Here is a 141,041-nt window from a genome sequence, read left to right as displayed (position 1 = left end):
TTAGTTGGCCATACGTTTGTGGGTCCATTTCTGGGTTCTCTTTTCTGTTCCATTGATCTATGTGTCTGTTCTTGTGCTAGTACCATACTGTCTTGATGATGATAACTTTATAATACAGCTTGCAGTCTGGAATTGTGATGCCTCCAGCTTTGGTTTTCTTTTTCAGGATTGCTTTGGCTATTCGGGGTCTTTTCTGGTTTCACAAATTTTAGGATTGTTTGTTCTAGCTTTGTGAAAAATGCTGGTGTTGTTTTGATAGGAATTGTATTGAATATGTAGATTACTTTGGGTGGTATCGGCATTTTAACAATAGTTGTTCCTCTAATCCATGAGGATGGAATGTTTATTTCCATTTTTTTAGTGTGTCTTCTTCAATTTCTTTCATAAACCTTCAATAGTTTTCAGTGTATAGACTTCTCACCTTTCTGGTTTGGTTTATTCCTAGGTATTTTATGGTTTTCAATGAAATTGTAAACGGGATCGATTCCTTGATTTCTCTTCCTGCTGCTTTATTATTGGTATATAGAAATGCAACCAATTTCTGTACATTGATTTTATATCCTGAAACTTTGCTGAATGTATCAGTTCTAGCAGCTTTTTAGGGGAGTCTTTCTGGTTTTCCACAGAGTATCGCGTTGTCTGCAAAGAGTGAAAATTTGACCTCCTCCTGGCTGATTTGGATGGCTTTTATTTCTTTGCGTTGTCTGATTGCTGAGGCTAGGACTTCCAATTCTATGTTGAATAACAGTGGTGAGAGTGGACATCCTTGTCGTGTTACTGACCTTGGGGGGAAAGCTCTCAGTTTTTCCCCATTGAGGATGATATTAGCAGTGGGTCTTTAATATATGGCCTGTATGATCTTGAGGTATGATCCTTCTATCCCTACTTTCTTGAGGGTTTTTATCAAGAAAGGATGCTGTATTTTGTCAAATGCTTTCTCTGCATCTATTGAGAGGATCATGTGATTCTTGTCCTTTCTTTTATTAATGTGATGTATCACATTGATTGGTTTGCAGATATTGAATCAGCCCTGTATCCCAGGAATAAATTCCACTTGATCGTGGTGAATAATTCTTTTAATGTATTGTTGGATCTGGTTTGCTAGTGCCTTATTGAGATTTTTGCATCCATGTTCATCAGGGAAATTGGTCTGTAATTCTCCTTTTTAGTGGAGTCTTTGTCTGATTTGGACTCAAGGTAATGCTAGCCTTGTAGAATGATTTTGGAAGTTTTCCTTCCATTTCTATTTTTTGGAATAGCTTCAAAAGAATAGGAGTTAATCCTTCTTTAAGTGTTTGGTACAATTCCCCTGGAAAGCCATCTGGCCCTGGACTCTTGTTTGTTAGGAGATTTTTGATTGGTGATTCAATTTCTTTACTAGTTATGGGTTTGTTCCAAATTCTGTTTCTTCCTGTTTTAGTTTTGGTAGTTTATATGTTTCTAGGAATTTGTCCATTTCTACCAGATTGCCCAATTTGTTAGCATATAATTGTTCATAATATTCTCTCATTATTTGTATTTCTGTGGTGTTGGTTGTGATCTCTCCTCTTTCATTCATCATTTTATTTATTTGGGTCCTTCCTTTCCATTTTCTTTTTGATCAATCTGGCTAGGGGTTTATCAATTTTGTTAATTCTTTCAAAGAATCAGCTCCTGGTTTCATTGATCTGCTCTACTGTTTGTTTGTTTGTTTTTGCTTATTTGTTTTTTGTTTTTATTTCAATAGCATTGGTTTCTGTTCTAATCTTTATTATTTCCCTTATTTGCTAGTTTTGGGCCTTATTTGCTGTTCTTTTTCCAGCTCTTCTAGGTGTAAGGTTAGGTTGTATATTTGTGACCTTTCTTCTTTCTTTAGGAAGGTCTGGATTGCTACATACTCCTCTCTTATGACTGCTTTGCTGCATCCCAAAGGTTTTTGGTTGTTGTGTTTTTCTTTTTTTTTTTCCCTAAGTTTTTTTAATTTATTTTTTAATTTACATCCAAGTTAGTTAGCATATATTGCAACAATGATTTCAGGAGTAGATTCCTTAATGCCCCTTACCCATTTCGCCTATCCCCCCTCCCACAACCTCTCCAGTAACTCTCTGTTCTGCATATTTAAAAGTCTCTTATGTTTTGTCCCCCTCCCAGTTTCTATATTATTTTTGCTTCCCTTTCCTTATGTTCATCTGTTTTATATTTTAAAGTCCTCATATGAGTGAAGTCATGATATTTGTCTTTCTCTGAATAATTTTGCTTAGCATAACACCCTCTGGTTCCATCCACGTAGTTGCAAGATTTCATTCTTTTTGATTGCCGAGTAATACTCCATTGTATATGTATACCACATCTTCTTTACCCATTCATCCATTGATGGATATTTGGGCTCTTTCCATACTTTGGCTATTGTTGATAGTGCTGCTATAAACACTGGGGTGCATGTGCGCCTCTGAAACAGCATACCTGTATCCTTAGATATATATTTAGTAGTGCAATTGCTCGGTTGTAGGGTAGTTGTATTTTTAATTTTTTGAAGAACCTCCATACTGTTTTCTAGAGTGGCTGCACCAGTCTGCATTCAGTGCAAAAGGGTTCCTCTTTCTCCACATCCTTGCCAACATCTGTTGTTGCCTGAGTTCTTAATGTTAGCCATTCTGACAGGTGTGAAATGGTATCTCATTGTGGTTTTGATTTGTATTTCCCTGATGATGAGCGATGTTGAGCATTTTTTCACGTGTCAGTTGGCCATCTGGATGTCTTCCTTGGAGAAGTGTATATTCATGTCTTTTGCCCACTTCTTCACTGGATTATTTTTTGGGTGTTGAGTTTGATAAGTTCTTTATAGATTTTGGATACTAACCCTTCACCTGGTATGTTGTTTGCAAATATCTTCTCCCATTCTGTCAGTTGCCTCTTAGTTTTGATCGTGTTTTTATTTTCATTGGTTTCCATGTACTTTTTAATTTCCTCTTTAATTTCTTGGTTCACCCATTCATTCTTTAGTAGGATGTTCTTTAATCTCCAAGTATTCATGGTCTTTCCAAACTTTTCTTGTGGTTGGTTTCTCGAGTCATAGCGTTGTGGTCTGAAAATATGCAAGGTATGATCTTGATCTTTTTGTACCTGTCGAAGACTGATTTGTGACCCAGTATCTGATCTGTTCTGAAGAATGTTCCATGTACACTCAAGAAGAATGTGTATTCTGCTGCTTTAGGATGAAATGTTCTGAATATATCTGTTAAGTCCATCTGGTCCAGTGTGTCATTCAGAACTATTGTTTCCTTGTAGATACCTGCTTGGATGATCTGTCCATCTGTCCCCTACTGTTACAGTATTATTATCAATGAATTTCTTTATGTTTGTGGTTAATTGATTTATATATTTGGGTTCTTCCACGTTGGGAGCATATATATTTATAATTGTTAGATCTTCTTGGGGGATAGACCCCTTAATTACAATATAATGCCCTTATTCATCTCTTGTCATAGTCTTTATTTTAAAATCTAGTTTGTCTAAGTATGGCTACTTCAGCTTTCTTTTGACCACCAATAGCATGATAGATGGTTCTCCATCCCCTTACTTTCAATCTGCTGGTGTCTTTGTGTCTAAAATGAATCTCTTGTAAGCAACATATAGATGGGTCTTGTTTTCTTATCCATTCTGATATCCTATATCTTTTGATTGAAGTGTTTAGTCTTTTGACATTTAGAGTGAGTACTCATCCTTAGTCTTTGTTGGTTGTGGTCTTTTTTGTTTTGTTTTGTCTTCTCCACTCAAAGGGTTCCCCTTAAAATTTCTTGCAGGGATGGTTAATTTTCATTTGTCTGGAAAATGCTTTATCTCTCCTTCTATTTTGAATGGCAGCCTTGCTGGATAAAGAATTCTTGGCTGCATATTTTTCTGATTCAGCACATTGAAAATATCCTGCCACTCCTTTCTGGCCTGCCAAGTTTCTGTGGATAGGTCTGCTGCAAACCTGATCTGTCTTCCCTTATAGGTTAAGGACTTTTTACCCTTGTTGCTTTCATAATTCTTTCATCATCTGTGTATTTTGTGAATTTGACTACAGTATGCCTTGGTGATGGTTGGTTTTCATTGAATCTACTGAAGAGTTCTCTGTGCTTCTTGGATTTTGATGTCTGTGTCCTTCCCCAGATGAGGAAAGTTTTCTGCTGTAATTTGCTCACATAAACCTCCTGCCCCTTTTTCTCTCTCTTCATCTTCTGGGACTCCTATGAGTCCAATTTTATTCCTTTTTATAAGTCACTGAGTTCTCTAACTCTTACATTATGATGTTTTGCCTTTGTTTCCCTCCTTTTTTCTGCTTTATTATTAGCACTTACCACCTTCTAATCTAATAGTTTTATTTACGTTTGTTGTTTGACTCCTCCTGTTAGAATACAAATTCCCTGAGCGGAATGGATTTTTATCTTGTTTGATTCATTGCCATGTCATCTCCCAGTACTTAGAATAGGGTGGACACTCAGCATTTGCTGAATGAATGAATAAATTGATGCAGAGGTAAACCAAAGAGATAATCAAAGACTATAAATGTAAGACTTGGGCCAAAAGATAAAAAGAATTGGGATTATATGCGCTTAGGAAAAGAATACATTTTCAGTTACTTACTAAGTAGAAAGTGCTGATAAAGACATTTTCATGGACAAAGACCCATAGAGGGTTGAAATATGGACATTTAAAATCAGAAATTCGAGAGTGGAAAATAGAGTGGGACACAAGTAGAAAGATAAATTCCTCTCCTTGAATATATTTGAGTACAGGAATAATCTGTGCCCTCTAGGCTTGGGGAGTTAATTTTATAAATAGGCATCAAGTATGTTATACAGTAGCCTTGGGTATTTATTTATAAGTTTTTATTACTATTATAGGATGGAGTGGATCCTAGAGGGAAGACATTTAGCACTGTAGACCCAGCTGGTACTGCTTATTAGGAGACTTCTTTCCTTAGGGAGCTTTGGGATCTTGGCTGAGGCTTCCCAAGATAGCCTCACAGTTTATAGAACCAAGAGACTAAAATCATGGCTGCTTGGGTCCTAACTTTTGAAGTCCTCTTCCTAGCTCAGTCTCTCCTGAGTCTCTTATTGACAGTATACAAGATCATTGTGTCCTGCTGATTTCCACAGATGAAGGCAGTGGGGGGTTGTCAGGCCACTGGAAAGCATCCAATCAAGTCATGTATAGGGCCCCAAGGCAGGGTGACTGAGGGATCAAAGGTAGGCTCCTGTTAACAAAAAGCAGTGTGAGGAAGGGAACCTGTTCCTCAGTTTACCTAATCATCAGATCAGCCCTACCCTTGGGGCCTTTGCTCTGTGGTTTGGAATTTCCCCAGACTCACATGTCTATGAGGGCAGCATCCTGGGAATATTGCCACAGGACTTCACGAAGATATGTGCCACTCTGACTACATGATTAGGAAGAATGAGCAGAGGACAGGAGAGCACCATGGTCAGTTCCTACTCTGAGACTATTTCCCCATTTGCTGGCCCTGTTCCTATATACCTGCTTTTTATTTGCCTGTAAGTCCTGCTCAGAGGTGTAGCCTGAAGGAACAGGAGTGTTGAGAAAAGTACATTTCAGGTTCCCCCTTTGGTGGTAGCTGTTGTAGCTGGTATAAGGCTACTAAGTCTTCAAAAGCCTTTTAGCTGTAGAAAAAAGAATTCCAGTTTCAGCAAGGAATAGAGATCAGCTCTTCCCCACCTGCTGGGGGATTTTAGAGAGAAACCAAGAGTATTAGACTTTTCCATCTCAGAGCACAAGGGAAGCTGGTAACTGTGATTCCTGTGGCATCTGCTCTGCATTGGAGCATCCTTCCTCAGGGAGGCTTACTCCATCTACCCTGCTAGAATTCTGTTTCCTTCCTTTTCCTCACGGCCCCTCCTAGATTTTGGGAAGCTGGTTTCCTTTTATGGCTAGAGCAGGGATTGAAATCTCAGAAGCCTTTAAGAACCAGTCATTATATAGTATCAAAGAATAAAGTGGACCAGGTGGGAACTGTGGCAAACTGAAGAATCAGTGCCCTATCCCATGGGAGAGCAGCTACTCAGCTCCAGCAGAATGTGTCATGTGGGATGGAGGCCCCAAATTCCCAGATGCATGTTAAATATTGGCAATTAATTTTAAAAATTATAAACGCTGTACCATCTGAACTCACGCAGGTAAGATCCATTCCGGAGGACACCAGTGTTCAATCTCACCAGAAGTTCTTGACATGGTCCTACACGTTGGTCAAGTTCACTGAATAGGATAGTGCCATGTGATAGATGCTCACCTGGACTGAAAAGCTCCAGTTCACATCTGCTGCGGAAGGGGTGGTGCAGAATGATTAGAGGTGGGGCCTCATTTCTCAGGTAGGAAAGGAAATGAGTTACTGTTGGTAGTTCTGGGCTTCTTATGGGCGTCAACCTCGTGCCATATCACACTCCCTCACTCCCTTACCCACCTGCCCACTTATTCACCAGGTTTCTTGTAGAATATAAAGAGCAGTAGCCAAAGGATAAGCAACATAGCAGTGACTGCTGCCCACCAGGTGAGAAGGAATGTGATAGGCAGAGCAGAAAGCCCAGGAGGGTGAGCCAGGGGCTGTACTTGTGAAAAGAAGAGCACTAGACTGCAGGGGAGAGTGAATGCAGCCAATCCTTTGTCCTAGCCTCAGTACCACCCACTCTTGCACCCCAAGGATGCTCCTCTCTCTCAGGTCCTCCCAACCCTGTTAGTATAACCGCATACTAATACGTGCCCATACTAACCAGGCACCCAGTTAAGGGAGGCATGAAAACTACCAAAGTTGACAAGGGGATAGGAGCAAAGGAAAAAGTTGGAGATGATAGGGTGGTGTTCACATCAGCTTTGGAAGAGATGCAAGGTCAGGAGGTTGGTCTCCAAATGAGTCATGGGATTGAGGTCTAGAGAGACAAGGACATCATCATATTCTGGCTTCCTTCCCCCATGCTCCCTATTCCCTACTCCCCCCTCCAACCTCCATGCATACCATCACCAAGTTAACAGACTTCCACTTTCAGGACTAGAGATCTAGAAAAGAGGCTTTAGGGTCAAGCCCTAAAAGTCAGAGGTAGGGCAGTGAGGGCCATGAGGGGAAAGGTGATTAATGAAGCCCTGTGTGAGGGTGGAGAAGAAGTACTCACCAGTAAGGATGAAAGCTATCGCAATACAGAACGTGAGCAGATAGCCTCACATAGGTTCATGGCTCCTGCCATAGCTTTTCCTAAAAAAGCCAACTACTGGGTACAGTTTATTCTGGCACAACCACTATAAGAAGGCATGGTGGTCACTGGGGGATGGTTCCAGGAAGAGAGGGAATGATAGCCCCTACTCCTATAGGGAGGCAGGAGCAAGTGAGGAGCACAGAGGAAAGAGTTGAGGGAGCTTACAGGTCTTAACATGAAGAAAGGATGAGAGTAGAGTGTGGTGAGATTCCTGGTAATGTGGGGAGGGAAAACAGGAGGCAGATGGAAGATTGATACCCTCCCTAAACTTTGTCTTGATATACAGGCAGACTTTGAATTTTGCTATGTGAGCTTGGATTGTCTCCTAAACACCAACCAACCACAGTCCTCTCCACCTCCCTAAATCATCATCTAACTCCTGGTTGCTGAGATGGAGCCCTCTTGTACTCCTCCTCAAAAATATACTCTTAGGATGGCCCTAGACTCTATTGCATTTTCTCCTTTTCCCTCAAGCCTCTTGGTAAGATACCAACTAACCTAGAAGACTTTGGGGGTTGAAACAAAACAGGAAAGGGCAGAGGACAGAATGGCACCGAAGATTCCAATAGACTTCAGGGGGATAAAGGCAGACACCATGCTCATGGCTTGAGGAGAAGAGCAGGCAGAGGCAGAAATCAATGCATTTCAGAAGCAATGCATTCCACTCATATTTTCACCTACCTTTCCTAGAGGTTGCTGGGCATATTAAGTTTTATCCTATTCTTTGAAGGTTTTACCCCACCCACATGAATCCGCTTAAGTCATTATTGGTTTTTGAGCATCTCCTCTATGCCAGACAATGGGCTAGGTAAAGTTTATCTCACTGATCTTGCCCCTCTGTTCACTCACCTAGTAGTGATTAGGGAGCCCATACAGGCAAGACCCTTGCCCTTGACAACTGCAGAAATCCTAGCCATATTGACACTCTGGCCCCAGGCAGCTCCCATTCCGCACACCCATGCCAGTCCTATTTCCTGGAGCATCTCCAGTCATACAGGAGCCTGGAAATGAGATTGGGAACACACATTATTTGTGGGGAGAGAACCCCATCCCAAAGCAGTAGGACTATCTAGGTACCACCAGTGCCAAAGAGGGGAATGGAAGTTTGTGTGTAAGTTGGGGGAGGGGGGGTGGAAATACCAAATTTGATAACCAAAGAACATCATACAATTTGTCAGTGAAATGAGGGATGGGGAGAAATGGTGAAGGAAGGTGAGATGTGAGATTACCTATGTGTAATCTACTCTTGATGTGATTGGTGAAGCCTCTTACCATTTCATTACCTATGCCCTAGGCCCTCAGGCAGAAACCAGGGCTCTAGGTCATTCTGCACAGAAGGCTGGAGTAGAGGGCCTTGCCAATTGTAGCAGAAATGCACAGGTAGGAAAGTATGTCCACAGGAAGGCAAGGATAGCTGTAGCAGGGTCCCGGAAACAGAAGTTGAACCATTAGTGGCAAGACAAGGCGGGGAGATAACAAGTGTGCTCCGTGCCTGAACATGGTTCTCACCTTGAGGTCTCCAGAGATCCTGGTCTCTGTGAGTACCCCAGTGGCTGAGGAGAAGATGGAAAACATGCCAAAGCAACTACCCTCTGGACCTCACCGCCATGGGACCATATTTTCAAAGAAAATACTATTTATGTAAAAGAACAGAGAAAAATTAAGTTTTTGAGGGGCACCTCCTAGCTTGCCTTCATTCAGCCAAGATCATTACCCCTTTACCCAGTTTAGTGTCAATGACTTAGGTTAGGCTGGGACAAATAAGGCAAGATTGTAAACTGGCCAGCCCAGGGACTTATAGGTTTCTGAGTGTGATGGTCAACTTGCAAATGTCATACAGAATGTATGTCTTTTCTGAGGAGGCTTGGGCTAATGATGTACCCTGCTCCAAGGGGAGGTGACATTCAGAGGCATGCCTTCCCTTCCCCTTAATACATTTCTCAGCCAGCTTCCCATTGAGTTCACCTAAAGAAACAAGTGGCTTGTAGGCTGGGGTTTCTGGGGAGGAATGGGAGGTTTGTGGCAGATAGTTGATAAAAGAGAGGATCAGGAAGACCATTAAGATCATTTGGGCTGGGAATACTATGGGAGAGAGGAGGAGGAGAAGTATAAATGTAAGGGGAGGAATAACTCCTCCTCCTCCTCACTCTCCTTTCCCATCCTCCCGTTCCCTTTCCCATGAGCCTCTTCCCATAACAGAGTCTAGCTAAAAGGGTAAATGGGTGTCCTTTTCCTTCTTGCCGCAAACTACAAAGTGTCCCTTCCTTTGCCAGAGGGATGGCTCTCAAGATTGTAACTATCTGGGAGCAGGAAATGGCATTTCTCCTCTGGTAGTCTTGTCTAGTGCTTGTCCCAACAGATCCCTAGAATACGTCCTTGTTTTTCCCTTAAAGAGTTGGTGTATGGAGTCTGTTCCAGCAAATTTGTCCAGTTTCAGGTTGGGTCCCTGAGAATCTGCTCTGCCAGCAGGAGCGTGTGTGCACACACATGCGCATGTGCGTATACACACACACACACACACACACACACACACACTTCCACATCTCCCCACGCTGGCCTCTTCCAGATATGTCCAGCTCTCTCCCCCATCCCCAAAGTTCTTACCCCTACCTTGACTCCCTGCCCCCTGCCTTAGACATCCATTCCATACTAGCCATTGCCAGGCATAGAGGGACGGTCATGGTCACCATGCTCACCAAACAACTCATTTTCTGGATCCACCTTAGGCAGCTGCACCCATGCTCCTGGAAGGGCAGAACATAGAGGTAGTGGGTCAGAGAGACTTTATTGACTGATTTGATGCTTCCATCTGATTTAAAAACAAAAACAAAAAACATTATTAACATTTATTCATTTTACAGAGAGCTTGAGCAAGGGGAGGGCAGAGAGAGAGGGAGACACAGAATCTGAAGCAGGCTCCAGGCTCTGAGCTATCAGCACAGAGCCAATACCGGGCAGAAACTCAGGAGTGTGAGCTCATGACCTGAGCCGAAGTGGGACACTCAACCCACTGAACCACCCAGGCTCCCCCATCTGATTCATTTTTTTTTTAATATATGAAATTTATTGTCAAATTGGTTTCCATACAACACCCAGTGCTCATCCCAAAAGATGCCCTCTTCAATACCCATCACCCACACTCCCCTCCCTCCCACCCCCGCATCAGCCCTCAGTAAAATGACTTGCCCAGGCTGGAGTCACAAAAAGTGCAGGCTGGTGGTGAGCCAACTTGGGAAAAGGGCATATCAAGGGAGGGGATGGGCATTGTCCTGAGCAGGTTTGAAAGGACTTCTGTGAAGCCCACCGTGTGCACAGCCATGACTAAGGCATTGGCGAAAGTGAAGATGATCCTGATGGAAACGCCAAGCTTTGGACTCAGGCTGCGCGAAATAAGGAAGTGCGTGCCACCTGAGGGGAGAGGAAAGAGGAGCCGGTCAAGTCTCACCCCTCCCTCATGTGAACACCACCCTCTCACAGAGTCCTAAGGAATAATCGTTTGCTCCCCTGTTAAGTCAGCTTGTCGGGCCAATCTATCCAGACTGGACCAATCTTTTTATAGGCCAGAGAATCCACCCCCAGCAGCCCCCTGGGCCTGTCCCACCTTACCAGGAGAGGGGAGGGAAGTGGCATCGCTGTCCCATTCCCTTTCTTCCCCCACGAGGATACCTAGAAATGCAGCGAAAAATGCCCGGATTTGGGGCGGGGTGTGTCTCAGGATAGGAAAGAGGTGTTATCCTGGGCAGAGGGAGTGGCTGTTGGTGTCCTACCTAAGTGAGAGTGCTTACTCGCCCCCCCCCCCCCCCCCCGCCCCGGCCCATCCAGTCCAGGATTTTGGTCCCCGCAGCCTCGGTCACCCCACTTTCCACTGATCCGTCCTCATCCCAGAGATCTACGTGAGGGTTAGACTCCTCCAGAATTCCTGAACACACAGGGTTGGGCCTTTCTAGCTCACCACCGACCCCACCTGGGGACAGGGAGGAAATTCCGAGCCGGGGGTGGATTACCGAGCCGGGGGTGGATTACCTACGGTACGTAGCCCTGATCCCTTCCCCTTCCCGCTCACCCTCGGTGGACTCAGCTGCGTTATGTGTGCATTTCATGTAGGTATTGTTCGCTCCAGGGTCGGTAGCTTTATCGTGCACAGAAAAACCAACAGTCAAAGCCTAGAACTGACTCCAAACACACCCTTCCCTCTTCTGGCCCTACGTTCCGAGGGTCTGCGCAGTCCAGACTCTCTTCTCCCTCCCCCCCCCCCCCCCCCCCCCCCCCCCCCCGCTCCCCCAGACCCGTCTTGTGAACGCAGCCTTTCCGGCCTGGCGCACTCCACCTGATCCCTACATCCTCCCTGGCTTCTGAATTTGCCTCGCTCAGCACAAGGACGTGACCTACAGGTGGAAGGGGGGAGGAGGTCATCTCGGGACGGAGCCCGGGGGATTGGGTGTCAGAGTCTGGGCTCCCGGAGCCCAGCCCCCTAGCCGGTCAGCGCCGTCTATAATTAGTCGGGTGGGGCCGCTGACCCGATTGAGGGGCAAGTTTCCTCTGTCACAGGGGCCAAAGCGAAGCGGAGAAGGTTCAAGGGAGAGCCAGGAGGAACGCTGGTGTCTAGGGAGGGTGACTATCCGGGTGGGACGGGGGCAGGCCGGGTGGCATACGGTCCCGGGTACTGGATCGGTACACATGCTTCTGGCACGCTTCGGTGCTCTTCGTGAACCCCAGTGTTGGGCAGTATAGCCTAGCTGCTCGAGCCTTGGGAAGGGGGTGGGGAGTGGGCTTTGAAGTAGGGAGAGGGACTGCCATGTCGCCGGGCTGGAGATAGGGGTTCCTCCGGCCTCTGTGGGTCCAGCTCTGAACCCCCCACCCCTTCCCTCTGTTCACCTGTAGCAAAACAGCGAACCTGGACGATGAGCGTCTCGGACTCCTCACATCGTCCTTCGGACCCTGGGAGCGTCTCTGCTCCCGCCCAGAAGGATCGCCTTGACCTACCTTTGCCCGACCGGAGAACCCCCTCCTGGCCACCTTCCCCAGATGAGGATCCCAGTTTGCCCCCCTTTCCTTTGGAAGAGCCTGTCCCCAGGCCCATGGCCCCAGGGAGCCTTCCCTCTCCAGTCTTGTCCCTTGAGGAAGAAGAGGAGGAAGACGACCAAGACGAACAAGACGCGGCAGAGCCCGAGGAGCTGCGCAGCGAGGAGCATCCCAGCCAGTTTTTCGCGGAGGCACAGCGGCTGCGGGAGCAGAGGTTGTTGTTGGACGAAGAGGTGTCAGTTGAGGGGCGAGTATATGGGGTGCATCGGGTAATCTTGGCTGCAATTAGCAGCCTCTTCCGTGACAGGCTGCTGGGTGGCAGAGGTCCACGACCCCCCCTCAGCCTGGACGTGGCCGCTGGGGCCTGGGAGGCCGTACTGACATTTGCCTATGAGGGGTTGCTGGGCCCTGCACGGCCGGGAGATGTGCTGGTCGTGGCAGAGGCCCTGGGAGCGCCCCGGGTGAAGGCCGTGGCCCAGTGGAGATGCAAAGGGGCTGGAAGCGCCAGGGAAGATGAAAAGCAGCCCAGCCAGGCAGAGGAGCTGAGGGAGAACCTGCAGAGCATCGAGCTCCTATACCAAGAGGGCATCGGGTGTGACCTGGAGCTGGAGGCAGGCGGCTGCAGGCTGCGGGGTGAGGGCCTTTTGGCATTACATTACTGCAGGTTCATTTATGTGTGTGCAAGCTGCAGGTGGTTTGATCCCTTCCATTGTGGTTTTGATCCCAGCTGCAGTCAGAATTTCCTTGGGGTTGGCCTTTGGTGCCTTTCCTGACCCACTGAGAGCAAGGCATGAGCAGTTGAGTTGTTTACCCAGGAGCACCAGGCAGACTTAAGCTGACCCTTCAACCTGTGGCTTTCCCTGTGGCCAGTACCAAAGAATTTCCAGCCAGTTGGCTGGTGTCATGAGTACAGTCTAAGCCAGGGGAACAAGTAGAAAGTGATTGACTTAAACAGGAATTAACCAAAGGCCCTTCTTGGCATCTTCTATTTAGGACACAGGAAAGCCAGATGAATATGGTGGAATAACTCACAGTGTGTCCTCTCACCTAAGTGTCCTTGACTCCATGGTAGATACGGGTTCTACAGCTAACGAGCAAGGTCTGGTTTTGTTTTGCCATAATCTTAAAGCTACCAGGACCTGGCACTTTGAAGTTAAGTAGGCTCATCACTAGGAAAGCTAAGGAGGGTTGAATAAGTTGAGTGTTATTCAGATTCTGTCAGTAGTGAGTGAAGTACTGGGGTTCAGGAATTTTTACACATGCCATGTCTTTGCATTCTCGCTGAAAACTAGTGAGGTGGATGCCACTATCCCTAGGTGTAAGGAAAGAACATTAAACTCAGAAATGTTAACTGGTGAGAACCAGGATATAAGCCCAGTATTCACTAGCCCAGTCTGTTTTCACTAGGCCATGCATTGCCTCCTGTACAACCAAACCAAAGACACAGGATCTGACAAATGGAGTTGGAATGCAGGCACATAAAAATGTTAAATTAAAAGGTATTGCTTTAGAGAGTATCTAGTTCAGCTTTTATACTTTATTGACAAAGAAATCAGACTTCAAGACATGTCCAAAGTCACATAGCTACTGCTCATTAGAATGACTGGAACCCACAGTGTTTCTGGGACCCCCAGATGAAAAAGTATCCTGTCTTAACTTGAACTGCATTAACAAAAATACCATAGACTGGGTGGCTTGACAACAGAAATTTATTTCTTTTTTAGAAAAATGTATTTATTTAAATTCAAGTTAGTTAACATACAGTGTAGTATTGGTTTCAGGAGTAGAACCCAGTGATGAAATTTATTTCTTACAGTTCTGAAGCCTGGAAGTCCAAGATCAGGGTTCTGGTATGGTCAGGTTATGATTAGGACTCTCTTCCTGGCTTGCAGAGGGCCACCTTCTCACTGTATCCTCTTCACTTGGTGGAGGGAGAGATTATCTCAGTCATATCTCTTATATAGGGCAGTAATTCCATTCAGGAGGGTTCTACTCTCATACCTAATCACCTCCCAAAGGCTCCACTTGCAAATATCACCACACTGGGGAGTAGGGCTTCAACACAGGAAGGAGGGAGGAAGACATAAACATTCAATCCATAGCATGTCTCTAAAGTGTTTGTTATTATTTCTGATAGTAGTAGATGGAGGGGGGATTTAAAATTTCATAGTTATAGGGCGCTTGGGTGGCTCAGTCGGTTAAGCATCCGACTTTGGCTCAAGTTATGATCTCGTGGTGAGTTCAAGCCCCACATCAAGCTCTGTGCTGACAGCTCCAAGCCTGGAGCCTGCTTCGGATTCTATGTCTCCCTCCCTCTCTGCCCCTCCCCTGCTCACACTCTGTCCGTCTCAAAAATAAATAAACAATAATAAATTATTTAAAAAATAGATAAAATAAAATTTCATAGTTATAAAATTCTCACTAGGGTTTCAAATTTTTTTTTTTAATTTTTTTTCCACGTTTTTATTTATTTTTGGGACAGAGAGAGACAGAGGATGAACGGGGGAGGGGCAGAGAGAGAGGGAGACACAGAATCGGAAACAGGCTCCAGGCTCTGAGCCATCAGCCCAGAGCCTGACGCGGGGCTCGAACTCACGGACCGCGAGATCGTGACCTGGCTAAAGTCGGACGCTTAACTGACTGCGCCACCCAGGCGCCCCTAGGGTTTCAAATTTAAACATACTTCTATCCTTGCTTTCATTTTCCTAAGAAACATTCCAACGTAATGGTGGAAACCTGTCACTTAAAATTCTAGGGAATAATGATGAGGAGGAGGGAGAATGTAAGTAGTTGTGACCCTTTCACAGTGACTCTGAGCTATAGGTTGGTTGATTACATGGAAAATGAAATGGCTTACCTGCTTCAAGGAATGCAGGTTTTCTCAGGCAATATGTATCTGAAAACTGTCACTGATAGTTACTATTTGGGAAGCATGTAGGCACTACCTGCTGCTTAAAATGACAATGGAGGAGCACCTGGATGACTCAGGGGGTTAAGCATCTGACTTCAGCTCAGGTCATGATCTTACGGTTTGTCAGTTCAAGCCCTACATTGGGCTTTCTGCTCTCAACACAAAACCTGCTTCAGATACTCTGTCTCCCTCTTTCTCTGCCCCTCCCCTGCTCTCTCTCAAAAATAAATAAACATTTAAGATTTTTTTTAAAAAGACTATGGAGGGGCGCCTGGGTGGCTTGGTCGGTTAAGCGTCCGACTTCGGCTCAGGTCATGATCTCACGGTCTGTGAGTTCGAGCCCCGCATCAGGCTCTGGGCTGACAGCTCAGAGCCTGGAGCCTGTTTCCGATTCTGTGTCTCCCTCTCTCTCTGACCCTCCCCCGTTCATGCTCTGTCTCTCTCTGTCTCAAAAATAAAATAAAAACGTTAAAAAAAAAAAAAGACTATGGAAAGCCACATTAACATCACATGTCCTTTGAGAGAGGCAAACGTGCCACAGTCGGTCAAAGCAGCCTCATGTTCATAGCTTCACTGGGTGTTTGGCCCTGGTACCTGCCTAAGAGGACTTCTGGCAGCATTTTCTCCCTTTTTTATTATGAAGCATTTCAAACACATAGCAAATTAAGAAAATATTTTTTAAGTTTATTTATTTTGAGAGAGCGAGAGAGAACACAAGCAGAGGAGTAGCAGAGAGAGAGAGAGAGAGAGGGAGAGAGAGAGAAAATCCCAAGCAGACTTTGCAATGCAAGGCTCAAACCCACAAACTGTGAGATCATGACCTGAGCTGAAATCAAGAGTCGGATGCTTCACTGACTGAGCCACCCAGGCGCCCCAAGAAAATATTAACATGAACACTCAAACATCCATATCTCAGTCTTAACAATTAACATTTTATGATATTTGTGTCATCTCTTTATTTTACTTATCACTGAAGTTTAAAGTAAATCTGTGACATTTCCCTTACAAATACTTGGGTACATGTCTCTTTAAAAGAGGACATATAACCACAATACCTTACTCATGTCTAACAAAATTAACAATAATTCCTTAGTATCACCTCGTCCAAGTTGAAATTTTCCCACTTGTCCAAAAAATGTCTTGTAGAGCTGGCTTATCCAACCCAGGAGTCAATCAAGGACTATGCTGTACTCAGATACATGTCTTTTAAGCTTCCTTTACTCTTGTACAGTCCTCTCCTTTTTTATGACTTGACTTACTGAAGAAATAAGATTAGTTATCTTATAGAATGCTCCATTTTCTAGATTTGTGTGTGTTTTCCATTATGGTTTTGTTTAGCTTGTTCCTTTAGCTTCTCAATTTCCTATAAATTTGAATTTAGATCTAAGAGTTCAATTAGATTTAGGTTCAACAGTTTAGTCAGAATACTCCATACCTGATGCCAAGTATCTCAAATTGCATTACATTAGAAAGCATTTATTTACATTTATATTTAATAGCATCCGGTAACAGAATAGTTTCAGTGGCGTGAGGGCCATGCAGGTAAGAAGGGTACCGATACACAAGTATGCTCACTGCAGCCTGACATCAGTGGCGTTGGGGGGTGAAGATCTGCTCGGGCAGCCATTACATGGAATAGAAAATAAATCACTTCCTCTCTTTCAGTTTCCTTCTGTTAAAAGGAGCAATCGAACTGGATGATTTTGAAGGTTTCCAGCTTAAAATGTCACGATTACCTGAAATGTACTGAGATGAAGATGGGGTGTGCAGAGAAAAGCTGCACGTGGGAAATCTTAAGTGGGAGACGGCCGTTAGATTAGGTTAGGTCACAGAGATTCGTAAGTGTGGTACCATTTTTTTTTAAGCAAAATTTTTAATATTTATTTATTTTTGAGAGACAGAGACAGCATGAGTAGGGGAGAGCCAGAGAGAGAGGGAGACCCAGAATCTGAAGCAGACTTCAAGCTCTGAGCTGTCAGCACAGAGCCTGATGCAGGGCTCGAACCCATGAACTGTGAGATCATGACCTGAGCCAAAGTGGGGCGCTTAACTGACTGAGCCACCCAAACACCCCGTGTGGTACCATTTTCTAAGTAAAATCCTGGCTGATGTCAGTGGCTCTTACAATTGTAAAGGAAAGAACTTTTTTGGTGTGCATGATAGAGACCTATGTAATTTGCACCATTGGTCTTTGCAGTTTATTTTGTGCCCCCTTTTAGCAAAAGCTGTCTATAGCATCTACTCAATTTGATCAATCAAGACTCTTTTTCTAATTGACCTGGATCAAAAAACTAAAGCAATGTTTATCACAGTGTCTTCAGGCCACTAACATGAGAATCATGCAGGGTGCTTGAAAATGTTGAAATACAAATTCCTAGGGTCTCCATCCAGACCTACTGAATCAGAATCTCTGGGGGTGGGTCCCTGAAACCCGCAGTTTAACAAGCACCACACGGTATTCTGATGCACACCATGGTTTAGCCTGTGGCCTTGGGTGGTTGGCCCAAAGTCGGGGACGTGAAGTCAGCAGGGTGCCTGGCAATCAGCAACACTCTGGATTCCCCTCTGCTTCTCCTTGCAGTGCACCGAGCAGCCCTGGCCTGTGGCAGCGAGTTCTTTGGTGCCATGCTCCTGAGCGGGATGAGGGAATCCCAGGGCACAGAGGTGTCTCTGCACACTATCTCTGCCCAGGACCTGCGACTCCTCGTCTCCTTCGCCTACTCCGGGGTTGTGCGGGCAAGGTGGCCAGGACTGCTGAGAGCTGCCCAGGCTGCTCTCCAGTACCAGAGCTCTTCCTGCCTTGCTCTGTGCCAGAGAGCCTTGGCTCGGGGCCTCAGCCCCGCACGTTGCCTGGCCCTGTTCCCCATAGCAGAAGCCCCGGGCTTAGAGAGGCTCTGGAGCAAAGCCCATCACTACCTCCTCACCCACCTGCCTGCTGTGGCTTTGTGCCCCACTTTCCCTTCTCTACCGGCTGCCTGCCTGGCTGAGCTCCTGGATAGCGACGAACTACACGTGCAAGAGGAGTTCGAGGCCTTCATGGCTGCGTGGCGTTGGTTAGCTGCCAACCCTGAGACCCAGGAGTCAGAGGCCAAGGCCCTGCTTCGATGTGTTCGCTTCGGCCGCATGTCCACCAGAGAGCTGCGGAGGGTGCGGGCCGCGGGGCTGCCTCCACCCCTGACCGCGGACTTGCTGCATCAGCTTCTGGTAGAGGCTGCCGTTCCAGGTCAAGAGCGGCGCAGGGAGCCTGACCAGGCACTGGTAGTGATTGGCGGGGACGGGCTCAGAGCAGACATGGCCATAAGACAGCCGTCGCGAGGAGTGTGGTGGGCGCGCGCCTTCTGCTGCGGCACGGGACTGGTGCGAACCGTGGAGTGGGGGCGGCTGCCTGCCCTGCCTGCCCCGGGGCGCTTCCGGCACGGGGCTGCGAGCCTCGCAGGAAGTGAGCTCTACGTGTGTGGGGGACAGGATTTCTACAGCCACTCCAACACCCTGGCTTCGACTCTCAGGTAGGGGCCCCACGGAATAGCAGGCCCCGAGGTGGGCAGCTGAGGGGGAATTGTTGGCCCAGCCAGCCACGGGGGCCCGGGGTCACTCTTCTTTGGTCCCGCTGTGTCCTGTGTCCAGGTGGGGCCCCAGTCAAGAGGACTGGGAGGAGATGGCGCCTTTGTGCCAGGCTCGGAGCTTTTTTCCCCTGGTGGCGCTGGACGGACTACTTTATGCCCTGGGCGGCCGAAACGGTGGCGTCGCCCTCAACTCTGTGGAGACCTATCACCCCGAGCTGAATGTCTGGAGGTGAGCAGGGAAGGGGCTGTTTCTAGACATCAGGGAAAGCCTAGAGGACTCGGAGGAGGAGAGTTGAAGAGGATTTTTGCCTGATCGTGTGCCCTGTTCTCCCTTAGGCCGGCACCTGCTCTTCCAGCACCACGCTTTGCCCACGCAGCTGCGGTTCTGGAGGGCCGATTGTACGTGAGCGGTGGCTGCAGCGGGGCTGGCCAATACCTGGCCTCATTGCTGCACTATGACCCCAAACTTGAGAAGCCAGGGGTGCTTCTGAGCGCTATGGGGGTACCTCGGGCTGGCCACGTCATGGCCGCTCTGGGTGGACGGTTGTATGTCGCGGGTGGGCTAGGTGAGACTGGGGACCTGCTGAGCTTCGAGGCCTATGAACCAAGGACTGATAGCTGGACTCACCTGGCACCCTTGCCCTCCCCCCATGTGGGGGCCGCAGGGGCTGCGCTGCAGGGAGAGCTTCTGGTGCTGGGGGGCTACAGCCACCGTACTTACGCCCTCTCCCACCTTATCCATGCTTATTCTCCCGGCCTGGGCCGATGGCTCTGCCTGGGAACTCTGCCAAGGCCTCGGGCTGAGATGCCTGCCTGCATCCTGACCCTGCCCACTGTGCAGCATGTAGCTTTGGTTCCCACACGGCACCAAACCAAACCTGCCGGGTGAGTGGGGAGCAGCGGTGCATGGAGGGAGGAAGGGATGAGAAACGTCATGAGAGAAGGACAGAGATTATGGGGGGAGAAAGAGAAGGCTTGATTCATGATAGCATCTTATTCCAGCACAGTGTTTTACAACTCACAAACCGCTTTTGTATATATGGTCTTCATTGAGGAAAAGGTGGCTCCAGAATTCCTGGAAAACGCTGTTGGAGAAGGGAAGGAGAGGAGGCCCAGGAACAACTCCACAAGGTTTAGGGACCCTGACACCATTCTTGGTGGGGAAAGTGCATTTGGCTGGGAAGACAGTCAAGACCCTCCAATAGCCAATGTGTAGGGGCCAAGAGAGGAGAGTCAGAAAAATGATGATTCTGACCCATGGATCAAGATGAAAAATGTGGAAAGGCCAACCATGAACTATATTCTTTCTCAGGTAACTTGCAGGCTCAGTCCAGCATTGCCTCAGCCTGCAGCCCCTAAGAGCCTCTGGGTTTTCATTCTGAGGCGGAAGTCCTTGCCTGGACCTGGCGCTGCACAGGGTGCCAGCTGATGAGGTGCGAGTGCTGTGTGTGGGGAAGATGAGGAGGGCGGAGGTGAAGGAGCCAGGCGCCTGGAGTGGGGAAGGGATGGCATGAGGTTTGAGGGGTGGGGTGGAAGAAGCCAGAAGCCTGACTGGCTTCTTTCCTTCCCTTTGGGGTGTAGTCAAGGATCAGGAATGACAATAGGACAGCTATGGTGTGAGCTGCTAAGTTGTGAGAGGAAGTGGCAGAGAGAAAAGTGAGAGGCAGAGAAGACTCAGAAAAGTGGTTATCCCCCTTTCTTTCCCTTTTCTCTAGAGTTTTAAAAATCCATCCCCCCCCCCTTTTTTTTTTGGCCAGGCGAAGTGAAATCAGACGCTTCCTCTCTTCCTTCTTCCACCCTGCTCTTCCTTCCTTTTCTTTCCCCCCTTCTTTCTTTTCTCCCTTCTCCCACACAGTGATCAATCACCTACTCGGTGCCAGCACTAAATGAGGCTCTAAGGATACAAAGATCAGAGAGGTCCTGACCAGCGGGTAGACTTGTAAACTAATGCAGGTTTTGTAGTGGACTTAGGGGTATGGACACTTACCTCGTCGCTCTCACACCAGGCACTTAGAGGTAGGACAGCCCAGACACTGGAGGAGTGAACTCTGCCCAGGGAAGGCTCCTGTTAAGGAAGGCATCATCAAATGGGTATAGTTGGGGTTGGATTTTGAAGACTACTTGGAAACTCACCAGTCAGAGCAGGAGGAAGGCACTCCAGTCAGAGAAAAGAAGTCATGTCGTGCCCTGTGTCTCTATAGCAAAGGGGAAGTCAGTATTCCAGAGGATTCTTTAGAGAATTCTGCTGCTGTTACCAGCCCATCTTTTACTCTGGAGCTTTTCTGAAGACAATAGCTTTCGCTTAATTGTATATTCCCTCCCTCCACAACTCCTCTAAGTCTTTCCTGCCTGGTATTTCCATTTCTGACCCCTGAGCAGCTCAGGGCAAAGAAGGGCCAGTTCTTTGTATAGGTCAATTTTCTATTACCATTGTTTGTTAAGATTCTCATATTCCTAAGGGTGAGATAAAGGAGACTCCTTTCTACGTTTCTTCATCCTGGCCTAGAGGTGTTCACATGCTTTATTTTTTTGAGATTTCATTATTGAGTTCTTTTTTCCCCTATATCTCTGTTTCGGAGCATAGATGAAAATGAGGAGGGATATATAGGATGTATTTGAGAAAAGGGAAGAAAAATTGAAGAACCAGGAAAGAAGGAAATTGAAGGTACTGAGACACTATGAATATGCAGTCTTTAAGATTAACTTCTATGAACATGTTCTTTGTGGTTTGGAGGCAAAAACAGCCTTAAATAAAGGTTTCATCATTGTTGAATGATTCTCGTCTGAGTTTCTCTAATATAAAAAGTTCTTTAAAATCCCCTGTAATTTGGTTCCTATCTCCACCACAGTACTGAAACTACCCTGCCTCGTTGTCACCATGACCTACTTCTCACCAAATAATCTAAGGCCATCCTCATTCTCCTTCATCTTTCTGCAGGTATCAACTGGCTTGAAAACTGACTCTTACCCTAAAAAATTTCTCCTCCCCTGGCTCCAGAGAGCACACTCTCATGGGCCTTCTCTTATTTCACCAATCCAAACAGGTATCAAAAAAACCGAATAATATTGTCCAAAGGAATGGCTCCATCCCAGGTGGAGGTGACAGCTTGAGGGTCCAAAAGTATACAGATGGGGGTAATTAGTTATAGAAGTCTCTAGCTCTCCTTATTTAGTTTTTAGGGTTTATTTTTTAACTTTTTAAAAAAATTTTTGAGAGACAGAGACAGAGCATGAGCAGAGGAGGGACAGAGAGAGAGAGAGAGATGCAGAATCCAAAGCAGCCTCCAGACTCTGAGCTGTCAGCACAGAGCCCGATGCAGGGCTCAAACCCATGGACGTGAGATCATGACCTGAGCTAAAGCCAGATGCTCAACCGACTGAGCCACTCAGGTGCCCCTCATTATTTAGTTTTTAAAGTAGGGATAGAGTGAGAAGACAGAAGGAGGCCTCTGATTTGTAGCAGGACACCAGTCAACAGTCCACTCTTCAGTGAGAGAGGACTGATATAGGACAAGTAACAGGTTGAGGCCCTAGCCAAGTGGTCTGAGATTCAAGGTAGTATTGCAACCCCAGAACAGAAGAGGAAGGAGAAACAGGAATTAGGCTGGAAAACATTCACACAGAGTGGGCAATCATGGCAATCCAGGGATTAGGCTACAGTTTGGTGAGTGTATAGAGGCCCAGGATTCTTACCTTTGGTACATCAGATGATAGGCAAGGTGTTTTGTTTTTTTTTTTTATTAGTTTTTTTAACGTTTCTTTATTTTTGAGAGACAGAGCACGAGCGGGAAAGGGACAGAGAGAGAGATGCAGAATCTGAAGCAGGCTCCAGGCTCTGAGCTTCTCAGCACAGAGCCCAATGCGGGGCTCGAACCTACAAACTGCAAGATCACAACCAACCTGATCCAAAATCTGATGCTCAACCAACTGAGCCACCCAGGCGCCCCAGAGGCAAGGTGTTTTAGATATTCCCCCTACTAGTTCCCTCTACACTCTTCTTTCAACCTCCTTTGTGAGTGAGGGAGGGATTTCTACTATTGCTCACATCTTTTCAAGAGTGACTCAGGAACTGAATAGGATTGAGCATGTGGGCTGATGTACCAGTAAATGCATTGGACTACCTGAGTCCTTTGTCTCCTGTGCCTCATTATAGATTGCCCATGTTCTTCTCTTACCTTGTTTTATGTTCCTCTTCAGACAGCTCACCTCCATCTAAAGTTGTAATAACTCACCTGGGTTCTAGACTATTGTTTTTTTCAGCATTCCTCACCTCTACTTGGATGTACCACTATCATGACTTCAGACTCATCAGGCTTCGTTGACACTCTCATTTTCCCTTTTTCCTAGACACAAAGCTTTGAAGTCATTTAGGCTTGTTTTCCCCTTATCTTTCTTCTTCACTTGACTCATATGTGATTTTGAACTGCTGAAATAGAAACGTAACTGGTTTCTTGTCCCAATATTTTCTCTGTCAAATACACAACATGTATGATGCTTTGGACACCTGGAAAGTTGAAGGCAGCAAAGGGTTAACAATGAAAAAAAAAGGGGGGGGGGGGGTGAAAGATCCTACTAGCTACAAAACCATGTATCCTTATTTACCCAGATGGTCTGGACTGTAGAAGCAACAGTGTCCAACCAGAAGAGTGAAATATTGCACAGAAAGATTATTTAATAGAATCATGGAATGAAGAGATGTTAGAAATCATGTAATTCAAACCCTTATTTGTAAAGTGCAAAGAGCCAAGGAATGTGGCACAGTCTGGATAATGAAGAGGAAAGTCTTTTGTGAGAGCAGTTTCCAGGTGACATATCTTTACCTAAGAATCAAGTGGCTGGCTTGAACAAGCATCATGGTTTCAGTCTATAGTCAGGAAAGTCCTAACACTCTTTCAGGGCCACAGGCTATTTATATTCCAAATCCTGACTAACCCTTGGGATCAAGGGGCTATAAGTGGAAAAGTGTGAATTTATCACAGGTCCTAGCAATAAAAAAAAATACATACATGCAGGGATATAGTATATGTCATTAGCCATGAGATTATAGTCTTTTTTTCCTCAGAGATAGATGTTCATGGTATTATTGTTATAGTTGATGATTCAAGATATAATCATCTGTATTTGTGTTTAGAATGATGGAAAAAAGGTACAGCTTGAAAGCATATTGAATTAGAATCAGTAACTTGGGTTCGAGCCCCAAATCAATTACTGTTTTGGTAATCGTAAATCCCTTAATCACTTTGAATGCCAGTATCTTAATCCATAAAACAGGAAGACTAGCTGTACTATAAACATCAGAGTGCTGTTATAGTTGTGAGCCCCAGAGCCTGGGACAGTCTTAAGGAACTCTAGGCACATTTAGAAAAGTATGCTCTGGTAGTCCTTAAGTGTGCCTTGATAGTTCCAAGGCCACATCCTTTTATTTTTTTATTTTATTTTGTTTTTTCAATACACAAAAATCTGTTGCATTTTTATTTTTTTTACATTTTATTTTTTTAAATTTACATCCAAATTAGTTAGCATATAGTGCAACAATGATTTCAGGAAGAGATTCTTTAGTGCCCCTTACCCATTTAGCCCATCCCCCCTCCCACAACCCCTCCAGTAGCCCTCAGTTTGTTCTCCATATTTATGAGTCTCTTCTGTTTTGTCCCCCTCCTGGTTTTTATATTATTTTTGTTTCTCTTCCCTTACATTCATCTGTTTTGTCTCTTAAAGTCCTCATATGAGTGAAGTCATGATATTTGTCTTTCTCTGGCTGACTAATTTCACTTAGCATAATACCCTCCAGTTCCATCCACGTAGTTGCAAATGGCAAGATTTCATTCTTTTTGATTGCCGAGTAATACTCCATTATATATATATATATACAACAATAATGCTAAAGACATGTCAAAGGAAGCAGGTGCTACTGTGGCCAAGGGCTGGACTGTGAATCAAGGGACTGGTGTTCTAGTCCTAGCTCCTTCTCTGACCAGCTATTTCAACCTGGGCAAGTCATTTGAACCCTTTGGACTGTCAAGTGAGAGTTAGGAAAGTGTTAAGTGAAACCAATGATGCTGTTTTTCTCCAACTGTTAAAATGTGGCTAGCAAGCAAGAGGTAAGATTGTCCAAGCCCGGTTTACAGCCTCCAGGATCACTAATCCACAGCATGGACTCCTCTTTCCAGGTCCTTACAAGAGGTAGTGCTAAGGGATATGATGCTAAGTGCTAGAGTACCTGGCCCTGGTAACTTCTGAAGTGAATTTTGGTAAGTTTTTTATTGTGGTACATACCTAGAATGTGGCTATCCCAAATGGCCTCTGACTACTTACATAGTCTGTTTAAACACGTGTTTTGCTAATATGCAAGGAGCAGGTGCCAAAGTTACCTGTTTGTTAGGTTTTAGACAACAGGGATCACTTAGTGCTGATACTCTTTAAAAACCAGTATCCCAAGAGGGTATGGAAATTGATACTAAATTTTTATGCAAAAGGCAGAAGAATATATGGGAACAATATATTAAATCTATTCATTGTCTTCTGTCAAGACGTCTTCCCAATACCTCTCTGTAAGCTGAGAAACAGGGCCACTTCCCTCACTACAAAGACTAGATCAAGGGTAGGAAGGAGTGCTGGATCTGATAGATCCAGTGTCTCCTTGTACTTGTTGACTCTAACTGTGGGCCGTACAGCTTTTAGAAAAACATGACTTCACTTCATACATCCCAGAGGTTGGTTTGAATGTTGATTAATTTGATATCAATGAATAAATATTTGTTGAATGAATGATGAGGGAGTGTAACCTATTCTGTAAACATGAGGCTCCTTGTCCAGGCAGATCTGCTTGCCACATGGATTGGCATCTACTCTAGCTAACCTACCTCCATGATAAGCAATTCTATTACAAGGAACTATTGCACAAACCAATGTATGGGGAATTAAGTGATTTAGAAGATTTAAGGAGGGACTCCTGGGCGGGTCAGTGAGTTGAGCATCCGACTCTTGATTTCGGCACAGGTCATGATCTCATGGTTTTGTGAGTTCGAGCCCCACGTTGGGCTCTGCACACTGATCTTGAGGAGCCTGCTTGGGATTCTCTCTCTCTCCCTCTCGTTCTGCCCATCCCCTGCCTGTGCTCTCTGTCTCTTTCAAGGTGAATAAACTTAAAAAAAAAAAACAAGATTTTAGGACAGTGAGTTCACTACAATGTAATCTGATGTAAACTAGCCTTAAATGTTGCAGGTCTAGTGTTCCAATGATGTAACGATACATAACAAACTACCCAAAACTTTTAGTGACTTAAAACAAAAACTATTGTACTATATTTCTCATGACTTTATGTGTCATTGGTTTCACTTAAATTTGGACAGGGTTTAGCTACATGATTCTTCTGTCCTATTTTCATTGATAGAAGTTACTTGGTTGTATTCACTGCAAGTGGACTAGTCTGGAGTGCCCAAGCCAGCTTGGTTCACATGTTTGGTGATGAGGTCTGGAAAACTAGGTTCAGCCGAGATTGTTAACTGAAGCACCTGTATGTGGCTCTTCCATGTGGCAGTCTAAGGGTGGTTGAACTTATGTGGCAGCCCCCAGAAGTAGTATTCCAAGAGTCCTGGGTAGAAGGTGTGAAGTTCCTTTGACCTGGCCTCGGAAGTCACAGACTGACACTTCTGCCATGTATCTCGGTCAAGCAAGTCACCAGGTCAGCCCAGAATCAAGAAGAGAAAAATCAGACTCCATTTCTCAGTGGCAGGAGAAGCAAAAAATATGTGGTCTACTTTAATCTGCCATACCTGGTAAAGGAGACTAGGCAGGGAAGGAGGGCTCACAGTGGGAAATGCTCATTGAAGGAGGATGAAGAGAGGTGTTGGCAAATGTCAACAGGCTGGAGACCAGTCGCAAGGTTGTTTTGAGTCAGAGGAGTCAGAAGGAAGAAGGCCCTGAAGTTCTTGTAAACTACTGATTGGCTTCTGTGGCTTTCAGATGGCCCAGAAGGGCTCCTTTGGGATGCCAAGTACTACTGTAGTAGTATATCACATACATCACAACTTGTGCGATATTTTAAAGTTGGCAGTGGTTAGACTGAACAGAAACACAAGCTGTAAATCTAAAGGCAATTATTTAAAATGAGGAAAAATCCACTGAAACCAGTGGCCTTTACAGTCTTTTTTTTAAAGGTTTGTTTATTTATTTTGAGAGAGAGAGAGAGAAAAAGTGCACATGCACGCATGTGGGGGAGGGGCAGAGAAAGAGAGGGAGAGATACAATCCCAAGTAGGCTCCACACTGAGTGTGACTGGGGCTCCACCAGGGGCTCGGTGGATCATGACCTGAGCCAAAGCAAGAGTTGTGCACTTAACAGACTGAGCTACCCAGGCTGGCCTTTACATTCTTATCGGAGGCCTGCCCTTCCCAGTTCAAAGTCCTATCCCTCCAGGTAATTGCTCAAAGTCCCTTCCCCACATAACCCTATAGTTTGTTTCTTAGTGGAATATAGCATTTCTCATAATCTGCCTGGTATTTTTGTGACTTCTGCATGTATCTATCTCCTTCATGAGACCATGAAGCCTTGAGAAGAACTCATGTTTTATACAATTTACATGCTATCATTTGCACTTGATAGATGCTTAACAGGTTAAACAATATTTTTAATTGAAGTGTAGTTGACACTTTATTATGTTATATTAGTGAACAGGTGTTTGTTGAATCAACACGAGGGAGGACAAGAAATGTGCAATAAAACTGACGAGAAGAGATGAGCAATATTCATAGGTGGTAAGGCCCTAAATAGAGGGGCTTCTAGGAGTGCCTGGGTGGCTCAGTCAGTTGAGTGTCAGAATTCTGCTCAGGTTGTGATCCCATGGTTTGTGAATCTGAGCCCCACTCACTGCTGTCAGCACAGAGCCTGCTTCAGATCCTCTGTCCTCCTCTCTCTCTGCCCCTCCCCACCCCCATCTCTCTCTCTCTCTCTCTCAAAAATAAATAAACATTAAAAAAAATAAAGGGACTTCTGAGGGCTGAGAGGATAGTGCTCCTTTACCCCAGAAAGGAATCAGCCTGGACACCACACTCATCACTTAGACATGTAGCTCAGTGCCACTGATGAGCAATTAGTGGTGTAGGCTGGATATAAAGGAAAAATGGAGTGGTATCCTCTAAGAACTAGGAAATGAGGCAAATAAGATCAGTCTATGAGAGTTAACACAGTGGAGAACACAATGCCTCCTCAGCTCTGGTATAGTTATTTGTTTGGCAACACTCCCTGCTTTAATCAATGATAGTAATCTGAAGAAAGGTTGCTTCTCCTCAAGAGGGTGGCTAATTTAGAAAAGCAGAACTCAAAAGAACAAATATTGGCAAGATGCCTTTAGCATTGTCCATCTGAAAGAAAAGCTAAACTTGGACTTTGTAAACTTTTTGCCAGTTGAGAGATTTTCTGTGTTGCAACGCAGAGAGAGTTTATCTGGCTCCCTCGAAGTCCAGCTGAAATATCCTTTAGGGATCAGTCAGTGGCTCTCTAACTGAGATGGAATCAAATTGGGCCCAATATATATGAAATATATATGTATGAAATTCAGATGTGGCAAAGGGCATTCCTTATTAAGCTTCACTGGGGTAGGTAGTGACTATCTCTTTGCGGAATCACTCTAGACCAGTGGTTTCCAAAATGTGGTCCTGGGATCAGAGATCAGAATCAATATTACCTGAGCAATACTTGTTAGAAATACAAATTCTGGGGTCCTATCCCAGATCTACTGAATCAGAAATTTTCAAGGTGGGGGGTGGGTAATGGAGGATGGTAAGCAACAATCCTAGTTTTAATCAGGGGTTATTAAACTTCAGCATATATCAAAATTGCCCAAAGAACCTGTTAAAACACCAGTCGCTAGGCTTGGTCCCCAGCATTTGGAAATGCTGTTAAGGGTGCACTCCTCTTGTTAAGATTAGTGCTTCTCAAAGTTCAATGTGAGTGGGAATAATCTGGAAATCTTGTTAAATTATAGTTTGTGATTCACAGATCAGGGATGTAGGCCAAGAGTTTGCATTTCTAACAAGGTGCTGCTGCTGCTGGTGGTCCACAGCCCACTGTTAAATTAGCAAGACCCTGGGGCAGAGGTTCCCAAACTTGTCTGCACATTAGTATCATTGAGGGAGCTTCAAAAACTACTGATGCCTGGGTCCTACTCTGGAGACTGTGATTTAATTAGTCTAGGGTGTGGCCTGGGATCGGGAATTTTTAAAAGATCTCCAGTGGTTCCAGTGTTTAGGCTTTGCTGGCCTTGAATTCCTTTGCTGCTGCAACTAATCAGAAAGTAAACTCTAGATCTTTGTAGTAAATTAGGAAGTGGTAGTCCCCAGTTGCTATTCTTCCTGCATCCCCAGTGTCCTCAGATCTGAGGCTTCAGTGCTCATTGGACTAAGCTGGAAGGGCTTGCATGTGCTGTTCTTTCACCGGTAGGGCAGGCAGACATTTCCTACAGAGAGCTACAGAGGAGGACACCTTGAGGTTGGGACAATTACCTACAGTACCTCCCTTATTCCAAGGGGAAGAGGTCTTGTAGATTTAGGCCTTCAGAAGGAAGTCTTGGGTAGACTCTTCTTCCTTCCATCTTCTAGATACGCCACCACTCCTGTCTCCTTGCAGAGCCTCTTTCTCGGGGGTTCCCTAGATCTGTGTTCTTTCACCAAACTCCTCCCCTTCCCCTATAGGCAGACCTCCAATGGACAGTAATGTGCCTAGGGGGTGGGTTCAGGAATTCATGGAAGCTTTTTTTGCTCTCATATTAGAGTTATCCATAGACATTTAATGAGTAGGATTAACATCTAGCCAAGATTGGTAGACATTCAGCAACTGTGCAGGGCCCTCCCACATAATGAGGAACATGCAAGCATCACTGACAACTTTGAATGACTTGCCAGTCACTTGTGTAGTTGAAAAGCCATTGAAATTAGGACCTGAATTTATTTTAAATATAAACACAGGCATTTCATATTTGGTTTAATATATCCTGAACTTTCCGGGAGTGCCACTGCTATAAATATCGTGGGATGATCATGCCTTGTTTTGTTCAAAAATTTGCCAGAGATTATTTGTCATTTTGGAAAATCATGCCACATCAGCACCTCTATTCATGGTATTTGAATCACCATCATAACATCCCCATATCATGCTAGAGTTGTGGCTGTTACATTCAAGGTGATTCTATATAGAGCTGCATGCATCTGAGGACTATATTGTGTCTTCTTGAATATTGTGCCCAAACATATTTTTTAAGTTTATTTATTTATTGAGAGAGAAAAAGAGAGAGAAAGAGAATGTGTGCACATGAGCAGGGGTGGGACAGAGAAAGAGGGAGAGAGAATCCCAAGTAGGCTCCTTGCTGACAGTGCAGAGCCTGCCACTGGGCTCTGTCTCATGAACCACGAGATCATGACCTGAGCCAAAATCAAGAGTCAGATGCTTAACGGACTGAGCCAAGCAGGGCCCTCCGAAACATTTACATACATAAACACATAGTGTTATATAAAAAATCATCTTCCTTTTACCCTTTTATATCTCTTTAGATATTTTATAAATTTTTAAATTGTTTATGTAGGTATAATACATTATTTATAAATTGTAGTTCAGAGTTATAAAGGGTGCATAAAAACATTTGTTATAAGAAGGGAGTGTTGGGACTGCTAGGGTAGGTAGTAAGGGAAGCATCTAAGGAAAGAAACGAATCTGGCTCAATAAATTGAGAAGATAGGATTTGGGGGCACCCAAATCTGAGCTGAAGCTCAGGTGTTTATCTGAGAATGAAGGGTACCTCCCTAAAGAAGGGGATATCTTCCAGAAGACAGATAATCTGTCTTACCCAATGTAAACATATTTCTTCTGTTATTATCTGTTTGGCTCTGCTCTTTATGAAATGGCCCTATAATTAGCATCCTAGAGGTCACTGTCTCTTTCCTCCCCCTGGCCCCACCTTCTGGGAAGAGTTCTGCTTAGCCTTTCAGGATGGTTCCAAATAGATTCTTTGTAATCCACGGATCTCTCTCAGATGGACATTGGCACGCTCTCAGTTCACTCTGCCTTAATTATTCCATATCTACATCTGGTTACAGGTCATTCATTGCCTTTAGACTTTCCCTCACCTTTTATTTCCATTTTCACCAAGTAACTTTACGATGAATTGAGTCCAACTCTCTTTGATACCAAGAGAAAAGGAGTCCAGATAGGCAGAGAACATGCCAAAATCCTTCCCAGGAAACGGAGTTTGAAGATGTAACAGGAGAAAGGAGAGGAAATTTAGCGAAACTGGAATTTGGTCAGGAGAAAATGAACCAGGAAATGGGGGTGGGGGTGGGGTTGGTAAACTCGGGTCCCAGAGGAGACTGCAGGGTCCTTCACGTGTTCAGATCCCCTACGGGCACCTCACTTCCCAGCGGCGCTGGGCTCGCAGGCCTGCGCCAGGGCGGCCACACCCCGCCCGGACGCTTTCCCTCCCCGCTCCCCGCCAGCTCCTCCTCCGGCTTCCACTCCTCCCAACAGTGGAGCCAAGAGCCCAGCTCCCGCTTCCGGCCGCCGAGAACCGAGAGGCCCCGCGTCCGACAGCCAGGGTCTCCGACCCCACTGGCTCCGGGGGCGGTCCAGGCGCAGGTAGAAGCTGGCCCAGGCCCTGGGACCCGGGGCTGGGCTCGGCCGCCGGAAGCCGGCGGGAAGGGCCCAGCGCCGCCACTTACGAAGCGCCCGGGAGCGCGGAGGGCCTGCGCCGACGCGGGGGGGAGTCTGCCCGCCGCGCCCTCCGGGAACTCGGGGAGGGGTTGTGGGTGTGAAAGGGAAGTGGGAGAGCCGGCTGGGACCTTGAGGAGGAGGGAGGGGCAGGGGATGGAAGGCCCGGGGAAGAGACCAGGTGAGATGAGTCTTCACTCCTCCGCCCCGAGTGCTCCTCGGAAGGGAGAGTAGCTGCCGCTAGTGAACCGTAGGTGGTGCGAGCACTGCCTCTAATAAGGAGGTGTGTGCTGGAACAGGAGAGACTGGCAGCCAACTTAAAAGTGGGTATTCATGTGTTAACATGGCAAGGTCTCCAAGACACACTAAGTGTGGAAAATGCTCCTGTTTGTGGACAGGAAGAAGAAAAGGGGCGGGGGGGGATGGAGAAACATGTATTTGTATATGCATAGAAAAGTGTCTGAAACCGTGCAAACTGTTAGCCGTGGTGATCTCTGGAGAACGGAGCTAGAGATGGGATTTTACTTTTCATTGGTAGTCCAGCTGAATTCCCGTCACAAACTCCAGGGTGCAAAAAATATTTAACTCTATTTTTCTTTTAACTTACTTTTTATTGTAAGTTTTTTGTTTGTTTGTTTTCAATCTTGAGTCAGTTCCGAGATTCCCCCACTCCTTTCTCTAGGGGCTTATATAATGCAAAGACATGACAGAAGTGTACAGGGCACAGAGGCCGACATTCTTGATGTGATTTGCTCACACTGGTATCTGGTGAGATATCACTGTCTTTTCTAGTTCTGGTTTGACAATCCCTTCAATTCTTGGAAGTATTCTGCATTCCTGTCCCTAAGCTCTTGTATATTAAGATCTAAGTGATAGACTTAACAGCATACTTATTCCTAAAGTACTTAAATGTAAATAGGAGATAAGCACTTGTCCAAATAAGTAAATACACGCGTAATGGTATAAATTCAAGCATTTTCTCAGGCAGAGGTTTTAAAATTGCTGTTAATGGGGATTCTAGGAGATCCATGAATGGGCTCCCTGACAGTTAAGTGCAAAATAGAATATACTCATGTTTTTCTGTGAAAAATCTACATAGCTTTCACTAGATTCTCAAAAGCCTCTGAATCCCACTGACTAGGCATTGTAGAAACAATGGTGAACAAGGCTAAAGGGGTCTCTGTCCTCAGGAACTTATAGTCTAGTAGGGGGGAAGACAAACAGGCAATTACAATATAAGAATGTGTCTATGATAGAGAAAGTTTGCTGTTGTGAGAACATAGAGCTATCGACATCAGACGGCGCTGGCTGTCAGCAAACGTTCCTTAGACGAACTATTAGATTGAGGCCTGCAGAGTGACAGGAAAGTAGAATTTGGACTAGTAAAGGAGGGGCTGGGGAAGGGAGTGGTCTTGGCACAAGGAAGAGTGTTTTAGGCGTCTGCCTGTGTAAAGATCCAAGGTCAAGAGATACCTGGGCAATTGATAAGCTTAAAAGAGTTTGTATGGTTGCAGCTTAGATGTGAGTAGCAGTAAGAGATGAGGCTGGGAGAGCATCAGAAGCCAGGTTATGTGTACGATGCTGGCTATGCAGATGTGAACAAGAAAGAGGAGCTCCATGACCCTCAGGGAATTTTTTTTTAGTAAGGAGAAACAGTGTACAAGTAGACATGTAAGCAAACAAAATCACTTTTTATTCATGGTAAAATAAACAAGGTGATGTAGTAAATAGTGGCTGGGGTATGTACTGAGGAGCTTCTTTAGACAGATCTACATATTGTGTGCCATGTAGCTAGGAGGATTTCAGCAAAGGTGGTGGTGGGTAGAATGGAGAGAATTAGATAGATTTGACAGACACTGAGGGAGTAGAATCAATAGGATTTAGTAGCTTACTGGATGATGATAATAACAAATAATAAAAGCTTCCATTTATTGAACACTTACCAGACACTGCTCTAAATGCTTAATATTTTTTATTTATTGCCGTAATAACTCTGTGAGGTAGGCATTTAGCTCAGTTTTTGTAGATGAGGAGACTGAGGCACGGAGAGTTTAAGTAACTAGCCCAAGTAGATTCAGGGTTCCATCAGGATTCAAACTCAAGTCTATTTCACTCCATACCCCTGTAAGCAGAGCGGGGGAAAGGAGAGGGATTGGATATGGGGATGAGTGGGAGAAAGGTGATACATTTGGGGTCTGGAGTTTTGGGTACCTTTGAGTCACCCCAATGGAGACGTCCAGCAGGCAAATGGATAAATGGATATGAAACTCAGATGAGATCTAGATCAAGGAATGAATTTATGAGTTGCCAGCATGAAAATGTTATATGGAGCCAGAGTAGGTGAGACTACCCTCGGAAAATATATAGAAGGATTAGAATAGAATTCTAAGGAGCTTCACCATTCAGGGGATGGCAGAGAAAGGATCTTCATAAGGAGGAGATCAGAGATGTAAGAAGACAACCAGGACAGTAGCACCAAGGCAGCCAGAGGAAAGGAGAGTTTTAATGACAGAGTAAGCAACAGGGTCATATTCTGCTTGAGAGATGAAGTAAGATAAGGGCCAAGATGTGTCTGTTCTTGTAGTAACAAGGATTCCATTGGTTAACCAATAGCATAGCTTTGGAGGAATGGGGCCACAGAATCCCATTTAGTTGGTTGAACAGTGAGTAGGAGGCAAGGAAGTTGAGGTTGGTGAATATAGACATCTTGATCAAAACGTTTGTTCCTCTAGAGCTAAGAATCTAGAGTCCAGATTATGAGTGTGATCCCTATATTTAGCTGGGATCACTCTCAAGCTGTAAGGGGCCCTTTCATGAGAAGACACGTCCTTTTCATCTCCAGACATTTTTTTTTCTAAACTTCCCTGCTCTTAAGCTACTGCCTTACCTTTTCCCTACTCTTCTCACTCAGAGTGCTCCTTGTATTCTCTCTGTATAATATTCTCTGAATGCATCCTTAGAATGAACCCAGTCCTTGGTTGTTCTCTGCCTGCATATCACTGGCATTACCAGGAGGACTATTGAAAAGACATACTCCCGGTGCAGATGCACTCCAGTGCAGCTAGGAGCTCATCACCTGTCTTTCCTTCTAGGCATATACTGGTTGGGCTCCAGCTATGGAGAAACTCCATCGACATGTGTCTACCCACCTGGACATTCTGTCCTTGGAGAACCGGTGCCTGGCCACACTCCCTGACCTGCAGCCCATGGAGAAACCACATGGGCATGTGTCTGCCCACCCAGACATCCTCTCCTTAGAAAACCGGTGCCTGGCCACACTTCCTGACCTGAAGACCATGGAGAAACCATGTGGGCATGTGTCTGCCCACCCAGACATCCTCTCCTTAGAAAACCAGTGCCTGGCCACACTTCCTGACCTGAAGACCATGGAGAAACCACATGGGCATGTGTCTGCCCACTCAGACGTCCTCTCCTTGGAGAATCAGTGCCTGGCCACACTCCCCATTCTAAAAAGTACTGTGTATGCCAGCCCCTTGCTCCACTGTCTCCAGAGAGCTGATTTGGTGAAAGCTGATCGTAGCCTGAACATCAGCAACTGCCTGCTCTCTGAGCCTCCATCCTGGAGGGCCCAGTGCCTCTCTGAGGGGCTAGGCCATCTGACCTGTCCCGGGGCCTTTAAATCCATCTCTGCCACAGAGAGATCTCCTGAAACAGCTTTGGTAATAGCTCCAGGCACTCATGTTGAATCCACCCATGTCTGTTGGATGCTGTAGTCTCTAGATTTTGATGCCAGTTTTCCTCTGTGCTGCTCTGTGCCTGTGTACCTTCTGCCCTCAGAGCCTCTTCCTGAGGTGACCTTTACCCTTGGGCTGTGTTATTCAGCATCATTAGTTTTATTGCATATCTGGTTCAGATATTCTAGACAACAGAGCCAAAACAGGCTCAGTCCTGAGAAAGCCTCTGCTCAGGAGGAGAGGTAGTGATATTGTAGGAACAGTCAATTAAGTGCCTTTGAGATTTTACATCAGGCATGAGACACATCTGCTATACCGGGGTCCACTTTCCTGTATGTATATGTGTAAAGGTACATCCACTTGTACACGTCTATACAAGCACATTTAACATACAGGGCAGAATCGGTAGATAAACACATATGCCTTCTGTTTGGACTTGGGATTCAGACTGAGGCAAAGGCTATACTATCTCTGCCAATTACAAGCCATACAGCCTTGGCCAAGATTTAACTTTTTGAAGCTTTAATTTCTTCCTCTTTAAAATGCATTCAATGAGGGGTTCCTGGGTGGCTCAGTCAGTTGAGCGTCCAACACTTGATTTTGGCTTGGGTTGTGAGATCGGGGTCGTGGGATAGAGCCCCACCTGAAGATCCACACTGAGCATGGAGCCTGCTTGGGATTCTCTCATTCTCTCCCTCTGTCCTTCTCCCCCATTTGCACGCACTCTCTCAAAAAAATTAATTACTTAATTTATTAAAAAAAATACGGTCAATGAAAATCTACTTCATAGGGTCATTTTCAGGATTACTGTTGCCATCTTACATTTATTTGAGGCTTTGCAATTTGCAAAGAGCCGTACATATATTATCCCATTTAATCTAATGGCGCCATCAGGTAGGTGATGGTAGGGAATGAAAAAACTGAGGCTCCGAGGTCAAGCAGCTCAAGGTTGCTGGGGGATTGATCTGGGACTTGGCCCTTTTTCTTCTGAATGCAAAATACCTTAATAGTATCCTAGGAGGTATGTTGTGAAGGGCCCCAGGCTCCTAAGCTGTGGCATCAACAAGGAGAAGAAAGCAGGGGGAGATCCCAAAGCATCAGAAGCTTGAGTCAGGAAAGATGGTGTGTGTAACAGTGAGGGGTCACTACCTCAGCCAAGACAGATCCGTGCTGGGGAGTAAAGGGAGAGGGGGAGGAGTTTAGATGATAGAAGATAGATGTAGAATCTTCCTGTCCCTGGGAGCTGCCTTCAGATCAGTCTTTGAGGGACTGTGGGTGCATGCTGTGATTAACAAGTGCCACTATCCCCAGGATCATTGTTCCTCTTCAGAAGAGAAAATGCCAGAAGAGAAGGAACAGGCAGAGGTTCAAATGCCTTTTTATAATCTAAGCTTGGGAGAGGAGGAGAAAGTGGAGGAGCCGGTCCTGAAGCTCACTGCTGGGGACTCTGGATCTTGTTCTGAGCCCACTGACCAGGCCATTAAGGAAAAGAAGGTAACAGTTCCAGAGCTGGGGAGAAGTTGATGATGGTGGAGGGGAAGGTGTGGGGTGGCATGGAAGGGGTGGTGACCAAAGGCCGAGCCAGATCCCCTCCACAGATGGAAGGGGAAAGAGAGGGGGCATTGCCCAGCTCTTATTTCTCACTCCCTAATCCCCTTTTCAAACCTCTCAGTTGGACAAACATCTTCCTGAATGTAGAGTTGTTTCTCTCTGTTCTAGATTTCCTAAGTTAGCCTGTGTGGGTGCTTGAGTTGGTCCTCATTTCCTCTTTTTTCCTTTCTCCCCTCTCTTTCCTGATTCTCAGATGGTTCTCATGAGCTTGCTGTGCTCCACGCTGGCATCAAATGTAAACATAAAAGATGCACATGACCCTACCTCGGTGTCCCTCTTCGAAATCTGTAGTGAACTTGCCCCCTTGGAGCCTGAGTTCATCCTCAAGGTACTGTGCTGTGAGGGAGAAGATGGGAGCGGGAAGCGGGGAGGTGGGAACTGTGGCCGTGGTGTGTGATGGGTCGGTGGCCAGCTTGGTACCAGGGGTGGAAAGGAGAAAGTTCACTTGGGAAGGGAAGATGATCTTTGGGTGAGTCTGCGGGCTAGTCCCTGGGGTTCTCTGAGGAGCAGGGGAGGATGAGATTGGGAAAGTGTATACTAGGGTTCATTTGTTTAGTAAGTACACAGGCTAAGTACACAGTGCTATGCCTTGAGGGTCATTCTAACAGATGTAATTAAACTTGAATCTGGCTCTTAAGGAGCTTATGATATTGTTAGGGAAGCCGAACACTACCAAGTATTATATAAATGCAAATGGAGTAATAGGTAGTGAATGCTTCAGAAGCAGAGGAGAGGGGGAAAAAGTGTTTTTCTATGAGGCTTTGGAAGACATCAGGTTTAATCAGCAGTTTCAACCCTGGGTAAAATTTCCATAGAACTTGATGGTGGGAAGCCTTCTAAGTGCCTGGTTGACTTGGGAGGTGATCAGTAGACTCCAAAGAAGCCATGCTGCAAAGGTGGGTAAGGTCTAGATTATGGAGATGTAGAATGCCAAGCCCAGAGGCTTGGACTTTCTATTTTATAGACCATGTAAAGGGCTCAGGAAAGGTTTTATGAAGGCAGATTAGGGTCACAAGTTAGTTTTGGGCATGACGTTGTGGGACAAGAGGCCAAGATGCCTGCCTTCCCCACCCTGTGCCCTAGGCATGTCTGTACACTAGGCAGCAGCTGAACGTCCGGGATGTGGCCAACAAAATGTTAGCCATTGCTGCCTTCTTGCCCGTCTGCCGCCCTCACCTGCGACGATATTTCTGTGCCATTGTCCAGCTGCCTTCTGACTGGATCCAGGTAGCTGAGTTCTACCAGGTATGGCACTCAGTTTCCTGAGCTTTGGCTCTTACTGGTTCCTTCTCCTTTGCTCATTGCATCCCTGTAGAAAATTCTCAGCCAGTTTTACCTTCCCTTAGCTGTCTTCAACCCTACAGCCCAGGCAGGACAGCTTCTCCCTGGACTGGGTTGGGTTGCCCAACAGGGGGAAGATGATTGAGAAGGGCTGGACCACAGTTTGAGAAAAATTGGTCTCATTCTGGACTTCGTGTTTATGACTGGCCTAGTATCATAGAAGTTGTCACTTTAGAGCTGGGGTTCGGAACCACCTTCGTATTATGTGCTCTCACTTAACGCCATGAAGTGGTCTTGCCCTGATTTAGAGGGTTGGTTTGTGTCTCACTTCTGATGGCCTCTCCTCCCTCTCTGATAGGACCTGGCTAAAGGAGAGGAGGACAAGCTGGTGCCCCTGCCTGCCTGCCTGCGTGCAGCTATGACTGACAAATTTGCCCAGTTTGATGAGTACCAGCTGGCTAAGTACAACCCTTGGAAGCACCGGGCCAAGAGACGCCCTCACCGGCGCCCCCTCCCTCCAGTCAGTCCCTGGTCAACCTGGTCATTCACAGCCCAGGCCCCTTTTTTCTGGAAGGTGGCGGGGGTGGGGGGGTCGAAGGAACATGCTGACTCTGGGAGGTCCCACACTGAGCATCTGGGATGTTCCTACTACCAGAAATAAAAGGAGTCAGAGAAAGGCAGAAGAGCCGAGCAGAGCTCAGGGGCAGAGAGGGCAGGGCTTACCTCTTTCCTGAGTGTCTTTCTTTTTGGTAGAGGGGTTTTTGGAACTATTGGAATGAACCTCTCTAGGGACAAGCTCCATTTTCCTTTTTGAAATTGCTTCTTCTGGGGCACCTGGTGGTTCAGTCAGTTGAGCATCTGACTTGGTTTCGGCTCAAGTCATGATCGTAGGGTCATGGGATCAGGCCCCACATTGGGCTCCACGCTGAGTGTGGAGCCTACTTAAGATTCTCTCTCTCCCTCTTCCTCCCTCCCCCACGCACTCTCTTTCTCTCAAATTAAAAAAATAAATAAAAATTGGGGCCCCTGGGTGGCTCAGTCAGTTAAGCATCTGACTCTTGATATCGGCTTAGGTCATGATTGCGCATAGTAGTGAGATTGAGCCCCGTGTCAGGATCTGCACTAAGCATGGAGCCTGCTTGGGATTTTCTCTGTCCTTCTCTCTTTGCCCCTCTCCAACTTGTGCACGCACGCGTACTCTCTCTCTCTCTCTCTCTCAAATAAACATTAAAAAAATAAATAATAAATAATAAAATGAAATTGCTTTTCTGTCCCTGCAGAAGACGGGGCGCCCATTTTCTGAGACACAACGTTTGCCAAGGTACCTTAATCCTCTTAAAGATGAACAGAAGAAGGTGAGTGCCTTGTTCCGGGGTTCTATATGTGCATGTTCAACTTTTTCTCAACTAATATTTTGAAATGGAATTCCATTTGGTTTAGAAATACTAATGGTGTGGTAGGCACATATCAATTTCCTACCTGGTCACTTCTCAGTCATGATAATAGGGTCAGATTTTGAGAGCACAGGAAAAGGCTCCTTTTATTTTTCAGTTTGCCCCCCTTGGTATTTACTGACAGGTGGCATGTCCAGCGGGATAAGTGACTTTAAAATGTGTGAAACATCTACCTTTCATGGGATGTTTGAAAAACAAACCAAACAAAACCTTTTTGCGTTAATGACAAATAAGGAACTGCACTTAGTGGTTAAGATCACAGAATCAGGACTTAGTCCTGGGTTTCAATCCCACCACCACCACCACTTGTGGGCTATGTGACGTTAGCCAAATGACTTACCCTCTATTCCCTCAGTTTTCTCAGATATAAAATGGGGATAGTAATAGTACCTCATTGGGTGCTTCATTGGGGTTTTGTGAAGATTAAATCAGTTACTGAATTTGAAGTATTTCTGGGATACCTGGGTGGCTCAGTCGGTTGAGCATCCAACTCTTGATTTCTGCTCAGATTGTGATCCCAGGGTCTTGAGATCGAGTCCCGCATCACGCTTTGTGCTGAGTGTGGAGCCTGCTTGGGATTCTTTTTCCCTATGCCCTTCTCCCCGGCTTGCAGTTTCTCCCTCTCTAAATACATACATACATACATACATACATACATACATACATACATACTAACAGTACGTGGCACTGAATAAGTGTTGGCTGTCACCAATCATCATTAAAATTGATTGTTAGGAAAATGTATGATAGTGTTATAAGAGAATACATTTTCAGTGGTCAACTGATTTTTTCTCTTTATCCTAATACATCCCAAACTTGGCTTTTCTACCATAGATGATTCTGGAAGCCACTTCTTTCAGTTTATTCATTCCTCACAGCTTGCATTGTGCTGATACCTCCATTTACCTCCTCCTCCAAGTCTCAGTGATTTAAATAAGAGCTGCTTTTTTCCTTTCCCTCCTAAGAATAAGATGTTCTCTGTTCATTTTATCCCAATCTTGTTTTTCACAAGCCAATTATTTCACGGTAACTACTGATAGCTCAATCTTGTATAAATGAAACACAGTGACCCCAAAGAGCTACTATCATGTGTTCTCCGCAGAAACTCTTGTTGCTGGAGATTTTTGCCCCCATTCCTACTCTTTACCTAGATCTACTTTGGGGAAAGAAATGACCTCATAGCTATAGGAGGTCTGAGGTTCTGATTTCTGAAGCAAGTGACTATGGTCATAGATTAAATGACCCCTGTGTGACTTGAGGGATATTTCCACAGTTTGAGGAGACCTACAATGCAGTGCCAAAGAAAATTCAGCCGAGATTCACCCTGAAGAAGTTAGTACGGCGACTGCATATCCAGGAGCCTGCTCAGCATGTCCAAGCTCTGCTGGGCTACAGGTGAGAAGACACACCCTGAGCATACCTTCCACCTGGGTAACGCCATGGCTTTTTCAACATCCATGGTCCCAGCGCCTGTAGTTCTGACCCCGGCAACATTAGTTTAGGCAGATATGGCCTGTAAATGTGACTTTGACTGACTGACATTTTCTTTTCTGAGTTATTTTCAGCTGGCCTGGAAATGATAAGCTTTTCTTCCTCTGTTGCAGATACCCATCCACCCTACAAAAGTTTTCTCGAAGTCACCTCCCTGGGCCATGGGATTCTAGTAGAGCTGGGAAGCGGATGAAGCTCCCTCGGCCGGAGACCTGGGAGCGGGAGCTGAGCTTGAGGGGAAACAAAGCTTCTGTCTGGGAGGAACTCATTGGTACAGTAACTTTGACCCTATATGCCCTTCCTCTCTTCCCCATGCATACCTCTACATTTTGGACCCTGACTTAATTTCCATGGCGTGGTACAGTTATTCTCTTGCCTGGTGGTTTCATCACTGAAGGTGATCGGATTTATGAGGTTTGCCACTGACCGCACCAAAGTGGACCAGGGGTACCTGCTTTTAGTAGCATTGGCATCATAAGGGAGATCATTCTTCCAGATGTGGCTAGGTGATGCACCAGCCTCTACCGACACATGACAAAAGTGGTACCTTCTCTCTGATTTCACTTGCATCATACTGGGTAAGCTGTCCAAACAAGATAGGACTGGCACACGGCATATTGGAATCTCCACAGAAACCCATATTTAGGACATGGACTATTTAGGTCATTTGCCCATACTGATAAAGAAAAAAACATTTTAAATTGTGAGGCCCAAGTTACTTTCAGTCTTCTGTTTGTCTCTTTTAGCCTATTTTTAACTATAGAAGGCTCTTTCTATGCGATTTTGTCTTTTTTTACTTCCTCTTTCATCTTTGAAATTTTCAAGTCAGCTTCTATCTGTTGAAAAATATCTTGCTGTAGATCTTTTGACTGCTTGAGTTTTGGAGACTTCATATTTTGGAGCTACAGAAGCCCCATTTGTTTTTACCTGTTTCTCAGTGAACTGCCAAGTACAGATTATACTCACGGCAGCCCAAATTGCTTAGCTGTTTATCTGTCCCTGCTCTCACTGTGGTGGTGTAGCCATCAGAATCACATGGGAATTGAATACACACATGCATACACACATGCCTGATAGCCTCTTCCCCAACATTTGATACTTTGAGTGGAATAGGATGAAGTCTGTCCTGAAGGATGGCATCCAGGATGTGTAGATGATTCTAGTATGTGTCATCTCCACTTCCTCCCTCTGCCCCTGAAAATTAAAACTGTCATTTATCTAGGCTGAGACTAATGCCCATAGTCTAATCTGGTGGTCTCCAGAGTTGTTTTTTTTTTTCTGTTTGACCAAAATTTATTTTTTTTTCAATATATGAAATTTATTGTCAAATTGGTTTCCATACAACACCCAGTGCTCATCCCAAAAGGTGCCCTCCTCAATACCCATCACCCACCCTCCCCTCCCTCCCACCCCCCATCAACCCTCAGTTTGTTCTCAGTTTTTAAGAGTTTCTTATGCTTTGGCTCTCTCCCACTCTAACCTCTTTTTTTTTTTTTTTCCTTCCCCTCCCCCATGGGTTTCTGTTAAGTTTCTCAGGATCCACATAAGAGTGAAACCATATGGTATCTGTCTTTCTCTGTATGGCTTATTTCACTTAGCATCACACTCTCCAGTTCCATCCATGTTGCTACACAGGACCATATTTCATTCTTTCTCTCTCCAGAGTTTTTTGATCTTATATTACACAAAAAGTTTTGGAATATACCAGAATATATGTATATATAATTAAAACAGTCTGATATATGTTCGAATAAATTATGCACTTTAGGAAATACATAAAATATAATTATGTAAATACAGATCTGAAGGTATAAATAAATAAAATACAAAAAATGTAAATAATTATAAGAATAAGAATAAAATATAAGATTAAATGTAATTACATAGACAGACCCCTCTTTGGAGAACACAGGGCTCATTAATAACTCACTAACAGTTTTTTGGAATGCAATCGGTAAATTTCTCAGTGTAAAGGATAAATGTTCAATTTATTTTCTAGTATCGTAAATATGATATTTGACTTAATTTCTTATCTAAGTGATCTAGAAAGCCTTTCATACACAGCAATAGTTGAGAACACTTTATGAGTTGATGAAGGATGTAATAGTTTACCAGTTGTCACACATAGTTTACATGGTATATATCAACCTAATTGTTCTATACAGTTTGTGAACCAGAATTATGAACTTGAGAACCCCAGGACTTCGAGAAGGCTGAAAGCTTCTCCCTATAATTCAAAGGAGACTTCACCTTAAAAAAAGGCACCACCACTCTCTTGATGAAAGCTGCTGGAAGAGCCTGGGGTGGGAGCAGGGGCTGACAGGCCATGTCTCTAAAGTGGTCTGAATACACCTCTGGGGGTACCCAGGAGAACTATCACACCTCCTCCTTATGTTTACCCTTATCTAAAAGAAAGAATTTTCCCACTATTTACCATATGGATCAAACCCCTATCATCACTCAGTCCATGTGTTCTATGGTACATGTCCCATATGAGAGTTCAAGTTTATTGAGGAAGAGTAGGGGTTTCACAATGTGCATCCATGAAATCCCCTCACTCTTTTTTGGTTTCTGCATAATGACTTATCAGTATTTATCCTTGAATTGTAAGTGGATTTAGAATTATTATTCAGCCTTAACCAAACTAACTATCTAAAATTGACATAAGCTTTGGGGCATGTGGGTGGCTCGGTCAGTTGAGTATCTGACTTTGGCTCAGGTCATGATCTCATGTGAATTCAGGCCCTATATGAGGGCTCACTGCTGTCACTGCAGAGCTGGCTTCGGTTCCTCTGTCCCCCTCTTTCTCCATCCTCCCCTACTTGCATTCTATCTCTCTCAAAAATAAACATCAAAACTAAAATAAAATAGAATATACATAAGCCTTAAAAAGATTATTATTAAGAAACTATGACTTGAAGATGATACTAGTATTACAAAACAAACGGATGATAAGAAAGGGATGGGGTGAAATTCTGCTTCAGTGCAAATCTTTTTCACCTGCATTTAAATGAAAAACAATGACTATTTAGTCATATTTCATAAGAAGTTTGCCAGAGAACTTAGAAATAAGCAGGAAGATTATTTGAAATACGAATTTACATTCACTATAATTGAAGGTGAACCTTACCTTAGGTGTATATTGTGCCTAGAAATATTAACTACTGATTGCAGTACATATGTATTTATTAATAAACAAACTTACACTAGGAAATTTCACATTTCACCATCTATACTGTTTAGAAATCATTAACAAATTTATTTTTTTAATGTTTGTTTATTTTTGAGAGAGCGCGTGCATGCGCGTGCGAGTAGGGGAGGGGCAGAGAGAGAGAGGGAGACACAGAGTCTGAAACAGGCTCCAGGATCTGAGCTGTCAGCACAGAGCCCCACTCGGAGTTGAACTCACGAACTGTGAGATCATGACCTGAGCTGAAGATGGATGCTCAACCGACTGAGTCACCCAGGCGCCCTTGGAAATCATTACTCTAGATTAAAGAATATGTTTTGCCAGTTAAGTCCAATCTCAGGGCTGGAGCCAGCAGACAAAGTAATAATAGACGTTGTTTATTCAAACAGACATTCCATAAACAGTATTGTATAAATCTTGCTCCACACTTCAGGCCAATCCTGCTTTTATCTTTCCAGACCTCTAAAACATTTTGAGTACGATAGATCACATGTTATAGTACCTCACTCTCTCCATCCTGAATTTTCTACATGACTTCTTGCTCTGGTCTGTGAGCTCTCTTACTCGTCCTTTGTTTGCTTTCCTCACCCTGTGCTGACCCTCCACAGAGAATGGGAAGCTACCCTTCATGGCCATGCTTCGGAATCTGTGCAACCTGCTGCGGGTTGGAATCAGTGCCCGCCACCATGAGCTTGTGCTCCAGAAACTCCAGCATGAGGTATGTGTGAGGCTCAGGAGGACTAGTGGGTGTGGAGATGCTGCTGCATCTTCCTTGTGGCTGGGGAAGGTCATGGCCACCAAGCTAATTCCACATGAGCTATATACAGGTACATGGGGAGACAGATCTAGGGAGACAACCCCCAGAGATTCAAGTATAAAAACTTTTCCTTTTTATTTTCTGGGATCACTGATTTACCAAGAAGAAGCACTTTTGTGATGTAACTGACTTCAGAGGGCGTCTGATAGAAAAGAAACAAGGCTCCTTCTGTTACTTCTCCATTTTTCTTTACCTCTTCTCATTTTCTCACTTGACAACTTTCTTTTTTCTTTATTCTTCTCCAGCTTTCTCTGTATCTCTTCTGTAATATCCATTTTATACTTCCTCACTTGCCCACAAGTCTAATAGAGTAGTTATCTCAGATTCCTGGCTCCTAAGGCCCCTGATTACCTCCCCACCCCATACTCCCTGATACTTTGCTCATGACCCCTCCTTTGTTTGTTTTTTTGTTTGTTTGTTTTGTTTTGTTTTCACATTTATTTATTTTTAGAGACAGAGCGAGACAGAGCGTGAGCGGGGGCAGGGCGGGGGGAGGGCACACAATCTGAAGCAGGCTCCAGGCTCTGAGCTGTCAGCACAGAGCCCAATGTGATGACCCCTCCTTTGCTTTCCAGAAATCGGTGATCCACAGTCGGCAGTTTCCATTCAGATTCCTTAATGCCCATGATTCCATCAATAACCTTGAGACTCAGCTCAGAAATAAAGGTATTTATTATCTGTCTTCTTCTGAATCCCGTTTGTTTCTCATGTCTGAGAGTAGGTGAAACAGGAGCCTTCGTATGTGTCAGCCTCTTGCCTTCTAGTCTCAGAGTGTAGGGTGGGCAGAGGTCAGACACTTGCCAGTCCAAGGGTCCAGGCTCAGGACCGGTATTGGTGGGAGGGCAAGAGGGGGGACTACAAGCTGCTTGACTCAGATGCTTACCTGTCTTCACACAGCATTGCCACTTCCTTCCAACACGAAACTGGTACGTTCGATAATGATTAGAAATGCGAGAAAGAACAAGAATTGGACCTATCGGAGGTATCCTCGCAACCCAAGTCGTCGGGAACTTCGGACAACAATGATGATACCTGTGATATATGAGCAGCTTAAGCGGGAAAAGCTGAAAATACAAAAGGCCAGGTGTGTGTGTGTGTGTGTGTGTGTGTGTGTGCGCGCGCACGTACACAAATGTGCATATGTGCATGTGCTATCTGGGAGCAAAGGGTGGGCAACAAGAGGCACCCTTACAGGGCTTCGGAGTCATCTGACAACCCCAAATTTTATTCTGTAAGACATACTTGTTCCAGTGGCTCAGACTTGCCTGGTTCCAATTGTCTCTTGCATAGCAAACCTTGTCTTTAACATTGTCCTGTGGTGAGATCATGAAAAAAAACAAAACTGTGGGCCTCCAATTTATTTTATTTTATTTTATTTTTTAAATTTTTTTAAATGTTTTTAGTTATTTTTGAGACAGAGAGAGACAGAGCATGAGCAGGGGAGGGGCAGAGAGAGAGGGAGACACAGAATCTGAAGCAGGCTCCAGGCTCTGAGCTGTCAGCACAGAGCCAGACGCGGGACTTGAACTCACAGACTGTGAGATCATGACATGAGCTGAAGTCGGATTCTTAACCGACTGAGTCACCCAGGCGCCCCTGGGCTTCCAATTTATTTTATTTTATTTTATTTTTAATGTTTATTTTTTATTTTTGAGTTGGGGGAGGGGCAGAGAAAGAGGGAGAAAGAGAGGAACCCAAGCAGGCTCTATGCTGACAGCAGAGAGCCTGATGTGGGGCTTGAACTCAGGTACTGTGTGATCATGACCTGAGCCAAAGATGGATGCTCAACTGACTGAGCCACCCAGGCACCCCTGGGCCTCCTATTTATTGTGTGATTGTTTTATTGGTTTCTGTGGGTTCTGTGAATCTGCGTAACATTTCCCTTCTCTTAGTGTATGCTAGTGTCCTCTGCTTCTGCTCTGGTTCAGTTTCTTTTTCTTCTCCAAGATATCTGTTTGTTCTTTTTGTTTCTCTCTCTTTCTCTGTCTTTATTTTCTGACTCATTTACTTTCTCATTTTTATATATATAGATATATAGTCTTTACATATATATAAAGATAGTTAACATCAAGCAGGCTCAAACTCAGACATAAACCCTGTTCTGTAAGTTTGATGAAGTCCCAGCACTCTGTGCTTTAGAGGCTTCAGTAGTATCTTCATTCATTTTCATTCAAGACAAACTCAGGGCTCATCTAACCTACTAGGAGGTTCCTGGCCACTCAGTGGCCTGATTATCTCCTGAATCAGTGAATCAGTGGCTGAACACAGGGCCATTTAAGAATCAAGCTTGTGAGATGCCTGGGTGGCTCAGTTGGTTAAGCATCTGACTTCGGCTCAGGTCATGATCTCGTGGTCCGTGAGTTCGAGCCCCGCATCGGGCTCTGTGCTGACAGCTCAGAGCCTGGAGCCTGCTTCAGATTCTGTGTCTCCCTCTCTCTCTGACCCTCCCCCGTTCATGCTCTGTCTTTCTCTGTCTCAAAAATAAATAAACGTTTAAAAAAAAGAAAAAAGAATCAAGCTTGGCATCCAGTCCAAACAACGTGCCTTTGCTGGCCAATATAGTGGCCACTAGCCACATGTGGCTAATTGGGCCTGAGATGTGCTGGATTTTGAGGACAGTGTGAAAAAGGATGTAAAATATCTCTTTCGTAACTTTTGTGTTAATTATGTATTAAGGTGAAAATATTTTAACATATGTTAAATCAAATGTCATATTAAGTTAATTTCTCCTATTTTTACTTTTTTAATGTGGCTACTAAAAATTTTTAATTACATGTGTAATTTTTATTTCATTTCATTCCATTAATTGTAATTTAATTCTGTTGGATAATACTGGTAGAGACTATTGAATTTTCTAGATTAAAAACATTATTATGAAAAAATTTTAAACACAAATAATGAGAATAGTATAATGGACTCTCATAAAACTATTAGCCATATTCAGTGATTATCTAGATTTTACTGTAGTTCTTTTGGTCCCTTCTTTTTTGGGGGAAGATGTTCTTAAGAACAAATGCTGAATAATATGATACATTTTATTTCATCCTTTCATATTTCATGTGTGTCTCTTTAAAAATTTTTTTTCGTTTATTTATATTTGAGAGAAAGAGAGAGAGAACACAAGTAGGGGAGGGACAGAGAGAGAGGGAGACAGAATCTGAAGCAGGCACCAGGCTGTGAGCCGTCAGCACAGAGCCTGATGTGGAGCTCAAACCCACAAAATTGTGAGATCATGACCTGAGCCAAAGTCAGACATTTAAGCGACTGAGCCACCCAGGCGCCGCTCATGTGTGTCTTTTAAAGCAGGAATTTTTGGGGCTCCTGGGTGGCTCAGTTGACTGAGTGTACGCTTCTTGATTTTGACTCAGGTCATGATCTCATAGTTTGTGAGTTTGAGCCGCAAGTTGGGCTCTATGCTGAGAGTGCAGGGCCTGCTTGGGATTCTCTCCTCTCTCCCTCTGCCCCTCCCCTGCTCATGCTAGCTCTCTCTCAAAATTTCTCAAAATTTGTTTATTCTTAAGTAAGTACTTAAGAAAAAGAAATTAAAACAGATATTGTCTTATGTAACTAAAATGTCATTAATATACCTAATAGAACTGAAAATAATTCCTTGGTATTATCATTTATTTTCTAGTCCATATTCAAATTTTCCAATTATCTCAAAAGTATGATTTTACAATTTTATTCAAATCAGAATCCAAATAAGGCATACACATTATATTTGATTATTAAGTCTCTCATATCTCTTTTAATCTTTTCTTTGTCTTCATACCATTGACTTGCTGTAGACACTGGGTTCAAGGGCTCTGCAGAATGTCCCACATTCTGGATTTGTCAACTTCCTCATGGTGTCTTCTAACTTGTTTCTGTTTCATGTACTGAGGGCATTAACTCCAAAGGCTTGTACAGATTCAGATTTCACTTTTTTTTTTTCCTTGCAAGAATATTTCATAGGAGATCCTTTGTATGCTATGAGTGAGACCAGCAGACTTTTTTTTTTTTTTAACCTCCTCATAGGATAAAGGATCATGAGGCGCCAAAGATCTGTGGTCCTACTCAGTGTGATGTTAACTAAGATTGACCCATGTGTTTAAATGGTTATAGCCTGATCTCTTCACTGGAAGTTGATAGTTCACCCATTGGTGATCTCTTCCTGAACCAATTGTTTCACTAACAGTTCTAGAATGGGAGTTTTCTCCATTCCCGTATTCATTAGCTGGAATTCTAAAAAGAACTTGCCTTATCAACTAAAGCTGTTTAGTTACCCTGAAGTAAAGATTCTACTAGAAACGTGGGACAAATGTTCTTTTTTTTGTCCCCTTTAATTGCCAGTTTTCGGGGACGCCTGGTTGGCTCAGTTGGTTGAGTGTCATGATCTCGCGGTTTGTGGGTTTGAGCCCCACGTCGGGCTCTGTGCTGACAGCTCAGAGCCTGGAGCCTGCTTCGGATTCTGTGTCTCCTCCTCTCTCTGCCCCTCCCATGCTCATGCTTTGTCTCTCAATGATAAATAAATGTTAAGAAAAAAAAAATTAATTAAAAAAATAATTTCCAGTTTTTGGAATAAGGAGTTAATATTCTTTAAAATACAATTTAAGGGGCGCCTGGGTGGCGCAGTCGGTTAAGCGTCCGACTTCAACCAGGTCACGATCTCGCAGGTCGTGGGTTCGAGCCCCGCGTCGGGCTCTGGGCTGATGGCTCAGAGCCTGGAGCCTGTTTCCGATTCTGTGTCTCCCTCTCTCTCTGCCCCTCCCCCGTTCATGCTCTGTCTCTCTCTGTCCCAAAAATAAATAAACGTTGAAAAAAAAAAATTAAAAAAAAAATAAATAAAAAAAAATAAAATACAATTTAAAAGTAAGTTAAATCTTGCCTTATGAAGTAAGTATGGATTGATATGGGAAGTGTGGCAAACGATTTCAGAGAGTGGATCAGCAGATGACTTCTCCTCTCCAGCCATGAGACTGGGTTAGAAGAGTCCTATAGGATGGCGGCAAGGGAACATCTGTCCCAGTCTTCTCTACTGGCAATGGAGGCAGGCTGCGGAAGTGGTGTGAACACTTCATTCTGGGGTGGCAAGTTCTCATCTTCCCGTCTGTCTCGAAATGGCAAATAGAGAAGCCCCTGAGCCCTTCTGTGTCTTTTCTGCCTGCAGACAGTGGAAATATGATGGTGAGATGCTGGTTCGGTATCGTCAGGCCCTAGAGACAGCTGTGAACCTCTCCGTGAAACACAACGTGCCCCCGCTGCCGGGCCGCACCATCTTGGTCTATCTGACAGATGGCGGTGCAGACCAGTTCTGTCCCAAGCGCAACCCAGAAGGGGTAAAAAAAATTAAAAGGTGGGGGGTTGGTAGGATGCTGGGATCCCGAGAACTATCCTGTTCCCAGACGTGGTTCTCCCAAGGAAGCACTCAGAACTGAAATAAATGGCAAACATTTGCTTCTTGGTATCAGACCTTGGTTCCTAAGGACAGTTCCTAGAATGTGGTCTCTAGCCTGTTCATGGATTACAATACTTATATTTCACATTTGGCTGGTGCTTAATTCTCTCTAAATTTCTGTCACCGAAGTATGTTTCATTTTTACATCCTATATCCCAGTGTTGAATTTGGGCAGGACTGCTGGCCCTTCTCCACCCTGGCCAGCTCTTCCTGAAAGCTGCTGAAGCTGTCCCTTCCTAACTGGAGATTTTGTCCTTTTCCCCCAACTAATGGAGGCGTTTGGCCTTCAGGGCTGGATGGGCAAGGGTGGGTTTCAAAATAGGGGAGCCAGGGTGCTTGGCCAGATCAGTCAGTAGAGCATGTGACTTTCGATCTCAGGGTGGTGAGTTCAAGCCCCATGCTGCGCATGGAGCCTACTTAAAAAAATAGGAGATCCTTATTTCACCCTGATGTTTGTCCAATCAGCCCCACCTAAACTATGTGCTGCTGCTGATTGGGATGGTAATTGCACGGGCGGAGCAGGTGGATCTCTTACTGTGCGGAGGAGACACTGTGAAGACTATCACAGTTAAGGCAGAAGAAGGTATCCTGAAGACGGCCGGCATACTCCAGGCTCAAGTCCAGGTCAGACACCTGCCCCCACCATGCAAAAATGCATGAATGGTCACAGCCCTGGACACAGGCTGGAAAATCAGGAAAGGCTTGGATATATACAGTGCTGAAGATTCCCAAGCAGTATTTGGTGTTTGTTGCTTACCGATTGTCTCCCATGCAAATAAGGAACATGAGACTCTTTCCTTCAGGAGCCAGATGGACAGGATGAATGGTCCCTGCACACTTTTGGGAAGTACCTGTTGTCTCTGGCTGCCCAAAGGGTCCCTGTGAGTAGTCCCCAGTTTTTGAGAAACCCTCCCCACCCTCACCCTTCCCTCCACAACTGATGTGTGTAATTTCTCAAAGGTCATCTTTCAAATGAGGGGCAGTACCCACACCCACTTCCTGCTGGCTGCAGCCCTCTGCCGTGTGGTGTGCTGGTAATTGTTTAACAACCAGTGCTCTGGGAAAAAATGAATCTTGGTTAATAGCATTTGCTAATTTCTAAGGTGTAAATTACTCTAATCATGGCTGATTTCAAGCTGCCAGCATGATATCAGTGAACAGAGGTGAGAAGAGATGCTCAGTAGCACACCATTATATGGTATTTCTACAACGTAGATCGAGTATGTAAATAAGATCTAGATAATGGTAAAATGTAGTAAAATTACTAGGAAATGATGAGTTTCAAGTATTTATTACCTTTGTTTCTAATATAATTTATTTAATTACAAGTTTATACTCTTCAATGTTTAGCAGTGGCAGTATTTAACAACTGGATCACAAAATTCCTAAAAATGTAACAGTTAGCTCTTGTGAGCCTGAGTGAGCCAGCTACAGCACACCACTGCCCCTCCCCCACTTTCTCGCCCCTCCACGTCAGGGTGTAGTGGCTCCCCCATCCTAAGGGCTCTCATGAGAGGCAATTTCCATTCCCTTCAGAGTTCTCCTAATCCCCTCAGCCCCAGAGATCTCTTCTCTTGATGTCCTAAGCTTATTAGCATCTCTTCTGTCCCTGTGCTCCCTGTTCTCAGCTCCTTCCTTTTCATCTTACAGGTGGACAGGGTCATCCTCTTCGGCAGTGATATGTATGAGAAACTGATAAATGAGGCCAAACAGCGTTTCTGGCAGCATGTGAATTCCAAGTGCCTCTTTGTTTGTGTTCCCCTAAGTAGGATATGTGACATGTAAGGACGCTCAAACTCCTTGTCCAGTGCCAAAAGATAGGTTTCCATATTTCCTCTCTGCCCCCACTGAAGCTTGGGGCATTCCCACTCACCAGGTGCCTTCCATCTCTGCCTCCTACCTTGATTGCACTTCAAATACTAGAACCTTCTCTGAAGTCTTTAGCCTAGCTCCATACCCCTTTGTAGGGGTCCATCCCAGCCCCAACCTAGCACATGACCCTAATTAAACATGCAGAGGTGGGGTATCCATCCTAGAGCGCAGGGACTCTGTGTTCCTGGCACTGTTTCTGATGGTTGCTTCTTCCTTTGCCAGATTATCAGATTCAAATCCCAATGACGTGACACTCTCAGGCTGTAATGACGGGATCCTGAAGTGAGTACAGAATGGACGCACAAGGGGTTGGGGGCTTTGTTAGCACATCTTTCCGAGATTGCCTGTGGCTTCTACTCCACTTACTTCTGTTTTTAAGCAAGATAGAAGTTTATTCCTCTTTTGCCGCTGTCCAGATGTAGCAGCAGCAGAATGTTACAGGGACCCAGACACCTTCTATCTTATTGTTCCACCATCCTCAAATACTCTGCTTTCATCTCACGGTTCAAGACTGCTGCTCCAGCCCCAGTCATCATTTTTGCATTACACCCAGTAGGAAAGAGGAGAAGGGGACAGGGGAGGTTGCACTGTTCTCTTTTAAGGGAACAACGCAAGAGTTGGTCACATCATTTCTATTCTTTGCCGCCTCTGTTCCATTCTTGATCCAGAGTAAATCTCATGCTAAATTTATTTATAGATGCCAAATTTACAGAAATCTTTTAACTCTGTCTCCATGCTTAGCCTTCTCATTTACTTGTTTCCTCTCTCCTACCTTTTCCTTTGTATGCCTCCATCACCCCCCAGCTGCTAGTAGGAAGCCTCAGGCCCCTTCCTCCTCCAGAGAGCTTTCACAGCTGATACAAAGCTGATCAAGCTCTGAATGGGATGGCCTTAGTCTTTAATCTTTAATCTTAACCTTTGCCAGCCTAACTACCCCTGGCCCAACAGAAAGCCCATGATGACCATGCTAGAGCTGGGTGTCTTCTCTGTTCCTTCATCCCTGTAGTTCTGCACCCCTGTTTATTTTAAGTCTACATTCACTGCTTGTGGTTGTCTTCTTAAGGGGCTCCAGTTAACTGGGTGACCTACCTCTCTATATCTTTGTCCCCTGCCCCCTTGGAAGACCTGCCTGATTCTGACTCTGGTATTCACTCTTACTTATTTTGTTATATTTATGTCAGGTTCATTGCAGAGCGTGGAGTCTCCTGTCTTCTAGAGCACGTGGGCCAAATGGACAAAATATTCAAGATTCCACCACCCCCAGGAAAGACTGGGGACCTGTCTCTCCGGCCACTGGAAGAGGTCACTCTAAGCCCCTTGGCTCTGATTTCCCAGCATGGGTTAGTCTATGTTTCTATGCCTTTGTGAATCGGGAGACACTGTGGTCAAAACCTGCAGAAATTCTGGTGGCTGCAGTTCTGGCTGTGGAGATGCTGTTTGTTCTACTCACTAAGTAGAACTCATCTCTTTCCCAGGTAGGGATTTCCCTGACGGAGGAAGTTGTCAGATAGTGAGCATACTACTTTCTCTACCTGGGCAGGGGGTCAGATGTGAGGCGGGCAGCAGGCAGCAGGCAGCATGCACCGTGGACATACAGCCAGGGCTCAGGCAGAGGGCTTAGGAGAATAGGCTCTGGCTTTCTCATCACAGCTTTGCCAAGTAGTAGCTTGAATCTTGGGCTAGTTGTTTTTAATTTCTTAAAAACTTTAGTTTTTTATTAGTAAAATGGAAATAATGATGGTGCTTACCTCACAGCATGGGCAAATAGTAAGTGCATAATAATTAGCTGACAAAGAGGGATATGTGAGAAATGGCAAGTAGGGTTTAAGTTCCAGGGCTCTGCAGGAGAGGCTATAAGCAGGTTATTCTCTGGAGGCCTGCTGGACCTCCCCCTGGCATCTGTCATACCTTACTTGTACTGGCTTGTGCTGATTGCTAGAGTGAGCCCAAGCCTCTGCTTACCCCCAGATGGCGCAGCATCAGGCTTTTCATTTCCTCCACTTTCCGGGACATGCACGGGGAGCGGGACCTGCTGCTGAGGTCTGTGCTGCCAGCATTGCAGGCCCGAGCGGCCCCTCACCACATCAGCCTTCATGCCATTGACCTGCGCTGGGGCGTCACTGAGGAGGAGACCCGGAGGAACAGGTGAGGGGGCCACAGAGAAGAGCTGGGACAGAGATGAGGGGCTTGAGTGGTAGAACTGAGGTGCGTAGGGTTGAGGCTACAAGGGAGGCTGAGGGCCTAGGGCAGGGGCTGCTATTTGGATGCTAACAAGAGCAGTCTGCCTTTACTTGGCTCAGTTTTGAGCCAGGGCCCTATCTTCCTATTTATACCTGTATTCTCTGATCCGATGCCTCTATAACCATGTCTGCAGACAACTGGAAGTGTGCCTTGGGGAGGTAGAGAACTCGCAGCTGTTTGTGGGGATTCTGGGCTCCCGCTATGGCTACGTTCCCCCCAACTACAACCTCCCTGACCATCCTCACTTCCGCTGGGTAAGGCAGGTTGGGGGTTGGAGTGGGGTCTGGGGAGGAAACAAAGGTTGGGGCAAGTGTGGAGAGAAGCCACAGTGTGTCATGAACCTTGGGACTAGATCTGAGACTTGAAGGTGAAACCCAGGCAGAAGGTTCTGCAAGCGGCCAAGTCATAGATGAGGGAATTCCTTTGAGAAGTACCTCCCAGTTGGCCAAGGGATGCGAGAGGTAAGAGGGTAGGTCTGTTTAGGGTTTGCTGTCAGATGGATCTGGGTTCTGATCTCCCTTCTATCATTTATAGATTGTGTGACTTTGTGGGAAACGGCTTATCCTAACCTAGCCTCAACTTCCCCATGTATTAAAGAGGAACAGTGGAGTCTATACTGTAGGGTTACTATGAGGATTAGAAATCTATTTTTAAAAATGCTCAACATGTGACAGGCATTCAGTACATGTTAGCTACTAACTGTGTTTTGTTGGCTTGTGTCTGGAGGGAGGGAGGAATATTGCTGAGATGCAGGAACCCTAGGGTCTTGGCAGGTCTCAAGGGAGGGGTCAGTGTGACCTGGGACTGAACCAGCCTGTTCTCTGCCCTCTCCCTGCAGGCCCAGCAGTACCCTCCAGGTCGCTCTGTGACAGAGATGGAGGTGATGCAGTTCCTGAATCGGGGCCTTCGCCAGCAGCCCTCTGCACAAGCTCTCATCTACTTCCGGGATTCTGGCTTCCTCAGGTACCTGCTGTTGCCTCTGGACCTCGCAGACTCAGGGGCCAGATCTTCTCTCTCCATAGCATTCAGAGTACAGGAGGGGGAGCTAGAAGAGAGTACAAATCTCAGAAAGCTTGCCTTGCAGCACCAAATAAGCCTTGCCACTGAAGCCAGGTGATCTCTGCTTGCGGAGTTTTAGGGAACCACAGCCAGGTCTGATGGTTGGGGCTGAAGAGAGGCTGGGGTCTGAGTGTAGCCTCACTTGTGGGGTATCTTTGGTGGTCAGCTCTGTCCCAGATGCATGGAAATCTGACTTTACTTCTGAGTCTGAAGAGGCCGCACATCGAATCTCAGAACTGAAGAGCTACCTGAGCAGACAGCAAAGGATTACCTGTCGTAGGTGAGCTGGGGTGGGGGTGGGGTGGGTAGAGAGCCCCTGCATGGAGGAATATATGGAGGGGGCCAGGCCCACTCTGACTCTGCTTGTGCATGGTTCACCTGTAGATACCCCTGTGAATGGGGGGGTGTGGCAGCCAGCCGGCCCTATGCTGGGGGGCTGGAGGAGTTTGGAAAGTTGGTCCTGCAGGATGTGTGGAATATGATCCAGAAGCTTTACCTACAGGTCAGCAGGGGCGCCCATGGCCAGGGTAGTGGAGAGAAGGTAGGGTGGTCTGGGTAGTCCTGGATGGGAAGTAATTTGGTGGGGGCTCTGTGAGTTTTCAGGTCTGGGGTTCCTGAGGGGCATGGAAACATTATCAGTCACTGTCCCATGTGTCCTTAGCCTGGGGCCCAGCTGGAACAGCCAGTGTCCATCCCAGATGATGACTTGGTCCAGGCCACCTTCCAGCAGCTGCAGAATCCATCAAGTCCTGCCCGACTGCACCTTCTTCAGGACACAGTGAAGCAGCTAACGCTGCACCGAGGGAGGCTGAGCCTGGTGACCGGGCAGTCGGGACAGGGCAAGACGGCCTTCCTGGTACATAGTCTCAGAGCCCCGGGCAGGAGGAAGTGAGGGCCATGTGGGCTAAGGAAGCAGGGCACAGGGAGTTGTGCATGTAACAATGTGACCATGTATTCTCTTTGCTGTCCATGCAGGCATCCCTTGTGTCAGCACTGCAGGCTCCTGATGTGGCCAAGGTGGCCCCCTTAGTCTTCTTCCACTTTTCAGGGGCCCGCCCTGACCAGGGTCTTGCCCTCACCCTGCTCAGACGCCTCTGTGCCTATCTGCATAGCCAACTGCAAAAGCCAGGTGCCCTCGCCACCACCTACCGGTGTGTATCCCCCATTAGTCCAGCCTTGTTGATTCCACATGATGCCACCCTGTATCTCCCTCTCTCACCGATCCTGGTCCTTACAGGGGCCTGGTATGGGAGCTCCAGCAGGAACTGCTGCCCAAGTGTGCTCAGTCCCTGAAAAGTGGCCAAACCCTGGTGTTGATCATCGATGGGGCTGACAGATTGGTGGGTCAGCATGGGCAGCTGGTCTCAGACTGGATCCCAAAGACACTTCCCCCGGTGAGTGTGAGAAGGAGGTGGGGGTGGGATGCAGTAGTGGGGACAGGGGGCTCTCCAGCCTTCTCCTCTTCTTTTTCCTTCTACCTTCTTCTCTTTATGCCCAAATATCACAGCGGGTGCACTTGGTACTGAGCGTGTCTACTGACGCCGGCCTGGGGGAGACCCTGGAGCAGAGCCAAGGTGCCCATGTGGTGGCCCTGGGGCCTCTGAAACTATCTGCCCGGGCCCGGCTGGTGAGAGAGGAGCTGGCCCTGTATGGGAAGCGGCTGGAGGAGTCACCTTTTAACAACCAGGTTGGATGTGGGCCAGGGCTGGAGTGTGTGAGGCCCCAGGGTGCTGAGGCTGCCAGCTGCCCCGTGTGGCCCTACTGCTTTGTTTCTGCAGGAACTCTGTGCCAGGGGATGCTGTTAATAAGATTACTGGGATTCCTTATAACACCAGCCAGCCTTTTTCCCCTAGAGAATAGCCTCCCAGGGTCCATCCCAGTGAGGGGAGGAGTAAGGCTGTGATTCTTGGGTGGGGTGGGCTGAACCACAGGGGCTTTCCAGAAAGTAGGGCTGGCTGGCAGAGCAGTGTAGCAAAGGGATGGCTGTGAGGTGATGCCATCAGGTTACTGATGGGGACTCTCAGAGGAGGAACTGCCCTGCAGTGGGCTGGGTGCTTGGGGTGGAGCTCAGGGGGGTTGAGGACTGGCTGCGGCAGGCTCTCTGCTCCCCACACTGAGTCCCCTTCATCTTGTCAGATGCGGCTGCTGCTGGTGAAGCGGGGATCATCCCTGCCACTCTACCTGCGCTTGGTCACGGATCACCTGAGGCTCTACACATTCTATGAGCAGGTTGGTTGAGGATGTAAACCCTCACCACTTATTTTCTAAGTCCTAATCCACTTCCCATTCTTCATTCAGCTTCTTCCACCCCCATCCCTCTACTTTTTGTACCCTGTCCTGTGCCATCTTGTAATCACCATTCCCCATCTCGGCTCACCCCTACCCTCACTTCTCTCCCACTGTTTCTCTTCCTTTTCTCATCCTTTCCCATGATTTCTCCAGCTGCCCACTCCCCTCCCCACAACGAAAGCCACCTCTTCTCCTCCCCTCACTGGCTGAAGCCCGGTCTCCATCCTCTCCCAGGTGTCTGACAGACTCCGGACCCTGCCGGCCACTGTCCCCCTGCTGCTGCAGCACATCCTGGGCACCCTGGAGCAAGAGCATGGCCCTGATGTCCTTCCCCAAGCTTTGGCCACCCTTGAGGCCACACGCAGTGGTCAGTGGTTGGGATGGGCTGGGAGACCGAGAGTTCAGGGGTTGGATGACCTTGGTTCAGTTGGGGTCTCCATGAGCAGTGTGAGGAGGAGCCAGGTGTCATGGGATGGGTATGCTGTGTGGTTTGGTGAGGGCTTCAGAGAGCTGGGGTTTGCAGGTCTCACTGTGGACCAGCTGTACGGAGTGCTGAGTGCATGGCGGATACTTCCCAGGGGAACCAAGAGCTGGGACGAAGCAGTGGCTGCTGGTAACAGCGGGGACCCCTTCCCCATGGGCCCATTCGCCTACCTCGTCCAGAGTCTGCGCAGGTACAGCTGCCCCCAGCTGAGCTCCCACCAACCTCCTGTGCCCTCACATCTTTGAGCCAGAACCCCATGTGGTCCTTTCTTCATTCCACCCTTCCCTCAGTATAGGCCCTGACACACAGGCCCTGAATAGGTTGCCACTCAAGTTACCACTATATGGGTTGGGAACGGGAGTCCACAGCTGTGCCAGGTACTCACTGACAGGCCCCCTCCCCTCATCTCCTGCTCTGTTTCCCTCACATGAGGACAGTTTGCTAGGGGAGGGACCCCTGGAGCGCACCGGTGCCCGGCTCTGCCTCCCTGCTGGGCCCCTGAGGACAGCAGCCAGATGTCGATACGGGAAGAGACCAGGGCTGGAGAAGACAGCACACACCCTCATTGCAGGTGATTGGAGCCCAAAGTGACCCCGGGGCACTGAGTGTGGGGCCTGTACCCGGAGGCCACCTACTAGTGCTCCCCATCAGCTGGCCCCTCACCTGCCACCCCAGTGAGCGAATGGCTTTTGCGGTAGCCTATGGAATACGATCTTTGGAGATGCTTTAGGGCTGAGCCCATCTCAACGTCTGTTCTGTGATCCACACCTGCAGCTCAGCTCTGGAAGACATGTGACCCCGATGCCTCGGGCATCTTCCGAAGTTGCCTTCCTGAGGCTCTGGGAGACTTGCCTCACCACCTGGTTAGTTTCAAGATCCCATAGACACCTTCTCCCAAGCAGCTGCTTTGACTGTTCTGAGACCCCACTCCCTCTTGACCACACCATCACCACTACCATGATGCCCCTCTACCGTTCTCCTTTCAGTTTTCCTGCCCTCTTCCTTGAGGTCCTTTGTCCCAGCTCCTAGGTTGAGGTCCTGGCTGCACAGACAAGGTCTAAAACTAGACTATTCCTCCTCACCTGCCTCTTCATATCCTAATGAATCCAATGACCTTCCCAGCTCCAGAGCGGGAACCGTGACCTTCTTGCAAAATTCCTCACCAATCTCCACGTGGTGGCTGCACATCTGGAACTGGGTCTGGTCTCTCGGCTCTTGGAGGCCCATGCCCTCTATGGTGAGAGGTGGCTTCTCTGAGATCTGGGCCTCCTGGGTGTGTGCATGGGGGGTCTGCTCCGGGGGAGGTATAATGCAAAGAACAGTTAAATTTCTCTTCTAGGTTAAAAATGCCAAGGGGGTAAGCAAGTAATTTTCAGGGGACCTTCTGCCCAGATCTCTTAGACCAGAGGTTTCCAAACATTATTTAATAGGTATAAAATTACCTAGGATTGTTGTTCAAACTGTAGATCTCTGGGTCCCCAGATTCCATTTCCCTAGGTCTGGAGTGGGGCCTATGGCTTTGTACGTCTAATGGGTGTTCCTGATGTGGGGTCAGAAGACTTTGAGATGACATTTTATTTTATTTTTCTCTTTTTTACTTTCTAAAATTTATTTATTTTTTATAATTTACATCCAAGTTAGTTAGCACATGGTGCCACAATGATTTTAGGAGTAGATTCCTCAGTGCCCCTTACCCATTTAGCCCATCCCCACTCCCACAACCCCTCCAGCAACCCTCTGTTTGTTCTCTATATTTAAGAGTCTCTTATGTTTTGTGAGACGACATTTTAGACACTGCCTGACATACTTGGCTAATGGGGTTAATGGGGGTCTAGGCTAGCCCCTCCATTGACACAGTGCTGCTTTTCCATAGCTTCCTCAGTCCCCGAAGAGGAACCAAGTCTTCCTGAGACTGACACTGCTGTGTTTCACACATTCCTGAGGCAGCAGGCTCCAATCCTCAACCAGTACCCCCTGCTCCTGCCCCAGCAGGCAGCCAACCAGCCTCTGGACTCGCCTCTTTGCCACCAGGCACCCCAGCTTTCCCAGCGGCGTTGGCGCCTCCAGCACATGCTACGATGGTTGAATAAACCCCACACCGTGGGGGGCCGGCAGAGGTAAGGCCCTTGGCCCCAGATGCTGGTAAGCCCACCAGAGAGCAAGCTACAGTCCTTTCTGAAACTGGAGAAAAAAAGGACAGACCAAAGTCACTGTGGAGAGGGGGATTCAGGGACAGAAAGGCAAACACGAGTTTCCATTGGCTTCCTTCCCTGATTCCTCATTTCCTCCCTTTCTTGCTACTCTCTCTAGCTCCAGCCTGTCTCTGACAGTTTCCTCATCCCCCACTGCAGTGGCCTTGTGCCCCAGGGGGCAAAGAGCTGCTGTGGGCACAGCCAGTGGGATGGTTTACCTGTTGGACCTGAAAACCTGGCAGGTATGATGCTCAAGGCGGGCAGAGTTTGCCTCCAGAAAAAGCCTCACAGACTAGGCAAGCCAACCCCACCTGTTTTCACCCTGTTTGATTCAGCAACTTTTATTTCCTCACATCAGATCGAAAGCTTGGTCACAAAATCAATCATGCTTTCCAAATATTTGTGTCACACCTTCCATTCAAGGTTGTACTGAGGCTGTACTGTACTAAGCATCACAAGGAAAACAGGGGTAGGACATTGTCTTTGCCCACCAAGTGGTCAGTTTTGTTGAAAGATATGACATACAAGGGGAAAAGGAATAAAAACATAGCCATGTGACATGGACAAGAGCTGAATGAGTTGGGTACTTACCAGAGAACAGGGACAGACAAGGGCAGGCATTCCAGTTGAGTGAAAGGCATAGGGGAGAATGTTTCCTGGGAATTGCTGGAATGAGTAGAGGGTGCTTAAGGGATAGTAACAGCAAATTAGGCTGCAGAGGTGGGTCCCACAGCCACAGCCACAGCCTCTCTCTGCTTCCCAACCATATCACCCCCCCACCCCCATAGTATGCATGCGTGTAACACCATTCCCTCCTCAGACCCATCAAAATCTTCTGTGACTTGGGGATACTTATGGGGTTTGGAGTAGGGGAGACTTTGTGGCCCCACTTGAACCTGAGCTTGGCCGACATCTGGAGCTGGGCCCAACGCTTTTTACTTTTAACAAGCATTCCTGGTGTGGGGACAGAGGGCCACACTTTCTCCAGCCCTTCTTGCCTTGGCCTCCTTTTTGATTGGGGCTTGGAGTGCTGGACATTGGGGGGGTCAAGGGAATGTCCTGAGCATGCTTTCCTGCTCGTTCTCACAGGAGGAGAAGTCCTTGGTGAGTGGCTGTGATGGGGTATCCTCTTGCTCATTCCTCTCGGACAGTGCCCTCTTTCTCACTGCCTTTGATGGGCTTTTGGAGCTCTGGGACCTGAAGCAAGGTTGTCGGTAAGGGGTCCCTCCCTCATGTCTGGGAGTGAGGGCCTTCCCTGCTTGTTGGGAGCCCCCAGGGGAGAAGAAAGAGGAGGGAGGCCAGGGACGCCAGGAGCCTGACTTTGTCTCCCTGGGATAGGGTGCTCCAGACCAAGGCTCACCAGTACCAAATCACCGGCTGCTGCCTCAGCCCAGACCGCCGACTGCTGGCCACTGTGTGCCTGGGAGGATGTCTGAAGGTAATGATCAAGGGGCTGTGGTAGTCAAAGTGGCCTTAACTGCCAAGTCAGCCCCGTGAGGTTGTTTTCTTTGTGAGGCAGAGCTGCTGACTGCTTAGCTGGGGGAAGCCTTCCCTGCTGAGGGCAGGGGACTGGATAAGGTGGCTTCTGGGACTGTGATGCTCAGGCATCTGTACTCAGCATCTAGATTCCTCTCCTTCTCTCTCCTTCAGCTGTGGGACACAGTCCGCTGGCAGCTGGCCTTCGAACACACATGTCCCAGGCCCCTGAACTGCGTTACTTTCCACCCAGAAGGGCAGGTGATAGCCATAGGCAGCTGGGCTGGCAGTTTCAGCTTCTTCCATGTGGACGGGCTCAAAGCTATCAAGGTGAGATGGTCCTGTGTAGCCCTGGGGGAGGAAGCTCAAGAGGGTGGGAGCAGAAGATGTGGAGTGATGGACATCCACATTCTGTTTCACTTTGGGCTTGTGTTGAGAGCAGGTCCCGACATTTCCATTTCTACCCCCTCATGTAGGAACTGGGAGCCCCAGGAGCCTCCATCCGTACCTTGACTTTCAATGTGCCTGGGCGGGTTGTGGCTGTGGGTCGGCTGGACGGGATGGTGGAGCTGTGGTCCTGGCATGAGGGGGCGCGGCTGGCTGCCTTCCCTGCCCACCATGGCACAGTGGCCGCTGCCCTTTTCCTGCGTGCTGGGCGCCAGTTACTGACAGCCGGAGAGGATGGCAAGGTCAGGTTGCAGAGGGCTGGTGGTGGGTTCTGAGGAGGGGGTACGAAAGGCAGGGAATATTTGGGTAAGGGTGGAGCCTTTGTCGGGGAGACAGGGGAGGAGCTTAGCTGGTGCAAGCTACAGGGAGAGGGGTGCAGGTGTGTGCGCGAGCAGCTCTCCAGAGAAGACTCTTTGGAAGGAGGACTTTCATGGGGGTGGCTGTCACTCTGGGGGTGGAAGTGGTGTATCTTTAAGTCCTATTCTTGGCCCTCAGGTTCAGGTGTGGTCTGGATCTCTGGGTCAGCCCCGGGGATGCCTTGGTTCCCTTCCCCTCTCTCCTGCCCTCTCTGTGGCTCTCAACCCAGATGGCGATCGAGTGGCTGTTGGGTACCGAGCAGATGGCATTAGGATCTATAAAATTGCTTCAGGTACTGAAGAGAGAGAGGATGGGGTGTTTGGGCCTTTGGAAAGAACCTCCCCACCCTGAATTCCCTTTTGGAATGTCTTACTCTATGTTTTCTGGTCATTCTCTAGGTTCCCAGGGGGCTCAGTGTCAAACACTAGATGTGGCAGTGTCGGCACTGGCCTGGCTCAGCCCTAAGGTGTTGGTGAGTGGTGCAGAAGATGGGTCCCTGCAAGGCTGGCAACTCACGGAAAGTTCCCTTCAGTCCCTCTGGCTCTTGTCCAGATACCAGAAACCCGTGTTGGGACTGGCCACCTCCAACGAACTCTTAGCTTCTGCCTCAGGTACTGCTGGGTGGGCAGTGGGCAGCTTTCTTTTAAAGATGCTAATAGTTTCCCTCAATTTGTATGTGTTTGCATACAAGAAAATACACACACTTTTTTTTTTTTTTTTTTACAACTTTGAAAGTGGTTTTAAATGCATTTATCTTACATAAGCAGTCTAGACTATTTCTTCGTATTTCCTAGCCCTGATTCTGGGACCTCTTTGTAATCCCTATAATTCTTTGAGTTTCTGCCCAGTGGGACACTTTGCTTTGTATAGGAATGACATTCCCTTATGAGGAGAGATGTTGAGGTGAAAATGAGGAGAGAGGCCTTAGTCCTCTCTAGGTAGGAAGCTTGGTCCAAGTAATAGTGGGCACTTGAGAAGAGGAAGGTCTGGAGGTGTAGCAGGGAGTTAGACAGCTGAAGAGCGAGAGCTGGGAGTGCCTGATATTCCTGTCCTGTGAACTCATATGATGACTAACCCCCTGTTCAGGCTTTCCACAGCCTATGACTCACTGCTTTTCTCCCTGGAGCTGTGCCGTGGGACATTGCCCTCGCCCTGCATGATTGCCTTTGTCTTTGGGGTCCTGTCACACTTCCTCTTTCAGAGAATCTTCCTTCTCCCTATTTCCAATGCAGAAGATTTCACAGTGCGGCTCTGGCCAAAGCAGTTGCTGACACTGCCCCAAAAGGCAGAAGACTTTCCCTGTGGCACTGAGCTCCGGGGACACGAGGGGCCTGTAAACTGCTGTAGCTTCAACACTGATGGAGGCAGGCTGGCCACTGGGGGCAGGGACCGGGTGAGCCACAGGGGTCCTCCCGCCTTGGGTCCCACAGCCCTTCTGGTCCCTGGATTCCTCAACAGCCCATTTCCCATTGCTCCCTAAGGCATTTTGTTTTGCCATATCTCCTTTGCCACATCTGCCCACCATCCCTTCCTTGATATCCCCTTTCCCTTTAAAATTTCTTGCCCCAAATGGCCCTGGTATTCCTACCTCCCTCCTGTGGTCCTGACTGCCCCCTCTCTTGGGACCTATCCAGAGTCTCTTCTGCTGGGATGTGCAGATGCCCAAAGCCCCTGTTCTGATTTACTCCTTCTCTGCTTGTCACCGTGACTGGGTCACCGGCTGTGCCTGGACCAAAGACAACCTATTGGTAAGGGAAGAGGTGGGGGTGGGGCAGAGCTCAGCAGGGTTCCTGGGGGAGGACAACACTGTCCATCTCATCCTATTTCTAACACCCATTTATAATAATAGTAATAGCTGACATTTATTGAGCACTTAGTATGTGCCAGGCATTGAACTAAGCTCTTTGAATGTCTTGCCTCTTTTACTCTTTACAACTCCTTGTAAAGCAGATACAGATACTACTATTATCTCTTTCACAGACAAGGATATAGAGCTCAGATAGATTAAAGAACATTTCTAAGGTCAGGTAAGTTATGAACTGAACCAGTAAACATAAGAAAGCCCATGCACTTGGGGTACCTGGGTGACTCTGTCAGTTAAGCATCTGACTTGATTTCAGCTCAGGTCATGATCTCATGGTTCGTGAGTTTGAGCCCCACGTGGGGCTCCGTGCTGACAGTGCAGAGCCTGCTTGGGATTCTCTCTGTCTCCCTCTCTGCCCCTCCCCTGCTCATACTCTCTGTCTCTATCAAAATAAATAAACATTAAAAAAAAAGAAGAAGAAGAAGAAGAAAAGAAAGCCCATGCTGTTAACAAGAACACACACTGTCTCCCTAAGGATTTAGTATGCCCTGTCCCTGCAGTTAAAGGCTACTGCTATGATTTCTTTAGTCCTAAGGCAAAAAACAAAAAAACAAAAAAAACCAACTCAAATTATGCACTCAAGGTTGGTAAAACCTAGTGTTCCAATGCAGAGTCCCTATATTATTCTCAAGAAGAGATGAGAAAGGAGTATCAGTTGAATAAACTTGTTATATCTGCCCTATCCTTGCCTTTTAGGCAGCTGGATCTTTTCTTGGCATTGCAGACTTTTCACCTTTGTCTGGGTTTGTTGACTGACATTATATTAATAACAAGGACAATAGCCTCTATTTATTCAGTGCTTAGTATGTGCTAGGCAGTGTGCTAAGTCCTAAGTCCAGGCAGGTGCATTAGCCCCACAGCAGCCATATGAGATAGATACACTGTTATTATCCTTATTGAGTAGATAAGAATTCTAAGGCTTAGAGACATGAACTTGTCCCAGGTCACAAAGTAAAGTATGGCAGAGCTAGAACCCAGGACATCCCATGTTCTTAATCACAAGCCTTACTGCTCCTCCCCAATATTATAAACACACAAAAATGCTGGAAGCATGCTGATAATCCCATTCCTCCAACCTCTGACTCTGCAGGTCTCCTGCTCCAGTGATGGCTCTGTGGGGCTGTGGGACCCAGAACTGAAACAGCAGCTTGGCCAGTTCCTAGGTCATCAGAGTGCCGTGAGCGCCGTGGTAGCCGTGGTGAGAAGGCAGTGGAGAGCTCAGTGGGGGCTCTAGGAAAGCTAAGTAGGCTTTGGGACACTGGGTGCAGGGTATCTAATCTCAAAGGTAAAAGAAGTATAAAGAATGAGATACTCGGGCCTGGATTAGAACCGATCTAGGGTATTGAGGCTGAGGGTTGGTGTGATGGGAGGAAGAGGGCAGCTTAGTATCTGGACCTCATGCAGGATTGCAGTCCTGAGCCACCCAGACTCTGTCCCTGCGTTTTCCTCACTCTTTGACAATGCCTAAGCCTTTAGTGGTCTGCCCTCACCTCCTGGTAGGAGTCACACTCCCCATATCCTGCTCAATAGGACTCTGTACTGATCCTGTGCTCTGGGGCAGGAAGAACATGTGGTGTCTGTGGGCCGAGATGGGACCTTGAAAGTGTGGGACCATCAGGGCGTGGAGCTGACTAGCATCCCTGCTCACTCAGGACCGATCAGCCACTGTGCAGCTGCCTTGGAGCCCCAGCCAGGTAAGGGATTGTCAGCCCCCTTCCCTCCCTTTCGCCCATGCTTCTTCCCTTCTTTTGACTTAGTCTCTGTGCCTTATCAGCTGGGCAGCCTGGGTCAGAGCTTCTAGTGGTGACTGTTGGACTGGATGGGGCCACACGGTTGTGGCATCCACTCTTGGTGAGTTCCCTGAAAGGACTGGGTGGGCGGAGTGGAGGGGGTATAGTGGAACAGCCTTTTGTTGTGTTGACATTCCTGTGCCTCCCCCTCCCCCCACCGCTGGGCCCACCTCCATCCTTTCCTCCTAGGTGTTTCATTTTTTTTTTTTTTTAATGTTTATTTATTTTTGAGAGAGAGAGAGAGAGAGAGAGAGAGAGAGAGAAGAGTTGGGGAGGGGCAGAGAGAGGGAGACACAGAATCCAAAACAGGCTCCAGGCTCTGAGCTGTCAGCACAGAGCCTGTGCCGGGCTCGAACCCACGAACTGTAAGATCATGACCTGAGCTGAAGTCTGACGCTTAACTGACTGAGCCATCCAGGCACCCCCCTCCTAGGTGTTTCAAACACACACCCTCCTGGGACACAGTGGTCCAATCAGTGCAGCTGCTGTTTCAGAGACCTCAGGCCTCCTGTTGACTACCTCAGAGGATGGTTCCATTCGGCTCTGGCAGGTACCTAAGGAAGCAGGTGAGTGAGTCATGGAGCGAGGCAACATATGAAAGAGGGGTGTGTTCGTGGGACCATGAAGGTCAGGGTGGCCTGATATCTCCTCTTTCATCTCAATAGTGGTTCAGCTTCTAATGCATCACTTCCTTCCTTCTCCAGATGACAGGTATATGCCCAGGAGTCCTACAGCCATCACTGCTGTGGCCTGGGCCCCAGATGGTTCTATGGCAGTGTCTGGGAATCAAACTGGGGAACTAACCTTGTGGCATGGAGCTAAGGCTGTGGCCACAGCACAGGTGTGTTGGGGCAACCTTGGTTCCTTGTGTATGTGAGTTCTGCCCTGGCTGTGCATGTAGTGGCACGTGCTGGGGTAAGAGGGGATGTCTGGGAGTGGAAGGAAGGTTAGTCCTGGCTCCTCAGGAATACTGAAATGGACCTGTTGTGTTCTCAAGGCTCCAGGCAGCATCAGTGCTCTGATTTGGTACTCAGCACACACCTTGATTGTTCTCAGTGCTAATGAAAAGGTCAGCGAGTGGCAAGTGGAATTGCAGAAGGGTTCGACACAGACAAATTTCAGGTGAAAGGGGGCAGCTGGGTTAATGTGATACCATGGTGGTCTCCTCACACCCAGGATTTTGAGCAAATCACTCCACCTCTACTTCTGAACTAGGAACTAACAGGATGTTAGTAAGTGGGGAAAAGACCCTGGGAAGTTGTTTTTGGTTCCTCATCATGTCAATTTAAATAATAATTACCAAGTGCCTACTTTATGCTAAGCTCTGAACCAGGCAGTATGAACCAGATTGAAAATCCTTTTTTTTTTGTTGTTTATTTTTATTTATTTTGAGAGAGAGAGAGAGAGAGAGAGCGAGCGAGCAGGGGAGGGGCAAAGAGAGAGGGAGACAGAATCCCAAGCAGGCTCCACGCTGTCAGGCAGAGCCAAATGCAGGGCTTGAAGTCATGAACCGTGAGATCATGACCTGAGCCGAAATCAAGAGTTAGACACTTAACTGACTGAGTCACCCAGGCACCCCTGAAATTACCTTTTAATTAAGGAAGCACAGTGGAAGAATGTGCACTTAAGTAAACCACCAGCAACATGCAGAGTGGTTAGTGCTATAATGAAGAGAGAGATATATAATTCCTGGGGGTGCAGAATTTGAGAAATTTATGGTGTACAAAAGAGTTGCTGTTTGATGTTGGGCTTAAAGGATGAGCAGGAATTTTCTAGACCCATAAGGGAAGGGAATGATGTTTCAGGAAGAGCAAGTAGCATTAACAGAAAGCAAGGAGGCATGAGAGTGCATGGTATATTCTGGGCACAGCCAAGTGTTGGGTTCTTAGTGAGAGTGGGGGTGGGGGTGTCGGGGAATTTGGATTGAAAAGATAAACTGGGGCCAGGTTGTGGAGAGCACAGTGCTAAGAATTTTGAACAGAATAATGATCTGAAATTGAGGAAGAGGATTCTAGTGGCAGTATGGAGGATGGATAGTAGTAGAAAGATGTGAAGGGCAGGGAGATCACCTTTACATTAGTTGTTCTAGTCCAGGGAAGAAATAATGTGGGCCCTGAGCTGGACAGTAGGATGCAAAGGGGGGAGAGAGGTTTAGGCATCTGTTACAAGTAGAATCCGCAGTGCTTATCAATCAGGATGGAAGGAAAAGACAGGCATGTAAGAGATTCTTAGTTTGGGCAGGTAAGGAGATGGTGATAATGAATACTGACAGAAGGAAAACAGAAAGAGGAAGAGAATTCATAGTGAAGGTAATGCATTGTGTTTGTACTTCACTCCTAAGGAATTCATGGGGAGCAGAGGAGCCTGAGAGAGGGGGACTAAAATAGGAACTGTCTGTCTCATGTACCTTTTTTGCGCTCCAGTCTTCACCTGAACCGAGTTCTGCTGGAGGACTTAGGGTTCCTGACAGGTGTGGCCCTGGCCCCAGACGGTCACACCCTCATCTTGGCCAAAGCAGATTTGGAGTTGCTGCACATGAAGCCAGGGGATGCTCCCTCTGTAATCTGGTAGGATCCAAAATGCTGTTGCCTCTCAGGCTACAGAAAGAGGAAAAGTGGGTTAGTGGTTACCCTGAAGTTTGGTCTAACTTAGAACAAAATACTGGGATCTTATAGAGAGATGTTCATGGGTTTGCCTTCTTTCTTTCTTATAAACCAGGAGCGGCTTTACAGAATATCCTATTATGTTGTCTACCCATCAAGACTATGGTGTGTTTGTCCTACAGCTAGGGAACTCTGGAGTTCTTTATTTCATTGTAAGTCCTATTTGAGTATGTATTAAAATGAGCATTTGTCCAGGGCCAATATATATCTACATATATTATATATTTTAATATTTATTTATTTTGGGGAGGGCGCAAGTGAGGGAGGGGCAGAGAGAGGAGGGATAGAGGATCTGAAGCAGGCTCTGCCCTGACAGGCTGACGGTCCGATGTGGGGCTTGAACTCACGAACTGCGAGATTCTGACCTGAGCCAAAGTCAGATGCTCAACAGGTGCCCCCCAGGACCAATATTTTTAAAACCTTGGGACCATGATTGAGGATAAGAGGAAGGGAAAGGCATTGGTTCTAAATTCCCTTCTCTTCCTTCAACTGGAGCATTCTCTAGTGGGTTTCGGCTTTCCTATGAGGTTTTTTTGATACAAAAAAGGATTCTAGTTTTAAAAAGATCATGGGAAACCATCAACATAGGAGTTTTCTTAATTGCATTTTTTCATGTCTCTCTTGCCTTGCCACTGCAAGTACTAATATCTGGAACAAAACAGACATATCTTATAGACAGTATATGGGGCGAAAGAGGGCAGACGCAGAAGGGTACATGCTTCATGATTTCATTCAAATGAAGTTAAAGAACAAGCAGAAGTAATTTACAGTGATAACTCAGAATGTTATTAGCACAGGGGGTGGGGGTGCTCTGGCATTGACAGGGAAGGGACGTGAAGGCAAGTTTCCAGGGTGATGGAAATGTTCCGCAGTTTGATCTGAGCAGTGATTACATGGATGTGTACATGTGTAAAAGTTCATTGAGACATACATGTAAGATTCATATGCCTTACTGTATCTAAATTACAGTTAAGAAAAGTTCTGAACAGCCCAGAGCTGAAAAGAGTTGCTTTGGCTGGATAGGGTCAAGTGCAAGTAGGCTAAACAAAATGAGCCATCCTTTCACAGAGGCAAAAGGAATCAGGAGAGTTTGAACAGAGCCTGAACTTTGATCTGACCTTGGAGAATCCAAATGGGACCCTAGTGTTAGTAACTCAGGCCAAACCTGAATCTGGTGAGTGTGATGAGTGGACTGAAGGAGTCTGGAGATGCCTTGTGGGGGATGGTAGGTCCTTCAAGGCTGGAAACCTAGCTCTAACCTCTGCCCTTGAAATGGCAGAGTCGTCATATTTGTGTGCCAGTTCTGATGGGATGCTATTGAAACTCGCCAAATGCACCCAGGAAGGAGAATGGGACACAGGTGACATCTGGCAGAAAGAAGCAGAAATGCCTGAAATTCCAGCTCCAGGGACAGAGCCATCTATGAATGACAGCATAGATAGCTGGTCACCGCCCCCACAGCTAAAGACGCAGCAGCGTAGAAAGGTGAGTTTGAGGGAAGGATCACAAATAGAGGGAAGGAGGCTCTATGTCTGACAGACTGATGCTTCCTAACAGCTAACCATACCGCTTCTCCTTTCCCTCCAAGATTCACTCGGGCTCTGTCACGGCTCTCCATGTGCTGCCGGGGCTGCTGGTGACAGCCTCAAAGGACAGAGATGTTAAGCTGTGGGAGAGACTCAGTATGCAACTGGTAAGTGCATATATGTGTAAGAAGGGCTAAAGGATGTCACAAGAGAGCAAACTTAGGCAAAGAGTGTGCAAAAGATCAAAAATCTGGTTTCTTCTGTCTTTGCTATGATGTGCAACTGACCTGTTTCCAGATTAAAGGCATTAATGTGAGGGGCACCTGAGTGGTTCAGTCAGTTAGGCATCTGACTTCAGCTCAGGTCATGATCTCACTGTTTGTGAGTTTGAGCCCCACGTCAGGCTCTGTATTGACAGCTCAGAGCCTGGATCCTGCTTTGGATTCTGTGTCTTCCTCTCTCTCTGCCCCTACCCTGCTTGTACTCTGTCTCTCTCTCTCAAAAATAAACATTAAAAAAAATTTTTTTTAAGGCATTAATGTGAGAGATAAACGAGTTAGTAAGGAGACCCTAGGCTTGTAGCCCTTATCTCCCCCTTTTCTGTTCCCCGTTGTAGCTGGGCCTGTTCCAATGCGAAGGGGCTGTGAGCTGCCTGGAACCTTGGCTGGGCCCTAACTCCACCCTGGAGCTCGCAGTGGGAGACACACAGGGCAATGTGTACTTTCTGTCCTGGGAATGAAGGCAGAGACACCACTGTGCTAGAGATGCAAAGCCTGAAGATACCAGTGGCTACTTTCTTGATTAAATTTTAAAAATAAAGTGTCAGAAAACCTCAAGTGCAGTCTTGCCTATGCTCTGAAGTGGATGTGGACCAAGAATATGGGAGTTCTAATGTTTTTTTTTTTTTCTGATTTAACATTAATTCTTATTAGAACTGCAAGAAAAAGAACCAAATCTATAGTAGACATTCTTTGAAACGAGGCTTTAGAAATCTTCTATCATTTGCTGACCCCAGGATCCTAAGATACCATTCCTGCCAGTAGGAGGGATGAGTGATGTTGGCCAGCACTTAGTTTGAACAGAGAGCTGAAGACCTCTCACTTAGTCAACAAAGAATAAGAGGGGTGCCTGAGTGGCTCAGTTGGGTAAGCATCTGACTCTTGATTTCAGCTGAGGTCATGATCTCACGGTTCATGAGATCGAGCCCTGTGTCAGGCTCTGCACTGATAATGCGGGGTGTACTTGGGATTCTCTCTAAATAAATAAATAAATAAATAAATAAATAAATAAATAAATAAATAAATAAAACATTAAAAAAAAACTAAAAGAAGAAAGCATAAGAGAAGGAAGAGTGAGTTGAAAGTGCCCAGTTAGGGCATTTAGAGAGAACATTAGGCTCCACTCATAGAAACGGTGTCTTCTATGCAGAACTACCTACCCAGCTAAGAGATGAAAAGCCAGGGCACTGAAACTACGAGACTTCTGGTTTTCACACCCTCTGACAGAGCAGCAGCAGCCATTTGACTTGTATACATTTGTCAATATAGTAATTTGCATTCTTGGAAGAAATCACAAAAGTGTATCTCTCAAATTGAAGTTCACACAGATTAAAACAAATGAAAAGGTAGAATAATTATACCAATGGACTCACCAGGGACTGTGATCCTTCTAAGCTCTAGAACCTTATTTTCCTGTAATTCTATCTTATGGGAGAGGAAGTTCCCTGAGGCCCTTTCTAAGGGTTAGGGAAAGGTTAAAGATCTATGTCCCAGGAATTCAAGGACTTGTATATGAGAAGCCAAGATTTTGTCCTGGTTGGTAAGGTTCTCTTAAAGAAATACCACTGCACTCTGACCTAGAAATGAGTTTTGTGGATTTGGGGAGTTGAGGGGTACTGAGTTTTGTTCTCATTTCACCTTGATTCTAGGTTTTACATGGAGAAATCACCTGAGGGACTTTTTCCTTACCTCTACCAATGCCTCATGGTCTCCCTCAGCCAGAGGATAAAGACATAAGAAATGCCATCAGCTGATGTCTTAATCATAGGTCATGCTTCTATCTTTTCTCATGTGCCTCATGCAAGGACTCTAAAAATACTTTCAAGACCACCTCCTCCATACACCTTGTGACTAGAAGTCCAAATGAAGGTTTTTTGAAATTTATGATTTATAATACTACCTAGAAACGCTAGAGATCCATGGCATGGCATCATCCTAAAAGTTGCTGATTTCAATCTTTGGCCTTTTCCTCCTCTGAAAGCATGGGCCAAGGACAGGAGGAAGCCCTAGATGTCTGTCTTCCATGCATAAAAATTCTACAAAAGCACCCCACCGAAGGCTAGAGGAATGGAGATAAAGAAAATTAAAAGGCTAACTTGACCTTTGCTCAATAGACTCAGCCTTGTTGGCCAGGCCTCCTTGAAGGGGTTTTTCTATCTTTTTTATCTTGTAGACGTATGGCAAGGTCAGAGTATAATTGCTATGAGTGACAATAAGAAGAGACTCTAGGTAAAAGTAAGTATGTGCCCAAGGGAGTTCAGGTTTTAGTTTAAACATCTTCTGAGTTCTTATCATTAAGAAGAAATTCAGTGTCTCCTAGTATCTGGATGAGTTCCACAATTATAGCCATTGGATTGTGGGATCATAGGACATCAGAGCAGTCTTCTCCTACCCATCCACAAAAACATATTTTTCATATACCAAATTTTTATACATGTTTCTACCTATCTATTCACAATCTGTTTTCAAATCGAGAGCAGAGCTCCTTAAAGTTTAGTTTGTAAACTAGTGCCAGTCCACAAATTATTATTATTAGTTTTTGTTTTATTTTTTATATTTGAGAGAGACAGAGAATGAGTGGGGGAGGGGCAGAGAGAGACAGAATCCGAAGTAGGCTCCAGGCTCAGCCCAACACAGGGCTCAAACTCACGAACCATGAGATCATGACCTGAGCTGAAGTCCGGCGCTTAACTGACTGAGCCACCCAGGTACCCCGCCAGTCTACAAATTATTAGTGGTTCACAGTAGGTACAGAAATTGAGAGTAAGCATTTAGAAATTGTTATAGAAATTTGAACAGTAATCTTATATATCTGACAAATTTAATAATAAAAACTGAAGCTTGTAGTTTGTATGCTTTTCACTTCATTTTCTTAGTTCCTCATTTTTATTAAATTTTATGAAAGTATTGTTCCATGACAGACCAGAAATTAAAACAAAGAAACAAACAATTGGTCCTTCATCACAGAAAGTTTGAGAAACACTATTTAAGAGAAACCCTGTAACCAAGTGGCTAAAAGCATGAACTTGGAAAAAGCCTGCCTGAGTTCAAATCTCCATGCCTCCCTTTCCCTGTCTATTAAATAGAACAATAATGGGACCTACTTCTTGGGGATATTGTAAGAATTAGATGAGTCGCGGTGGGTGAAACATTTGATGTGCTAAGTGTTCAGTAAGTCTAGCTTGACTGTTCTTTTACTGACCCAATAGTGCAAGTATTACCTTGTTACTCTTCCTCAAAAATGTCTTCATTACTGGTATTTATTTAATTGGTCAGATGAAATCTGGGCTAAATTCTTCAGTTTTCAAAAAACTTATATATGTGGAACTGATATTCTTTCAAATACCTTATCTTTCCATCCAGGAAAATGGATGTGTTTTCTGTCAGTTAGGATAGTGAGGTTATGCTATGGTAACAACTCCAGAATATCAACAGCTTAAAATAACAAAGATTTATTTCTTACTCATGCCACAGCAAGGATTCATGAGCGATTCTGCTCTACTTTGCTCACGCTTAACATTTTCAGTGACTGCAAAGGCAGGAAAAAGGAAATGTGGCAAAAACCAACCAAACAAACAAAATCTGTGGGCTCTAAGTCTTTAGTCTAGAAATAAAACACATCACTTCCACTTGTATTTTGTAAATATGAGCAAAGCAAGTCACATACCCCTACCCACTGTCAAAAGGGAGAGAGGTATCATCCTATCTCGTACTGGGAGGGAGAACCAGGAACCAGATACACAGTTATACCCCTAAAGAACCTTTTGGCATTGGTGTTTTTCCAGTAAAATGGCTCTTAATCCTTTTTTTTTTTTAAATCATTTAAGATTTCCAGAAGAGTATTCCTGTATACTTTTCACCAAGCTTCCTCTAACACTAACACCTTACATAGCCACATTTAGATTCCCATTTTCTATAGTCCAGAATACATTGCATTTACTCATCCTGTCTCCTTAGTCTCCACCAATTGTGAGTTTTTCAGTCTTTCTATAACCTTGACACTTTTGAAGAATACTGGTTCAGTGTTTTGTAGAATGTTTTTCAGTTTGGCTTTGTCTCATGTTTTTTCATGAGTGAACTAAGATTGTGGATTTAAGGGAAGAATAAAAGATATATGTCCTTCTTGTTATATCATATCTGAAGCACATGTTATCAACATGACTTCTTACTGGTGATGTTAATTTTGATCACTTAAAAAAAAATGTTTTTGAGGGGGTGCCTGGGTGGCTTAGTTGGTTAAGTATCCAACTGGCTCAGGTCATGATCTTGCAGTTCATGAATTCGAGCCGCATGTTGGGCTCTGTGCTGTCAGATCAGCCTGGAGCCTGCTTCAGATTCTGTGTCTCCCTCTCTCTCTGCCCCTCCCCCACTCATGGTCTGTCTCTCCCTCTCTCTCAAAAATAAACATTAAAAAAAATTTTTTTTTAAATTCCTTTCCAGTCTTTGCTGAATGTTTATCATGAAAGGGTGTTGGATTTTGCCAAATGCCTTTTCTGTATCTCATGAGATTGTCATGTGACTTTTGTCCTACCCTGATAGATTTGCATATGTTGAACCAATCTTGCATTCCTTTGATAAATCTCACTTCATCATGGTGTATCGTCCTTTTTGTTACTGGTTTAGTCTTGGTAGCATTTTATTGCGCATCTATATTCTTAAGGGAAGTTGATCTATAGTTTTCTTCCCTGGTGATATCTTTATCTGGTTTTGGTTTCATGTTACCTCATAGAATGAGTTGGGAAATACTCTCTTTTACTTTTTGGAGAAGTGTGTAGTCTAGTTTTAATAGCAGCACAGTATTTCAATGAGTGAATATATTTAACTAGGGATCTTTTTTTACATATAACAATGCTACACTGACATCATCTGTACAAACATGCATATCTGGTTTTTAGGTCAAAGGGTATGTACATTTTAAGTTTTGATTGGTAATCTGATCTCTAAAAAGTTACAGGCTACTGTTTTCATTTAAATAACCTTCACTTTTATCTAATGAAGTATGGTTTTGTCTGTGTTTGTGTGTGTGTGTGTGTGTCTGTGTTGCATGTGTTTACAAATAATCAGGAAGTCTTTGGATCTGACCTGGACTTTGGTACTTCTTAAATGGAACAGGGTATGTCAAAATTCATTCTATTCTGTCCTTTCCTCCCTGAGATGTATTTAGGCTTAGTGACAAGTCCTCTAAGTGCTTCCAGATTTTTGGACATCTGCTGAATCCTAAGATAAGTGGTGGGAGACCTGGTCTGCAGTTGGTAAATGGGGGAAAAAGTCACGTTAGAAGATTTGGATGGGAACAAGGGAACAATTCGGCCTCTGTTGTCTCTACCCTTCTTGTAAGAATACCCAACAAACTTCAGTTTGCATAAAAATTGAAGTGGGGGAAAACATCACTCTCCATTAGCATCATCAATGCACAGAAGCTATTCTTCTGTGAAGAAACAGGATCCTGAGTAATTTGTAGCTAGCTGTGGGATACATAGAGCAGTGGGTACTTTCTGTCCTGAAAATGAAGAAGTACGAATGTGAGAAGAAATAGGTGTTTGGAGAAGTTGAGCCCAAAGAAGCCAATGGTAGATTTGTGCTATTTTTATTACATAAAATATCAGAAAAGTCAAAAGTACAACACTACACATTTTCTTGTTTGAAGATCACATCTTATCCGGGTTATTTACTATTGACATTCACCACAGCTGCAGGAAATTAAACCGTACCTTTAGAAGGTATCGCATCCGCACCTGGTTGGGGCTATAGACAATGAATTCATTGTAGTTGAGGGTATAACCCTCTGGATTCAGAATTCCTGTGTCACTTGCTGGTCCTAAGGGTACTGTACTCCCATTCCTGCCAAGTGGAAGAAAGTGTGTCAACATCGGCGTCAGTGTCAAAAGTTGGAACACAGAAAGTAGAGAGTCTTATCTGACCAAAAGGAGTCTTCTGGCCCTCTAGACTGAATACTTACAGAGTGATGAAGGAGGCAGGACTGGGAGCCATCTTGCCCAGTCCCTTGGTGCTATGTTTGCCCTGAAGTAATCTTTCTGCCTCAGGATTGGCCTCTAGTAGCTCATTACACTGACCTAGAGCTACCTGCAAAGCAAAAGATCTTTTAACACCCACATCCTACTGAGAAGTGGATGGCTCTAAGGCCAAACAGAAAATCCCATCAGTACTTTCTTCCCCTACTCCTGCAGAGGAACAGAATGAAAATTGCCCTTGGTCCCCTCTCAGGTTCTCCCAGGTATACCTCCTGGTTCCGGAGTCAAACTGTTCTCTTTGGAAAAATAGGAACTCATAACAAACTAGAGATCATAAATATGTTCATCTCACCTCTGATAAAAGCAGCAGTCCAGTATCCTTCACACGAGAAGCAAAGCAGTAATTGGCACTCTTAGAAGACATGTCGGCAAAGTAGATTCCTTTCCCAAACTGAAACATATCAACAGCCATGAAGGTCAGCTGCTTAACCCACTGTGTTAGAAAGGAGGCCTATACCAGTGACCCTATGTTTCCATTATCTTAAACACTATATAGACCCTTCTCCGTTTCTCCTTGCAGTTCTGTTCCAGAGAAGGCAGATGTATTGGTGAGTCTCTGCTTTCTGACAGGGTAGATGGGATATCTTTAGGAATTTAAAGGAAGAGGGAGAAGGTAAGAAATGTTAGGGTTTTAGTGAGCTGTTTTAATTCTTGGGAAGAATCCTAATCTAGAAATACAAGAGAAAAAAAAGGACTGTGAAAATTATTGTTATCCTTTACCCTGGGCTTCCTTCCAGGATTCAATTTCTACTCACCATGTAACCTGTGATGGGAGCCTCAGGTGGGGCAATTCGAAGCCCATGGCTCAGGATTCCCACCCAGTTAGTAAGTCTGGAACCATGCCACAACAGCATCCTAGGGAAAAGCCATTATTATTATTGCCCTCTATTGCTCTCCAGCAGGGCCAACACAAAAAAGCCATTTTCTGCCATTTTCCAGAAGTCCCATAACCACACTTCAGGCAAGAGAATGTTTTCCCAAACCCAAAGCTAAACTCAGACCTGTTATGAAGGTCCTCTCTGAAGGCTTCTTTTTCACCCTCCTTCTCTACTTCAAAAACATCCAGCAAGGTCATGGTATAGTCCCTGTGTGTGGGAGCATGAGTAGACTGTAGGTATTGGGAAATCACCTGTGAAAAAAAATGAAAGAAATGGCTGATACGGACTGTACAAGAGACCAGACTGAGCTGAAGAACCTTGGGGCTTCTGGTAAAGACTGGCAGACTTCCTGTTCCCTAATGGTCTCACAAGGCAGTGAGAGAGCTGTACTTTCCCCAGTTCCTGGTACACAGAAACTCTGCTCTATGTAAAAGTTTGCTCTTAACCAGAAGCACTCAGAGAACAGTGGGGTTAGGGGGATGGGTCTTAAAGGCAGGAAAATACATGACCATTTTTCTTACTTTGAACTCATAACTTTCATGGTCTAGAGGGTGCAAGGCACAATGTAGTTTCCTATAGTGCTGGTCCAATGGGTGTTCTGGGCTTTGCAGCTCCATCTTCACAAGCTTAATGGCAATTTCAATGTCTCCCAAAGCCTGGCAAGATGAGATGCAGGATCAATGTGTAGGAACTTGGGAACAGAGTTAATGCTTCCCAATCCACACATGTCTCACCTCTAGTAGTTGTACTTTGTCTGACAGCTCTTTTTCTGTCCGGATTAATGGAGGGGTACGGAGTCTAAGAACAGAGATATAATTCATAATCAGTTCTCTGATGTGTGACCGAAGGCACGTGACTGAAAGTAACAGACTAAAGATAGGTCCTTTAGAAAATAAGTATAAAAAGCTGGGGTTTTCCATGTGAGGGAGAATCTGTATATATATAAAGAGAGGTTCCAAATATATAAATATATGAAGAGAGGTTATGTACATAACCTTGATATCTGTATACACTACAAAGTGATCCCAAGTCCAGTTACCATCCCTTACCATACTGTTGACCTCCTTCACCCATTTCGCCCACCCCCAACCACCTTCCTCTGTCTGGTTCTCTGTATCTGTGAATTAGTTTCTGTTTTGTTTTTTTTAGATTTCATATAAGTGAAATCATATGGTATTTGTCTTTCTCTGTTGACTTATTTTGCTTAGCATAACAGTCTCAAGATCCATCCATTCATGTTGTGGCAAATGGCAAGATTTCATTGTTTTTTATGGCTGAGTAGTATTCCATTGTATAAATATACCACATTGTTATCCATTCATCTGTCAATAGATACTCAGGTTGTTTCCATATCTTGGCTATTGTAAATAATGCTGCAATGAACACAGGGATGCACATATCTTTTCAAATTGATGTTTTCATACTCTTCAGATAAATATCCAGAGGTGGAATAGCGGGTCCATATAGTAGTTCTAGTCTTAGTATTTTGAGGAATCTCCATACTGTTTTCCATAGTGACTGTGCTAATTTACAATTCTACCAACAGTGTATGAGAGTTCCCTTTTCTCTACATCTTCTCCAACACTTGTTATTTCCTGTATTTTTTTAAATAATAGATGAATCTTTATATCAATATCCATAAAGAATAATTTAGATATAGTCCTGTCTAGAAGCAGAAGTAGACCTGTTGACCACTTAGGGTTATTTTTAGGTCACAGAGCTCTATAAAGCAATGAAAGGAATAAAAACAGAATCGATACCAGAATATAGAATCAACAAAGATAAAATGTATTATATCTACAATCATTTGAATTAGGGAGTTATATGTCTGAAGGTATTTTACTTGTTGGTTAGATAGCTAGACCCATATTCTCTTGGGTAACTTCCATTTGGTCAGAAAATATGGTTGTAATCAGGTCAGGAGTTTGCATTCCAAACTTGTAAGCCGACTAAATAGGCTATCTCTAAATTATTTTGGCTCTGTGTTTATCCAAGATGATCACTTCATTAGAAATGAAAGATTAAAAAAATTATAGTTGCTGCTGAGTGATATAGGGGATATGGTTAGGTAGAAGACCAAAGAGAAGTAACAGCACAGGCTTTACCCAAAGTCATGTGGGATCCTTGTGTAGAATTCATTGCATGCTTCCAGGAGAGCTCGTCCATGCTGGCCAGCCCGAATACAATCCTCAATCTTCTTAAGAGACTGGTAGCCTGCCTTGATTTGTGCCGCTGTCAGCTTCCCTGTAGGCCCAGCCAAAGATCATCAGATCCCACACGTGGAGTCTTACCCTGTAAACTGTATTCACATGCCTACCCAACAAAGACTCTCACCACTCAACTTTCAAAACAGCTTCTCTCCCCTCATACTACCTCTTACCCCAGATCTCCTGTTCTTCATTCATACTATCAGCAAGCTTTAAATCATGAAGGTGACTAAATATCCCATGAAAGGAACTAGGAAATATAGAGAGGGAATGTAGGATAGCATCTGAAGTCCTACCGAGAGGGGCTTTCTTGGTATCATATTTCATTTCTACCATCATCTCTTCCATGGCCTGGACATTACAGATCAACTCTATCAGCTCCTGTACACGGAGATCTAGCTGCGATTCTGGTTTCAAGGGGGATTTAAGAGATTCCCTTTTTGTTTTCTCTTCATTCTACAGCCAAAAAAAAAAAAAGAAAAGAAAAATATGAAAGTATCTATTTTGAGGTCCCTGCAAGGGATGGCTCTACAATATTCCTGGCAGGTGAACATCAATCAGCCTCTGCCAAACCACAGGTTCATTCCATTATTAACCTAGTTAGAGTACTCAGTGTGACTCCTACATCTGCCTCCTATAGTTAAACACTCAGAATAAGTCTAAAAGGCTCTCCTAATATGCTGGTAAGTATCTAAAGACAGCTATTATGTCTCAGATCTTCTCATCTTAAAATGACTAAGATTTTTACATTTTTCAGATACTGTATGTAACAGTTTTCAGCATCCTGGTTGCAACTCAATTTGTCAAAATTATTATTATTTTCTTTATTGGTATGGTATATACTGGTAGTATATAACCAAAAGTGAAGACAACTTTAAATGCAGTTTCATCACTGTGACTATGTATTACTCCTCTCTGGATCCATACATTAAACTTCAGGACCTGAGATTTTATAAGAACCATACTAGACAGTAGAGACTAGACAGCATTTTCTATCTTCATTCTATAGTCCCTTTAAGATTACAAAGATCCGTGAAAGTTATCCCTGAGGTAACTGTTATCTTCAGTTAGGTGGTGAACAGCAAGACTCAAGACACCCTGGTCTGTTCTAGTCTAGGACCTGATCTAAGCCATTCTGTTAGACTTCACCTTGGTTAAGAGGAAGCAGTTTTCTCCCCAAATGTGTAGTCAGTTTACCTGTGCATTGGTGGCATAGTCCATTTCTAGCATATCATATTTTCCAGGCACCTTCTTAAACTTCTTACGATCCTCCCAATTGTTTTTTGTTTTGTCAAGGAATCTGTAGAATCCATGATGGTGAGAATATCTTACAAATAAGGGTCTACTAGGAATGGGCTTATAATTGTTTCCTTAGAACATCTCCAAACTATGTCTCCTCCCAACCCCCAAACTTCTTAGAACTCTTTTATACCCAACTTCCCACAAATCTGGACTCTAAATTAGGATCCTGAATAGAAAGAAAAGCTCTGGAGACAAAGGGAACAAAAAAATGGGAAAAAGGGGTCCTTGAGCTTCTTAAAGGCCCCAAAATACCACATAAGCCATTGAGATTTTAGACAAAAGATCCCTATCTGCTCCCTGTCTCTGAAAGATTCTCAGAGACTCCAGAAAGCTCTGCATCCACATCATAGTGAAAGAATTTTTAAAACTCTAGCTGCAATATTCTCATCCTACCCACTTGGGTTTCCCAAGTTTCCTAAATTGTTGGTCATGTGCTAATTATATTAGATTCTTCTATTTTTAGTCAATTTCAACATTAGGTGATATAATCACTAACTTAAGGAGGCAGTTTGGTGTTTCAGTCACAGAATGTCACAGTGGAAATACATTAACAGTGAGGCCAAATCACACTTCCTATAAAATTCTTAAAGAAGACACATCCAAGAAGAATAGTATTTTTTTGGTACTCACTTCTTCTGAAAGATTTCCTTGGCTTTGTTGAGGTCCCCTGAACAAGCCACCAAGCTGTGCTGCCCCATTTTCCCCACTGCAAAGTAAATGCCACACATAAGATGGTTTCCTGCCAATCCAAGAAGAGTTCTCTCTCGAAACAAGCCAGCTCTCTAAGGTCTCCCTGCTTAGCATGTGACAAATGGGCAGGAAGGGGAGAAGGAAAGGTGAATGGATCCAGGAAGCTGATCCTGCTGATACTAGTTACCTGCTAACTGCCACAGTCCCTGAGCAGCATTAGCAGACCAACTGCAGGACACTCCCAGCCTCAACAGTCTGCCCTAGGTTTTTCCAATGAGGATGCTTGCTATTCCATTTGCAAGCCCCTCCCAGGTTACAGAGCCTCCATTCTACCAACTGAAACCCAGGGGATCTTTTGGTTACTCACTAAGCCGCTTTAGGCTTTCTGAATGACCAATCAGAAGATCCATAATAAAAGTCATTACCCCGGCCCCATCTCATCCAAACACTGAAGTGCCTCTGGGCATCATCTTCTAAGAGCTGAATCAAATAGTACTTGTTGTTGTTGAACTGAAGATTAGTCTATGATGAGAGAAATATGAACATAAGAGAGAGGTTTACAAATGGAAGCCAATAAACCGATGACTCTTACTTGGTCACCGGCGGTACCAGTTATTGCTATAAGGAAAAGGCTAATATAAGGGACTTCAGAATTAAAGATCTGGGCCTTGGGACACTGTCATCAGTAATTATCAAGAAGAAATTGCCATAAATAGAATGGCTCCTCCCTTTACCTGATTTAGCATGACATCATAGACATCCTTCCCTTCACAGTACACATGGGCCTAGAGAGAGAAGGAAAAAATTGACATCAGTATATTCTCAGCCCTAATGAGATCCTAAGTGACACTAAATTTTCTTCTGCCTCAAGGTGTCATTCTCCAGCACTGCCAACAGCCATCTTCCAAGGAAAGAAATGCCAAAGTATGTTCTTCTCCCCATAACCTGTTATTCCTATAATGAAAACACGTTGCTTTTTTTGTAATTACAGAAAAACAAATGATTCTGACAGTTAAAACCTGCTCCAGAGGAAGCCTTTTTTCTGTATTCTTTTTTTTTTTAATTTTTTTTTTCAATGTTTATTTATTTTTGGGACAGAGAGAGACAGAGCATGAACAGGGGAGGGGCAGAGAGAGAGGGAGACACAGAATCAGAAACAGGCTCCAGGCTCTGAGCCATCAGCCCAAAGCCCGACGCGGGGCTCGAACTCACGGACTGCGAGATCGTGACCTGGCTGAAGTCGGACGCTTAACCGACTGCGCCACCCAGGCGCCCCTTTTCTGTATTCTTCACATCCTTTTCACATTTATCAGTAACTCACGCCATACCAGGGCAGTTTCTCATTAGAACAGAGATGGTTCTTCCTTCATAATGGTATAATTTTCTAATTGAGAAAGAGAATGAGGTGTGGGAAGCTGATGACAACCCCAGAAGTTAGAAATACCGATTATTATCCCCAAACTCCACCACTTCCATCTCTTAGCCTTGGAGAAAATTAATCACAAGCAGTATTTGGGAAAGGACTCTTAAAATGAGTCCTAGCAGTGTTCTGGACAAGAATCCAAGTAACAAATGAACAACTGCTTTCTGAGAAACCGATGGGCAGAGGAGTCTCTCACCTTCCCCACCTTGGCTGTGCACTCCGGGTCCACAGGAGCTTTTCCCTTTAACAGCAAAGTCTTCACAGACTCTGAGGAAAGACAGATATGGACTACAGCTACTTATATGAGGATCAAAAATAGCTATCATGTCATAATTAACTTTGCCCTTCCCAAGCAATCCTGATCTGCCCAGTTCTCAAGCTGTTTAAACTACATGAAACTGAAGATTCCGAGAAAGTAGATGAGTACTACACCCAAAGGATAGAATATTAATTATATCTTCGAGAAAGGAAGAAGAGTTGAAAGAACAAGACATCCCTCACCCGCAGCCTCCCATAGACATTCTTGCTAGCCTCCCTGGCCTACCACTTGAAGCTGACCTTGCTTATCTTCTGTCCTGTCATTATTGGCCTTTCCTTCAGTCACAGGCTCCTTCTTTACCCCCTGCCTTTCACATCTTCGAGTTTTCTTTGCAGGAGGCCAGTCTTCTGTAGCTATGTTGCTATTATTAACTCTTCCAGCTTTGTTTAATGCTACAGAAGCTATGGGCACAAAGAATGGGCAAAGAACCAAAAGAAAGAATGAGTACCCACTGAACACGATCCTGCTTTGAAAAAACATCATCTTTTTAAAGAAATGGCTCAAGATGGTTTTGTAAATTTACAAAGAAATAATAACTGCATACCACTGTTCTTGATAATAGTCTGAGAAATCACTTCCTAAACTGCTATTCTAGCCAAATAATATAAACTAAACTAAACTTAAATTAAATTAAAATGGAGCCCCACGGGCTCTTGTGAGCTCATAGCCTAAGACAAGAGTCTCATAGCCTGCTTATCTCTATTTACTCATGCCCCCAAACGTTCTCAACATCTATCCTCAAACTAAGGTGGTATGAGATTGTGGTTAGTAGAGTGCTCTGGAGTTTGTCTCTAGCTTAGAGCCTAGCCCTGTCTCTTCTGGCTGTGAAACCCTGTAGAAGTTATTTCATCTCTTTGTACTTTAGTTGCCCCCACTGTAAAATCCAGAGGATGACAAAAATAGTATATAATTTGTAGGATGGACTTATGCACTTAAAAACATAGTACACAGAGAGTATGATGGCTCATTAGTCCTAAAACCTGAATTTTACTATCTCTGAAACTGGTATGCATCCTACAGTGGATGACATATAAGCAATGAATCACGTTTTAGTTGGAAGCATTTTTCCTTTCTTAGTGATACATAATGATGCACCTTACAATTAATTTTTTTTAATTGGACATTAGGTGTTTAAAATAGTGCTGGCACTGTTAGTTGTTAGATGTCTACAAGCAAGCCCTTCTCATAATTCTGTAATCCAAAAAGGTCTGAGAACCGAAATTTTAAAAGTTTTACACCTAAACTAGCTTGATAGCTAAGGGCGGGTCAAAGGGCGACGGAAGGGGAGGGGCTAGGGCAGAGGGCACCGTTCCCTTCAGACTCCCCGCCCCTCCAGCATTAGCCCCCTCCAATGTGCTCCGAACCTCGTGCTCTACCGCTGCGAGTCCCCCGCCGCCGGGCCGCCATGAAGCCAGAACCTGGACGTCATCAACCCTCTCCCAGGAATCGCCCGCCTAGAGTCACAAGGCGGGAATACAGCGCGCGTGCGTCCTGGAGAGAAGACGTCTACAAAGGACAGGGGCGGTACACCCCTCGATATTTGCATGTTGCTGTGTGTTGTGGGAAATCACCATAACTGAGAAATGTCTTTAGGTATGGGAGTCTTATAAATGCTCGGCGGGGCCACCCTTTCCCATAGGGCGGAGGGAAGCTCATCGGTGGGGCTACGCGCTGAGTGCCTTAAGTCACTCTACCCCATGTCCCCTGGGAAGGTCTGAGACTAGGGCCAAAAGCGGCCCTAACAGGGTCCTCCCTGAGTTTCGGGGAGGTGAGTTCCCAGAGAACGGGGCTCCGCGCGAGGGCAGACTGGGCAGGAGATGCCATGGACCCCGCCCTCGAGGAGGGGCCTGGCGGATGCCTCCTTAGCCGGAGCTTGGAAAAGACTCACGGCCAGCGAAGTGAGTTCAATGGCTGAGGTGAGGTACCCCCCAAAGGGGGGGCCTCATAACCCAATTCAGACTACTCTCCCCCGTCCTCCTTTTGAAAAAAATAAAGCGGGACAAGGAGAAAGTTACAATTACAAATCCTAGCTAATAGTGGAAATCCTAGAATAGGAAAGCTCTAATAGTGGAAGTTTGAGTAGTGAAAGCTTCAGAAAGTTGAGTTTGGCTAGGGGAAGAAAGGGGGATACAAGGGTCAGGGGAGCTATGGGAATGCTAATGATCTAGGGAGACTTTGAAGACCAGAGAAACCTGGTCATTTGGCTTTTACAAAGGTACTTGGTGATGACATTAGGAGTTCTCAGATATTTGGGTGCCACCTCCCCACAGAGGGTGAGGGCAGTGCACCTAACAAGCATAACAAACAGACTTCAGATCCCCGCCCCCTATCCCAGACCCTCTGAATGTGAGGGTCTTCATTCTTACCGATAACACCCGGCAACCCTGGTGTTGGTGATTTTCATTATATGTATAGATACAGAGATATTTATATATTCATTACTTCAACAAATATTTATTGGGGGCCTTACTGGGTTTGGGGGTTACAATAGTTTGGTCAAGATAGAGAATATTTTGGCCAAGATAGAACTCATGTCTTCGTGGAGTTCACAGTGTAGCTGCCGGCAGATATTAATCAAGTAATCACACAAGCAGAAGCAAAAGTACAGCTACAATGGAAGGAAGTTCTAATGGGAGAGTAAACTGCGGAACTCATCACTGAGGCCATGACAGGAGTTGAGCTGTATTGGAGAATCACAAAGTGAACAGGGGAGAAAATGGCTGAAACAATGAGTGCAAAAGGAAGCGTGGTATGAGATCAGCCGGAGAGGCAGCTAGTTTCCACAGCAAGCTAGGCTAGAAACTATATTTTGTCCTACTGCGTGTGTGTGTGTGTGTGTGTGTGTGTATGAACGACAGATGGGTTAAGGACTAATATTCAAAAATAAAACTTGAAAACTCCTAGGCAGAAAATACACACAAATATCTTTTAGATCTTGAGGTAAGGAAGGGGTTTCTTAAGACAAAAGTCACTGAGTATAAGAGAAAATATTAATGCATTTAATTATATTAAAATTAAAGAATTTTGTTCATCAAAACACATAAAATTTAGAAAAAAGAAAACAAAATTCTCATTGTTTGCATGTGGTTTGATTGTGAATATAAACAATCCAGAAGAAACTACAGGATAAAATTTTTAACTCAATAGGAAAGTTTAACAAGGCTGATAGAAAATAACCTGTAAGAATAAATTGCATTTTTATAACAGAGCTTCAAACAAATAGAAATAGAATTTTAAAGAAACGATAGTATTTAATATAACATCAAAGTGTATTAAGTATTTGGGAATAAATCTAACAAAATGTAGATGCTCAACAAATGCTTGTTGGATGGGATTGGTTTGGTTAATTTCTTTTGTTGGTAGGTCAAAATCTGTTGCATCTAACTTAATTATAGCACAAATAAGCTAGAATGGTCTAAAAGGCATTAGTTTGGAGATAGGAAAATGTACTAAAAATGGAAAATTTATTAAAACTAGCTAATACTCAGCAGAGCTTTCTTTGTGTACTAGACACTGAGTAAAGTGCTTTAACGTGCATAATCTCATTTAACCTTCAAAATAATAAAAGCTAGAATTTATTTGGTGCTTACTATGGTATGAGCTTTACATACATTAATTCTTACAACAACCCTACAGGGTAGGTATTGTTTTTGTCCCCATTTTATGGCTAAAGAATTTGAGCTTTAGAACATTTTAAGTAATTTATTCAAGCTCACACAGTCTATTTGTTTGCTAGGGCTGCCATAGCTAGCTCACACACTGGGTGGCTCAAACAACAGACATTTATTTTCTGAATTCTGAAAGCTAGAAATCCAAGATAAAGGTGTCTACAGTGTAGGTTTCTTCTAAGGCTTTTCTCCTTGGATTGTAGATGGCTGTCTTCTTCCCTGTCTTCCCAATCACTATCCTCCCTCTGTGTCTATGTGCTAATCTCATCTTCTTAAAAGGACACTGGTGATACTGGATGAAGGCCCACTCATATGACCTGTTTTACCTTAATTACTTCTTTAAAGGTCCTATCTCCAAATACAGTCACATTCTGAGCTCGTGGGAGGGTTTAAAACATATACATTTGGGAGGCAGGATCACAATTCAGCCCGTAACACCCAGTTCATAAGAGGCAGGTCAGATCTATGTAACTCCAAAGTTTATTTTTATCTACTAGACTATTGTATTTGTCAAGTTTCTTGGTAGTAATTACCATACCCCCCACATTTTTAAAAATTTATTTTTATTTTTAGTTTTTCTTCTCTTAGTTGTTATTTTTTATGGTAGTCAGTGAGAATTACTGAGATATATTTTGAAGATATAACTTTTAAAAAAAATTTTTTAATGTTTATTTATTTTTAAGAGACAGAGAGAAACAGAGCACGAATAGGGGAAGGACAGAGAGAGAAAGAGACACAGAATCCCAAACAGGCTCCAGGCTCCAAGCTGTCAGCACAGAGCCCAATGCGGGGCTTGAACCCATGAACCATGAGATCATGACCTGAGCCGAAGTCGGAAGCCCAACCGAAGGAGCCACCCAGATGCCCTGAAGATGTAACTTTTTATAGTCAGACACAAAGTAAACATAACCAAAACAGTATTAAAACATGTCACTGAGGGGCGCCTGGGTGGCGCAGTCGGTTAAGCGTCCGACTTCAGCCAGGTCACGATCTCGCAGTCCGGGAGTTCGAGCCCCGCGTCAGGCTCTGGGCTGATGGCTCAGAGCCTGGAGCCTGTTTCTGATTCTGTGTCTCCCTCTCTCTCTGCCCCTCCCCCGTTCATGCTCTCTCTCTGTCCCAAAAATAAATAAACGTTGAAAAAAAAAAAAAAAAAAACATGTCACTGATAACTAGAAGAAACTATTTAACAAATGTGTGGTGAATGAGAATTTTCTTAGGTCTTAAACAAAACAAGAAAACAGAGGAAAATAATACATTTGCCTATTGATTCTTAAAAAAGAAAATGAAAGAATTTTAGAAAATGTCCAATGGAAAGCTACAGTGTTTAAAATTTGAATTCAATGTACTTAACACATAAAGAGCTATCTAATAGTCATAAGAGAAACAAAATTTTCTGTGGATAACTGAACAAAAGATATGAATAAACTGCAAATATGAAAAGCAAGGACGTGGAAAAATTTTTCAGGCTCACATGGCATAAAAATGCCAAGTATTAGTATTAGTATTCTACAGGACAATCGGCCTGTTCTCTTCAAGTTATTGTTATAAGAAAAAAAGAATAAGATTGGCACTGTTCTAAATTAAAAGAGACTTTTCAGGCATAACAACCAAAGGCAGTGTTTGGTATTTGGATGCTGGTTTAAACAAGCCAACAATAAAAATCCTTTTGGGAGCAAGAGGGTATGCAGATATGAACTGAATATTAGCTGATTTTAGGGGATTATTTATATAGATGTGGTAATGGTATTGTAGCTATGATTTTTAAAAAGTTCCTTTAAAAAATGAATTAGGGGTGAAATGTCATGATATCTGGAATTTGCTTTGAAATACTTCAACCAAAATAATCAAATGAAGCAAATATTGTACAATACAGACAATTGTTAAATGTAGGTAATCTATGTAGAGATGTCCATCATATTCTTTTCTCTAGTTTTCTGTGCACTTAAAATTGTCATATTACATTGAAGATACATTAAGGAAAAAATGATGGAAAAAAAAAGGGTGAATTAGTCAAGACAACTGTGATTAAAGAGAAGAGCCAACTGCAAATCAAGACTTCATATCCTGGTAAGTGAATATTTTAGGTAGTATTACTGATTATAATGTGATATTCCTAAGATGTATTTACATTTTTTATCATGTCATAATGACAGGAAAATTTGATTAATCAAGCTAGACATAAAAGGTACATAATTTCGGGGGAAGTCTACATATTTCAAAAAGTAAAGTGCGTGAAAAATGGATTTGTGATACCCAAGATTAAACAGATACTTCTTTAAAATAGAAAAGGACTCTTCCTAATGACTAGTTTAGGTTTGCATCCCACTGGACTGGGTAACTAGTTCCCATGTCCAGATAAGAATCTTTTAGTTCATACATAAGATCATGCAAACCTCAAATGGCTGAAACAATCTAGAAATAAGTATGATTTTATTTTCTTTATTTGGGTTCTGAGAAGGTATAGAAGTAGTATCTAAAAAAAATTTCTGAAATCCCAGAATCTATAAAATATATAGGGAGAAATAGCAGGAGCAGGAGCAAAGTGAAGAGGAAGAGAGAGAAGGAGGAAAAGAAAGTGGAAAAAGAAGGATAAAAAATTTTAACAGTCGTATTTGCACAATGTAAGTGTGAGTTTACTGCTCGGACTTGTAATCGTTAAGATATTTTTTGTATGCTTTCCATGGACATGCCAGCAATATTCATATTGCTGTGGCATCATAAATTTGTTCAACTTTTGGGAAATGAAATAGTAGCAAGGTTTCAGAAGACCCGCAGAGCCTGACCAATGCGGAAGAAAGAGAAGACGTATCAGCAGGGCTACTGATGGGATAAAGTGGGAAGGGGAAGGAATTATAGGTCCAGAGAAGAAGGAAGGAACCAGCTGAAAAGCCTGGTGAAGGATTGTGATTACAGCAAAGGGACCCGGGAGTGTCTCATGGTCAAGGACTTCTTGTAAAATATATCCTATGGAAGAATGGAAGTGGGGAAGAGATGAAGAGAAATATTAAGTGGAGCAAAAGAGATGAACAGAGTAGCTGCCACAGAGGTGACTACAGAGGGAGCTGAGAAAGCAGGTTTCTGAAAAAGGGTGATTTGGGGGGAAACTTGTTTGCTTTCTTTTGCTTTTGTTTTTGTTTATAATGGTACAGCAGGAATTGGGATAATGGGCTAAATCTGTGATACTGTATAATCTTTATATCATTTGGTAACTATAGATATGTAACTGACATGAACTCTTCCACAAATTTAGAGTGTGTGTGGGGGATGGGGAGATTGTTGTTTCCCAGTGCCTTACTAAGAACAACAAGCCTCTCTCTTCCCCACAATTCTCTAAAAATACTTAGGGCTTCAGGGAGGAGCATTCCCTTCTCCTGAATTCACGTTAGAGACTGGGCAGCCTTTCCTATCCACCCTTGAAACACGTAGGGTCCGTGCATCTCTGCCTTTATATGTCATCTTGGTATTCTAAAGTTCTTTACTAAAGTAGTTTTTTTTTTTCCACAGTGATTTCAGAGAGCCTTATACTCATCTTTCTGGGGTTCCAAAATGATCCGCTAAAATCACTCACTGGAGAAGAAGAAAATCTGCAATGTAATCTTGTTACTTTAAGAAGCAGGAAATTATGAGTGAGTGTAGGTCTGTAATCACAGAATTTAGGAGCAAAAACTAATTTCCATTGATTTCTTGTATCTTGAAAGAATTGTATGATGTGTAAACAAATAGAAGTTTATAAGTAAAGTCATGCAAGCAGTTATTTACTTTTTCATTTCCTCTCTATATAAGAATGAAGGATGAGCAAGGAAGGAAGGAGAACATGAATTGACCATGTACTATGACCAGTCATTTTGTTAGACTCTTTCATATATTTGTATATATGTTAGGGAGGGAGGTATTACTTTCCCCATGGTACAGAGGAGAAAATTGAGTCTCAGAGAGTTTAAGAAATTTATTCCAGATTGTGCAGCTAGAAAATGTCTTGGAAACTATCACAATTTATGTGAAATGTCTCAGAATATCCCTGTTCTGCACCTTGAAATAGAGATTTTCATTTGCTACTCTAAAGGAGGAAAAAGTTTTCCTTAACCTTCTTAGAGTCCCTGGCAGGATCTGAAAATTGAACTGACAAAAAATTAACAGGAGGAAAACATACAAGTTTTATTGAATTTTCACATGTACCTACGTGGGAACCTTCACAGAATGAAGTGACCAGAGTAGGAAACTTTTAAACTTTTAGATAAAGAGACAAATTTGTGAAGAATTGACAAAAGACAAAGGGCTTTGAACTAGTAGTAGAAACTGGTGAAGAAAGAGCTACCAAGATAAGGGTTAGTTTAATAAGGTTGGTTTATACAACTACATTTTCAAAGCCTAAACGCTTAACCACACCCATCTTTTAGTCACTCGGCTTGTTAACTGGAATATTACCCTGAAGGTAAGTTCAAATTTGAATGGATCTAGACTGTTTATAATGAAACCTGTTACTTTGCATAAATTAACCCTATTGAAGTCCAAAGGTTAGGAAATTATCCTAAAGGAACAAAATTGTTTACAGTAGGGCCATCTAAACAAGCATGTGTATAAATAGCTTGAATTAGCCTATGTTTGCTTGTGTTAAGTACTCGAACTCAAAAGGAAACTTGGTTTAAAAAGGTCATTCTAAAAATAGTGCAAGTAGCATCACTGTTCTATAAAGACACAAGTAGGTGGGGGGGGGGGGTTTCATTTCGGTACCTTTTAAGGTAAAGGAGGAGGGAGTCTGCTTTTAACTCATTAGCCAATCAGACTCTGAGGCCACTTCTTAAAGCCACTTCCTGTCTCTCCACTTAGTCTCTCCGATTTGGTGGTGGGCTGGTGAGTATGCACTTAATTTTGCTCCCTGATTATTCTGAATTTCTTTTCCATTTGAGCCCTGTATCCTGATGGCAGGCCTTTTTTTCAAGCAAACATTAGAGTGTGTGTGAGTCACAAGGCGATTAATTTCGGCTGTGTGGAGATTGGGAGAAGGCAGTGAAATGCTCTGCCTGGCTTATTTCCACGTGGGCCTCTGCAGCACTGGGTCTGCCTTCCTTCCCCGAGACCTGGTGACCCAGAAACAACGGACTCTGCTTCATGTACAGAGTCCCCGTGTTCCTGGAAAATACCTGGATTCCTTTTGCTTGGAGGGGCAGGTATTGTTATTATTCTGATGCTGTTTTGACTTAGATCTCCCTGGCCGGAGGGTAGACCTTGGGAAGAGGTTCAGACTAGTACATTTTCTCTCGTGTCTGTAGAGCCCAGGCCCTCCCTGGGTTTGTGGGAGCTGTAGCGAACGTTGTTTTTTCCCTGGTCTTTGCTCAGAGCATTCATTATAGCTTTCTTAGTGAGCCTAGGCAGCAAACTCTGAAGTTAGATGATTTTAGTGAGCCCTCAGAGGAGCTCCCAATTTTAATGTCACCACTGTAGTGAGGGTGCCCTAAAAAGCCTAAGAACTACTAAAGAAAAAATCAGGGGCCTTAGCTCGGGACAAGCCCAAATCAAATTCTAGCACTACAGTTTACTCCTCCAGTGACCTTGGGTAACTCAGTGGACCACTATGAGGCCCCGCTGTTGAAAATCAAAATATACGAAGGCCAGGCATTATAATAAATGTTATATACCTTCTAGAAGTAAGCAGTAAATTTATTTTGGATATATTTTTTTCTTATAAAAAGTCTTGCCTGGTGACTTTGAGTGTAAATGGATTCCCATTTTTTTTTCCTCCTTGATATACATTAGTTTGAATACAATGTATGTGTTCATTATTCTTCCAGGCAGAAGATGTGAAAGAAATAAACTAGTGGATGGAATGTAGTAATAGAATGTTGTAGACTTCTCAAAATCCTTATAATTCTTATGCTTTATTGTTAAATTAATGTTATTTTTTTGGAAAGTAATAGTTACATGGTTAAATTAAAAAGGGATCAAAGCGTGTATCATGAAGTCTCCTACATCGCCTAATTTCTCTACCCAGTAACAGCATTAACAGTTTCTTATGTATACTTTCTGAGATATTTTATGTAAGTATAGGCAAATACATGTATTTTACCCTCCCCTCTTACATACTCTACCATGTATCTTACTTTTCCCACTTGAGATTTCCAAATGAATAAAGAACATCCATATTCTTTATGATGGTTACACAGTAATCTAATGTATGTGCATACCATAATTTAAGCTTTATTGGTGAACATTTAGGTAGTTTACAGTCCTGTTGTTTACTCCAAAATGAATAACCTTGTATATAAGTCAGTTGTCATGCCACAGTTCAGTTGGGTTTGATATAGTTTATAAGGACGCTAAACATGCACTGCTTCCTGTTACTTATATTTATTTTGTACATGGTGATAACTGGAAACCAACCAACACCATAAATGTCCTGATTGAGCAATAAAGGATTTTTTATCAAAAGCAAAACCACGCTGATGGCTTTTATGTGAATGGATCTTTGCCCACTTCAGTTTAAGGGATGGTTTGTTTTGCTGTGAACACATTTAATGTTGAGAAGGAATGGCAACATGAACCAGAGAAACCACATGGGCAGAAGGAGCATGTTTCCAGTGTTTACTTAGCAGAATGCATGCTGGATATCTTCCTGAAATAACAGTGTTGAGTGAGTAAACTCATATTTTAGCATTAAGTTAGGGAAAACAGAAATGTTTTTTTGGGATGAAAATATGCAAAACAAAAGCTTCTGGGAATTCCACCAAAGCTTTTTTATTTTTATTTTTTTTAAGTCATAAAAGGCTAAGATCATGTCTTGTGAAACCTCTAGGTTTCCAGTTAGGAGTATCTTGGATTTGAAAGTGGACTTATTAGGGATGTGTCACTCCCATTAGGGAGTGACTTTCTGGGCTTCAAGATATTGTGAAAGTGAAATTTTTGGGCAGAATATCCCCATTCCTACTCATTAGCTGGTTGAGCTTGGACACTTAATAGAAACAACATGTTAAACAATTTAGTTGCATGTCAGCTACTGTGCAAAGTATTTTATGTTTATTTTATCTCATTTAATCTTCACAACAGTCCTAAGAGGTGGGTGGTATTTGTCCTCATTTTACACAAAAGGGAAAGCAAGGCTTAGAAAAGTTTCAAATAGGTGGGGGAGTCAAGCTCCAGTTTTGTCTGACTTCAAAATCCATTATGTTAACCACTAAGGTGCCTGCCATTAGTCTCCAAACCATGCTTACAGACCTATAAGATGGAGATGACCTATATTTACAAAATGAGGCAATATATAGAAAGGGCTTTGTAAATTCTGAGATAGGTAAAGTATTATGAAATAGATAAAATATCAAGTTAACAGAGTAGACTTTTACTGGCTCTTGTATTCTGATTTCAAATTATTCTTTCCTGATGTTGTGATCCAAAGCCCTCAGGTAGTTCATTTGTGACCCTGGTGAAATAGTTGTCTTTTGGTATGAGCTGCATGGCCCGTCTGTGTTTCTGAGCTCCTCACTTTTATATATGCTCTGAGTGGATTCTGCTTGCACTGAGGTTAAAACCATTGGTATTTTGGGCTAAAATAGCTGACAGTGAGTGAGAAACAAACTTGGAATCTTTTCTGATAGTAGTGCCTTATAGAGCTATCTCTAAAAGAGAACTATGCCAAGTGACAGTGTAGCATTTAATTCCTATGCAGAATTTTGTGTTTTCCTTTTGCTTCAGGTTGAAGATGGAATCCATGGAGGAACGCAGGCCTGGGTCTTCGAAAGCCTATGTGCCAGCCCAGAAGTGGCACTGTGAAAGCATCTGTAACATCAATCAAGTGGGCTTGGATTTGGACATTCTCGGTAGGAATGGTTAAAGGCTGATGGGACCATAAAGCAAGTACTTGAACTTTGACTAAGATAATGCCTTAAAGTGTTCTCTGTGTCCCATGTCTATGTGTCTTTTCTATCTCAGAAAGATAGGTTCTTTAAATTACTGTTGATTCCCATAATCCTAGGCACACAGTGGGCATTGAGTAATTGGCATGGAACTGAATAGGCAATTGTCATCTTAGAAGCATCAGATTTGGTATTATCAGTTTGTAGTTTATATCAGGTTTTCATGAAGCGTCTGTTCTCATACATAAAATGTATGTTTTGGTCATGAATACCAGTACTTAGAAGCTTTTACTTCTCACAGGGGACAAAATGAGTGGGTCATTGTTAGTTTATGGGGTATTTATAAAATATTTACTTGAGTCCCCTAAATGCTTAGTAATTATGAAATGGCCTTCATTGGTAGAATGCCATTGGTAGAACTGTAGAAACCTTGCACTTCATGTCTTATTACTTATGTTCCCTTAGTTAATCTAATATGCTGCTCATCTGAAAACAGCCTTAAATAATTAAAGTGTTATTCAACTGTCAGATGGGAGTAAAATAACACTTTGCTTATATCTCTCAGGTACTTAAACCACCTCAGTTTCTTTCTGACCTACTGAGCCAGTATGTCATTCTCATTATATGCTAAAACCAACCATCTTCTGTAACTCTGCTTCCTATTTCTTGTAGGAAGAAGCATGGTGAAGTGGACAGAACTGAATTTAAATCCTCTTTAAAAAAAAATGTTTATGTACTTATTTTAGGGGGGGAGGGTCAGAATCGCAAGCAGGCTCTACATCATCTTGCAGAACCTGATGTGGGGCTCGATCTCAGAACTCTTGAGATCATGACTGGAGCTGAAATCAAATGTCTGGAGGCTTAACTGACAGCCACCCAGGTGTCCCTAAATCTTAGCTCTTAATAGCTCTTAATAGCTAGTTAATTTAATTTCTCTAAGCCTCAAATTTAACAATAAATATGGGATAATAAAGTTTGAGTGAAATGATTTTTAAAGTTTCTGACAGAATAGTAATTTGTTTTAAGCTTATTTATTTTGTGGGGTGCCTGGGTTAAGCATCTGGCTCTTGATTTCGGCTCAGGTCATGCGCTCATGGTTCTTGGGATCGAGCCCATTGTTGGGGTCTGTGCTGACATTGGGGAGCTTGCTTGGGATTTTCTCTCCTTTCACGATCCGCCCCTCCCCCACTCGTGCTCTCTCACTCTCTCTCTCTTAAAATAAATGAATAAACATTAAAAAAATTTATTTTGAGAGAGAGAGTGTACCCGTGTATGCACAAGAGGGGAAGGGGATGGGTAGGTAGAGAGTGAGAATGCCAAGCATGCTTCGCACTATCAGTGTGGAACCTCACATGGGTCTTGAACCCAGGAACCATCAGATCAAGACCTGAGCTGAAATCAAGAGTTGGATGCTTAACCTACTGAGCCACCCAGGTGACCCCAGATAATAGGAATTTTTAAGAATGTTAGATACTACTTCCCTTTCCGTCAGCTTATTTTAGTCATACCCATCCTTTAAGGCACTGCTATCCAACAGAATTTTCTGTGATGGAAGTGTTCTATATTTGTATTCTGCATGGTAACCATTAGCCACACGTGGTTATTGAGCAATTAAAATGTGACTGAGGAATTTAATTTAAAATTTAACAGCTGTATGTGGTGTTACCTGTTGGGTAGTGCAATTTTTTTTCTTGTGATGAGAATTATTTAATTTTTTTTAATGTTATTTTATTTTGGGGAGACAGAGAGAGAGAGAGAGAGACAGAACATGAGCGTGGGGAGGGTCAGAGAGAGAGAGGGAGACACAGAATCTGAAGCAGGCTCCAGGCTCTGAGCTGTCTGTCAGCACAGAGCCCTGATGTGGGGCTTGAGCTCACCAACCTTGGTATCATGACCTGAGCTGAAGTCAGGTGCTTAACCAACTAAGCCACCCAGGCACCCCTTGACTTAAATTTTTTTTAAGTTTATCTATTTTGAGAGAGGCAGAGAGAGTGTGAGTGGGGGAGGGGCAGAGAGATGGAGACTCACAAGCAAGGCTCTGTGCTGTCAATGCAGAGCCCAATGCTAGGCTCGAACTCAACATTAACTGTGATCATGACCTGAGCTCAAATCAAGAGTTGGACACTTAATTAACTGAGGCACCCAGGCACCCTATGATGAGAACTTTTAAGATCTCTCTTAGCAACTTCCAAATATACAATATGGTATTATTTTAAGGCTCATTCAAGATACATAACTTTTTTCTTCATGAAGACTACTATGACCAATGATTCTTATTTATTTATTTTTTAACTTCTTTAAATGTTTATTTTTGACCCAGAGAGAGACAGAGCATGAGTGGGGGAGGGGCAGAGAGAGAGGGAGACACAGAATCCAAAGTAGACTCCAGGCTCTGCGCTATCAGCACAGAGCCCGACGCAGGGCTCAAACTCACAGACCGCAAGATCATGACCTAAGCTGAAGCCAGACGTTCAATCGACTGAGCCACCCAGACACCCTGACCAATGATTCTTATCTTTAACAATCCTTGCTATACCACTTTTTGGTACTTCCCATGGACATTAATCTGCATCAGTCTTGTATTTCTAACTAGATTGTATCTGAGGTTATGGATTTTAAAATCTTCACATTGTTGTATGAAAAGGAACATGATAAAAATATAATAGTTTTAGTAAGTTTTAGATTATCATTAAATATAATACAAGAAACTTTCTAGTTAATAAAAGGGAATAGTCTGAAGATTGCCTGCAGTGATGAGCTTTGTGTCTAGGCTTTCACCTGAAAGTTAGATTACACTGAAGCCTTGGAAGAGGAAATTATGCTTTCTTATATTGCCATCTTGTGGCTGCCTTGGGTTCTAAATGATACTAATTCAATTTTGCTATGTCAGGAAAGTTTTCTTTAGTTTGTTGTGATAAATTTTTACCAAAAGTAAACGTTAAATACAATCAGCATTGTCTCATGAAATTGAAACATGCTTTGAAAAAAAAGTTAACTATTTTGGATTACCTTCTCTCTCTCTCTCTCTCTTTTTTTAAGTATGCTCCATGCCCAATGTGGGGCTTGAACTCAAACCTTGAGATCAAGTTCCATGTTCTACTGACTAAGCCATGGGCCCAAGATTACCTTATTTATTTTATGAGTTCCTGGCTCTTTCCTTCTTTTTTCTTTTTATTAAAAAAAATTTGTTCATTTTTGAGAGAGAGACAGACAGACAGAGCATGAGCAGGGGAAGGGCAGAGAAAGAGGGAGACACAGAATCTGAAGCAGGCTCTAGGCTCTGAGCTGTCAGCACAGAGCCTGACACGGGACTTGAACTCACAAACCGTGAGATCATGACCCGAACCGAAGTCAGATACTTAACTAACTGAGCCACTCAGGCGCCCTTTTTTCCTTTCCTTATTTTTTCTTTCTTTCTTTTTTTTTTTTAAAGGATTTTGTGAATCTAATGACTGGTTACAAGTATTTTCTGTAGTTGAACACCCTATGGACTTGGAAAGGTTGGCAGTAACCCATGTCATTTATGCCCCATCTCACTGAATTTGTTCCCATAACTGCAAAGCTCTGGTTGCAGCCAGCAGATGGCTCCTTCCTTTTCCATACTGTTCTCTTATTGTGAGACTCTGGACATGTAACTTTTGGAGTTTGGTTAAACTTATTGTACAGTTTTACCCAAACTTTTAAATTTATACAAGAATCTGAGCTTGTGTAAGAAGCCCTGTCCTAATGTGATACTGAGTTTGGGCATTTGGGCATTTCATGCCATTCATTCTCCAAATAGATGGGTCAATTTATATTACTGGTTGGAGATTGATACAAAGAATGGTTTTCCTTGAGGTTAATTTTTCTGGAGGCTATAGAGATGTGGCTTGGGAGTAGGCTGGTATGCATTCAAGTCCTGTAATCATAACCTTTATTATTTACTCTTTATTTTTCAGAGATGATGCATTTGGAAGGATGATATGCAGGTAGTTGGTAGATCGTGTGGTTCAACTAATTTCTAGATAGAAGCTGATGAATTTGATACCAGAGGTAAGTGTAAAAGAAAAGTCTTTTTACTTGATTTGGATTTCTAATCATCTAGTAAGTTTTGGGGCTCAGTGTCCTTAGTGGCTGGAATTTGGTAGTTTGAAAAAGCCTTAGTTCTAACCTTAAGAGTGTCCTCCTAGTTTAGAGACGGGGAGCCTGTGGTGGTTTGCCCTTCATCAGTCACCTACAGTTTGCCATGATGAAATGCATGTTAAGTCCGTGTTTCAGCTGATCACCCTGATTAAACACATGCTCTGAGCAGACTAAAGCTAGGGCAAACACCTGGAGTTGAATTCTGCTTCTTGGAATTCTTACTGGGATCTAGCCCCCCAGTCCCAGGTAAATCTTAAATTTTTGAATTACAGATCTGATACTACAACACTTTGTTGTGTGCTTTGACCTTTTGTGATATCTTCTTGAGATAGATAGAACCAGGGTCAAGAATCTTCCTCAGTGTAAACATTCAAACACTACAGAAAAAGCACTGATAACTGGTATAATTCTATCACCCGCTTTACTTGGCGGTTTTTAACTAATCACTATTTTATTAATTTATATATAAGATTAAGAGGATTTCAGAGTTGGTTCAGTCAATTTTGTCAGGATCATAAAATGCAACACTATGTAGTCCCTTAAAAGTTCTGATACAGGTTTACCTTTTTTGAAATGGAAGGATATTCAAGATACATTGAGTTAAAAACAAGTTATAGAGCAGTGTGCCTAATCCCTTTTATGCTTAAATATTTTCATATACTTATGTTTACTTCAGAAATTTTATGAAAGGATATACTCAATACTAGAGATTATTGTTTCTAGAATTGGATTCTAAGGGTGATCCTGTTACCCTGTGTTTTCTGACTTTATTATATTCATGTATTGTATTAATTGAACCTACACAGAACAGGCTTCTATTCTTTTTATCTGTGCCTGCATGCTTCAGCAGAGAATGGGGTACATCTGAGGGAGAAATACAGGAAATGCAAATAATCCAAAGTAACATTAGTACTTGAAATAGCTTTCAGCTTTGGCTATGTCTTTTTGCAGCAATGACGTTTCAGGAGACCAAAACTAGATCTGAGTCTGACTTCTTTCCCAGCTTGGAATTCTTGGGTGTTGTAAGTCCTGGATATACAACAGATGATGACAACATTTTTCTTTTGTGGTAAGGCTTATGTTGAAGCTGAGAAGCTTTGACATACATATGAATCTTTGAAAATTCAACTTTGTGGCTTCATGGCCAGCTGCTAAGTTGCTACAGATTTAATATTTTAAAAGGTCAAAGATGTTGAGGTAGCATAGTATATTATGCATAGATTCTGGAGTGAGACTGAGTTCAAACCAATCCTTTGTCACTTAACAGCTATGTAACCTTGGCAAGTTTCTTAACATCTCAGTGTCTTAATATCTTATGAGAATAATAGTGCCAGATTCAAGAGAATAGTATGTCACTTTGAAGATTAGATAATAAATTTGTGGGCTTAGAACACTGCTTAAGCATATAGTGATTGTTCAATAGATATTACCTGTTTTTTTTTTTATTGATGTTTATTATTCAGATAGAGACAGTGCAAGTGGGGGAGGGGCAGAGAAGGAAGGAGACACATAATTTGAAGCAGGCTCTAGGCTCTGAGTTGTCAGCATAGAGCCCGATGTGGGGCTCCAACCCATGAACCATGAGACCATGACCTGAGCCGAAGCTGGGCACTTAACCGACTGAGCCACCCAGGTGCCCCTAGATACCTGCTGTTTTATCATCAAAGTCCATGTGCATATTTATCTTAAACTATTCTACCTGGTGGTTTCTGACATCTTTATCTCCAGCACATAAAACCTAATTTAAAGTTCTAGAATTATGGTAATAAGTATGATAATCAGGACTAGTGTGTATCTCTATGTGACTGTTCCAATAACATTTCTTTAGTTGATTGATCTTGTTTTGGCACTGAGTTATTTATCATCCTATTCCTCATTTTGTCTTTTAGCTGGAGCAGATGATACTTGATGGTTCATTTAGCTCTTAATTGACTTTTTAAAAATTTAGATGTAGTGATTGATTCCTATTAAGACTGACTTGAAAAAGAATGACTTAATATCTTTATTTTTATAAATGTTTCTTAAAACATTTCTTAAAACATTCTTTAAAAAAAAATTTTTTTTTTCAACGTTTATTTTTGGGACAGAGAGAGACAGAGCATGAACAGGGGAGGGGCAGAGAGAGAGGGAGACACAGAATCGGAAATAGGCTCCAGGCTCTGAGCCATCAGCCCAGAGCCTGACGTGGGGCTCGAACTCACGGACCGCGAAATCGTGACCTGGCTGAAGTCGGACGCTTAACCGACTGCGCCACCCAGGCGCCCCTTAAAACATTCTTAAACATTAAAACATTCTTAAAACATTTATTAAAATGGTTGGAGATAAATTTTGATGGCTGTTCCTCTCACTGCTTAGAGCTTAGGTAGTGAGATTTTAGTCCATCATATATCCAAGCTGACTTGTTTTCACTCAAGGCACCATGGGGATGGGTTGGCCGTCCGTTAGTGTCTTCTGATTTTTGCGGAGTCAAACAATTACAAAGCAGGTGGTGATTCTAGGTTAAGACAATGTACCTGTGATTGAAAAATAAAACAAAACTAATATTAAAATGTAAGGATGTATAAGTTTATTGACAATCCTTTGACTGCAATAGTATTTGAATAGCACTGACCTAGGGCTATGAAAGAAAGTGGTTTAGTAAATTGAGAGTTTCTGAAACAATAACTCTGAAGTCATTCATGTTTACATTTTAAGTTGTTTAATCATTTTGTACTGATGAGTTTCTACTGATCAATTTTCTACTGAGTGGTTGCTTACACATTTTAGGTTAGTATTAAAAATGTATTTTTCGGGGTGCCTGGGTGGCTCAGTCGGTTAAGCGTCCGACTTCACCTCAGGTCATGATCTCACGGTTTATGAGCCCTGCATTGGGCTCTGTGCTGATAGCTCAGAGGCTGGAGTCTGCTTTGGATTCTGTCTTTCTCTGCTCCTCCCCTGCTTGTGCTCTCTCTCTCTCAAAGAATAAATAAACATTTTTAAAAAATGTGTTTTTCTTCACAGCATGAAAGTAGATGGAAATTAAAGATGGAAACAGACTTTTCTCCTCAGAAAGGGTTTATAGAATCAACTTGCAGGGTGTCTGGTGGCTCAGTTGGTTAAGCATCCGATTTCAGCTCAGGTCATGAGCTCGAGGTCCGTGAATTTGAGACCTGCATTGGGCTCTGTGCCAACAGCTCAGAACCTGAGACCTGCTTCGGATTATGTGTCTCCCTCGCTCTGCCCCTCCCCCACTCATGCTCTGTCTCTCTCTCAAAAATAAACATTATCAAAATTTTTTTAAAAGAAATGCAAGAAAATTAGTTCAAAAAACCTTGCAAAAATGTAAGAGGCAGGAAGAGTAAAATATTTTCTTTCATCATTCTTAGATTCTTTGCTAGATTGTAAACTCCATGAAAGCAGGAAAACTTCCTTATCTGTAATGCCTGGCCTAGAATAGATGCTCAAAAATATGTGAAGTGAAACCTCCATTAGATATTTTTTTAAGTTCCTGGAAAATGGCACCCTTTTTAATGGCATTTTGGCAAGACATTTATTTACATGTAATAATTGGAACTTAAATTTTGACTCTGATGAAAAATGTATATATAGGTACATTGTATGTATAGGTACATCTGGGTACCAGTGAGTCTACCTAAAAGTCTTAATACTTGGGGTGCCTGGCTGGCTTATTGGTAGAGCATGCTGCTCTTGATCTTAGTGTTGTGAGTTCAAGACCCAAGCTGGGTGTAGAGATTACTTTGATTATGATGCTTGATCCTTTAAGGGTCAATGAAGAATGGCTGCCAAAACAACCTGGGTTTGAGGAATAATTATATAAAAGCTTACATTTATGTATGTATGTATGTTTATTTATTTTTCTGAGAGAGAACCAGCAGCAAAGGGGCAGAGAGAGGGGGACAGAAGGTCCAAAGTGGGCTCTGTGCTGACAGTAGAGTCCAGTGCAGGGCCTGAACTCATGAACCATGAGATTATGACCTGAGCTGAAGTCGATTGAAGTCTTAACCGACTGAGCCACCCAGGCACCCCAAAAGCTTACTGATATTTAATAGGATATCTTTTATTATGAGCATTTTATTTATAGCCTTAATTGGACATTTATCATTGATTTAAGTTTTACAGAGCACTCAGGTATGGTTAAAAAGTCATTATTTCTGCTTTATAGTTAATGTTGAAATACTTATAATTGTTTTGGCTAAATTATGCTTTAAAGAATTTTTTGCCCTACATAGTATATTTATATCCCTAAGGATATATTTTACTTGCAAGGGATATAACATACAAATTCAGGTATTGGAAGTCTAGTACTTATCCCTGTGATTTGAAATGAGATTTAATACTCATACTAGAATTATAGAAATGGTATGTCACTATAATAACTTCTGTTAGAATTTGAAATCTAATTTTTAGATTAAGATTCTTCCATTAAAATGAATATAAGTATCAAATTAGTTTAGAGTAGATCATGCTAACATTCTAAGATTCAATAATAACAGGAGAAATTACTATTTTGAAGTTTTTAGAGCAATGTGGTATATACTCCGTATAGCTGATAGATACTTAATATCTACCCAAGATCAATATCAAACTTTATGATAAAAAAATCATTTTTGAAACGTGAAGATAATCTGTAATTAAATGGTATAAATGATGCGTAAGCACAAATTATAGAGTTTATCCAGATCCTTATATTAGGAAGAATGGATTAAACATCTATAAATGAAAAGCAAAACTTTAAACCTATAGAAAAACAAGGAATATGATGACATTGGAATAGACTTAAGCACCAAAAGGAAAGATTGATGAATTTGTATACAGTAAAATTAAAACTTAGGTTTACATACCATGTAATCAACAAAGGACTCCATAGAAATATAGAAATGATCAAAGGATATGAATGAGTAATTCACAGATGAGGATCTCTGAGTAGTCAGTCGCCTGAAAAGATGCTTAATCTCACTAATAATCAAAGAATTGGCATGTTAAAACATTGAGATGCCATTTTACTGCCATCATAAGGGCAAAAATGAAAACAAAACCAGAAAAATGACACTTGCATATGTTGCTGAGTCTGAAGCAGTGTGCTCTCGTTTTTGCTGGTGGTAGTGAAATTTATTTGAAGTTGATTATACACAAATCCAGTCTCTGGGTATTATGTTCTATAGGAATTCTTGGCATGTGTATTCAAGAAGACATGTATACAAAGTTTATTGAAGTACTGTTTTTAATTTTATTTATTTATTTTTTTAATTTTTTTTTTCAACGTTTTTTATTTATTTTTGGGACAGAGAGAGAGCATGAACGGGGGAGGGGCAGAGAGAGAGGGAGACACAGAATCGGAAACAGGCTCCAGGCTCCGAGCCATCAGCCCAGAGCCTGACGCGGGGCTCGAACTCCCGGACCGCGAGATCGTGACCTGGCTGAAGTCGGACGCTTAACCGACTGCGCCACCCAGGCGCCCCTGTTTTTAATTTTAAAAACCTGGAAGAAATGTCCATTAGAAGAATGGATAAATTGTGGTAAATTTTTAGAATTTGGCTGTTAAAATGAATTAGTGCAAGGTATGTGTATTAACATGACTACATGTCAAAAACAGTTAATAAAATAGCAAAGTGATGCATACTATAAGTAGTTTTAGGACATGCAAAATAAGATTTTAGTAGTTTAAGGACATGCAAAACAAGATTGATATATACATATATACTAAAAGTATAAAAGCATGCATGAGAATGATAAATACCAAAATCTGGCTTGTTTACCTCTGGAGAGGTAGAAGAAAATGGGGAGGCTTCAGTTATATTTATAATATGTTACTTCATTTAAAAGAAAATCAAATGTGAGAAAGATTTCAGTTTATTAAAGCTGCATGATGGTCATTCGTCAGATTTTTTGTATGCTTGATATTTAATAATAAAAACCAATATTTTAAAAAAAATTTAATGTTTATTTTTGAGAGAGAGACAGAGTATGAGTGGGGGAGAGGCAGAAAGAGAGGGGGACACAGAATCCAAAGCAGGCGCCATGCTCTGAGAGGTCAGCAGAGAGCCTGATCTGGGGCTCAAACTCACAAACCGGGAGATGATGACCTGAGCTGAAGTCTGATGCTTAACTGAGCCATCCAGGTACCCCAAAAACCAGTATTTTAAAAAGTTCTGTTTGGTGGATGGGTCTCTGTATCTCAGTCTTGATTGATTTTAGTGATCTCATCCCCAGGAGCACTCCAGAAAAGAGCCAGTGAAGGCAGTGAAAGGTTTGCCAGAACAAGAGGACACAATGCCACTAAGAAGGAGGTTAGTTCAGTTCCTGGTGTTCCAGATAACTGGGATACTAAGTCTTTGTAGCCCCCTGCCCCTTTTTATTCTATCCGGCAAAATGTTGGCAAAAAAAAAGTATACATACACACACATACACACCCACATAATATGTATATTATTCCTACAGGCTTTTAGCCAAATGGGTTGGAAATGTGAAACGGACTCTAGAGGAAATTTGAGACTGACTTTGAAACTGACTTAGTTTTGAAATCCTAAGGTTTGGGGAATCAATGGTCTTGATGAAGAAGCAGGAAGAGATCATGCTGCAGTACAAAGGTAAGTTAGATCACAAAGTTAGGTACTGGTTGAATTTGAATGCTTTGTTTTCTAACTTTAGATTCTACACTTTGGTAGTATATTTTGCATAATTAAAATCAGGTAATGCATAAACTGCTCAGATATGCAAAAGAGATGTTAGGGGTTTACACATGAACACCCACTTTTGTTTGAATCCAGTTTGTACCACCAGAATTAAGTTACCACTGTAAACTCTCAGACGACATTTTAGGAAATGTATACAAAGGCCAAGAGGACCCTTTCTAATTACTGTGAACAAGTTGGAAGTAGACAGAAAACTAGCCAAAAGTTGTGTAATTAGGATAGGTTTTTTTTGAAGAAGAAAGGGTTAGTATTAGAGATTTACAACCCATAAAGGGGTTTACAGGGCTTTGGTGTCCATTGTGTAGTTATCTGTTACTACGCATTATGTGGACAGGTGGCTGCAAAAGACAGCATTAAGGCTTGTATTCTGAGGACCCCTCAAGCCCTCTTCAGCTTAGTTTCTAATATGAATTCCAATAGGCTTCTATAGATTGAGCAGAAGACCACGCAGGTTACACAGAACAGAAACGAAATTGGCAGGTGACAGCATTAGGGTAAAACAGGCACAAACATTTAAACAATTAAAAGTAGGTCCAGGAGAGCACACAGGCAGATCACCTCAAAAAAGCTGTGACCCCTGATCCTGCCTTCATTTCAGGCCCTGTAATAAATGTTGGTAACATCATAAACTAAGGAAAAGTTCTATTTTTAAATGTATCTAGAAGATATGTGAAAGCTATAAAGATCCCTGTACCAAGATGGATAAAAAGTAAAATGGCAGAACTAGAATGTGGAGGTGATAGCTATCCAACTACAGGCGTCACATTTCCGGGACTTTTTCCTACCTAGGAAGTATGTGCTGCCCAGCCTGTCATCCCCAAGTATTTCTAGGACAAACACGCCTGTGTACTCAGAGGTTCTGTTAGCTTCTCAACTGCCTCTCGCCCCCTTGCCTGCTGTTACCTCGGGAGACTCTGACCTCAGCTGTTACACCCAGGAGGGCTAGGATGTTAACTCTTCTGCCAGTCGAGGGCAGTGAAGGGAACTCAATGGCTGTATCCATTGGGCTCCCAAGCGGGAAACCTAGACCACACTACGTGAGACTCGCACCCTCACAGTGCCTGATATGCGCCTGCGCCGGGAATACGTACCCAACCAAGTCCCGAGCGGTACGAAGCCCTGTGCCCGGTACCCGGCAGGCTCCGGGGCAACCCCGCGCATGCGCTCTCAGATGTAGTAAGAGCCGCAGGGCGAGCTCTCCCTACAGTAGTTGTGGAATTGTGGCGGCAACGGTGTTTTCCCGCGCTTTATCTGGGCGCCTCAGGTTAGATATTTTATTTGTATTATTATTATTTTCTCCGTAGACCGCAGGAAGCAGGCCAACAACTCCAGAGTGAAGTTTCTGTGAGTCTAATTCTCAAAAACTTGGCCCTCGGTAACTTGGACAGCTCACTAAATTGGCTTTATTCCCCCAGTCAGGGAAAATTGGGAATTAGCCGCTCCCCTCGCTTTGCCCGAGAAGGCTCTGGTTCGAAACGTCCCAGCTTTTCTGCTCGCCCCATGCCTATTAACCCTGCTGGAGGTAAAATAAGCCTTATAACTCTGGCTGCAAGGTGCCATTTACCTTTGGAGCCTACCTCAGCGGGTACTTTGGGGATAAAGGTGTCAGAGCGTCCTCGTCGACCCCAGTGACTGAGGCAACATTCTTGACAGAATTTATCGGTTGATAAATGTGAACATTTTTCCTTGGTGTATAATTGATGTGTCACAATTATTTCTTACAGTATATGATTTTGATATATCCACAATATTGCTGTCCAGTCTCGGTTAGTAAAACTTCAGTGAGAGTGGACGCTATATTGAAAAGTAACCTAAAAGTATTTAGTTTTACATTTAAAAAAAATTGCAAGGGTAGCATTCAATAGTATTTGTATTAATATTGAATGCTATCCTTGCAGTTTATTTGCAAGGAATTGTTTGATGATAAAGCAGCTTTTATACAGTTGTTCAGGTTTCATAATAGTCATTTGCTTGGACGAATTAAATTATTTTAATACTAGCAGATTACTACCGGCTTTTTAGTTAAGGCAATGCAGGTAAAGAATCTGAGAAGTCCATGTATCATGAAACACCTAAAAATGTAACTTAAAAGACACTTTGCGCTAAAGAATGGTTGAAATCAGTGTCTGGATTTAAGTCTGCCAAGTGTGAGAAGTGATACTAAAATAAGCTAGCAAACTATGGACGGTAATAAATTTGGCTTTTTTATTTAGGTATTGAGGAAAGGCGAAGGGTGTAATTAACTTTTATTTGTTTGTACTTTGCAAAATGTTCCTAAACTTTATTTTCTACGTACATACTATTTTTGGCTTCAGTAAGATTTGGACCACTAGTGTCTTTAATTTGTTTCTTTAAAATTTTTTTTTCATGGACTGTCTAGCGGTTTACACAAAAGAACACAGTTAATATTGAGTGAAATCAATGTAACGATTATAATTACAAAAACAATAAAATACATTATTTTATCGTAATTAAATGAAAACATAGTCTGTTTATTTACTATTTATTTCATTTTCACTAAAAGTTGACTTATTTGGCCTTTCATTTACCTCTTATTAGGATTCTTTTCAGCATCTGGAGACCTCACTTTCTATTATGTCTTTGTGTGAAGACATGCTGCTTTGTAATTATCGCAAGTGTCGTCTCAAACTCTCTGGTTATGCGTGGGTCACTGCCTGCTCTCACATCTTCTGTGATCAGCATGGCAGTGGTGAGTTTAGTCGTTCACCAGCTATCTGCCCTGCCTGCAACAGTACCCTTTCTGGAAAGCTAGACATTGTCCGCACAGAACTCAGTCCATCAGAGGAATATAAAGCCATGGTATTGGCAGGACTTCGACCAGAGATTGTGTTGGACATTAGCTCCCGTGCACTGGCCTTCTGGACGTATCAGGTTAGTGCTTAGGCTAGTTTTTCTGGACAATATGATTGGAGGCATGTGGAAGCTTCTAATGTTTTTCCTTCACTGTGTTTGTATTTATTTTTTGTGAATATATAGAAAACTTTCTTTTTAATAATTTTTTTTTTCAAAAGTAACATGTTTAGGGGTCCCTGAGTGGCTCAGTTGGTTAAGCATCCAGCTTTGGCTCAGGTCATGATTTTGTGGTTTGTTGGTTTGAGTCTCACGTCAGCTCTGTGCTGACTGCTGGGAGCCTGGAGCCTGCTTGGGTTTCTGTGTCTCCCTCTCTCTCTGCCCCACCCCTGCTCACGCTCTGTCTCTGTCTCTCTCCCAAAAATAAATAAACACTAAAAAAAAAAATTTGAAAAGGTCATATGTTTACTTTTGGAAATCCAAAGGGAAGAAAATAAAAAAAATCACCCATAATTCCATAACTTGGAGATCATTGTTGATATTTTTGTGTATTACTGGACTTTTTTTGTACATATATATGTTTTACATATATATATTTTTTTGTCCCAAAGTAGGATAATATCAGTTACAGCTGACAATATATTGTGATTACTAGAATATTTTAGTATTTTTAAATTAGTTATTTTATAATCATAATTTTAATAGTTGTATCATAAATTACTTCCAAGTTATAAAAAAATGTGATGAGCATTCTTATCAAATTCACGTATTTAATTATTTGCTAATATTAAATTCCTGAAAGTGGATGAATACATATTTCAAAGTTTTAAAAATTGCAGTTAATTAATTTAACTTTTAAAAGATTTTATTTTTAAGTAATCTCTCTGCTCAACGTGAGGCTTAAACTCACAACCCTGAGATCAAGAGTTGCATGCTTTACCGATTGAACCAGCCAAGTGCTCCCCAAATTGCAGTATTTTAAAATTGTCTTCCAGTTAGGACCTTTTGTGTCCCTTAAATGTATGAGGGTGCCTGATTATTCATATTTCTACTCACCAATTAGATAATGAGTAGAGTAAAATCTTGTTTAAATATGCACTTCTTAGATGACGGTTAGCTGAAAACATTTTCTTGTATGTTTTCATGTATTTTTATGAATTGCCTGTTTTAGTTTGCTTATTTCACTTGCTGTAGGTTTTTTCCCTATTGATTTGTAGAATTCTCTCTCTTTTTTAATGTTTATGCATTTTTGAAAGAGAGACATAGCATGAGTGGGGGAGGAGCAGAGAGAGGGAGACACAGAATCTGAAGCAGGCTCCAGTCTGGGCTGTCAGCACAGAGCCCATCGTGGGGCTTGAACTCCCAAACTGTGAGATCATGACCTGAGCTGAAGTCAGATGCCCAACTGACTGAGCCACCCAGGTACTACCAAGAATTCTTTATATGTACGTAACTCAGATATTGCAAGATATTATCTCTTTTTTTATTTATCTTTTATTAGTCTTTTTTTTGATATAATAGAAATGTCTCTTTTTTTCTAGTTTATTAAAACCACTGTGATTAACTCATGATTTCTGGTACCTTCTTAGAAAGACTTTTCTGTGGAGAACTTTAATCGTGTCCTTGAGTATATTGTATATCTTGCATATACATTTATAATGCTTTTTAAAGATTTTGCTTGTCAACAAGTTAATCCTTTCATTATATTTTTCTGGGTAAGGCATCCCTCTTATATGCTCCTGTATCTTATGTGTACTTTTATTGTATTATTTATATGGTATTATAATTATCTGCATACTTGTTCATGTCTTCTAGTTGGGAGAGTTCTTTATGTCAAGTTTTGATACTTTATCTCTGGGTCCTGAGTGACCATCATAGTTACTGGTCTTAAGTCTCAGTAAATATTTATTGACTGAATGAATAGACACTATATCTTAAAGTGGATTCCTATTTGGGGGATAGTACTGATTGAACATGAATGTGTTACTGTTTTCATCTTTTCAAATATGGTAGAAAGCAGTGAATGAGTAAGGTAGTCAGAAATAATTTTTTTTTTCCTATTTAGTTATTCAACAAATATTTTCTGGAAACATTTATATTTCATGCACCTTCTTAGGTACTGAGTATACAGTAATGAACAAAATGTATGAGTTTCAAGAAGGCTACGGTTTAGTGGTGATAAAGATTAAAAAACCCCAGACATTTATAATATATTTGTAATGTATACATTATAAGGAAAGTACAGAGTGCTGTGGGACTACATAGAAGGGACTGGTAACCCAGACTTGGTGGAGTTACATCACGCTATATTGAATGGGCAAATTAAAAAAAAATTTAGAGGTGAGGTCTCATATTTCATTCTTGTCAATATATAAAGGATAGTGAATCCAAAGATAAGCTAAAATTTGTGTCTGTATATAGTAGTTGTGTATGTGTAACAAACTTAATGGCTTAATCAACAAATTTAGTGGCTTAGAACAACATATGTTTATATCTCAGTTTGTGTAGGTCAAGAGTTCAGGCATAGACTGCTCAGATTCTCAAAACTATAATCAAGGTGTTGACAGGGGCTACAGTATGGCCAACTGAGGAAAGATCTGCTTCCAAGCTCATGCTGGCAGCATTCCCTTCCTAGTGGAATGTGAAACTGAGGGCCATATTTTTTGTTACTTTTTTAAAAGGATTTTATTCTTTATTTTATTTTTTAAATTTTTTAATGTTTATTTGCTTTTGAGAGAAAGAGAGACCGAGGTCTGAGTCGGGGAGGGGCAAAGAGAGGGAGACACAGAATCTGAAGCAGGCCCCAGGCTCTGAGCTGTCAGCACAGAGCCTGACGTGGGGCTCAAACTCACAGACCATGAGATCATGACCTGAGCTGAAGTCGGGCGCTTACCTGACTGAGTCACCCAGATGCCCCGAAGGGACTTTATTTTTAAAGCAGTTTTAGGTTTATAGCACAATTAAGAGGAAGATGGAGAGATTTCCCATATATTTGTTGTCTTCGATACATGTATAGTCCTCCATTATCAACATCTGCCACCGCGATGGTACATATGTTTTAAATGATGGACCTACATTGACATGTCACTATCATACAAAGTCCATAGTTTACATTAGGGTTCTCTCTGTGGTATATATATGCTGTGAATTTGGACAAATGTATAATGACTTATATGCACCATGATAATATCATCCACAGTAGTTACACTGCTCTAAAAATCTGTGCACCATCTTTATCCCTCCTTTCCCCTAACCCCTGGCAACCACTGATCTTTTTACTATTTCCATAGTTTTGCCTTTTTCAGACTGTCACACAGTTGGAATCCTACAGTTTGTAGTCTTTTTCATTGGCTTCTTTTTTTAAAAATTTTTTTTTTTTTTTTAATTTTTTTTTTTTTTTCAACGTTTATTTATTTTTGGGACAGAGAGAGACAGAGCATGAACGGGGGAGGGGCAGAGAGAGAGGGAGACACAGAATCGGAAACAGGCTCCAGGCTCTGAGCCGTCAGCCCAGAGCCCGACGCGGGGCTCGAACTCACGGACCGCGAGATCGTGACCTGGCTGAAGTCGGACGCTTAACCGACTGCGCCACCCAGGCGCCCCTAAAAATTTTTTTAAGGTTTATTCATTTTTCATAGATCGACAGAGGCAGAGTGTGAGGGGGGAGAGGCAGAGAGGGAGACACAGAAGCTGAAGCAGGCTCTGGGCTCTGAGCTGTTGGCACAGAGCCCAACGCAGGGCTCAAACTCACAGACCGTGAGATCATGACCTGAGCTGAAGTTTGACGCTTAACCGACTGAGCCACCCAGGCGCTCCATTGGCTTCTTTGACTTAGTAATACTCATTTAAATTTCCTCTTTTTTCATGTCTTGATAGTTCATATCCTTTTAATGTTAATACTATTCTGTTGTTAGATTTTACACAGTTTATTTATCCATTCACCTCTGAAGGACAATTTGGTTACTTACAAGTGTTGGTAATAATGAATAAAGCTGCTATAAACATTTGTGTGCAAGACATGCTTTCAGTTCCTTTGGATAAATACCAAAGAGCATGATTTCTGGATTGTATAGTAAGACTATGTTTGGTTTTATAAGAAACTGCTGTTTTATAAGGAATCTGTCTTACAAGAAATCTGTCTTCCAAAATGGCTGTAACTTTGCATTCCTACCATCAATGAAGGAGAGTTCCTTTTGCTCCACATCCTTGCTAGTTATCAGTGTTCTGGATTTGGGCCATTCTAATAGGTGTGTAGTAGTATCTTGTTTTAATTTGCATTTACCTGATGACATGATATGGGATATCTTTTCTTTTTTTTAATTTTATTTTTTAAAATTTACATCCAAATTAGTTAGCATATAGTGCAACAATGATTTCAAGAGCAGATTCCTTAATGCCCGTTACCCATTTAGCCCATCCCCCCTCCCACAACCCCTCCAGTAACCCTCAGTTTGTTCTCCATATTTATGAGTCTCTTCTGCTTTGTCCCCCTCCCTGTTTCTATATTATTTTTGTTTCCCTTTCCTTCTGTTCATCTGTTTTGTGTCTTAGCGTCCTCATATGAGTGAAGTCATATATTTGTCTTTCTCTGCCTGACTAATTTCACTTAGCATAATACCCTCCAGTTCCATTCATGTAGTTGCAAATGGTAAGATTTCATTCTTTTTGATTGCTGAGTAATACTCCATTGTATATATATGTATACCACATCTTCTTTATGTATTCATCCATCGATGGACATTTGGGCTCTTTCCGTACTTTGGCTATTGTTGATAGTGCTGCTATAAACATGGGGGTGCATGTGTCCCTTTGAAAGAGCACACCTGTATCCCTTGGATACATGCCTAGTAGTGCAATTGCTGGGTTGTAGGTATTTCTACCTTTAGTTTTTTGAGGTACCTCCATACTGTTTTCCAGAGTGGCTGCACCAGCTTGCATTGCCACCAACAATGCAAAAGAGATCCTCTTTCTCCACATCCTCGCCAACATCTGTTGTTGCCTGAGTTGTTCATGTTAGCCATTCTGACAGGTGTAAGGTGGTATCTCATTGTGGTTTTGATTTGTATTTCCCTGATGATGAGTGATGCTGAGCATTTTTCATGTGTCGGCTGGCCATCTGAATATCTTCCTTGGAGAAGTGTCTATTCATGTCTTTTGCCTGTTTCTTCACTGGATTATTTGATTTTTGAGTGTTGAGTTTGATCAGTTCTTTATAGATTTTGGATATTAACCCTTTATCTGATATGTCATTTGCAAAAAGCTTCTCCCATTCTGTCGGTTGTCATTTAGTTTTGCTGATTGTTTCCTTCACTGTGCAGAAGCTTTTTATTTTGATGAGGTCCCAGTAGTTCATTTTTGCTTTTGTTGCCTTTGCTTCTGGAGACGTGTTGAGTAAGAAGTTGCTGTGGCCAAGATCAAAGAGGTTTGTGTCTGCTTTCTCCTCAAGGATTTTGATGGCTTCCTGTCTTACATTGAGGTCTTTCATCCATTTGAGTTTATTTTTGTGTATGGTGTAAGAAAGTGGTCCATCCAGGTTCATTCTTCTGCATGTCGCTGTCCAGTTTTCCCAGCACCACTTGCTGAAGAGACTGTCTTTATTCCATTGGACATTCTTTCCTGCTTTGTCAAAGATGAGTTGGCCATATGTTTGTGGGTCCATTTCTGGGTTCTCTCTTCTGTTCCATTGATCTGAGTGTCTGTTCTTGTGCCAGTACCATACTGTCTTGATGATTACAGCTTTGTCGGGATATCTTTTCATATGCTTACTTCACATCTGTTTATTTTCTTTGGTGAAATGTCTATTAAGGTTTGTGACTGATTTTTTTTTTTTTTAAGTTTTTAATGTTTGTGCATTTTTGAGACAGAGAGAGACAGAATGTGAGCAGGGGAGGGGCAGAGGGAGACAAGAATCAGAAACAGGCTCCAGGCTCCAAGCTGTCAGCACAAAGCCTGATGCGGGGCTCGAACTCACAAACTGCAAGATCATGACATGAACTTAAGTCAGCTGCTCAACTGACTGAGCCACCCAGGTGCCCGCCCCTGTGACTGATTTTTTAAGTTGGGTTATTTATTGTTGAGTTCTAAGAGTTCATTGTATGTTTTGGATAACAGACTTATCATGTCTTTTTTTTTTTTTTTTTTTTTTTTGAGAGAGAAAGTGTGGGGGGACAGAGAGGGAGGGAGGGAGGGAGAGAGGGAGACAGGATCTGAAGGGGGCTCGAACTTAACCATGAGATCATGACCTGAGCCGAAGTTGGATGCTTAACTGACCAAGCCACCTAGGTGCCCCCAGATATTTTCTCTCATTCTATGGCTTGTCTTTTCATTCTCTTGACATTGTCTTTTGCAGAGCAGAAATTTTCAACTTTATTTTTTTTATTTTTTATTTTTTTTAAATTTTTTTTTTTTTTTCAACGTTTATTTATTTTTGGGACAGAGAGAGACAGAGCATGAACGGGGGAGGGGCAGAGAGAGAGGGAGACACAGAATCGGAAACAGGCTCCAGCCTCTGAGCCATCAGCCCAGAGCCCGACGCGGGGCTCGAACTCACGGACCGCGAGATCGTGACCTGGCTGAAGTCGGATGTTTAACCGACTGCGCCACCCAGGCGCCCCAGAAATTTTCAACTTTAATGAAATCTAACTCATCAGTTCTTTCTTTCACAGATTGTGCCTTTTTGTGTCGCATCTAAAAAGTCACCATTAAACCCAAGATCATTTAGATTTTCTCCTCTGTTACCTTATAGGAATCTTATAGTTTTGTGTTTACATTAGTTCTGTGATCCATTTTGAGTTAATTTTTGTGAAGGTTGTGTACAGTCTTATGTTTAGATTCATTATGACCTCAGTATTGTGCTGGCTTTTGCTCAAAGGCTGTACTCAATTACTTGCCTTGGCCTTTGCAACATGGCTACTTGCTTTTACAAAGCCAGCAAGAGAGTGTGCTAAGGCCGACTTTATAGTCTTATGTAATATCAAGCAGCATCCTTTCATTTTACCTGTATTCTTGTCACAGCTTCTGCCCACATTGTAGGAGAGAATCTAAGTACAAAGAGACAGGGATAATTGGAGACTGTCTTATCTGTTCTCCATACTATGGATTACTTGAAATATGACATTCATATTTTTTAAAAATACTAAGACTACATGTCACTTTTCAGGGTTAGATAGATACTTTTGTTGGTATAATGGTAGCAGTTTGAGAATATTCCTCCAGAGTTTTTTCTTATGTGTTTAGTGACATGGTGTATTATTTTCTATAGTAACCATCCAATTGTACATCTAGTTTGCTTCTTAATCTGGTTCTAAATGTTAAATTAGTAATGTCCTGGTGTAAATCTTTTTGTGTAAAGTTTTATGATATATAACTTTGTACTTATTACCTTAAAAATCTCTTTCTCTCGGGCAGGTACATCAGGAGCGTCTCTATCAAGAATACAATTTCAGCAAGGCTGAGGGCCATCTGAAACAGATGGAGAAGATATACACTCAGCAAATACAGAGTAAGGATGTAGAATTGACCTCTATGAAGGGGGAAGTCACCTCCATGAAGAAAGTGCTAGAAGAATATAAGAAAAAGTTCAGTGACATCTCTGAGAAACTTATGGAGCGAAATCGTCAGTATCAAAAGCTCCAAGGCCTGTATGATAGCCTTAGGCTGCGAAACATCACTATTGCTAACCAAGAAAGTATGCTGGAACCATCCATGATTGCACAATCTGGTGTTTTTGGCTTTCCATTAGGTAAGAAAGGACATATAATATCCAATAACTGTTCTTTAAATCTTTCACATTGTGTTCTGCACAGTTCTAGAAAGTCAATGGAGACTCCAAAGGCCTAGAGTGGTGATAGGTTCCAGATTCCTTATCCAGGTCTAAACATGTACATCTTTGCTTTTATTTGTTTTTATTTGGTTGTGGTTAAGTTACATCTTCATTGTAAACAGTAAATCTCTTCAAAATAGTTTGCATATTGATACTTTAAGTGAAAAGCTGTTTCCTTGCAGTAATATTAGTTGCCAGTTTTCGATTCCTTACTAAGGACTAGATACTGTTATAATATTACATATATTCATTTTATTTTTAAAACTTTGTGAAGTAGTTATTACCCTTATTTTACAGATGAGAAAACTGAGGCACAGAAAGTTTAAGTAAATTAGTCAAGTTACAGAAATATCTTCAGAGCCCACACTCAACCATTTCCTATCCTCAAGAAGTCCATGTTTCATTTTCTTTCACATGGCAATACTGATTGCACAGTACTTAAATTATTGTTAGTTTGCTTTTGTTTATTCATTCATCAAGTATTTATCAAACATACTTCATGTACTAGTCTGCTAGACATAATCCTAGGCAATGAGAATATAAGGATTATGCAGATAGGATTCCTGCTTTCTGGAAGTGCACAATCTAGGAAGATACCAGTTCTTTTCTGCTTGTTAGGTGCCTTGACAGATACAATGAAACTCCTGTCTCTTCCTGAGTTCTCTTTATACTATTCTTGATATAATAGAATCCAAGTGATTTTTACTATGCTATTAGTATAAATTAGTTTTGGAATGTAAAAAAGTGAAGTTTCATGTGCTTAATTTCCTAAATACATGTTTTTTGAATTACAGCCTGAGGAAAAACATTTAGTAGGGGAAGAGATGTCCTAGAAAAGGCAGGAAGTAATAAGGTGAAGAATATTAGATATAAGAATTGAAGCAAAAACAAGTTTTTGCTTAAATTTCAGTTAATCATAATTATAATTTAGTCAAGGTGTTATTGTATATTAACATTATAGATATTTTTTCCTTGTTACAATCCACATTTATGTTGATTTCTTTATATTCATCAGTTCTTTCCTGTTGCACTTTTTATGCACACTTAACCTTTTTTTTAACTTTTTTTTTTTTTTTTTAATTTATTTTTGAGAGAAAGAGAGAGTGAGAGACAGAGTGCAAGCAGGGGAGGGGCAGAGAGAGGGACACACAGAGTCTGAAGCAGGCTCCAGGCTCTGAGCTGTCAGCACAGAGCCCGATGCGGGGCTTGAACTTACAAGCCGTGAGATCATGACCTGAGCCGAAGTTGGACGCTTCACTGACTGAGCCACCCAGGTGCCCCTTAACCTTTTTACTTTTATCTCTTGTTACAGATGTTGGCTTGAAGCATGTTTATAGTCAGCATTCTCTTTTAGTTACATACTCCATTTAAAACTTGTAGAAGCCAAAGAATGGTACAGTGGAAGTTGTTAAATGTTTATTTAATCAGATCTATTGTCTGATTTTTTTTTTTTAATGTTATTCTAATCTTGGACTGCGAGTATGTGCCAGTTTTTCATAGTTGATATATATTTTCTGTTTATGGCAGTATTTTAAAACAATTTTATTCTAGAGGCTCCTGGTGGCTCAGTCAGTTAAGCGTCGGACTCTTGATTTTGGGTCAGGTCATGATCTCATGGTTGTGAGATTGAGCCCTGCATTGGGCTCCTCACCAGATGAGCATGCTGAAGATTCTCTCTCCCTCTGTATGTACGCCCCCCCCCCCCCCCCCCGCTAGGTGCACTCTCTCTCTCTCAAAAATAAAATAAGTAAATAAATAAAATTATTCTTAAAGAACCTGGGACAAAAGGCTTTATACACACACGTGCACACACACACACACAATATTCCTTTGAAGTAGATTACATAGGTAATGAATGAAATTATGAATTGTAAATTCTGGCTATACTAAAAACATTTCACTGTAAAATTACTTTTGGTGATGAGTTCATAGCTACTGGAAAGTGCATCACAGCCGAAGGTATAGTATATACTGTGGTTGGGGGAGGGAGTAGGAGCCATCATAACCCTTTTCTCTATCCAATATTAAGTTTATATTTTACTGTCTCATAGGAATTGATTCTGTTAAAATATTTATTAAATGAATTTTGTCTTTTTGTACCTAAAGATCTGTAAGCAAATGGATGCTTAAGTTTTCCCCTTATTTTTTTCCTAGGGAACAACTCCAAGTTTCCTTTGGACAGTACACCAGTTCAAAATCGGGGTGGTGGAGATGGAGATTTTCAGTTCAGACCATTTTTTGTGGCTTCTCCCACAGTACCTGAACCCAGCAACAGCTTTTTTAGTTTTGCCTCCCCAGGTCGTGAAGTAGAGCAGCAGCAAATCTCTAGCAGGGCCTTTAAAGTGAAAAGAATTTAGCTCATTTTACAGAATGTTTCTCTTATCACTTTCAGTGGTCTCATTTAGCAAATTACCTTTATTCTAGTTAGGGTAGGAGTCCCCATCGTGCTGTTATATTTTTATGAGAGACTCAGTGTCTGTAGGAATGGCTTTAGAGTCTAGTTTCTTTTTCTGTTTCCATTATTTAAGACATGAGCATTATATTAAACTCAATTTTATTGTGAACTGTTAAGTTTTCACCAGCAATGAAAAGGGTATAATATTTTTGACTGTTTTGTAGATCACCATTTGTTTTCTTTCTGGACTACATGCTTATTTATGATGTATGTGTATATAAGCACTGTGGTATATGTCTACATGTCACTTTGGGTTCTGGTATTTATGCATATATGGATATATGTGTTCCTTTATATTGGTATTTTGCTGTATTTGCCAGTGTATTTATAAGAAGATTTTGGCCTCTGGAAATGGCAGGTGAATCTGTAGCTCGTTATTTGGCTATGTATATCTATTTGTATATATTTATTTATTTGCCCTTGTGTTAGTTTGTGGAGGTGTGTTCATGTCAGTGAATGAGAGTACAATTTGATGCATGTATATGAAGTCTTATATTTCTTTTTTAAAATGATTCATATTGATAAAGTTATTTTGTAAAGTTGATTTTTGGCATTTATTTTAAAATAAAGTTACTTTTTCTTTACCCTTTTGCCAGCAGTTGCCTTGGGCCTACTTACGCAGAAAATTTAAACAATATATTATTGATCTCAAGAGATTATATTAATTAAAATACTTTTAAAGATTTATTCCTTGTTTTCCTTTATTAAATAGCATTTCTGACTACTATCACAGATTACTTATTTAAAATGTGGGGGCACCTGGGTGGCTCAGTCGGTTAAGTGACCGACTTCTGCTCGGGTCATGATCTCATGGTTCGTGGGTTGGAGCCCCACATCGGACTCTGTGTTAACAGCTCAGAACCTGGAGCTTGCTTCAGATTCTGTGTCTCCCTCTCTCTCTGCCCCTCCCCTACACGCGCTCTGTCTCTGTCTGTCCCCAAAATAAATAAACATTAAAATGTGGAGCTAAGGGGTGCCCTGGGTGGCTCAGTTGGTTAAACATCCGACTTCATTTGGCTCAGGTCACGATCTCACGGTTCATGGGTTGGAGCCCCGCGTGGGGCTTTGTGCTGACAGCTCAGCCTGGAGCCTCTTTCAGATTCTGTGTCTTCCTCTTTCTCTGTCCTTACTGTGCTCATGCTCTGTCTCTCAAAAATAAATATTAAAATTTTGAAAAATGTGGAGCCAGGAAAGAAATTTGAATGACACTTTTCAGTTACCTTACATCCTATTAGGGGTGTGACTTGGAAGCATACTGATTGCAGAGGCAGGACATCTGGGTTCCAATTACGTTTTTTTCCTATTGGTTGTGAGTTTGAATTTAAACTTTCTGGGAATTTGCTTCTATATCTGTAAAATGAAGGACTGAATTAAATTATCTTGTAACCCTTCTCTACCTCTTGAATTTTATTATTTATTTTTATTGGTTTGGGAGGAAATACAATGGGATTACCCTAAATGTCAAATCCCATTGTTATTTGGGTAATAAAGTCATACTGAAAGCATTTGAAGAGGTTTTATATTTAGTTGTAGAAAGGCAAGTAAATACCCTTGCTTTATATAATTGGATAGAAAGGAAGTAATGTTTTCTTCGTTAGTAGTATAGAGTATAACTTCACTTAAAAATTTTTTTTTTCTGTATTCCAAAGTTAAAATGGTGTCTGAGAAAAAGGTTAAAATCTTTTATAACCCCTCTCCCCATTTCATAGCTGTTAACACAGATTTCATAGGTTATGTTGCAAAGTATTTTTCTTCCTTAAGCAGTTTTAAATTTTGCTGGAAAATGGTTTGGGGAAATTTATGTATATTCATGATTTCTGCCTTGGACCTTTGCTTCTTTTGTTAGGTTCACAGGATCAGTTTTTCTTTCTTTTTTCTTCCGCAGACCCCACAGGATCAGTTTGAAATACAAATAAGCTATAATTAAAAAGTAAAGCGAGCCTTTATTAGGACTATTATATGCCACTTTTAAAAAGTTTCTTATTGAAGAGTTTAATATATTCACATGGCACAAGGGTACAAAAAAAGGCATAGAGTGAAATCCCTTTCACCCCTGTCCCCCAGTCACCTCACTTTTCTGAAAGCAACTGTTGTCAGTGTCTTGTGTCTCTCTCCGAGATAGGCTATGTAGAAGCAACTAATATTTTATTTAAAAATTAAATTTATTTCTGGGGTGCCTGGGTGGTTCAGTCGATTAAGCATCTGACCCTTGATTTTGGCTCAGGTCACGATCTCGTGGTCCATCAGTTCGGGCTCCATGTTGGGCTCTGCGCTGATAGGTTGGGATTCTCTCTCCCTCTCTTGCTGCCCCTCCCCTCCCTCAAAAATAAACATAAAAAAAAAAACTTAAAACAATTGTTTTTGAATAGGTAGTACATGTACATAATAAATTCAAAAGTGTACACAGCAAAAGAATTTTGTTTGCCCACTGACAACTCTTGGTCCCCATTACCCTTTACAGAGACAGTGTCATTGTTTCTTATATATTCTAGATGTAGTCAATATATTGGCATTAAGAGTGTGTCAATATACTGTCAGTGTATTAGTTATGGCTTTCATGATACCATCCTGAGTGTTTGGAAAATATTCAACCAATTTCCTTCGAAATTTTAAACTTACAACACAGGCATACACTGTCTTAACCTGTCCTTTTTTGGCAGGGGGAGGTGGTAATACAATCTTGGTATAAGTACAAAGATACGGAACAGAGGTTGCTGGGTGGGTCAGTTGGTTGAATGGCATACATCAGCTAAGGTCATGGTTTTGTGGTTTGTGAGTTGGAGCCCCACGTCATCTGCTGCTGTCAGCCTGTCAGCGCAGAGCCTGCTTCAGATCCTCTGTCCCCACTCTGCTCTTTCCCTGCTGGTGCTCTCCCCGCTACCCCCCCAAAATAAAAAGATACAGAACAAAAATATACATGCAATTAAGTTGAGACTAGTATGTCTCCAGGATTTGGGAAAGAAACAAGTTTATGAACTCAAAGTGATTTATAGAGCCTCTCTTGAGCTACAGGTATTGGGTTAAGTTGGTTTGCCGTGGTGCCCTTCCTTGAAAACCAGCTCTTACTTAGCCACCCTTTGCACCCTCCTTGCAGACCCCATGCTCCAGATCCTGCTTGGATTTACTTTTGGCAACGTGTTTGGAATGTTTCTGGCTCAGAATTATGACATATCAAACCTGGCTAAAAAACTTGAAGAAATTTAAAAGGGACTTGGATACCAAGAAGAAACCCTCTAGTTCACGAAGTAGACTCCAGCCCTGTCTCCTGGATATACTGATTTCTGCTATTCTTGAGGGCCTCCTTACCATCTGAACCAAAAACTTTTGTTTTAAATTCCCGCCTCATCGATTTTCCTCTCTGCTAGATCCTGTGTTGCTTTACAGCACAAAAGGGCCCACAGGTTAAGAAGTACCCTTTTCTGGGACACCTGGGTGGCTCAGTCTGTTAAGCACCGGACTTCGACTCAGGTCTTGATCTCTTGGTCTGTGGGTCTGAGCCCTGCGTTGGGTTCTGTGTTGACAGCTTGGAGCCTGGAGCTCGGTTTGGATTCTGTGTCTCCCTCCGTCTCTGACCCTCCCCCACTCACGCTCTGTCTCTCTCTGCCTCAAAAGTAAATAAACGTTAAAATTTTTTTTAACGTTTATTTACTTTTGAGGCAGAGAGAGCGTTAGTGGGAGAGGGGCAGAGAGAGAGGGAGACACAGTATGTCAGCACAGAGTCCCTGTGCAGGGCTCGAACTCAGGAGAGGTGAGATCATGCCCTAAGCTGAAGTCGGACCCTTAACCTACTAAGCCACCCAGGTGCAGGGCTCAAACTCAGGAGAGGTGAGATCATGCCCTAAAAGCTAATAAATAAATAAACAAATAAATAAATAAATGAAGTACCCTTTTCCAACATCATCACCTCTGCCATTCCTCCTTGCAGCCACTTGGGATGGCCTAAGACTGGACTTATGGTACTAGATTAGTAAATGTGACCTTTAGTAATTTTTTCTTTATTCTTTGGGATTTCTACTAGCTTTTTTTTTTTTTGAAGAAAATTGATGACTTTTGTACAGCTGATCTGTTATAAAGCTGACTTCACAGCTTAGCAATTATAGTGGGTGTTTAAACATTTGGTACTAAATTATGGCTTTTCAAAGTAATTAAAATTAATGTCCAGAAGCCAGTTACTCCTAAATTATCCAATTGTTGTCAGGCAGCTGCATGGTTGCTAATTTAACCAGTAAGTCAGTTTGCTGCCCATTAACTGAAAAACTATGTTCTGAGAGCTCTGTCAGAACTATCGAGTTTAAAAATATGTAAAATAGGGGCACCTGGGTGGCTCAGGGCATGATCTTGGGGTTTGTGAGTTCCAGCCCCGCATGGGGCCCTGTGCTCGCAGCTCAGAGCCTGGAGCCTGCTTCAGATTCTGTCTGTCTCTCTGCCCCTCCCCCACCTCTCTCTCAAAGATAAATAAACATACAAAAATTAAAAATAAGTAAAATAATGGCCTCTGTCCTCCATAGAATTCAGTCTCGTATGCATGTTTTTCCTTAATGATGTCTTTGACTTGGCTCCTTTTGCTCAAAAGAATCATATTTACTTTAAGGCATTACAGGTGCATTTGATATTACATGATAGATAAGTGACACGTTATCTATAAAGGAAATGTTATGCCTTTTCACATTGAGAAATGTGTTTACATTATAACTTTATAGTGATTCTCATAAGAAAACTGGAGAATTTTTTTCCCCTGAAATCGTAAATTACCGTTGTGATTTGTCAAATGTATAATTTGTCCATTTTTTTTAAAATTAAAAATAATGTTTGGGTACATGTAAAACCCAAACCAACCAGCTCTACTCAGGTGCAGGTAAGCCTCCAGTGCCCTAGATGTCGCTCTGGCTCCACGATGGGGGTGGGCCTGAGTCTCTGTGGTTACAAAGTTGGGGGCGGAGAAGCCGAGACTGGCTGGGAAATGATGGCTGATGAAGACGAGGAAGTCAAGCAGATCTTGCAGAAATTGCAGGTGGGAGTCATAGGTTAAAATCTATATGTGCTTTTGTTACTCGGGAAGAAGGGGGGAGTCCAGTTTATATATTACCAGCGAATTACTTGGCGCATGCAGGACGCTGCATGTGTTAGTGAGGTTACTATAACAACTCCTGAGGGTTCGCCCGCTGGCGGAGAGGGGAGCCTCCCCTGTTACGGAAGGGGCGCAGCGGGGTGTTGGGACCTTCTGCTGCTGACCTGCCTGCACTCAACTTCACTCCTGTTTGGAAGAGGATTTGTTGCTCCTAAGTTTATTCTTGCGCTTCTAAATTTATTCTTCAACGTTCTTACGGAGTTTTGTTTTGTTTTGTTTTTCCGATTCACCCATAACAGATAGTATACACATGTATGTAGCAGATCTGCAGGAGCTATTATCATGTATTGTTTTCATTCCCACAAAGGCCATTTCTTTACTACTTCTCTGCTTTGAAATTGGCTATTTCTTTACTACTTACCTGCTTTGAAATTGGCAACAAGCACAGTAATAGCTTGCACCCGTTGTATCCTGGTTACTCCTCTCAGGACTGCACGGTTTTGATTCTTTTGCACACTTGCTATTCCAGTTTGGGGTCTGATGCAGAGGGTCCATACTCCACCCAGTTCACAGTTGACTGCAGTTGTGAGGAGGGCTAGTCTTTTGTACTTGGTAGGTATGAGCTAACTGGTTACTTCTTTACCTTATTTCCATGACCCAATATTTTCCTTAAAACTCAGAAACTCAGTTCTTTGTGTTCTAAGACAGCCTGAAATTTAAACATTAGACCTGTGACAGGCTTATACCCTGACTAAAGGCTTGTAATGCAAAAAAGTTTAAACATTGGTGACATTTATTTGTTTCTTGAGCCTATTAAAATAACATTTTTTAGAGTGTGAGCTTTATTTTACTTCCAGTTGACTTGGATTAATTTATTTTCATTCCCTGTCGTGACTCGCTGAAATCAGAGATTATCAATACTGGCTCCATATTAGAGACGTTGTATATATGTATTTGGATATGTCTAGAAAAAAGTCTGAAGAGGTATACTAAACAGTAGTTATCCCTGAGGTTGTTCGGAGTGATTATGAGGAATTTCTTACTTTGTATTTTTTACATGTACATACTTGAATTTTAGCACCTTACATATATTGATTTTTCCACGAGACAAAAAGTTATTAAAAATGTTCACTGCAGTGGGGCAGCTGAGTGGCTTAGTTGGTTTAGCGACTGACTCTTGATTTTGGCTCAGGTCATGATCTCACAGTTGGTGAGATCGAGCCCCGCGTTGAGCTCTGGGCTGACAGCACAGATCCTGCTTGGGATTCTCTCTGTCTCCCTCTCTCTGCCCCTCCCCTGCTTGCATGTGCTCTCTGTCTCTCAAAATGAATAAATAAACATTAAGAAAGTGTTTACTGCAGCAAAACAAAACAACAAAACTAAACAATTTCATGCATATTTGCTTTCACAGCTAGAATGAGACAATGAGACCCTCTCTAATTAAAATTCCTAATTGGCAGCCATGCTGATTGCAGGACAAAAGGAATTGTATTGTAAGTTTTGCTGAGAACTGTCTTTTCCTGGGCTCATTTGTCGTAGATGGACTAAGCATGTATGCTGGGAGTACCTTGGGGTAGCTGGGCAGGAGTGGTGCAGGAATGGAATGGGGGGGAATGGAGTAGAGGAGAGGAAAAAGATAGTGATGTTACTATTTATGGGAATGGTGGTACATTTTGATTTCTGCCTAAAAAAGGAAAAAGGAATGTAACAAAAGGATATTTTTCAAAGTGTGTTTTATAGACCATTTTCATTTCAGCCATCTAAAGTGCTTGTTAATAGGTGATTTGAGTTCTGCGAAAACTTCTAAAACCAGAATCTGTGGGCTGTGTCCTGAAAATAGTGCACACAATAAAATTTGAAAAATATCGCTACTACAGAGGATACTGTCCATTCTCTTTGCTCTGGGTGGGGTTTTAAGTTAAGTACAGCACATAACCTGTTGGTTAGAGACAGGGATGATTCATTAAACCATTAAGTCAACATTTTTTTTTAAAAGTGTTTATTTTTGAGAGAGAGCACAAGTGGGAGAGGGGCAGACAGAAGGGGAGAGGATTCGAAGCACGCTCTGTGCTGACAGCAGAGAATCCAATATGGGGCTCGAACTCATGAACCATGAGATCATGACCTGAGCCAAAATCAGACACTTAACCAACTGAGCCACCCAGGCGCACCTCAGTCAACATTTTTAATGAGGGCCTATCATGTCCCAAATCCTGTTGGAGTGCTTATGTATAGTTCTGAACATGGGAGACAGGAGATTAAGACCCTCCCATCATGGAGCTTACATTCTAGTGGTGGAGACAGACATAGACCGCTAATGTATAGGCCACATAATTTCAACTAATAAGTACAATGGAGAAAAATAAGAGTGTGATTTAACAGTGGGCAAAAGTGGAAGTGGTTACTTTAGTTTGAGGAGTCATGGAAAGCCTCTCTGAGAAGTTGATACTGAACTGAGATCTAAATGATGATGAAGAATGAGTCATGCAGAGATCTGGTGGAAGAATGTCCAGGCAGGGGGAACAACATGTATAAGGCTCCCATCGTGGAACTGAGCTTGCTGAATCTGAAGAACTCCATGAAAGCCAATGTGGTTTGAGTATTGTAGAGGGGAGAGTGAGAAGTGAAGTTTGTAGCAGGGTGAGTAGTGTGAGGTCAGATTGTACAGTCTTCTCAGCTGTGGTTAGGAGTTCGATTTTATTCTACAGTGGAAAACTGAGAGTTTGTGAGATGATGTATATATTTATAAGGTCATTCCGACTATAATGAGGAGAATAGGAGAGAATAGAAACAAGATGACCAGGTAAGAAACTATTGCAATAGTCCAGGCAAGTAATGGTGCTTATTTAGTCCAGGATATTACTAGTGGGATGGAGATAGGTAGATGGATTTAGTTGTGGAGGTAGTTAAGATGTGACAGATGTGTTGTGAGTTGTGTTATATATTTCTGCTGCTGTTCATTTTCAGGAAAGAACAGGTAATGGAAAAGCTTTGGTGTCCCAGGAAGACTCAGAGACAGAGGTATTTAAAATAGGAAAGGGAACATTTACTTGGGAAGAATACAACTTAAATCGGTCTGTTTGTTGTGGAAAACAGTGGCTCTCACATGTTTATCATATTCACAAAGGTCATATATTTTCAGATACCAGCATAGGAAAAATCAGAGAGCAGGTTATTTTTGTCAGGAAATCCAGTTTTCAGGGGAAATTTCAAAGTTTTATACTCTGGAGGCCAGTCACATATTGGATTATCTTATTAACTTTTTGTTTTATCTCAAGTTGCAAAGTGTTTCCCTCCTCTTGACTATGGTATATGAAGTGCTTAGCCATACTGAAAGCCCTGCTGGGGCTGGGAGAGAGACAGCTGTCATCATGGTGCACAGACTGGCACGGAACTTCACCAGAGTGGTCCTGGGACAGTGGCTACTTTTCTTCATGACCTGTGCATTTTGGTAGACCTGTCCGCCTGCCTCTTGTGTCATTCCTAGTGAGATAGAGAATCAGTAATTCTAGCCCCCAACTGGTATGGCCAGCCAGTCTCAAATTTCCTTGTCTGCCGTTTGCTCCTCTTTTCCACAGAAATCTTGAGTAAAAGGTGAAAGATTTACATGATCTGAAGAGAAACCAGAGTATGGTCTTCTCTCCTCTTAATGGTACCCTTTTTACACTTCCTAGGAACTGGTGGATCAGCTCTATTCGTTTAGAGAGTGCTATTTCGAGACACATGGTATGGAGGATGCTGGAAGGAAGCAACAGGATGTGCGGGAAGAGATGGAGAAGACCCTGCAGCAGATGGAGGAAGTAGTGGGTACGAGTCGCAAAAGAGCATGGAGCCCCCTGTGGGAGGCTAACTAACGTGCAGCAGAGTTTTGCTCTCTCTTTCTAAACTCTGCTATATTGTTTGTGGCTGTTGCAGGATGGTACAACAGAATATTTCTTCTTTTTAAAAAAAATTTTTTTTTCAAAAAAAATTTTTTTTTGAGAGAAAGAGCAAGTGAGCAAGCAGGTGAGGGGCAGAGAGAGGGGGAGACACAGAATCTGAAGCAGGCTCCAGGCTCTGAGCTGTCAGCACAGAGCCCAATGCGGGGCTCAGACCCATGAACTATGAGATCATGACTTGAGCCGAAGTCGGATGCCTAACCGACTGAGCCACCCAGGCGCCCCAACAGAATATTTCTTCTAAGGGCCACTGTGTAGGATGGCAGCCTACCGGTCCTCTAGACAATGTTTTCCAAAGTTTGATTATAGCAAATGCCATAAAATAAAAGAACATATTTTTTTCTGAGACTGTTCTTCTTAATTGACCTTTCTGCTTCTAATTTTTTTTACTTCCAAATTTTTTATATAATGATCATGCCATTATCTTTCTAAATATTTCTTCCTGCATTTAGTCTTATCCTTTTGTTTGCCTCTTTGCTCAAGTGTATTCAAAGATTCCTGCTGCTGACTGGTTAAAGTCTCAACACCTTAATTTGGTATGAATTAAAATGGTATTCAAGTCTCTATTGTCTGACCATTTCTGTTTGTTTTCTTCTACTCTTCTCTCTGCCTACTTACTTACAGAGGAACTTTCTGTTTCTTTTGGGTTGGACTATCAATTCTTCCTTGAACATGCCACAGGGGTTTCTGCCTCTCTGTCTTGGTTTACATAGTTTTCTCCTTTTCACTTTTTAAAGCTCATTCATTGGGATATGCCATATGCCCCTTTTCATTGTTGTTTTAGTTTTCCACGAATATGCTTTGTTCTCTCTATGGCTGTCTACCAGAGGGACAATAAGCCCCTCCAGGGTAGGGATAATGCTTTCTTTGTTACCCCATTACCTAACACAGTACTCTGCATATGGTAGGCTTTCAATAAGTGGTTTGTTCGTACAGATTTTCTTCAACTGTTTCATTCCTAGGGCTGACCTGAGGTTATTTCTTGAGAGAAAGTGTCCTGGTCTTATCTGTAAGATTGCCTCAGTTTTTCCAATTGCCTTTATCTTTTTCCCCTTCCACCTAGGTTCTGCCCAGGGCAAGGCCCAGGTTCTGATGCTGACTGGGAAGGCACTGAATGTGACTCCTGACTATAGCCCTAAGGCTGAGGAACTTCTGTCCAAGGCTGTGAAGCTGGAGCCCAAGCTGGTGGAAGCCTGGAACCAGCTGGGTGAGGTGTACTGGAAAAAAGGGGATATTGCATCTGCCCACACCTGCTTCTCTGGAGCCCTCACCCATGTGAGCCGTCTCTTATACTCTTGGAAAACACAGATGGGAAAGATGAGATTGTTTTGGTTCTATGAATTTCCCTAGGATATGAATACCAGAATAGAATTATACTGGAACTAGGAGAATGAAATCAGAGGGGAGGGAGAGTCGGAGCAGACCTAGATGAGGAAAATAGGGCCAGGGGACTGAGAAAGGAAGAAGATGATGGGATCAGGTTCAGGGATAGATGAGAGGTGAAGAAAGATTAACAACCAAGTTGATCCTTGTAGATAGGGGTCTAAGATGTAGACGGCCGTAAGAATTAAGATGAAAAATTAGATTTAGAAGATTAAGATGCATAGGTCTAGAAAGGGGAAATAGAATCAGGAAGGGTGAGTATATGTCTTCTCCATTTGCAGTGCAAGAACAAAGTCTCCCTTCAAAACCTGTCCATGGTGCTTCGCCAGCTGCGGACTGACACTGGAGATGAACATTCTCGTCATGTAATGGACAGTGTCCGACAGGCTAAGCTGGCCGTGCAGATGGATGTCCATGATGGCCGTTCCTGGTGTGAGTGCTCTCAAAAGAAAAAGGTCTCCAAGTTTCTAGAGCAGTGGTTCTCAGTATGGCTACACTCCACAATCATCTGGAGCCCAACTGTTGAGTCTGGTTCTAAGTGTCTTTGTTTTGAAGAAGCCGGAAAGGTATTTTGATGAGCCACTATTCTAGGAACTCTTGGATCATTTCATCCAAGAGAGGACGCTTATTTGCACATAAGCAAGGCAGGATTTTTGTGCAGTCTGTTCAAGTTTCTCCTTTGGGTCTATGTTTGCCTCTTTATCTCAGTGGAATTTGGGGTATACTAAATATAGTGTTATCACTGGATTTTGTCAGATGTGGGACCTTTCAAATAGACTCTTGAGGGTGACCAGAATAAGTTATACCTTGAACCTGGGCTCTGAGATGATTCATCACTATGTCTCTCAGTTTTTTCTCTGCTTAGGAGGGGCAGGATGGCTGGAGTGGGCTGGAAGTGGGTGTTTCGCCTCTCCTAGGTACAAGGATAGAGCCAGGTGGATATTTTCCTTCCTCAGATCAGTTAGGCTCTGGTTAGATAGTTTCTGCCGAGGGCAGACCTTGTTAAGAACAGGGATCTCTGGCGTAGTTCAGAACAGTTCTTTCTCCCCTTCCGCTTGCTGGAAGTATGGGGGATTTTTCTCTGATACTTGCTGGGGGAATCTGGCTGGTTGAAGCTTCTGGAGGTAAATCTCACAGTATTGTGGGGGCCTCCTTATGACCTGGACCTGTCATAGAGTCTTAAGTCTGAAATTCTTTTTTGTCTGGCGAGAAAATGGGACGCAGGATTAAAAGTGAGAGATGGCTAATATCTGGGAAAAGACAATAGCCCAGTATAAGGGTCTTTGCCCCGTTTTTATTAGGATCAGAAGGCTTACAAACATGGTGATGGACGTGCACAAAGAGACAGTCTGTGTGTGAACATTAACTCATGGACGTGAGGGAAAGGGGGTCTTGAAGATATTCGGGGTTAGGGGTTTGGGTTAATATAAAACAAAATCCTGGCACCGAATGGAAGGTTGTATACAGCAGACGGGAGGGAGCACCTCTGTTTATCTTAGGTAGCCTAGGGGATGAGACAGATAGAGCAAGTAACCTCAGGGTTAACAAGGCACCTTTTTCTTTTGCTAATCAGCTCCGCTCTGGGCAGCTTCACCCACAGGCAGGCAGCAGTCTATAGCTCTAGTTACCTGTTGATCTAACTTGATCCTTCCTTCCTGTGAAAGCAGCTTTCTGCTGTAGTACTAAATTGGGGGGCGCTTCTGCCCTGAATATCTAATCTTGGTTATTTCATATACCTGTGTTCTGTATTGGGGCCTTCGTCCCGCCCTCTCTATACTTATTTATCTAATCTTGTTTACCGAAACTTGGGTGTGAACATCCTATGGCTTTGTAATTCTTTACGCCTTGTTAACCCATTGGTGTAAGCCCGGGGAATTTCTAAGTTTATTGCCCCACAGGGACCCCTGGAGTTTCTTGCTCCCAGACTTGTCCACGCTGAACCTCCAGCACTTTGTCAGTTACAGTTCAGGTGTGCCTACCTCAGCACCGGGTCCTGCAGCTCGTGAGTGTCTGCCCTGGTCACTCCCTGTGTTCGCCTGACTCTCTCCAGTTTTAGGGGCAGTGGTTTGCCCTGTGTCATTCCCTGTCTTCTGGATCCAAGAAGAGTTGAGGATTTTTCAGTCTGTCAGGATGGAGTGGTAACTTCCAAGCCCCTTACACAAGGAGCCGGAAACCCTTTGTTTCTCTTTCAGATATTCTGGGGAATGCATATCTTTCTCTTTACTTCAATACTGGCCAGAACCCTAAGATCTCCCAGCAAGCCCTCAGTGCCTATGCCCAAGCAGTAAGTATTTATGGTCACCCCGGCCAGATGAATAGAGGTAGGAACAGCAGTTTCCATGTGGCTCTTTAGCAAGCAGCATGGGCGGTCATTAGTGGCGTTCAGTGTGTGTGGTTTTGCAAAGCTGTGTATGCAGGGGTGACTTATTTCTTCTTAATTTTTTTTTTAAGTTTGTTTTTATTTATTTTGAGAGAGAGATAGAGAGCAAACAGGGGAGGGGCAGAGAGAGAGGGAGAGGGAGAGAATCCCAAGCAAAGCTCCATGCTATCAGCACAGAGCCCCCCAATGTGGGGATCAAACTCACGAACCAGAAGATCATGACCTGAGCCAAAATCAAGAGTCAGACACTCAACTGACTGAGCCACCCAGGCACCCCTATATCTTCTTATAACTTGAGTATTAGCAACAGCCTGTAAGGGTGCCTCACTGCTAGACAGCTCTTTGAACTATCCAGGTTTCCTGTAGGCATGTATAACCAATCGCAGAGCCCATCCCAACATGTTCATCTTTTGTAGTGGGGAAAAAGTCTGTGTTAAAATAATGCTTATTGGGGTGCCTGGGGGGCCCAGTTGGTTAAACATCCAACTTTGACTCAGGTCATTATCTCCCCACTTGTGGGTTTGAGCCCTGTGTCGGGCTCTGTACCTAACGACAGCTCAGAGCCTGGAGCCTGCTTCAGATTCTGTGTCTCCCTCTCTCTGCACCTCCTCCACTCGCACTCTTTCTCTCTCAAAAATAAACAAACATTAAAAAAATTTAAAGTAAGGCTTATTAATATTTGTGTACATTTTTAAAGAAAAATGAAAGCACTAATACTTAAGTATAAATTAAGTGCTCTCCCTAGATTAACCATGAGATACTGTGGCTCTGGATTTCCCACAGGCTACAATAGAAAACAGCATATACCCCATTCTGCAGTCATTTCCTTGGGATTAATCCACTGGAGCTCCTGCTTTGCTTAGGCTTTCAGGCTGTTTTTATATCAATAGCCACTTACTTGGGGGTTTCCCTCAGGTGTGAGAGCCTGGCCACTTATTATTAGATGCTTCACATTGGCCTTCTGAGCACTTTTGATTTAGGCCTCCTATACACTTTTCTTTTTTTTGCTTTCTTGCTTCTCTTGACATAGACCTTTGCTTTTTAATTTACCATTACTTACTTTGTTCTGTGTGGCAGAATAAAGAATGCACCTACCTTATATTCATGTTTGTAGTTTAGGGACTGGCCTTTTTTCAATCAGGGAGCTTTAAGGCAGAGGAATTATATTTTAGTCTGATTTCTTACTTTGGTGAGTGTTTACATTTTAAAAAATAATAATAGTGTAGTTTTAAAAAATTTTATATTTGGCTTCTGCTAAATTGTTGCTTTTAACTCTTAATGTTGTTACCCAACCATAGACATATTTGAGCCAACCATTTAAACAATTAAAAAAATTTTTTTTAATGTGTATTTTTTTTTTTTTAATTTTTTTTTCAACGTTTATTTATTTTTGGGACAGAGAGAGACAGAGCATGAACGGGGGAGGGGCAGAGAGAGAGGGAGACACAGAATCGGAAACAGGCTCCAGGCTCTGAGCCATCAGCCCAGAGCCTGACGCGGGGCTCGAACTCCCGGACCGCGAGATCGTGACCTGGCTGAAGTCGGACGCTTAACCGACTGCGCCACCCAGGCGCCCCAATGTGTATTTATTTTTGAGAGAGACAGAGAGACAGAGTACGAGTGGGAGAGGGGCAGAGAGAGAGGGAGACACAGAATCTGAAGCAGGCTCCAGGCTCCGAGCTGTCAGCACAGAGCCCATGTGGGGCTTAAACTCACGAACTGCAAGATCATGACCTGAGCTGAAGTCAGACACTTAACCAACTGAGCCACCCAGGCACACCCAACCATTTAAACAATTTTAATTCATGTGTTTGTACTTTTGTAATGTGCTAGGCAATGAACATAATTAGAAAAACACAACGAATATAGCCAGGAACATAGCAGTTTCTTCACAGCACATCTGTCTGCACTTGCATGTGGTTTCTGGCCATCAACGTATGTATGTATGTATGTATGTATGTATGTATTCATTTCTTCATTCATTCTTTTTTTTATCATTTTTTTCTTTTAATTTCTTTAAATTCAAGTTAGTTAACATACAGTGTAGTATTGGTTTCAGGAATAGAGCCCAATGATTCTTCACTTACATATAACACCCAGTGCTCATCCCAACAAGTGCTCTCCTTAATGCCCATCACCCATTTAGCCCATTCCTATACTCACCTCCCTTACAGCAACCCTAAGTTTGTTCTCTGTATTTAAAGGTCTCTTATGGTTTGCCTCCCTCTCTATTTTTATCTTGTTTTTGGTTCCCTTCCCCTATGTTCATCTGTTTTGTTTCTTTAATTCCACATATGAGTGAAATCATATGAGATCTTTCTTTGACTTATTTCACTTAGCATAATACACTCTAGTTCTATCCACATTGTTGCAAATGGCAAGATTTCATTCTTTTTGATCACTGAGTAGTATCCCATTATGTATATATACACCACATCTTCTTAATCATTTGGACATTTGGGCTCTTTCCATAATTTCTGGCCATCTATTTAAATTAGAGATTCAGAATTTGACTTTCTTTTTTTTCTTAATAATTTTAAAAAAAATGTTTATTTTTGAAAGAGAGAGAGAGAGTGAGTGAGTGTGTGAGCAGGGGAGGGGCAAAGAGAGGGGTCAGAAGATCCGAAACCAGCTCTGTGGTGACAGCAGATAGCCCAGTACAGGGGCTCGAACCCATGAATTGTGAGATTAAGACCTGAGCTGAAGTTGGACGCCCAACCGACTGAGCTACCCAGGCGCCCCCAGAATTTGACTTTCAATGGATGCTTTAAGGGGGCTTGAATGTAGAAACATGATTCTGCCAGTATTTGGAGCTGGGCTTGTGGGCAGAGGAAATGCTTTAAATAAGTGAAATTTTTTTTTCTAGGCTTTCCTCATTTATACCATTATCTCACTATTAAAAATTTTTTTTATCAGAATGCTTTTACACATTTATCTTATCTGTATACTATTGCATGGATAAACTATAATCATATTTTAATATTTCATGTACACATAAAAACCATTACATCACTGAGGTGTCAGGGACTGAGTAATATACCACTCAAGCAGTTACTCTATAAAAAGGTGGGTGTAGGTAACATTTTGACAAGGAAGAGGTCTAGGGCATGTTGACCATCCTTAAGAGTGAGATAGGATCCACTGATTGTCTTTCTCTCTCGCTGTAGGAGAAAGTTGACAGGATGGCTTGCAGCAATCCTGATCTTCATCTGAACAGGGCAACGGTAAGACGAGTGGGGTGGTGATCACCTGAGTCAAAACAGTGACATCTGGGTCTTAGCCTGGGAGGATAACTGGATATTCACAGGGACAAGGTTGAGTACAAACTTTGAGAAGAGAGCCAAATTGTTTCCAGGAAGAGCTGGCTCAGTTTGACTTCAGTGTCTGATGGAGTGTCTGGTGGGAAAGGAGAAGGGTCCAAGGCGGTGGGAGGGGTACATAGAGGATGGGAGGACAGTTTAGAAGACTTTTCTGAAATGTTCATTATAAGTATACAAATAGAATGACCCACTATCTGCAGCTTAGCTATTTTAGAATTTGGAAGTTTGCTTCTTTGAAGGGATGCCATCTTTGTGGTTCGTGATCACCTTAGCCAGGATAAAGGACGGAAAGCATTGCTGTTTATTCAGATTGTTCATTGTAGAGCAGGAGAACAACTGGCAGAAGGGAAACAGTTTCTTCCTTCCTTCCTTCCTTCCTTCCTTCCTTCCTTCCTTCCTTCCTTCCTTCCTTCAGCCAGGGAGGGGCAGAGAGTGAGAGAGGGAGACAGAGGATCCAAAGCAGGCTCTGCACTGACAGCAGACAGCTTGATGTGGGGCTCAAACCCATGAACTGTGAGATCATGACCTGAGCCAAATTTGGATGCTTAATCAACTGAGCCACCCAGGCGCCCCGGAAACAGTTTATTTCCGTAGATTGCTAGTGCATTGTGCCATTACTCCCCTCGGTGTAGTTTGTGTTAAATATACATATAATTGGGAGGTTTTTGGTTACTTCTTGTGCAGTTACATAAATATGAAGAGAATTATGGGGAAGCCCTGGAGGGCTTCTCTCGGGCTGCAGCACTGGACCCTGCATGGCCAGAGCCCCGGCAACGAGAGCAACAACTTCTGGAATTCCTGAATAGATTAACCAGTCTCCTTGAGAGCAAGGTAAAGTTGTCAAAAGGCCAAATCGTACTTTTATCCTCCTGACCCTGTGGATCAAATAAAATAAGAAAAGACTAGGCTTCAGTAGTAGTGACGCTACCTGTAGAAGTGGGTAGGTGGGAGTAGGAATAGGTTTGCAAAGGGAGCAGACTAGCTTCCAGCTTCTTATCTATTTTTCCTGTTTTGTAAATTAAAAAAAAATTTTTTTTAAGTTTCTAAAAAAAGATTTTTTTAAGTGTTTATTTTTGAGGGAGAGAGACAGAGACAGAGTGTGAACAGGGGAGAGGCAGAGAGAGAGGGAGACAGAGAATCCGAAGCAGGTTCCAGGCTTTGAGCTGTCAGCGCAGCTGACTTTGGGCTTGAACCCACAAACCTGTGGGATCCTGACTTGAGCCGAAGTGGATGCTTAACTGACTGAGCCACCCAGGTGCCCCATCCTTTTTTTTTTTTTTTTTTTTTTTTTTTTTAATTTAAGCCCAAGTTAGTTAACATATAGTGTAATAATGATTTTAGGAATAGGATTTAGTGCTTCATCACTTACATATAACAACCAGTGCTCATCCTAACAAGTGCCCTCCTTGATGCCCATCACCTATTTAGCCCATCACCCACCTCCCCGCCATCAACCTTCAGTTTGTTCTCTGTATTTAAGAGTCTCTTATGGTTTGTCTCCCTCTCTGTTTTTCTTATTCTTGGTTCCCTTCCCCTATGTTCATCTGTTTTGTTTCTTAAAATCCATATATCGGTGAAATCATGTGGTCTTTCTCTGATGGACTAATTCTGCTTAGCGTAATATACTGTAGTTCCATCTATGTTGTTGCAAATGGCAAGATTTCATTCTTTTCGATTTTTTTTTTTTTTTTTTTTTTTTTTGCAGGGAAAGGTGAAGACCAAAAAGTTGCAGAGCATGCTGGGAAGCTTGCGCCCGGCCCATCTAGGCCCTTGTGGTGATGGGCGCTACCAGTCAGCCTCCGGGCAGAAGTTGACCCTGGAGCTCAAGCCCCTGAGTGCACTACAACCCGGTGTGAACAGTGGTGCTGTGGTCCTAGGAAAGGTGGTATTCAGCCTCACCACAGAGGAGAAAGTCCCCTTGTGAGTTTGTTTTCCCTTTCCTTTTTTTCATTCTTTTGAATTGGTCTCACTTGGCCTTTCTTTGACATTTGAGGACATTGTTTGTGGTCACAGATTAGTGAGTTCTGCTTCCCTCTGTGACTGTCTCATGAGTGTTGAGGTGATATCTAACAGTCTCTTTGTAGATTTTGTCATCACCCATTTTTTTCTCTGAGCTTGATGCTCTGTGGATTCCTACATCCATAGCTGAAATTGAACTGCTGTGTTTTTAGAAGACAGAAGGAAACCTTGAAATTCTCCTGCCTCTTTGTGTTTTCATGATCATAGAAGTTAAAGGAGGAAAAATTTTCAGTCCTGTTTGGACTTAGGTTTAGCTTTGAGTTAGACTTTAAGGCCTGATGGGGATATTGTCTCAGATATTATTTAACAAATATTTATTGAGCATCTGGTATATGTGTGGTGGGGAGTGAAATGTAAAGGATCCAAATGAAGGTGTTTACAGTCTAGTAGAGGATATGAGTTAAGAACATTCACCTAGAAAAAAAATGTTCTTAAAGGTTTAATTTTTTTAAGTTCTCTCTGCACTACAGCACAGGGCTCGAACTCACAACCCTAAGATCATGAGTTGCATGCTCTACTGACTGAGCCAGCCAGGCACCCCTTACTTAGAAGATTTTTAAGCCTTGAAAAATTAGGGTTTAGTCTGTGCCATCAGTCCTTGGTCCTTCACTCACTTCCTAATCCCTTGTTGACTGGTTTCCTTTTTCTGTTTTCTACTGGATTTGTTTTTTCTAGCCTCACCAGTGTCTGGTCCATTGGCTTCCACTATGTGTTTCCACAACACTGTCTTATCTCTCACTGTTTATTCCCTTTCATATCCCTTCTGCTTCATCCAAACCGAAACACTTCCCATAATATGCCCGAGCTTTCTCCATGGTGTTTTCTAGAGACATATGGGTTGAAGAGCAAGAAGGTGGTTGAGAAAAGTTTTGTTAACTAGAGCAGACCCTAGAGCTAAGAGGAATGAGAAGGAAATTCAGACAAAGGTGGACTTTAGGGGGCCTTGAGAACAAATATTTTGTCACTCCTTGGTTTCTCTTTTTCTTAACTTCTAAATGTTAAATTCCAGGAGGACTCTCTTTTCTCTCTTTACCAGGATGGCAAGTAGGTGCTAACTTTTATCACTTGGCAGCAGCTGCCCAAGTTACTGTGTAGAAGGATTCTGAGGCTTTGATTGGATCCACCAAGAGAATGTTGGGCTTGATTGCAGGTTGGCTATGAATTCAGGTGTGTCAAGTGATGGCATGTGTACCAGTTCTTCACCATCTCATTATAGATCATCTCTTTTGGTGATGTCATATAAGCCCAAGGCTTTGGCTGCCTTCACCATGCTCACAGGTGGATCTCCAGCCCAGGCCTCATTTCCAAGTTTTGGATTCCTATATCCAACTGCCTCTGGGCTCCAATCAGAAATCTCTAACTCAGTAGGTTCAAAATTACTCACTTCCTCTTTCTCGCTAAACTGTTTCTCCTCCCTGCATTCCTTGTCAATCGGTGATACCACTTCTACTCAGTCTCTTAAGACTTCTAGAAGTTGTTCTAGAATTCTCCATTCTCCTGCATTGTGGTGCTCACCACGTCCATACATTTGTTTTGGGTTTTTTGGTCCCTACCTTTCTATCTCTACTGACTTAATATAGCTCCTTATTGCTTCTCCAGACACATCTTCTGACTCCTTGTTTTCCTCTAGTGTTCCACAGTGCAGAGAAATATTTCCCAGATGCAAAACCGACCATCGCCATTTCTTATCTAAAATCCCTTACTGCTGCTGTGGTACTTTTAGGATAAAGTTTGAACTCCTTAGATTGGCTTAGCATGCAAAAACCCTTCATAATTTACTCCTTGTCTGTCACTTTCCCACTTGTGCCTTTTGTTACCATCACGGGATTATTTTGTGGGTTTCAGAACAGCTATTTTTATGCCTCTGTGCCTTTACACACTGTTTCTGTGTCTGTCTGGGTAATCCTTTTACCGCTTCTTGATATAGATAACATTTTCCCCCCAACATTTATTATAAAAATTTTCAAACACAGCAAAATTGAAAGAATTTTAGATTGAATATCTGTGTACCCAACCACCTGTATTCTTCTATGTTACTATACTTGGTGTATCACATGTCTATCTATCTGCTTATTTATCCATTGATCCATCTTATTTTGGTACATTTCAGAGTAAATTGTAGAGATCTATATACTTTCCTCTGAATACTCCAGCATATAGTCATTAACTAGAGTTTGGTGTTTTGTTTGTTTTTTTTTTATAGTTTTCTTCTTTTTATGTAAAAATTTATGTAGAATGAAGTATACAAATCTTAGTGTACATTTGCTGAGTTTTGACTAACACGTACAGCTGTGTAACCCAAACACCTGTCAAGATAGAGAACAGTAATTACCAGCACCTCGGAAAGTTTTCTCATGTTCCCTCCCAGTCAGTCCCTGTTCTCATTCCCTCAGAGGGAATGAGAGTCCCTTTATTTCTACTGAGGAGTGGTTTTCCTTTTTTAACCCAGATAATTTTTCATCCTTTACAATTCAGTTTGAGGGTCTCCTCCTCAAGGAAATCTTCCCTGCCTTCTAGTTTTGAACATTTCTCCTCTGGGTTCCCACTGTCCAATCTTTGGCCTCACTGAACTCATCACAAGGGAAAAACTATTCTGGCACCTGTCACATTTGTCCTGTAAGTGATGGTTTAACTGTCTGACTCCTGCTTGACTGTAAACTCACTCATAGCTGGATCAGTGTCTTATTGCTAAGCACAAAGCTTGACGCATAAGAGGCATTCAGGGAAAGTTTGTGGGACTGAAGTAAATTGACAGTGATGGTGGTTAGAGAGTTGGAAGGTTGTGATGGTTAAATTGATAGACCAGGAATAATGTCACAGCTGCAACATTTTGAGCTGGTTCATTATTATTTGTTGAATGGTCTCAGTGTGCAGATGTCTCAAATTCTTGGTCACGTGACAGACCGATGAGTCCTGTGCATATGCTTTAAAGATATTACATATGTAAGACAAATGAGGGCTCAGATGGTAGATGATGGTACCTGTCTTAAGTTTTCTAAGTAACTAACTGAGAAAGTATTTGTTAATTTTGTTGGTATTCTAAAACCACTGTTTTTGCTCTTCTTTCCTGCCTGCTTTCCTCCCCACCCTTCCCTTAACCTGTCTTAACCTGGCAGTACATTTGGCCTGGTAGATTCAGATGGACCTTGCTGTGCAGTGATGGTGTATAATATGGTACAGAGTTGGGGAGTGCTCATTGGGGACTCCGTAGCCATTCCTGAGCCCAATCTTCGGCTTCACCGAATTCAGCACAAAGGAAAAGTGAGTGATGGCCAGGATTTTTTCCCAGCTTATAGGCTCTGAAAGTGGGACCAAGTTTATCTCTTTTAATAAATACGTAAGGTAATGCATATATATATATATATATATGTGTGTGTGTGTGTGTATGTGATATACACACATATTTCCATATATGATGTATATACTTTTTTTACTAAAAAGGGAACCTCCTGGTAAATAAGAATTTAAAAAATGGACTGGACAGAGAAAAATACTGTGTGATAACACTTATATATGGAATCTAAAAAAGCTGAACTCATGAAAACAATAGAATAGTGGTTACCAGTGGCTGGGGTTGTGGTGGGCAAATTGGGGTGATGTTGTTTAAGGGTGCAGACTTGGAACTAGTAGGTAAATAAATCCTGGAGAGCTAATGCACAGCACAGTGATTACAGACAACAGTATCGTATTATATACTTCAAAGTTGCTAAGAGAACAAATCTTAATTGCTCCCACAACA

General features: G+C 43.0%; 5 protein-coding genes, 2 non-coding genes and 1 pseudogene across 12 annotated transcripts in view; 7 read left to right on the top strand and 1 right to left on the bottom strand.

The window, feature by feature from the left end:
* Window positions 1–12,124: 12,124 nt before the first annotated feature.
* On the top strand, window positions 12,125–19,608 carry KLHL33 (kelch like family member 33). The gene is made up of 4 exons (XM_030317178.1): window positions 12,125–12,878; window positions 17,738–18,662; window positions 18,781–18,948; window positions 19,056–19,608. Exons 1-4 carry the CDS (start codon window positions 12,125–12,127, stop codon window positions 19,606–19,608), a joined length of 2,400 nt encoding a protein of 799 aa, XP_030173038.1.
* An 11,623-nt stretch (window positions 19,609–31,231) lies between these two features.
* On the top strand, window positions 31,232–71,487 carry TEP1 (telomerase associated protein 1). 3 transcript variants are annotated; one of them, XM_030318589.1, is made up of 55 exons: window positions 31,233–31,343; window positions 34,508–35,095; window positions 36,422–36,604; window positions 36,915–37,049; window positions 37,805–37,966; window positions 38,361–38,522; window positions 39,283–39,357; window positions 40,730–40,851; window positions 41,061–41,218; window positions 44,746–44,855; window positions 45,530–45,620; window positions 45,852–46,038; window positions 50,104–50,272; window positions 50,857–51,015; window positions 51,195–51,272; window positions 52,042–52,172; window positions 52,486–52,545; window positions 53,445–53,603; window positions 54,232–54,408; window positions 54,638–54,758; window positions 55,343–55,467; window positions 55,730–55,843; window positions 55,948–56,065; window positions 56,225–56,419; window positions 56,539–56,714; window positions 56,801–56,957; window positions 57,071–57,250; window positions 57,700–57,792; window positions 58,087–58,219; window positions 58,376–58,526; window positions 58,774–58,907; window positions 59,111–59,199; window positions 59,459–59,573; window positions 60,210–60,453; window positions 60,647–60,770; window positions 61,618–61,742; window positions 61,867–61,966; window positions 62,179–62,334; window positions 62,481–62,693; window positions 62,947–63,100; window positions 63,207–63,419; window positions 64,041–64,201; window positions 64,443–64,556; window positions 65,763–65,870; window positions 66,234–66,366; window positions 66,447–66,523; window positions 66,896–67,028; window positions 67,167–67,303; window positions 67,460–67,584; window positions 68,886–69,029; window positions 69,181–69,277; window positions 70,194–70,299; window positions 70,405–70,610; window positions 70,714–70,818; window positions 71,268–71,487. In XM_030318589.1, exons 2-55 carry the CDS (start codon window positions 34,532–34,534, stop codon window positions 71,388–71,390), a joined length of 7,881 nt encoding a protein of 2,626 aa, XP_030174449.1. In that variant the 5' UTR covers window positions 31,233–31,343; window positions 34,508–34,531; the 3' UTR covers window positions 71,391–71,487. The 3 variants fall into 3 exon arrangements, with proteins under 3 accessions (XP_030174451.1, XP_030174449.1, XP_030174450.1); XM_030318590.1 differs by lacking the exon at window positions 31,233–31,343 and adding an exon at window positions 31,578–31,596; XM_030318591.1 differs by lacking the exons at window positions 67,460–67,584; window positions 70,405–70,610; window positions 70,714–70,818; window positions 71,268–71,487 and having other exon boundaries at window positions 31,232–31,343; window positions 70,194–70,282.
* Window positions 71,488–76,500: 5,013 nt separating this feature from the next.
* Window positions 76,501–85,275, bottom strand: PARP2 (poly(ADP-ribose) polymerase 2). 2 transcript variants are annotated; one of them, XM_030318592.1, is made up of 16 exons: window positions 85,145–85,275; window positions 84,020–84,181; window positions 83,658–83,728; window positions 82,773–82,823; window positions 82,464–82,560; window positions 81,979–82,054; window positions 81,244–81,346; window positions 80,343–80,502; window positions 79,945–80,083; window positions 78,574–78,637; window positions 78,361–78,495; window positions 77,963–78,090; window positions 77,717–77,816; window positions 77,254–77,352; window positions 76,889–77,013; window positions 76,501–76,770 (listed from the first exon to the last, which is right to left on the bottom strand). In XM_030318592.1, exons 1-16 carry the CDS (start codon window positions 85,185–85,187, stop codon window positions 76,611–76,613), a joined length of 1,713 nt encoding a protein of 570 aa, XP_030174452.1. In that variant the 5' UTR covers window positions 85,188–85,275; the 3' UTR covers window positions 76,501–76,610. The 2 variants fall into 2 exon arrangements, with proteins under 2 accessions (XP_030174452.1, XP_030174453.1); XM_030318593.1 differs by having other exon boundaries at window positions 83,667–83,728.
* A 9,850-nt stretch (window positions 85,276–95,125) lies between these two features.
* Window positions 95,126–119,875, top strand: CCNB1IP1 (cyclin B1 interacting protein 1). Of its 2 annotated transcripts, XM_032593673.1 has the most exons (7): window positions 95,126–95,256; window positions 99,231–99,324; window positions 100,366–100,483; window positions 105,625–105,701; window positions 108,666–108,998; window positions 116,325–116,658; window positions 118,894–119,875. In XM_032593673.1, exons 3-7 carry the CDS (start codon window positions 100,459–100,461, stop codon window positions 119,094–119,096), a joined length of 972 nt encoding a protein of 323 aa, XP_032449564.1. In that variant the 5' UTR covers window positions 95,126–95,256; window positions 99,231–99,324; window positions 100,366–100,458; the 3' UTR covers window positions 119,097–119,875. The 2 variants fall into 2 exon arrangements, with proteins under 2 accessions (XP_032449564.1, XP_030174458.1); XM_030318598.2 differs by lacking the exons at window positions 95,126–95,256; window positions 99,231–99,324; window positions 100,366–100,483 and adding an exon at window positions 105,853–106,001 and having other exon boundaries at window positions 105,520–105,701.
* Window positions 99,510–99,586, top strand: LOC115517534. Its single transcript, XR_003969974.1, has one exon. It is a non-coding gene; the product is annotated as a small nucleolar RNA SNORD126 (small nucleolar RNA).
* LOC115517527 lies at window positions 101,744–101,890 on the top strand. Its single transcript, XR_003969968.1, has one exon. It is a non-coding gene; the product is annotated as a small nucleolar RNA SNORA79 (small nucleolar RNA).
* Window positions 119,876–122,275: 2,400 nt separating the features above from the next.
* Window positions 122,276–122,507, top strand: LOC115517038 (annotated as a pseudogene).
* A 1,627-nt stretch (window positions 122,508–124,134) lies between these two features.
* Window positions 124,135–141,041, top strand: part of TTC5 (tetratricopeptide repeat domain 5) — a 20,004-nt gene continuing 3,097 nt past the window's right edge. The window contains exons 1-10 of one of the 2 annotated variants that reach the window (XM_030318595.1): window positions 124,138–124,205; window positions 124,792–124,874; window positions 127,937–128,069; window positions 129,264–129,475; window positions 129,865–130,015; window positions 131,776–131,867; window positions 135,131–135,187; window positions 135,968–136,114; window positions 136,989–137,203; window positions 140,419–140,563. In XM_030318595.1, coding sequence (XP_030174455.1) covers window positions 124,803–124,874; window positions 127,937–128,069; window positions 129,264–129,475; window positions 129,865–130,015; window positions 131,776–131,867; window positions 135,131–135,187; window positions 135,968–136,114; window positions 136,989–137,203; window positions 140,419–140,563 — 1,224 coding nt within the window. In that variant the 5' untranslated portion in view covers window positions 124,138–124,205; window positions 124,792–124,802. Of the gene's footprint in view, window positions 124,206–124,791; window positions 124,875–127,936; window positions 128,070–129,263; window positions 129,476–129,864; window positions 130,016–131,775; window positions 131,868–135,130; window positions 135,188–135,967; window positions 136,115–136,988; window positions 137,204–140,418; window positions 140,564–141,041 lie in introns of both variants that reach the window. The other variant, XM_030318596.1, reaches the window with a different exon arrangement.

The sequence above is a fragment of the Lynx canadensis genome, chromosome B3 (assembly GCF_007474595.2).
Source record: "Lynx canadensis isolate LIC74 chromosome B3, mLynCan4.pri.v2, whole genome shotgun sequence".
Classification (NCBI taxonomy): domain Eukaryota; kingdom Metazoa; phylum Chordata; class Mammalia; order Carnivora; family Felidae; genus Lynx; species Lynx canadensis.
Note: the sequence above shows the minus strand (reverse complement) of the source record. Positions and strands in the feature narration are given on the sequence as shown.

Coding starts and splice junctions, on each gene's coding strand:
- TEP1 (XM_030318589.1), top strand. CDS start 34,532: ATGGAGAAACTCCATCGACATGTGTCTACCCACCTGGACATTCTGTCC. Junction 37,050..37,804: donor AGCCTGAGTTCATCCTCAAG/GTACTGTGCTGT, acceptor CCTGTGCCCTAG/GCATGTCTGTACACTAGGCA. Junction 69,278..70,193: donor CTGGAGTTCTTTATTTCATT/GTAAGTCCTATT, acceptor ATCCTTTCACAG/AGGCAAAAGGAATCAGGAGA.
- PARP2 (XM_030318592.1), bottom strand. CDS start 85,187: ATGGCGGCCCGGCGGCGGGGGACTCGCAGCGGTAGAGCACGAG. Junction 83,729..84,019: donor CAGGACAGAAGATAAGCAAG/GTCAGCTTCAAG, acceptor GTCTTTCCTCAG/AGTCTGTGAAGACTTTGCTG. Junction 80,503..81,243: donor ACTATGCCACCAATGCACAG/GTAAACTGACTA, acceptor TTTTGGCTGTAG/AATGAAGAGAAAACAAAAAG.
- KLHL33 (XM_030317178.1), top strand. CDS start 12,125: ATGAGCGTCTCGGACTCCTCACATCGTCCTTCGGACCCTGGGAGCGTC. Junction 12,879..17,737: donor AGGCGGCTGCAGGCTGCGGG/GTGAGGGCCTTT, acceptor TTCTCCTTGCAG/TGCACCGAGCAGCCCTGGCC. Junction 18,663..18,780: donor ACCCTGGCTTCGACTCTCAG/GTAGGGGCCCCA, acceptor TCCTGTGTCCAG/GTGGGGCCCCAGTCAAGAGG.
- CCNB1IP1 (XM_032593673.1), top strand. CDS start 100,459: ATGATGACAACATTTTTCTTTTGTG. Junction 100,484..105,624: donor GACAACATTTTTCTTTTGTG/GTAAGGCTTATG, acceptor TCTCATCCCCAG/GAGCACTCCAGAAAAGAGCC. Junction 108,999..116,324: donor TGGCCTTCTGGACGTATCAG/GTTAGTGCTTAG, acceptor TCTCTCGGGCAG/GTACATCAGGAGCGTCTCTA.